The following is a 131,769-nucleotide window of genomic DNA, read 5'->3' as shown; positions in this document are numbered from 1 at the left end:
CCAATTGCAAATTCCTGGTGGTGAAGAATCATTATCCACCAACTTTTAGTCCGTTCGCCACTGTAAAGTCTTTAGGTTATTTTTTGAAACGCAAGACATGAAAAAACGAGCAATGCCTTCTCCGGGACGCGAATCTGGATCTCTCAAAATACGCGCCGAGTCTGCTAACCGTTACACTATGAAGGCATGCAGAAAGGAGCGAGAAAATACCTTATAAGTTGCCTCAAAATAGGGATGCCTTCGTGGAGGAATCCACCAGGTTGAAGAGCGGTAAAATCACTCAAACCTGGTAGTTCGACCTGGAATAAAATCCAGATGAACATGAGAAATTTCGTGGTTTTCTTAATGTATAATTTGAAAGCGAGACAGTTTTCCTTAGAAAGACTTCTGTGATGACATCTCTACCCATATAGAGAGAGAGAGCCCTCGAGTTGCTTTTCTGAATTAATTAAGCTTAGCCTTAGTCGAGGACATTTGGAGAAAAAGCGGTTTATAATCACGTTACACATGGGGGAAAAGCCTATGGAGCCTATTTATTCGCTTGTATTGAACTATCTGTTCCCAAACGAAATCGTCAATAATCTTATCTACATAACAACTGAGTGTAGCGATGTAACTAAATCCCATATTTACTGGCGTAAAGAAAGAAGCTTAAACATCATACGGATTATTTAATTAAGTATAATAGTACTATTTGCTGAAGAGTGATGTTTCGTGAAGGACTCTGACAGAAAAACTGGAAGGACTTTGACACATTTACGTTTTTGACGGGGAAAACTACGAAACGAACCATACAGATAGCTCATTCACCGGTATCTAAACCGAGTTGTTTACACATGAAAAATTCAGTGTTATATATTCAATGTTACGTTCATCGTGATCATCTGAGTGTAGTTTCTTTTTTTCCCCCAATTTTTGGCGCTTATAAAAAGGCCTTTAATAGAGACATGCTCTATTAAATTCTGCTTCTGTTTTCTGATGTAAAATAAGTAATTTTTTGCTTTGTTTTTTCTATTATAGGAAGTTTGCTTTCATTTAATAACTATCGCTATTTTTTTTTTTTTTTTAGTTAATTGTTTTTCTGAAATAACGTGTGATAAGCTTCAAAACAGTTTATGCAGAGTGCTACATCACATGCTAGTTGACCTCCGCTGTAAACCTTTTGCAGAACAAACAGCACATATTCGTCTTTTCTTTGAACAAAAGGGAAATAGGAGCATAGATACTTGCATTGCTTTTTCGACTTGACGGAGACGGTGTATGAGCTTGAAGATCAAAATAATGAATCAGCTCTGTAATCAAATTCATCCGAAAAATTTTGTGATTCTTTTCGATATTGCTCAATGTACGCGTTTAGCACAGTTAGGTCAAGTAGATGAAAAAATAGTTTTTTCGTCCACTTCAAAGCTCTCTTCTGCAAAAAGTATAACTATTGGCCATGCGAATCAATTAAATCAACATAGCTCATATTTTTGTTGTAACATGTTATGATGTCGGTTTTCGTCTGCTCATCGGCTATAACCAATGCATTGTGCATATTTGACAACATGAAAACATCACGCATAACATTCCAGCGTAGAGCTGTCATCCCATTTGTGAAACGCACAGTGGTTTCTCCTCTATTCACTTTTCCTTTGCTTACTTCTTTTGGGAAATGCTTCCTATTCGGAAGAATAGTTCCCCATGAATTAATTTTATTTTCATTTAATAAATAAATAAAAAATTCTAACGAGGAAAAGAAATTGTCCATAAATAATTTATGGCCTTTGTATCTGTTAGTGCCGCTTATTTCTTTAACAACATTATAAGACGCTGTGAAGTTGGGATCCTTAGATTTATCTTTCCTAAGGTAAACTTCCATATCGAAGATGTAACCTTCCTTATCAGCGATCTTGTATAATTATATACCCCCACTGCTTGCGCTTCTTTGGGATAATATTGCATACCTGCCAACCTCTAAAGATAAAAATTCAGAAGACTTCTCCAAAATTCAGAAGAACACGAAGAATTCATATCATGCTTTGATATTAAAAAAATAACAATTTATACAAATAGAAAAAAGAAAATTGTACTTATATTAGTAAATCTCAATTAAGTAGTAACTAAAAAATTTATTAGGAAACATAAAACAAGAACTTAATGTTACACAAAAAAGTTATTGCAATGAATTTAGAGTGCATTTTTTGACCTTAGCCAAAAATTCTTTGGAAAATTTCCTGTCATAACAATTAGTTTCCTCATAACATTTGGCAATTAAAATGTTTTCTAGAGTTTTTGGTGAATTTGAAGATCGAAACATAGTTTTGTTTTTCATCACAACACTGAAGACTCTCTCGCACTCAGCATTACTGTGTGGAATTACGAGAATAGCACATAAAACTCTTGCTAGTCTATCATATTTTGGTGCTACATCAGCTCTTTTTATTCTTTTTAAGGTACGAACGAGGACATCAAGTCTATCTTCTCCAGAACTGGCAAAGTCTTCAAACTGTGCAGCAGAAAATTGGTTCTGTAGTTCATCTAAAGCATTATTATGGCATTCATTTTCTTTAATTGTTAACAAAAATGGAAATTTATCAATAAAAAAAACAAATCTTTTCAAAAGATGAATTTTCAATTTGTTTCAAATTTGCCACTTCAGCATTTAAAAGCTTTTTCTGCTGCCAAATTAATTAAGTGGCACGGGTATCCAATAACAGTTAATTCATTTTGTTCTTTTTTGAGGAAAGAGGCTACACCCTTTTTGTCACCCACCATGACATGAGCATTATCTGCACCAAATGAAATGCAGTTTGATATTGGGATGTTAAGTTGTTTCAACTCATTAATTACCAAGAAGGCAATATTTTCCCCCGTAGCGTCTCCATTTAACAATGGAAGACGCAAAAGATGAGTTTTCATTTCATCAGAAACATCACAGAAATATGTGACAACGATGGGGTAAAGCTTCCAATCGCTGTCGTTGCTGCCATCGATTGACACCGAAAATGCTGAATTCTGGAGTGCAGCTATCGTTTTACTTTGTGCATCGCAAGCAATTTCGTTCACAATAGAAGATGTTTTCGTGCGAGCACAAGCATATTTCCGAGCAATCTTGGAGTCGGGAAACATCCGACTGAAAAGTTGACCGGCGTGATTGGCAGCGCTTAGCGGCACGTTCTGTTCGATGAGGAATGCAGTAAACAAACACTCTGCCAAAATGACATCGGCATCCGAATTCGTAGCCGAATTTGAAAAAAAAAAATCATCTACTTTCTTTGACGTTGTCGAAGCCGAAGCATTAACTTCATGCTTTTTAGACTTAACGTGCTTCACAATGTCGCTTCTTCTTTCGTGACTTATTATGAAGACACACACGCACACGTTGCAAAATGCATAGTTATTTCCTTTGAAGGATTCTTTAATTGTTGGAAATTGTAGGCTGGCCGAAAATATTGAGAATACGGTTTCTTTTTAACTCATTTCGTAACAACGACGTATTAAGAAAATTCGTAGCGCGTGCAAACAAAAAAAAAAAAAAAAAAAAAAAAAAAAACCCAGAATGCGACAATCTACGCTCGCTCAGTCCGAGATGAGTAATTCCCTTGCTGCTGAAGCGAGCGCGAAAAAAATAACCTGGCGCCCACAAAGAAAAGAGAGGGAGAAACAAGTTCAGCGCATTGGATTGGCTGGTTAAGCGGCGAGTTGTGAGAAACCACAGGTTACTGGATTCGAAGTAGTCGGTAGTTGGCGGTAAAACACGATGCAATTGGCGAAAAATTCTAAAATTTCGACAAAAATCAGTGAAAACACTTGAAAAAGGAAAAAAATCGTAAAAAATCGATTACGATCGTAAAATCGTAAAGACAAACGCATTTTCGTAAAAATTACGAAAAATTCGTAAAAGTTGGCAGGTATGATATTGTCTAAACATTATTCGTCCTTTAAACTTGACAATAATTTCGTCTATCGCGAGTTCTTCTGCGGGGCTGTCAATTTGTTTATAAGCTGTTTTCAAGTGATCAAAAGCTTTTCGAATTTTTCATAGTATGTCATAATTATATCAGGTTTTTCTTTATTGTTTTCAAAATTCAAAAAATTTTTAAATCATTAAAAATCTGTCTCTTGACATTACCTTATGAAAAATTGGTGTGTCAATTAATTCGTCCGTGGACCAATAATTGAATCGCTGTCTTTTTCAGTATGTCCCATGAGTAAGACCAATCCAAAAAAATTCTGAAGCTCATCAGATGTAACTTTCGTCCAGTCGCTTTTCAGGTTTTCTTTTTCCACTTATATTTAGCCGCAACTCTAAGATTTAAGAAGCATATCGATTAGTTTCTCTGTTTAACTTTTTAAACAATTCATCTGAAAATCATAGTTTAAAAAAATCAGCAACAAGATGAGTTCCCGAAAATTCAGTCTTTATACCATGTTTACTAGTAAAGATCAATATGTTAGCTTTGTCATGCTCATTTGGCTGTCTCCAAATAAATTATTAGCGTTGCTTTTGAAGTCATAGGCAAATTTATCTTCATTAAAAGATTGATTAAAACATATTTCCTCTAAATCTGTATCAGCAAAAGTTCCCTCTTCTAAATCTCTCAGCGACTTATTAATTTCGGCCTGATTGAGACCTTTGAAACGAGGTGCCATTATGAGAACTGAATAAGAGCGCGAGTTACACAGAAATCATGAGAAAAAGCTCACTCCTGCTTCGTCACTCGTGTGGACGGGCCTTTAATGTTGGAGAGAGAGCATCTATTTTATTTTCAAGCACATTGGCTCGAGACGAAGCCTACGGTCTTCGCCAAAACGTAGCCAACAGAGTCGTAGCTAAGGTTTTCAGCGCCCAGGGACAACTGAAGATTTCGCGGCCCCCTACTGCTTGCCAAGGATGGAAAACATTTTAAATTCTAAAATGACGTAACATCACTTTGGCGCCCCTTGGATTCTGCGCCCGGGGACAGATGCCCCCCCTCTAGCTACGCCCCTGGTAGCCAACCAGATAAGAAACGGGAACCAATGCATATCCAGGGGCTGCTCAGAAAAGGAAACTGGACCACCCAGAGAATCTAAAGATGGGCAATTGATCGGCATAGTCAAGATTTCATCGATTACACAAAATTTATAATTGAAATTATAATTGTTTGTCGATATAAAGCTATATCATAAAGTATGGAAGAAATCTAGAAAATACAGAAAGGGGGGAAATATACAAAAATTTTATATATTTCAAAAATAAAATTAAGTGCAGCAGAAAAAAGAAACTCAGGAACACCAAGAATACACAAGAAAAAGATATGAAGAAAGCAATACCGATGAAAAACAGCACTACCCCTGCCCCACTATTACGATTATACCCTATAATGTCTGTTTCTCAAAGTGAGGTACGCGTATCTTCTGGGGGATACGAAGAGTTTGATGGGGGTATGCACGACACCGGGCTGTAAATACCAGGTCAAGGTGCACGGCTAGAAATGACGAGAAACTAAACACTTTAAAACAAGGAATAATAATAATAATAATAATAATAATAAAAACTTTCATTATTGAACATCAGAAGCGCAAAAACAAAATGGCTGCATTCAAAACAACCAGCAAAGGAAATTATGATGATCTGCCATCTCGACATAGACAATTTTGTCCTTCTCATTGGTTATAATGAAAGTTATAAATAACTTTCATTTATAGTTTATAATGAATGAATTTTATTTAACGTTTATTATTTTGTTTATGTACTAAAAATATGTGATGTGTACACCACATAACTTCCTTTCACGAAACTAAATTATATGCATTTCATTTAAACTTATTGAATTGAATTAAATCTACTTCGTCGACAGAGCATAAACCACAAAAGAATAAATGCACTCTTTACAATTCACTATATTTGTTTACCACACGACAGTCTGGCGCTAGGTTCACTTAACAGTATTACATTTATTCATTTTGTAACTACTTAAAACCAAGATAAATTCATTGCATAACGTTGCCAGTTCCTCATTTCATTTTATAACTCAGAATGCACAAAATTTATATCATATGAAGAATTATCTAATCGTTGCCACATGTTCTATTCAACTATAAGAAATATAAAACGATCTATAAAAGAAATTAAAAAAACAAAACAAAAAAAAAGAAACAGCTTTACACAGACAATTTACAAACATATAAGAATAAAAACACCGAGTCGAGTAACAGTATATATATATATATATATATGCCATATATTTATATACTTTTGGTGTGCCAGATTGCAACCAAAATAGGAGGTGCACATAAGTCCTATATACAAAATTTAAATGTTCCGAGGCTACTCATTCTTGAGTTATGAGAGATGCATACATACGTGCACACAGACGCCACGAAAAATTCTCTTCAGAATTAATTTTAAATCAGTTTTATATTTTTTTGGAAAGGGGGGGCAAAAGAGTCCTTACGTACAGATGTCACCCAAAAACATCGCTAAATTGCATTTGATAGCGGTCAAAATGGATCGAAATTTTTTGTGATTACGATACTTCCTTTTTCTTCGTACAAGGGTAAAAAGGGAAAAATATATTTTAATTGTTATTAATGTGTAAGCAAATTCTTTGACGAGAGGTACTCAGTATTATGAAAAGTACAGAAGTGTTACACAGATGTCGAAAGTTTGGGAAATACAGCTGTACATTATACAGAAAAAGGGGCGATGTAAGAAAAATGTTGGGAATTTTTAACAGAGGGAAAGAAATGCCAAATCGGTTGTTTTGGAGACACTCTTCAAGCATTTTTGGTACCCAACAGGCACAAAATCATGCTGTTTGTAGGAAAAAAACTGGCCTCAAACAGTTCTTGAAATTCCATCAAAAAAGCATCGACAGTGAGTTCTTTTGAAATTTTTCATAAATTTACTTCACAAATCATTAACAACAGATGACTGCCTGGTCCATGTTTTGTCATCACATTTGTTTGTCCTTCATGAAATATTCTAATTCACCTTCTCAATACACTATCGCTCAGTGCAGGATTTATGTACAAGCTACAGCTTACGCTCCCCCGAAATTAAAATATAGTATAAGTGACTTATAAAGGGCCTTATCAAGTCTAAATCCGCTTCTGCTATCGCTCATTACATTTTCACCATAAATCTCAGTAATCCAATAATGAATTTCAGCAAACTTCACATACCTTGCAGTCAAGAAAGGAATTACAGAACAAATCTCGCAGTCGGTGGGTGGGTTCTTAAATTTTAGCATGATCACAACAAACGGAAAACGCAACACAGAACGACTGTAATAGTGTCAAAGGAAAGGCAAGGTACAAGGAAGAGTAGTGGCACATGCTTGAAATACTGTCAACAGCGCTATGGTAGCAGGAACAAAGAAAACAAAACTTATTTCCCAGACATGCCTCGTATGATTTTGTTTCACATGCTGTTCTAATCTTCGAAATTACACGTTACGGAAATGACTTTGATGCCATTTCTTCCTATTATGTGTATTAAAAACAGCAATAAAAATAACTAAAAAATTATCAAATTTACCCTTACTATGCAGGATATTATCTAGTATTCCTACAGCCATCTATACCATGTAAAATCAACTAATTTGCAAGTTGAACTCATTCTAACGCTGAATATTCTTTGATTATTTCATTACCATTTGGGCAGAAATTTGCAATGCAAGCTGTGGTTGCATAACTTGAAATGAAAGTTCAGCTTGTTCATGAGTAGACAACAAAACACTCGTGTATAAATTTTTTTAAAAACATTTCCCCCTCAAGATTTTGGAATAATCTGCAGTTTTAAGAGTTTACATTTTACAAATTTTAATTTATAAAACTGCTATGCCCTGGTAAGATTTAAATTAACAAATTTGTTAGCAGCATTCATTAACTTGTAAAATTTCGGTTCTCTCAATTACTTTAGTTTATTTTCTCATCTTTCAATGCACATACCAACTTTTATTCCTACATATCAAGAGCAAAAAATTGAATTATTCTTTTTCTTTGGAAAATCGATGTTTTCAAATTGTTTCCGACTGCCAGAATTATCCAGCATTCTACCATGTAATTTAAATTTGATGCAGAATCAAAATATTGTTGTGTGTGTAATAAATTGAATACACAAGTCCAATTAAAAGTGAATAAAATTTATTCTTATCACAACAAATAAAAACAGAATACTGAAATTTCCTCAGAGATATTAGTACAATATCGCAATATCTCACAGTAGCTATATTTTAAACTACTAAAATGTTTTACGGAACACAATTTAAAGCTAATTCAATCTCGCTCCACTAAACAACAGAATTGGATGTTTTCTTCAGCATTTTAAATACATGAGAACATTCTCGTATTTTTGATTTTTCTGGATAGCAAGAGTACAATTACAAGAGATCTATTTATTAAAATGTTAAATGTGCGTGCTCCTGTATTTTAATTTTTCCAGTACAGCTTTCTCTTCAAATAAGTCTCATGCTGCATTGCACATGAATACAAAACAATTTTAATTACAGATTCTACTAAAAATAGCTAAATACAAAAACCGTAACACTGCCTCCTTCCCAAGGAGTGCATGTCCTAGGCAGTACAATCCGTGGACAGGAAACCAAATTTACAACTAAGGCATAAATGCAATAATAAACTTCACATTACAATAACAAACAAATAATTGCAATAAGTTACTTTAAAAAGCAAATCAAACGCAAATTTGGAAACAAAAAGGACATTGGTCTTACACTATGTACTACGACCATAGTAAGGTCTGTCGTAATGAATGACTAAGTTTAGAGTTCGATAACTTAAGGATCTGAACAAGGATGTTGTGTAGCCTGTTTGGGACTGCATACGGACCATCCCAAGGTGACTGTAATTGCGGAGTGAGTTTTTTCCAGAGAGTTGGATTCCACAACCACACCTTGTCTCCCTCATTGAATCGATGTTCAGTAGCTCTCGTGTCGTATCAGGTCATCATGTTCACCGTTGCCAAGTTGACTTGCTCTCGTGCAAAGTTGTGCATCACCTCAAACTGGGCCTGGAGATCTTAAATGTCCTCAGACAATGAAGGTGCATCTGGAGGGTGACCAAACAGAAGCTCACAAGACAGACGAAGGTCACGACCGATGAGCATCTGGTATGGAGAGTAGCCAGTAGTCTGGAGTTAATCTACCACCCTAGTATGATTTTGGCAGCTTTATGAGCAGGGTCTTTCAGAGAAGATATTGCCCTTTTCAGGTGAGTATCTCTTCTGATGATAGATAGTGGTGTCCTCTGATGCTGCAAGCAGTCTGTTGTTTTCAAGCGCAAGGAAAAATTGTATATCCTTAAAAAGTTCAATTTGAGTATGCAAGGATCTGCAGTATCTGTCACATATGCCATGTGATAGTAGGCGGGACTTCCAAACGTGATGCTCATGTTTAATTTCCCAGCTGTGTCAATTTCATTACCAAACACGGTTTGGAGGGTAATACAGGATGGCGTCCGAAATGAGTTTATTTTTAAATTGTTGAGCTAAAGCTTTCCAAATAATAGTAACACTAGCTCCTGTCAATGATCAAATTTAAAGGAACTCCATCGATGGCCAATCCATTACTTTTGCAGCCCACCGCAGAAATCTTCAGCACATTAAAACAAGTTTTTCACTTTTGTCCAAACTACACTCCGCGATATGATCATTAATTTGTTTCCTGTGTCGCTGCTGGGAAATGGTTTTATTTTCTGCAGCCTGTGGTGTTCTTCAGTTCCTTTGTACATGGCCTTCAGCTCCACAGTTCCAGCACTTTGGATTCTTGTCACTCCTTTTTCATTTCATGACATTAAATTGTCTGTTTAAATCATCTGCCTTATTTTCCGCACTCTGGAGTGTTCTGCAATGCTGTCTTATGTGGCCTTCAGTACCACATTTCCAACACTTTACAGGCAGTTTGTTCTCACTCCTACTTTGTATCAAAGCATTGACTTGTCTGGATGAATCATCTAATTTATCAACTGATCCACTGGTTAGTGTACTTGCACAGCTCTGACTGGGTGGCGATCTCTACAAGTTGCTTGCAGGGCTACCTCAAATTTCACAGTGTACAAGAGAGCACTTTTCAAGTCCTTGACATCCGCCATTTGCAGAGCTTTCTGTACTTCAGGATCCTGGATGGCGTCGATGAAGTATTGCAGGGACAGGATTCCCCTTGTTTCTGTTGGACACTTTGAGAAGATGAGATAGGACAGCCTTTCAACATCCGTGATGAGCTCCTGTTGACGGTATTTTAATTGAAGCCTGCTGTAGTCTGCAGCTCCAATGCGCCAGATAAAGCTTCAAAGTCTAGCCTTTAGTTTTCTGGAAGAGTCTGAAGGATATCCACAGTGTCTGCTCTCAAAGAAGCTGTGCGAGATGACATGCTTTAGCTTCGGAATCCCATTTATTCGCATTCGCAACTATAGAAAGTTGTGTCTTATATACTTGCCAGGAGTCTTCCCATTTTATGTGGATAATTTAAGAGAGGGACGAGTAGGCATTGGTAAAAATTTAAAACCCATCTGTACCGCTCCCTGCCATCGCTATGAATTTCTTTAAGGTATCAACTTCTTTTGCAACCGCAGAAACTCTGTCGTCAATTTGTTGTCCGATGGCAGAAACTCTCTTCTATCTGTTCTTTCACAGAAGAAACTCTGCAATCGATTTGCTGTTCTACGACAGAAACTCTCTCTTCTATTTGTTCCTTGACAGAAGAAACTTTCTCTTCAAATTATACAACTTTATTTTTAACCATGTCCATTCTGTTTTTCTCATAGCCTCGACTTTGTTTTCTATTATGCAAGTAATTTCTCTTTTCATTTCTGTTTGACCTTCTTCAAACTTTTCTTGAATGGCTTCCACCTTTTTTTAAACAGATTCCTGTTCTGCTTTCATTTCTTTAACAGAATCTTTCATCTCTTCTTTAAATGCAACAAAGGCTGCCATGAATTGCCTTAATTGGTCTTCCAACACTCTTGCGATTGGCATTATTCAAACTCCTGACACCAAAATGTGTTGTGTACATATGGGTTTGTAATAAATTGAATGTAGAAGTCCAATGAAAATTGAATAAATTTATTCTTATCACAACAAATTTAAAAAAAAAAAAAAAAATTTCCTTAGGGATATTAGTACAATATCGCAATATCTCAAAGTAGTTATACTTTAAACTACTAAAATATTTTACAGAACACAATTTAAAGCTAATCTGATCTCGCTGCGAATTCACTACAATAAACAACATTTTTCTAAACAACTGAATTGGGATTTTTTCTCCAGCTTTTATAAGCTTTTTAAATGAACAAGGACATTCTCGTATTTCTCGATTTTTCTGTATAGCAAGAGTACAATTACAAGATATCTATTTATTGAAATGTTCAATGCACATGCTCTTGTATTTTAATTTTTCCAGCATAGCTCTCTTTTCAAATAAGTCTTGTGCTGCACTGCACGGGAACATAAAGCAATTTTAATTACAAATTCTGCTATAAACAGCTAAATAAATACAAAAACCATAACAATATATTTAATAGAAATATAGTGGACAGAAAATTTATGGCAATCAATCATCTTCCATTGTAGATATTACCATGATAATAAGGGAAGCTAGAAAAGAAAATATGACCTTCTGATGTTTATTTTAAAGTGAGACTATAATATTATTCCACTTTTATAGTGATTCAAAAATACATTTTATAATATTTATTAACTCTACTGAGAGGTAGTGGTACACAAGAAACCAAAATACAAGTGTTACAATTACTTTTAATAAAAATGAAAAGTTTCAATTTAAGCTTAATTATGTCAAAACAACTATTTGAATATGGTTTGGTTTATTCAGTTACGGCAAAAAACTTAAAGGTCTATCTGCCTACGGGAAGGGATGCCTTTGTAGAGGACTACTGAGGGAAACTGGCTCGCGTACATGTTACACAAAGGGAAAACCATGAAAACGCCCATGCAGCCAGCCCTTTCATCGAATTCAGAGTTCAGTGACCAGTATCACTCGGCCGCTAGTGGGCTCCATTTGAATATGGAAATAAATGGTTTCATAGAAGGCTTTTTGAGGGAAAAAGAGGCCCATATTTACTTTCTACATGGTAATAATCATGAAAACATCCCTGAAGCCAATTAGTTCAGCAGGATAGGAATTTGGGTCAATTACAGGGTGATCTTTTATAAAGTGACAGTGTTTGGAGCACCCTGTAGCGCGATCTAATAGCCGAAATGGCACCAAACTTGGTATTTAGACTAATCAAGACATGGACATCAAGACAAACAATCGTACAGTTGAATTATTAATGCTTATTTACTACATTTACTTCCCCGGTGAGGAATTAGACCACATTCAATGTGAGCATCGTTCTCAGAAATAACACTGTGCATTCTGTGCACAATGTTCCCCATAGCCGTATGTAACATATCACGAGAAATATTCCGCAGTGTCTTTGTTATGTTGTCCTTTAGAATAGACAAATTTGATACTCCACCAACATAAACTTGACATTTCGAATAACCCCAGTGCCAAAAATCGCATGGCGCGAGGTCAGGGGAGCTGCGGATGCATTACATTGTTTCATGTAATGCAGCTTCACCAGTATAACGCACATTCCGGTAATGTGAGAGGCATGTCCACTGGAGCTCGTTTAATTCAGCTGAGATTATTTGTCGAACCTGTCTACTACTTGCTTTTATATCCCCTAATACTGGTGCTGTCATCGCACAACATTTGCATTTTTCTTTGATACCCATGTTTTATGCTAACTCACGCTACTGTAAGCTACAGCAGTGCCACAAAATAGCGTAGTAGCGATTTTTGGAACTATTTTTTTCCCCCACGTCTTGATTAGTCTAAACACCAAGTTTGGGGCCATTTCGGTTAATAGATCATGCTACAGGGCGCTGCGCTCCAAACACTGTCACTTTAAAAAAGATCACCCTGTACATACCCTGCTTAACTAGCATTCAGTGGTCTTAACTACTAAGTCCTTAATGGCCAAATTTCTGATAATGAATTTGTACTTAAATTTCTTGTTTTAAGATTTCTATAATCTTTATATTCTATCATGGCAGGAGAAACAATTTTCCATAACTCAGAAACATAACAAATATTGAAATAAAGCTGGCTTACTTTTGCATTCGACAAGCAAGTCTCAATTACAAACAGTTAACAGCTAGTATTTCACCACTCTCTTTACTTAATGATCATCATATACTACATAAACAATAGCTTATAAATATAATATTAACATATGACAGTGGTATTACAATCCTATTTAATAAAATTTTCTGTTTCAGAAACCATGGAAAATGAATATATATTCTCAGATATGAAGAACGATTTTGAAAAAAAAAATGTTTCTTCGAAACATGAAATCTGTTGCTACCCCTCAGTAATCTTTTCCCCTACTAGACAGAGATTTTTCAGTTTAAGATAAGCAAATACTTTTTTTGTTCAAGTATTACATCAAACATGTAGTGAATTACCACTACATCTTAAGTAGTATAACAAAGTCTTAGAAGGGTTTTGAAACAACCTTTTTAAATAGAACTTAGAACATAAAAACCTTTTCTTACAAATTACATATAGCTTGCGGAAATGCAAATTTAAAATAAGAACACGTTGATTCCCAGTCCAAGACTACACAGTTAAATATTAATCTATTATTTGGCTCAATAATTTACCATTGCATAATTTTAATTTATTGGTGGCACAAGAATGTAAAGCCAAGACTACAGCTGACAGAACCCAACCACTTACCACACATGCCAGAAAACTCTCCCTCAACATCTAAACACCTCAGCTTATATACACAACCAACTAATTTGCATTTTAGCTAGGAATTCGGAGACAGGACATTAAACATACAAATCACAATAACTAAATATTTTAAAATAAGAAACTTACGCACTAAAAACGAAAAGAGAAACAACTCAAAGCTTTTTAAGATGAGACAAAGGAATTGAGAATATGTTCTTTATTATCCTTTACAATAAATTTTCACAACCATTCAATGCGATCTTTGAAAACATAACACTTATTAATTTTCACCTATGAAAATATAAAGAATATGTAAAAATAATGGTATAAATTTAATTATCAACAAAAGGAATGACATGGTCAAAATTAACCAGGATTAATTAGTAATGCCAATTACTCCACAAGCCAGCCTTCCTCCTGCATTACCAGTTGTTTTACTAAGCTCATGACCACCTTTGCCTAAATCATCAGGGTCTGCATGTACCTACAAGAAATACATCATGAACATAAATATTTACTTTAACATAAACAATTGCCTATTAAATTTCTAAATATTTAATACAGTCAAAAGTCTCTAATCCGGACCCATCAGGACTTCGGCGATTCCATACTATCGGTTTTTTCGGATTATAGATCATCAGTTTAAATCTGGTAAGATGGCATGCAGAAATTATAAAATTAAAAATATGAAACCGTAAATTAAGAAATAAAGGGTATCGAAATTTACAAAAGAAAAGCATAATATTTATTTATTTACTTTATTAAACATTTCTTTCAATGTGCACATACGTAAAGCATACATTACGCATAGTCGAAATCAGAAAATTGCAACCAGAAAACTATTTGATGTGTATTCGTGATATTTATAATGACGAGGAATTTGATTTAAATCATATCAGAGACGAAGTACATCGAGATTAAATACTACATTTAGTAAGGAATTATAAGCAAAATAAAAACATCTGCCCTGAAGATAAGGATAATGCTCACAGATCAACTTCCAGTTCACTACGCACCGCAACGTCCCCCCCGCAGAGCAGCGTGAAATTGATAAACAGATTTCGGAAGAGAAACAAAGGATAAAGTTAGAGAAACAAAGGATATGCATTTATTTATTTTTTGCAGCAATTCCACTTTTTGTTTGATGGACATCGAAACATGCTTTCGCTTTGTAAATCCTTTGGCAGCTCCAGAATCGGAAATTCTTTTTGACATAATCGAAAGTTCAAGCTTACTTTTATAAAATTGCTCTAACTGTCTGCAAAAAATAATAAGCCGAATCCAAGTCAAAGATTAAGGAACAACGCAAGTTGCAACATTAACTGAAATAGGTAATTAGATAATTTTAGCTTAGCTTATACAGTCCGTTATACATTAAACGCGCATGCGTAAAGGTATTATGCGCATGCGTCAATGCATTCTGCGTCAACGCAGGCACAGAAAGTTTGTAGCTTTGAGGTCCGGATTATGGACGTCCAGATTAGAGACTTTTGACTGTAAATGAAACAATCCAGAAGTTTTCTAGAAATCAGAATTTAAGGGAAACCTTACATTTTATTATTTAGATTTGACTTTTATTACTCAATATCTAGTCTTCAAACTAGAATTTATTGTTTAATATTTAAAATTTTTATAAACCTCTTTTTTAATCCCAAAAATCTTTGCGGCCTAATCAGTACACAGGGTTCGTAGCCACATTTTAGTTAAAAAAATCTGATGTGTAACACCACATGACTTCCTTGTATGGAATATTAAATTATACGCATCTTTTCTTGCATTTCATTTAAACTTATTGGATTGAATTAAATCTACTTTGCCGACAGCGCATAAACCACAATAGAATAAATGCATTCTTTAAAATTCACTCTAGTATTTGTTTACCATAGCGACACTCTGGCGTTAGATTCACTTAACAGTATTATATTTCGTTCATATTATAACTCATAATGCACAAAATTTATGATTTAAAGAATAGAAATATCTAATCGTTGCCACATTATATTCACATTATATCTATTCAAATACTATAATAAAGCTAGAATGATGTATAAGAGAAATTAAGCAAACAAAACAAAAAAGAAGGTTTTTCACAGACGATTGAGTATTTCTCATTCAATTAATTCAGTTCTCACTTCGCAAGAAGGCAAAAATACATAAAAATTCAAAATATCTATATTAAAAATTACGAAGTAAATCTTAAACATTTATTTCCTCAAAAAAATTCCAGAAAGGATTAAGCATGATTTAATTCGCAATAATAAATGAAGGCGTTATTTCTGTTGTTGCAAAGCTAAGTTTCTCTAGATGGGCAACAAATCCACTATTCTGCTGTTTCAAATGTAAACAAGCAATGGCCGCCATAAAAAAAATTACTAGGCTTAGCGGCACTTAAACAACTTTAAAATTGTTGATAATTCTAAAAATATTGCATACAGATTTACTAAAGGCATAAAAACCTTAACCGGATGATAAAAACACCATAATTCAACCATTTTTAAAGCAAAAAATGTACAATTTACAAACATATAATAAGAGTAAAGAAACTGAGATCACCGAGCCGGGTAACAGAGTGGATATATATATAAATATATTTGTATACGTTTGGTGCGGCCGATTGCAACCAAAATATGAGGTGCACATCTACATGTTATAGCAGTCCTATATACAATACTTCAACATTCTGAGGCTACTCGTTTTTGAGTTATGCATGTGTGTGTGTGTTTATGGCAAAGCCTCAAGGGCTATCTGCCTAAGAGGAGGGATGCCTTTGTGGAGGACTTTCTAAGGGAAACTGGCTCGTATACACGTTACACATGGGGAAAACCACGAAAACCCCCATGCAGCCAGCCCTTTCGCGGGATTCGAACCTCGGACCGAACTACCAGTGTTCAGCGACTTTACCGCTCGGCCGCTGGTGAGCCCTTTGAGTTATGCGAGATACGTACGTACAGATGCCACGAAAAATTCTCTTCAGAATCAATTTTAAAGTAGTTTTATAATTTTTTTGGAGGAAACGAGTCTTATTCTGTCCTTACGTACAGATATCGCACAAAAACATCTTTAAATTGCATTCGATAGCGGTCAAAATGGATATTTTCGTTGAAATATGCTGCCTGAAACTTTTCACGATTACAATACTTCCTTTTTACTTCGTACAAGGAAGTAAAAATAAGCACCTGTCTAATTACATTATACACAACTGCATGATCTTAAAAGAAAAATTAGACTTGTAATTTAAAATATGAGAAATCTAGTATTAATTAAGAGAGAATGAGCATTACTCAACCATGGAAAACAATTACATTCTTTTTTTTTAAATTTTAAATAACAGTTCAATTCACAGAATTAGTTTATGAGAGAAAAAAAAAAATTACGCAGAACTAACTCATATTACAAGATTTAATGACGAAATTTCAGTTCAAAATAGAGAAAATAAATAAAAATAAACCATATTTATTATATTCGTTTGGCACCTAAAATAAATACAAATTACTTTTCCAATCTTATTAATATTTAAATAACTTAAATCAAAATTCTGAACATGTTCTAAATTTTCATTGTATAACAGTTTTCCTTTAACAGATATTGCAGGCAAAGTAATTTAAGTAAAAATAAGTAAAAAAAGGAGATTTTCTAAAATCAGAAGATGGGAAATTTCTTCATGCAATCATCCTTTAACAGTAAAAGCTTAAATAACCGGCATACTCAGAAATTTCCGAATATTTGAAAATTTCAGATAGTCGAGCATAACTGGTTAAAGTGGAAAAGGGGGTAGGTTGTAGCCATTCTTTAGATTTTTCAGCTAAATAATGCTCTTGACATTTCGATATGTGCATCATATAAAAAATAGTCCAATGGAACTGAAAATTAATCTGCTTAGCAAGCAGAGTAAGACTCTTATCTCTGTGAAATATCGCAAACGTTATTGCACAATACGTGCACCTTAATTCTTCCGCACGTGATATTACGCAATCGGAATCAACAGCTGTAGGTATTCGGAGAATAAACAACTAAATAAAGGAAAACGCACCTTTGCTTTGTCTGGTTTTCACTGTCATGCACCCATGCGGCATATTTATCATTGAGCAGGACACGTCGCGCGGCTTCCTCGCTCATATTTATTAATAAAGAGATTTACCTATCTGGATGTTTGTCATTCTAATTTTGAATAGACTGCGTTAGATTTCCGGAATAGAATCATTCTTCGCTTGGGTTGGTACACCGCAGAACTTTTAGTCCTATTCGATACAGATGGGAAAGTGACCATAAAAAAAAAATCTGTTGCTTTCTTTGTTGTGAACTGTAACAGTTTCAATATTCGAGATTTTGCGGAGAAAGGGGAGAACCCCCAACTTCCATAATGTATAATGCATTCGGAAAAAAAAAAAAAAAAAAAAAAAAAAAAAAATTTTTTTGACCATTTGATTACTGTCATTTTATTTATGCCATTCCGAATATTATTCCTTTGAAAACTAATTTGCGTTAAAACACACTTATCCATTTTTGAAATTTATCTATATTTCAGCAGTTACTGCAAATATAATAATATAAATATTCATACATATGTTCATAACTAGAACGCCCGGCGGTCATACGAAATGACCGCTGTTCTAGATATTATAAATTGTAATTAAAATGATTTGTGCAAAGGTGTCTGCTAATTTAAACTGAATTACCCAGGGCAGGCAGCGAGGATGCTCCTTTGCTTACCGCCTCACGGGGTTTCCCCCTTCTACTTCGTTAATGTAGAGTGCAATGAAGGAAACCACAGAAAGAAGAACAGCGGTACATTTCTAAAGAGTCCACCACTAGCTCAATCAATAAAGGTGATTTAAATAATGAAATCACATGTCAAAGATCTCTTTGTACACAACATGTCTTGTGTAGATCTTTCCATCATTTTTAAGCTTGCCCTTGCAGAAGACCATTCATTATTTTCAATTTTACGTCCGTTCTTTCATGAACTCTTGAACAGGCAACATAAAGTTGACCATGTTCAGGCTCAGGTAAAAAAATGCCAACACGCTTTAGCGTTTAGCCCTGAGACCTATGGATGGTCATAGCAAAGGCAAGTTTTAGAGGAAATTGTCTACGTCTCAATTGAAACGGCAAACCTGTGCCGTGGCAACTTCACCCCACTGGCTCCTACAGTTACGCAAGCAACCAATAAACTATCGGCGACAAACAGATACTTAAGCCGCATATATATATATATATATATATGGGGTGAAGTAACAATCTCCTCCGAAACGGCTCGCTCCTGGGCTTAGCGAAGTACACCGTTGGATTCCGCAGGTCCATGGCACACCATTTTGACCATTCACGTCTTCTTGGGACTTTATTTAGCCAAGATATTAATTAAAAACTAATATTCCCCTACGTTTTCCACTTTCTTTCTTGGGTTTTCCCTATTACAGGGATTTGGCTATGTGCCAAATTCTTTTTCTCTCGAATATCTATGGAACAGCGGCGAGTTGAAATTCGAGACGCGTATCCTCGGATTCTAAAAAATTCTCCGAATCCATCGATACCATTCTCATCTTCGTACGACTTTAATTGGCCGAAAAATTGCGGAAACGTTAATTTCCGAGTGGCAGCAATAAACTATTGGCGACACACACTTTAGCCGCTTATATATATAAAGATATAAGCATACCGATCATAATAAAAGTGAATATGAACTCACCATGTGGAACAAGAATGTAAATTATTAAAATCTTGATAGAAATTGAAACGTGTGTAGTACTGCTGAGTGGGAGCAAAAGAATATGGAATGTACCGGAATTTTCTACCGCTTTCGCAATTCTTTGACCAATAGAGCAACATGCACGTTATGTTAATGCAGAGAAAGGGGCGGAAAGCTATTTCTGGGATTATGATTCCCCATCTTTCGTTCCATAAGTAAGAAAAGTTGTTTATTTAGTTTCAGTTTTGGTATGGAGAAAAAATGTATGTTCATTAAAAAAAAAAAAAAAAAAAAAAAAAAAAAAAAAAAAAAAAACCTTTAGAGAAAAAATAAGCACCTATAAGGGCTTTTATACTTTATTTTCAAATATAATGACTTAATAAGCACTTGCAAGGATCGCTACGAACCCTGGTACAGCTTTTATACAATCAGAATTACATGACATTTTCTCGATAATGATTTTCATTTATTAGACTGAATTAAGAGAGAAAAGTGACAAATTATCAATCTGCTGTGTCTGCATGTTAAAGCGAATAAATAGGCCCCATTTAAAAGAATGCACCAAAATGAATTTCAGTTCATAAGCACATTGGCAATACTTAATAATCAAAATAATGAAATAAGCTGAATTTAAGCTGTCAAATTACATGACTTTAAATATTCCGACGTGGTAAACTGAGGCATTGAGGTAAAGAAGAAGAGAGGCAACAAGAGGCCGCAAGCCCAAGAAGGCAAGACAATAAAACACGCAACAAGACGAAGCAGTGCTGGGCAGTTGAGTCATGAATTTGTACGGTTGTACAGTGAATAAAAGACTTGAAACGACGAAATTGCAGGAAAACCCGCAAGATCTCAAAAGACATTTTATTTATACAGAATACAATATTATAATTGAATACAGGTTACATATAAGATAAATACTAAATAATGATATAAGAAGGATAAATACGGAGTTTATATACACTATTTACAATTATTTACAGTACTATCTTACATTGAGTAGGGAAGTTTGCGTCTCATGCAAGATGTGCCCTCTGGTAGTATGATGTAGTCAAATACCTTTAGTTTCTCTAAGTGGGGGCACTTGACTGCTTTTTCAAAGAAGTTTGAGTTTAGTCTGTGAATATGTTCTAAGACCGTTTCAATCCTTATGTAAGGTTTTGTTAGAAACAAGGTAATGAGCATTTGTAAATGTATGTAACAGTTTATTTTGCGTCAAATTTCATGTAAATGTTGTAAATGTTCTTCCACATTTCAGAAAAAATAGCAATATCATCTAAATAAGGGGTAGCTTATTTCTCACATCTGCACAATATTTCGCTCATCATTTTACTGAAATAATAAGGAGCATTTTTAAGTCCAAATGGCATGCGCAAAGGCCTATGTACACCAAAATTTGTAGCAAATGCACCAATTTTCTGCGCCTTAGGGGTCAGTGGAATTTGCCAGTAACCTTTAGTTAAGTCTATCAAGGTGATAAATTTGGCTGCTGCAACAGTTTCAACACGTTGCTCTATATTGGGGATCGGATAGAACTCAGTACGCGTTATTTCGTTTAACTTTCTGTAATCAATACACGGCCTAGGATCCCTACCTGGTGCTTCAACAAGGATCATGGGTGAAGTATACTCAGAGGGTCCTGGTTCAATAATCTTGTATTTTAACATTTTCTCAATTTCGACTTTAAGAATTTCGTTCTGTCGATTTGTCATTCTATAAGTCTTATGCTGTACGCGTTTGTCACTGATTAGTTCGATATCATGTTTGACTAAATTTGTTTTCCCTGGAATATTCGGAAATATAGCAGAAAACTTTACCAACAACTTTCCCAACTGCAGGATTTGTTCATCACTAAGTCTTTAAGATTATCTTTTGTTATTATTTCATTAAAATCAAACGCATTGGGGTTGGTTAACATATAAGGAAAATCCTCCTCTAATTCCGAGGGTTCAACTACCTCTTCTCTTATGATAAGGTTTTAATATATTGATGTGATACACTTTATTCCCTTCCTGATTCCCTTCAAAACTAACCACATAGTTTGTTTCTGATAATCTTTTCTCTATTTTTCCCGGCCCTTTCCACTGAGGAGCAAGTTTATGGGGTCGGTTCACTGCTAATACTAATACTGAATCTCCTGGCTGGAATTCCCTTTTAACAAATTTGTCAAAGGTGCGGCTATAGCAGAAAACATAGGTATATATTGTCTGTAGTATCCAGCTAACCCTAAGAAAGCTGGGAACAGGAAAATTTTGAACTGCTTCGATTTGACTGTCGCCTAAGAAGGGCACGCATATGTGAAGATAGGTCATATAACTGAGACATATAGATGTCTTTTCCAGAGTAGATCTAATTTAGAATATTCATTTAAGATAGGATTTAGACATTGGATAACACCAAGAGGTTTACCTCTCACATGAATTAAGTGGTCTTTCCATGAAAATTTGTCGCTGATGATTACTCCAAGATAGTTTGCTTTGCAGACCCTGGGGATTTCCACGTTGAAAAGGGCGAGTTTCTCTGTGACCTGGGCAGCTGTGCGTTTTTTTCCTGATTATAAGTTGTTTCGATTTATCGGCATTAATAAAGATGCGCCATTTTGTGCACCAGAATTCGATTTGAGGCATTAGTTGCTGCATCTTCTTGATTGCAAGGTCTGGGCACATGGATTTAACGGCCACAGCCGTGTCATCAGCGTAACAGCCCAAAAAGTAACTGCAGTTTAAACCCATCTTTGGGAAGTCAGTTACAAAGAATAGATAAAGTACAGGCCCTAAAATTGACCCTTGCAGGATGCCAGCATGAATGTTCTTTACGTCTGAGATTTCATTTTCTATAGCTACATGAAAACTCCTGCCTTTGAGGAAAGAATGTATGAGACATACAATTTCTTTTGAGAAGCTGAGTGATCTAAGCTTGAAAATAAGACCATCAATGGCAGACGTGGTCAAAGGCTTTGGCCACGTCTAGCATGAGTAAGACCATGTTAAGTTTATTGCGTAGGGCTCCGCCAATCTGACCAGTTGCTTTGTGGTAGATAAGTTGCTTATTATTGCAGATATTGCTTTGCGGAAGCCGAACTGCTCCTCTGGTAGTTTTTCTAAATACGGTTTCATTCTGTGATAAATTATCCTTTCATATATTTTTCCTCAGACTGGAAGCAGGCTGATGGGTCTGAACGCTTCAGGTCTTGAGGTATCTTTACCAGCTTTTGGTAAGACAATCACCTTAGCCCTTTTCCTGGCCATCGGAAATATTTGTTGCATAAACAAGCATTAAGAATGCTGGTATATCTGACTATATAATTAATCAGAAGATTTTTAATTGCTACATTTGTTATTGCATCATAACCATGAGCTTTTCTGTTTTTAAGTTTTCTTATGATATCCTGTATTTCTCTCGGGGAAGTGAGCTCTAAATTATTGCCAAAGTCTTCTGGTGAGGTTAGCCATTTGTTTATACAATATCTGACATCATAAGCAAAATCCAGATCACATGGGCCATCACTGGGTTTGAATTGATTTTTGAAGTGCTCTGCTAGTACATTTGCCTTTTCTTTATTCGTGAGAGCTATTGAGTTAATAGCATGAAGGGGCTTGTTTACAACTGGTTTTCCTTTTAAATTACGCACGAATGCCCAGAAAGCATTATCTGGTTCATTGAAATTCATAATTTTTTCATCCCACAGATCATTTCTGAGTTGTTGGATTTGTTGCTTGATTTCCCTATTTAATCTGTTTATCTCCGTTTTGGTACTAGGATTCCAGGTTCTGTTCCATATCTTGCGTAATCTATTTCTTTCTCTGATCTCCCCTTTGATATATGGGGCAAGTTTCCCCGAAACTTGATTTTTAGAGACTTTTTTGGTAGCCGAATTGATTGCATCATTTCACTTGTAGCCAAATGCTACAAGTGAAATGATGTACGGCAAGTTCTATATCTTGAGTGGTTCTGAGCGCAGAGCGGGGAAAGGGGCTATTGCTTAGAATACTGTTAAATAATTTCCAGTCTGATCTTTTTCTCTTGCTTTGATTAATTCTTAAATATGCCTAATGTGGCCATTACAGGTAAATGATCCGAGCTTAAATCGTTGATGACATCCATATAAACTGGAATAGAGGCTGAAGTGATCATCAAATCTAGAATGTCTCCTCTAGCAGGATTGTGAGGCAGGTATGTGAATTCCTCTGGGGGCAAAGAAGTACACAGGATAGTTATTTAAAAATTCCAAGAGATGTTCACCGTTTAAGTTTGTTTTGCGGCAGTTCCATTCTACATGCTTAGCATTAGTCTCCTGCTAATATTACAGGAAGGGTGGTAAATATGATTTCTTTCAGCAATTCACCATCTAGATGCTACAACCTTTAGATGTCTCTCTGAATAAGCTGTTCACAGATCATATGCACAAACAATGGACTCATTGGATGAGGAGTGGCGAAAAGTCATATACAAAAGGTGGAGCTAAGCAGGCTTCATTACTTGACATGTTGTGCGATTTTGTGATCAAATCACATGGAAAAAAATGAAAATGGTGATCAAATCCTAGGATTTCTAATGTTATGGGATGGCACTGAGGACAGTTTGTTATGGAATATGACTTTATTATGACGACTTGTTAGGTACAGAATGGGATCCATATGATAAACTTCTTAACAATAAAAATAAGAATATACTTGAGGAACTATTTACCTTAGATAATGAATGTGAAGATTTTAAATACACTAGCGAGTGATATGTTTAGATTTTGGAGGCTCTTTTTTTATGATCCAGAAATACATGGCGCTTGAAATTAAATTTTCATTTATAGCACTACTATTTTACACATTTTAACACATTCACTGATATCTACAAGAATACTTGTATTTGGTAAACTTAGTTTATTTGCCAGCTATGAGATAACTCGTTACCAGCTGCAATACCTAAATCAATGGGTACAAGTATTATTGTAAAAGTTTAGGTGTCTAGCGCATAGGAAGGAACTAAATGATGCACTTGGTGTTCTGAAATGGATCATTTATTTTTTAAAATATATGTACAATAACTAAACGTTAACAAGCCCAGCCTTTTTTTTTTTTTTTTCTTTTGGTTTATTCACTTGGGAAATGTTATAAACGAACTGCTAAATTTTTGTTCGATGACTCGCATAAAACTAAAGGCCCATTTACACTAGTGAAATTTCACTGCTGAGAAACATATGCTAACTTCTTTACCTAACTTAAGCACAGTGACCAATTTTGAATGGGATTTTGAAATGGCTGACGTAAGCCTAAGAATTACAATTTTCCATTTCTTAGGGTTATGTCAACCAGCTCGAATTCACTCAAAGCTGGTCATTCTACTTACATCAGGTGGAACAGCTGACTTTAGCACATTTCTTGGAAGCAGAGTTCCACTAGTACAAGCAGCCTTAATCGAAAGTAACATATACCACATGCAAGAGTTTTGCCTGAAAGCACCGAAACAGAAGTATTGTTTGTCTAGTTCTGGGTTATCTAGTAACTAGAGGAAGCCAAAATCTTATTTCGTATTTCAACTACATATGCACACAACTTCTCTTTTTTTCTATTTTAGGATAATTTGATAACATCCTATCCTGGCGGTCCACTCCTCCCATTTTGTTGTTGTAATCTCTTACAATTATTGTTTTTTTTACAGTTCTTTTCCGTGTTCCAACATCAATCATCGAGTTATTATGGCCTGTACTCATCAAACGTATATCCGTCTTGTCTTTCCAATTCACAACCTCATTTTTTCTCTTTTTCTGCTGAGTAGACATTGAAGCCATCTCTCACTGTCTTGTATCATATGCAAAATGGCACGAATATTCATAAAAAACCTGGGGCAAATTCAATTAGAAATAGAATGCCCGATTAGTGCTGCTTTCTAGGAGGTATTAGAACAAACAAAAATAAAAACTCAAACAAGTACACATTTAGAAAGCGTTTTAAACGTTTAAAAGCTTTAAAATGTAGAAGAACGCTTAAAGCGTGTTACGGCCGATGAAGAGGTTAAAGTAGATGTATTTCTAAGCATACATGCAAAAAATTAAAATTTTTTATTCAAAATTTTCGAAGATGCATGTGAATTACCATGTTTTGAAATTTGGCGCATTTGCTGAAAGTGATAATAACATCAAATTTGGCTTAGGCACTTTGTTAAAAATTATTTGAAAGGAGAACGCTGTGACTTTTTTTTCCACTCATGCAGAATATAAAAAGGTAGGAACGATAACACATTTTTCCTGGTCCTTCACAATGGAAGGGAAAAGAAAATGGGTTGCCATACATTAAGTTCGCCAAATGAATTATTCTTGGCGCAACATGAAAAAAAAAAAATGTGGCAAGATAACTCTGCGAATTTCTCCCCAAATTTTACAAAATTTAATAATTAGGCATAATTTGAGTCGTAGAATCAAAATATGTAAAAAAATTGGTATGTTATTTCAGAAAAAGTCAGATTGCCCAAGTTAGAACAGTGCTATATATAAATCTAATATATAGACTAAGTTATGCTTTCGAGACATGAAAAATGCAATTTTAATTTCGTCAATCATCCAGCAGAACAGGAGATATAGAACTGCCCCCCTTTTTTTGCGCAGTGTACTTATGTAAATTTATTTACTGCTAAAAGTAATCTGTTATGTCATATAAAAAGATGACTTTAGGAATAACTCAATATTTAAAAGTCTTATCTCACAAGCATCATTAGAAGAAGATTACGTGTAATGAACCTATTAACATTTTATGAACAAATCAAGAACACAAACAGTCTTCTGGAATGTAACTCATTTGTAAGGTGGAGAGCATCTGTATATTCAATTGTATCAATTTTATAGCATGAATTCTGAAATTCCCTTTAACACATCTACCATACTGCATAAGACCAATACTATTTGCATTCAAATATGCTATCTTTTCAAATTGACTAAAGCAAAAATGATAAAAATTGTAATGATTATAAATTGTTATATATATATATATTTAATGCATGACCTTAAGAACAACTCAATTTCTTCAATGCTTGTCATTAACAAATGTGTTATAAATGCAATATAATATAAAAATTTAACTATCTGAATTTCTTAAAACAAATACAAGACATTTCTTTATTTAAATTTACCCCCCCCCCCAAAAAAAAAGTCATGAGTTCCTTAACTTTATGCCAGAGGAAAATATTTAGTTTTACACCATGGTATAAAATTATTTTTACATTCATGTTCCCTATGGAATGTCTTCGTGCAACAAGTCATATCTGCAAATCCTTTTACTGAAATAACTTCAGAAATGTAGTAGCTTGCAAATGAGCACATTTAACTACTAGGTTGGCAAGAAAATTTTAGTTTGCACAAAGAGATAGTAATTTTTTTTAATTTTTCAATCAATCTTAATAATTTTTTTCGAGATTTGGCAGCTGGCACTTTCAGATTGCTATAGGAAAAAACTTTGTGTATTTTTGTTAAAAAATGCTAGTTTATGCTCGGTTTTAACATGGAGTTCAAAAATAAAAATTTGACATATTTTACTTTTTTATTTTCAGAAAGACAAGAAAGCAGCTCAGGCTCACAAAGAGATACATGAAGTTTATCGTGTTGACTGCTTGTGCCAGAATCGGTTTAAAAAATTTTGTTCTGGAGGTTTTTCACAAGATGACCAACATATTGATGAGGACAAAATTAAGCCATAATTGTCATATTACTTTGCAATAGATTGCAAAAAGATTAAATGCATTAAACATAACAAATGAAAATCTTATAAGATTGATATTTTGGTTCCACATGAATTGAAAGAAATTCCCTTAATGTAGCATATCAATATTTTAATAAACATTGGAAGTGATTGCATTTGGATTAACTACAGGGGGTTATTACCAATAGATCATGTATACAGTTTTCGGTATTATTGCTTCCATCCGTAGAGAGGCAGAACAGAGCTGTTTTAATGCAATCAATAACTGAAGATTTATTTTTTAAACCCATTTCTTTAACAATTGCACCTGTTTTGGTTCTTGCACTTGAGTATTTCTTAGAGATTTCACTTTCGAGAAACATTTTTCTAAATAAAGCTGCAGCGTGATCCGATGCATTCAGTGGCAGGTTGTGTTCCAGTAAAAAGGCAGAGAACAGACATTCTCTATTAATAATTTTTTGATCCTTTGTTTCTGAAGAAAAATTTATTTTTTCATTTTTTTCAAAGCAACTCATGTTGTCCTTGCGTTTTTGTGTACGCACATGTTTGAGAACATCGCCCTTCCGCCACGCGAAATCGAAAAATCGCAACGACAGGCATTACACATCGCAAATTTATTACATTTCCTTGAGGAAATAATGGAAGGAAAGTCAGATGTGTACAATTTTTGAAACGTACATGAGTATTTCACCTTTCTCGCAGACATAACAAAAGATGATAATTTCTAAAACTTTTTCTTGAAGGCACGTATACTCGCACAACTCAGGACAAAATGAATGAAATAACTAAAGAACATCCAAATAAAAGCTTGCTTTGTCCTCATTGGCTAATATATGCCAGATGACACGCAGTGAAGCTCGATGCCTATTGGAGAACTGGAGAACGACGTTTCTGGATACGCATATGCTCTCGCTCAAAGCAGAAGTTATCTGATTTGCAAAGTTTTGTTTTAGATATAATCTAGAGAAAATTCAATTGCTTTCAGACATCACTTTTTTTTTTTTGTTCATATAACAAAGTATTAAGCCAAGTTCCATAAAAATCATAAGAAACTTTAAGAATAAGAAAAAGTCAGGAGAAATATATTGTAAATCGGGTTGGTGGGACAGCGGTCGAAAATCAGGAGTTTCCGCCTAAATAGGGAGAGTTGGCAACTCTGCATCCCCCATATAGTCTGACCTACACTGTCAGATCATTTATTCCAAAGTTTACAAAACATCCTATATGGTAAAAATTTCAGTATTAGCGATGACCTCAAACCACAACTGGTAGAGTATTTTGCTGATAAAGACCAGAAGTTCTATCAGTCCAAACCTACAATATGTTGCTAGATGCGCTTCAATTTTTATTTATAAACTGTTACTATAGAGCTGAGGTTTCATGAAATATCCATTTAAAGTTATATTTCAACACAGAAATTAACCTTTCCTAAATTCTAATGAGAAATAAGATTATTTACTACATGTTTTAATTTTATTGAGACAAAATAAAATATGAGAAAATAGCTGTAATATCTACTTTCTTTTTCCTTGCATGAAGTAAAGGAAGTACTGTAATTTCAGAAAATGTTGGATACCTTATTTCAACAAAAATATCCATTTTTTACAGCTTTCAAATCCATCTAAACAATGTTTTTGCATGTACACACAGAAAAGGTCTCTTTCCCAAAATGGATTTAAAAATGTATTCAGAAGTGATTTTTTGTGACATCTGTACATACCTAGGTATCTCGCATAACTCAAAAACAAGTAGCCTTAGAATGTTGAAATTATATATATGGGACTGCTATAACATGTAGTTGTGTACCTCCCTTTTTGGATGAAATTAGCCACAGCAAAAGTATATACATACACATACATATATATATATATATATATACAACCAACTCTGTTACTCAGCTCGGTGAGCTCAAATTTTTTTAATCATATATCTTGGTAAATTACGCACTTTTTGCTTTAAAAGTGATTGAAATATGTTATGTTCTGGTTAAGGTTTTTAAGTCTTTAGTTAATATGCATGCAATAGTTGTAGAATTATTAACAATTTAAAAGATGTTTAAGCACAACTTTTTCCAAAAGAGCTGATTTGTTCACTTTTGAAAATTAGAATAGTGAATTAAGTCTTCTGCATCTTCAGTGTCTTTTGCCGAGTGGGACCTAGAGTAAACTTTCCGTTTTGTGTACCGAAATAGCTCCTTTTCTGCGTCAAAACTAATTGTAAAAATTGTTTTCTAAGTGCTTTAATTGTATTTGGCCTATTTTTTTTAAAAAAATATTTTTCAATTTTTAATGAACACGTTTTTATGTATTTTTGTCCTTTGCCTTCTCTTGCATTTGGATCAACTACAGGGAGTTATTACCAATAGATCATGTATGCCATAGGCCAATCACAGTAGTAGCAAAAATAAGATGTACTTTGGGTACACCTATCACCTGGAGGCATAGAAAACTTTCAGTACCACGGTCTGGCATTATCTGGTTGTGAAGCAAATAATTTCTTTTCTTAAATTTACAAGCTATCAAAACTCAAATGGTCGTATTCAGTTTCTGCTAAAATTTATATAGGAGTTTAAATGGAGAAGCATCCGGCAATTGAGAGCACTAGTCACGAGATGTAAGAAAACAAGTTAAGTTTGTGATCATATAAGCAGTTAATGTCCTTAACATACACCAAAACATTAAAAGTTTTTACGTCTTTTTTACGGACAAACATACAAACTTCAATTAAAATTAGTTTAATTTGCAGTGACACTTATTTTCGAGTCACATGACGAAACTTCGAATTTTGATTTGCGAATACACTCAAGTAGGCGTGTCTATTTAGACTACACACCTTGGTTTTGAACAAAATAAATTAGCACGATAATTTCTTGAATAAATAGCATAATAAGTGAAAAAAGTAAATCATTTTTTAAAAACACAGTTCTCTGCCCTCTGCAGGTGCAAAGTCCATTACTGGCTTTGCCAGAAGAGTAAAGCGTGTAGAAGTAATATTTACAGCAGTATTCACACAAAATCTTTACACATAGACTATTTACATATTTACAATTACCAAGACCTGTTATGGTGAATTGTGCGGGGTCTTTTTATCACGCTTTCGATTGCAGGGTCATAATCACACAAACTTCGAAGAGAGGCAGGCATAGGAAGAGTTTTTTAGACTTTTAAAGAAATTATACGATGAGAGATTAAGATCTGTTCGTGCATAGCTTTCACATTTAGATCATGTTAAATTTCTGAGTTCCTCACATACCACAGAGAGTTCACTATTGAGCGTAGTATTTTATTTTGTAGTACATCTAGTTTAGCACATTCAGTTTTATTGGCCGTCACCCAAGCTGGAACGGCATAAAGCATGATTGGTCTAATTAACATTATGTACAGTGTTCTTTTAATCTTGAGAGATAAATTTGACTTCCTGCCCATTAGGCTATAGAGTGCACAAAATGACGCATTTGCTTTATCTGCTATTGCTTTCACATGATAAGCGAAGGCGAGGCGATTATCTACAATTACTCCTAAATATTTGTGAGAGCTTGGTATCGGGCCAGCTTCATTCTTGATTTTGATTTCAGTATTTATAATTAGACTTTTTTTGCAATGTCGGAAAAGAACGACACAACATTTGCTTGAATTTAAATTTATCTTCCAATCCTCATACCAGTTATTTACGATATTGACTTTAGATTGCAATTTTTCCATGGCGAGTATTTTTGTCCTCCCGCAAAATAAGAACTGAATGATAAATGTATCTCTAAAGAAATTTGAGGAAATAAGTTTAAATGAAATTTAGCAAAAATGTGTATATAATTAAATATGCTGTAACAAGGAAGGCATATGGTGACCACATCAGATTTTTAATACAGAAATCAATAATGAACAAAAATTTTTGTAATATTATTAAAACCATCTACCATAATTACTAAATCTAGTCTTTCACTTACCACAACAGATCGTCCAATAATTGAAAGTGGTCCAGAAAGAGAAATGATTTTATCTTGAATATTTACTTTAGCTACTCCATCATCACCAGCCTCAACATTTCCAAGGTCTCCAACATGCCTTCAAAATTTTTAATGCCATTTTAGCTTTAGCAATATATAACAGTACTTAAGCTACTCTGTATTTAACAGACTAAAATGATATATAATACAAACCTATTTTCATCTTCAGGAGCACCATGTTCTTTGCCAAATGGGTTGAAATGAGCTCCAGCACTTATACAGCCTGTAAATTTAAAACAGAAAGAAAAATAATTTAAATACGGAATTAAAGGCTGGTTTTCAATGAAGAATATAATATGAAATAATTGTAATCATAACACAAAATTATAAGCTTTTAAAATGTTAAAGACAATAATGAAGTTTCATGAAGTTATTCACCTGCTTAATAAATTCTAGTCTTTGAGAGGGAAAAGAAAAAATGAATATTTATTATTCTTACTTTGTCGTTATGCAATGATTTTACTTTGGCAACATTAATTTTGTTCATAACCTGAATCAATGGAACTGTGAGATACTTCTCATTTAACTGCTGTCTGTTCTTTAAATGCTATTTGTTATTTTTAAAACTGCAGCAATGCAAGGTGGTTTATTTCGATCAAAAATGAATCATGTTTTCTGTGAGCAGTGATAGGACACATTTGGTAATCGGCTGGTATGCAATGCCAAGTTTCTGCAATTCTTATTTTTTTTAAAAGGAAGCCAAACCACTATGTACACTGCGGGGGGGGGGGATATAGTCCTATATCTTCTGTTCTACTTGGCCGATTGACGAAATTCAAGTTGCATTTTTTATGCCTCGAAAGTACGTCTTAGCATATGTATTAGTTTTAGATATAGCGTTGTTCTAATACAGGTATTTTGACACAAAATCGGACTTTTTCTGAAATGACATGCCAATGTTTTTCCATCTTCCAATTTTGCGACTCAAATTACAAATTATGCCTAAATATTCAGTTTTGTAAAGTTTGGTGCGAAAGTTATGCAGAAATTTCAAAATTTATCTCGCCGTATATTTTTCAGTTTGTGCCAAGAATAATTCACTTGTCTAACTTCTTAATTTATAGCAACCTATTTTCCCTTCCCTTCTCCCCTACATACAAGCGGAAAAAAGGTCATGTTCATTACCTTTCAATTAATTTTAACAAAGTGTGTAAACCACATTTGACGTTGTTATCACTTGTAACAAATATGCCAAATTTCAAAACACGCCAATACGTAAATTCAAGTACAGTCAAAAGTCTTTAATCCGGACCTCAAAGCTACAAACTTTCTGCTCATGCGTTAGCGGAAGCGCATAATACGTTTATGTATGCGCGTTTACTGTATAACGGACGGTATAAGCTAAGCTAAAATTATCTAATTATCCATTTCAGTTAATGTCGCAGATTGCATTGTTCCTTAATCTTCTAATTGGATTCAACTTATTATTTTTTGCAGACTGTTAGAGCAATTTTATAAAAGTAAGCTTGAACTTTCGATTATGACAAAAAGAATTTCCGATTCTGGAGCTACCAAAGCATCTACAAAGCGAAAGCATGTTTCGATGTCCATCAAACAAAAAGTGGAATTGGTGCAAAAAATGGATAAAGGCATATCCTTTGATTCTCTAATACTTCCGAAATAAGTTTATCAATTTCACGCTGCTCTGCAGAGGAGGGGGGACATCGAGGCGCACAATGACCTGGAAGTTGATCTGTCAGCACTATCCTCATCTTCAGGGCAGATGTTTTTATTTTATTCGGCATATAATTCCTTACTAAATGTAGTACTTCCTCTCGATATACTCCGTCTTTGATATGATTTAAATAAAATTCCTTCTGGTTGCAATTTTCTAATATCAACTATGCGTAATGTATGCTTTACGCATGCGCGTGTCGAAAGAAATGTTTAATAAAGTAAACAAATAAATATAAAGCTTTTTTTTTGATACCTTTTAGATCCTAATTGCTCTTTATTTCATATATTACGGTTTCATATTTTTAATTTTATAATTTCTGCATGCCATCTTACCAGATTTAAACTGATGATCCGGAATCGCGCCGAAGTCCCGACGAGTCTGGATCAAAGACTTTTGACTGTATATGTTATGAAATTTTGAATAAAGAATTAACTGTTTGCAGATGTGCCTAGAAATAATATCTACTTTAAGATGTTAAAAATTTTGTAGGTTATAATAAAATGTTTTTGAAAAAATTATAAAAAATATTTAAAAATACAAATTATATTTGGATTTAGCCTAAATTTCGAATTCTGGGAGAAGAAATCGATTAAATTTAATAAAAAAGGGGATATTAATAAATATATATCAAATTTAATTAATATTGAGGAGCTAAAATTTTGAGAGCTAATTTTTTAATAACTACTCGTGTAATTTTTACAAAACTTTGCAGTTTGGAATAATTTGAGCTGTAGGATTGAAATATGAAAAAAATTAGCATGTCATTTCAGAAATAGTTTTTCAAGTTCAATTTTTTTGCCAGAATGCCTATATTAGAACAATTATATATATGAATCTAATACATATCCTAAATTGCACTTTCAAGACGTGGAAAACGCAAGTTGAATTTCATCAATCGGCCGAGTAGAACAGAAGATAAAGAGCTGTCCTATTTTTTGCACAGTGTACATGAAGCGAACAACAGTGGGGGCGGGAATAAAAAAGTACTGAAAGAGTCTGCGAATTTTTTTAAATGCATTCGTGTTTATTTAATAATTAAAATTTCATATTCTAAATTGCTAAAGTGTATTTTCTTTTGATATGCTGATAAAGTTTGATGACATTTCAGATATACAAGAATTTCATAAATGAATGGAGTGGCTTGTGCATTATTTTATAAGTGCAAGCCTTACAAACATAAGCAGCGGCAAGTGTCCAAGTTTTTGATACATTGATCACAATTCTTTAATACGTACATCCTTGGTCACACGACACACATTTACATGGTAATCAAATTCTTCCCATACTCAATGCAACATATCCGTCATGATTGACTGCATTGCATGCTTTATCCGACACAAACTTCCTCAAGGGACACAGACTTAGCGGTATATAAACTCGGTGGTTGATCTTTGGATTATGGTAACTTGGCGATTTTTTGGCGACCAACTCTGCTACAGCAAACCTCTATTTTTTTTTCGCCGCCATTTTGTCTTTACAAAGTAAAGACATGTTTCTTTTCTTTTTATTTACTGAACACTTTTTCCAACAATCTACTAGCCGAATTACACTTATGCTAGAAATTTTATGTAACAAAACTGCTTAATCATGACAAATATTAACTGCAAAATTCGGAAAAAATACACAATCGCAAACTCCTTGCACGTTTTTCAGAATAGCACATACATATAAACCATTTACACGTCGACTTATTTTTACTTAAAAAAAACATACCAGAATTGCACAAAAATGGCATTGCACACACTCTTAACTTTATCCATCTACACTGCTATTTTCTCATAAATTACAAAAATTTGCACGAAAATGCAAAAAAAATCTGTGAATCTTTAAACTTGGTAAAAAAGCACATACGGTCAAAAGTCGTTAATTCGGACAGCCATAATTCGAAATGATCTATAATACGGACCTCAAAACTAAAAACTTTCTGCGCATGCGCCGCGTTGACACATGTGTGTTGGAAAATATAGCTAATTTTTAAAACTTTTACTGCATCATCTCTCCTCCTTGAAATGTTTATTTAATTTAGTCCTTATTTTAATGTAATATAGTAGTTACTTCTACTTCTTTTTCTTGCTGCCACTGTTTGCATTGAGAACGGACTGTTTCAACCTAATTGAGATGCAAAAACGAAACATGATGTTACGTCATCTGAAAAGCCGATTCGTGCCAATAGCTGACTAGTTGCTGTGAGATGACGTCATTCCTACTTCTGCTATAAGTATCTCGCGTCGCTCTGGCTCAACTCTTCTAGTTCCTGGTTTCCCGGCAAGTGAGTGAGCGGTTTCCAGCCCCTTCAAAAAGATGCATGCAGTCCGGTGAATAAAAATGCCTTGATTCCGGTTTGCGAAATGATGGTTCCAGAATAAAGTTCTTCGGCTACCATGTGAGTGACTGCCGTGGGCGGCATCCATGTTTCTTCAATGAAGGCGGAATTAAAAATACGTGAGCGGCGACGACTCCTTGTGCAAACGGGGTTAGGCCTGCTTTAAGTGCTTTCAAGAACTTCATTTAAATTTTCAGGTGTTTTTCTTGGCCATTGATTATGGACTTATTGAATGGGTAGCCAGCTTTATTTTTAGGCCGCATAATTACTGTTTAGGACATTTTTGTTTGTATAGAATGCCAGTGTTTTGGAGACAAGGTAAAAATATTATTTGATGAATGATGATTATATTATATTTTTCCTAAGACTCTAATATTATTGACATTTATTTTCTGTGTTTTTATTCTTTATTATATTGTTAATAAATTGGTTAAGTTCAAAATCTTTTATTGTCTTCAATGTCTGCACAACATATCTCAGGGAGCTTTCATTGCTACTACTGCTAAATGTTTAATTTCTTTAAACTTTGCTTTAGCATCAATGTGCATAGACGCGTGCGTGTAAGACCTTTTACGACTGTGCATATGAGTGTGCGCAAGTGCAGAATACGTTTTCGCGTGTGCGTTTTATGTATAATGGACGTATAAGCTAAATAATTATCTATTTCAGTTAATGTTGATGATTGCGTTGTTCCTCAATTTTCGAATTGGATCCGGCTTATTACTTTTTGCAGACTGTAAGAGCAATTTTATAAAAGTAAGCTTAAACTTTCGATTATATCAAATAGAATTTTCGATATATATTTGTTAATATATAAAGGATCTAAAGCAAAAGTATGTTTTGAAATCCAAAATCTGTTTATCAATTTCACGCCCCGGCGGGCGCATAATGAATTCGAAGTTGAACTGTCAGCACTATCCTTATCTTCAGAGCAGATGTTTTTATTTTATTTGGCTTATAATTCCTTACCAAATGTAGTATTTCATCTCGATGTGCTCAGTCTTTGATATAATTTAAAACAAGTTCCTCGTCATTATAATTCGCTTCCCATAGCGAAGAAAGTAACAGAAGTTATTGAAAACGAAAAAATTTCGATAGACAAATTAGTCAGTATTCTCGACACAGCAATTATAGGACTTGAACAGCCGAACTTTGTAACTGAACAAGAAATTATGTCTGTTTAATAGAATTAAAGAGAAAGTATTATCACATGAAACGAAGCAAAACTTAAACAACCTACATTGAAAGAAATGTTTAATAAAGTAAACAAATAAATATTAAGCCTTTTCTTTTTGCAAATTTTGATACCCTTTAGATCATAATTGTTCTTTATTTCATAAATTACGGTTTCATATTTATAATTTTAGAATTTCTGCATGCGATCTTACGAGATTTAAACTGATGATCTATAATCCGGAATCGCCAAAGTCCCGACGAGTCCGGATTAACGGCTTTTGACTGTATACGAAATTACCTGATCGCGAAAAAGTATATACCCTTTCCAAGGATGAATATTTCCACGTATAAAATAAATAAAATAATCAAAAACTTTTACCTCTAAATTATCTATTATATTATAAACGTCACCAACGAATTCCTACCGCAAACATTACAAATGGTTACAAATACTTAGTGTCAAATATTTAAATTATTTCCATGCACGTTTACTTCAACTGAAACGTATACCAAATTCCTACAAACATAAAATTCACAAAATAACTATCATTTAATTAAAATATCACTAAACCATGTACACGTCGACTTATTTTTATTTAAAAAAAATCCCAGAATCGCACAAAAATAGCATTGCGCACACTTTTCACTATATCCATGTACACTGCTTTTTTCTCATAAATTAGAAAAATTTCACGAAAATGCATGAAAATTTTGTGAATCTTTAAATCCGGTAAAAAGAACATACATGAAATTACCTGATCGCGAAAAAGTATATACCCTTTCCAAAGATGAACATTTCCACGTATAAAATAAATAAAATATCCAAAAACTTTTACCTCTAAATTATCTATTATATTATAAACGTCACCAACAAATTCATACCTCAAACATTACAAATACTTAGTGTCAAATATTTAAATTATTTCCATGCACTTTACTTCCACTGAAACGTATACCAAATTCCTACAAACATATAATTCACAAAATAACTATCATTTAATTAAAATATAATTAAATTCAAAAACACTACTTAAAATATAAATAAGCACATAGATTAAATTAATAAAAATTAGCTTAGAATCCTAATTACTTTAAACTAAATCATTGCTAATAACAATTTTCCAATAATACCATATTACTTTATTTACTCCTTACATTTAGAACAATGCATAAAAATAATATCCTCAAATAATTAAAAATACTAACTTACCTAATCTTCTTCAGAATCTTGATTACGTGGCCGATAAACTTTTCTTATTTCCTCCGCTAAATAAAAAGCAAGCGTATGTGCTCCTGTTTCAGGATCTTTAAAATCATACTTATAATTCACAGCAAGGTACCAGGTAAAATAAATAACTTAATAAAACATCTTTACTTCTATCTCGCACAACCTTAAAAAAACAATTATTACTACCCCTTTCAATTCCACTAAATACCCATTTCGAATTCACTTTAGTTAGGGCCATGGGATCCAAAAATTAACCAACACTGTTTCACACAACACAGAATAAAGCTAAATACAAAATTTCCAGATTTCCCCCCTTTTCCGATTAAAGAACTGTAATTCGTCCATTAATGTCACATGACATATCTCATGATCTCTCATTTCCCTCACACAAAATAATGCGTAATCGGAACTGAGTACTTCTCACATTATTACCAAAGTCCTAGGTAGTAACCTTTATTGCCTCCAAAATGTCGCCAAACTACCAGTTACCATATTACAAAGATCAGCCAACTCGGTCTTTAACAAACCCCAAGAATCTGGCAAAGAAAAGAAATCTGGCATGCCCAAGGAAGAAGGTTGTCTGCTGTTGCAGCACATCCTACCCAAGTTTGGTGAAGAACAAGTTTTCCCACATTCCTGTAAAAATGGGGCAGAGCACTGTCCAGTCGCAAAATGTAATTATCATAATTGGTGTTTAGCTGGGCAACAACGATATATACAGCATGTCTCGCAATGAGTCACTGATCAATTTCCTGTTCGAAGGAAAATAGGCATATGCACTTTCTTGCGAAACACCACACAGAAAACATGTACTAAATTCACGCTGCACTGAAACCACAGATATGGACATCTCATAATAGAACACCCAGAAAGCTTTCTCCATGCTGTTGCAGCGGCATCTTGGAATCTGATGCTGCGGCAACCCAGCAAACATGAAAAGCAAACAATAAATAGCATATGAGGAACTTGGACAATTGCCAATGCTTACAGTGAAGGTTTTGTATGGATAAAGTAATAGATCTATTTATTACTAATTTTTAAAACCACACATTTCATTTATAAACACCATGTATGTTCAAAAGTTGAGAAACAGCATGTTTTTCAAAACTCACTATTATAGAAATACCAGTAACATTTAAATTCAGTTTATATACATGATAGAATGAAGTTTAAGGAAATACAATTCATTTATAAACATCATGTATATATACACTGCAGTCCAAAAGTTGAGGAACAGCATGTTTTTCAAAACTCACTATTATAGAAATACCAGTAATATTTAAATTCAGTTTATATGCATGATAAAATGAAGTTTAAGGAAGTATAAGATATGTCTGTCTCTCTACATATTAGAAAGTGATTTAGGTCATTGGCAGATGTGGAGGAAACAATGCAGCAGAGACAATCAATCCCATATTGTGGAAATACACAGTTACAGAGAGAGTGGAATAATAGTTTGGGCTGGGATCTCTCGGCGGTCACACTGATCTGCACGTGTTTATAAAGATGAGATCCTTGATCAATATGTCCATCCATACACCACTGCTATTGGTTCTGGATTTCATCCAATAGATGACAATACGACTGCACCAAGCTCAGGTTCCCGAAGAATATCTTGAGAGTATGGAGCTGATGGAATGATCAGCTCAATCCTCTGACCTGAATTAGATACAGCATCTTTAGGATTACTATGGGAGTCAGGTTGCAGATTTAAGGCCTCCTCCAAGGTCTTGAACAAGGATTACTCCGTATCTGGTCGTTGCTTCCCATTTCAATGACCAACAACTTAATTGATAGCATGGAACATTGCTGCCGCAGATAGGGATGTAGCTAGCTTTTAAAATGTTACCACCACATTTTCCCTAATAAAAAACTGGCCTATACTGTTTTGCCAAGACTGTAATTTTTTATTGCAATTCATGTTTTTGTTGAACTTTAGAAAGATTTTAAGTCACATTCATTAAAGAACTGTTTAGTGACCATATTCTCTAAATTTCTTGTTTCTATATTGCTTCATTCTCAAATACAACACAAAAACATGCTTTTCCAAAACTTTGGAACGGCGGTATATTTGTCAGTTTTGGGATCACATGAAAACAAAGCTACTTTTGGCAAATTAATTTCTCACAAATTGCTTTGATAATTCTTCTCATGCAAGTCCTACTATAAGGTTACCTTAAAATGTACATGCACTTAATCATTTATACAACATGCTGTTTAGCTGGTAAATACAGAAAAAATATTAGGTCAAATACCAATTTTTGATTAGTCTACATTTTAGGTTGCCCTTGGATTATCGCGAGTTGTTGTTTCATTTACGATCACCTGAGTAGTTGAATGGTATGGAAACCCTATTATGACGTGATTGCAGTGAATCTGAATGATGGGAAAATATTTGTAAGGGCTTATTTTTGCACTGGATGCCAGTTAGCAAGTACATTGCTTATTATATGCTGTACACTATAAAATGGCTATATGTGATAAGATTAATGAGAATTTTTTACATGATTTGGAACAAAATGGGAAAAAAACATTAATTGACTGGGGTGTAAATGAAGATTTACTCAGTAGTCATTATAAGCATCCTGTTTATATGAAGGAAACGCATACGGTCGAATATAAAGATCCTTTGCTGTATAAAAGGTTCATGCAAGAAATGCCACCGACAGTCCGGTCCTATGGAAGATATTTTTGACTTGTTACTTTTGTGAATTTATGTGGTGACAGCAGTATGCATCTTCTAGTTCAGATAATCTTGGAAAGTTTTTGGACGCTGTTAAGGAATTTTGTGTGCCGTAGACTGACCACACAATAATTTCTAAATATGACAAGTCAATATTTTTTCTTTTCTAGTTCGTATATGCAATAACATGTATTTCCTTCTTATATGTTATTTCATTGTGTGATTTAAAATGCAGTTTGCAGAGCTTCGATTGGCTATAAATTTTGTTCAATTTTGCTAATGAGTAACTAACATTACATGATGTTGTCATTCTCCTGTTTTTTTTTTTTTTTTTTTTTTTTTTTTAAAGGAAAATAGATTGATGTGTACATGGACAAAGTCAAGAGAGTGTGCAATTCTTTGACTTGTTATTTTGGTTTTGTGTAGCAGCCATCTTGAAACTGTGCCTTGCTGACCAACTGCCATTTTTGCCTAGGGGCACCCTCAAATACATTTTTACCCAATACTTTTAGAAATAGCAGGAAGTTTTGCAGTTCTTCCTATATTTTTTGCAAGTTAAATAATAAGAGTTCATATTAAATTCTCACTGTAACATTTATTCTGATCAGTCAACTAAAAATCTTTTGCCGAATTGTTCCAATTGCATGTTTCCTTTTTATTCTCTTATAAACACATTAATTAAGTTTTAAAAATATGTTTAATAAATAAAGAAAGAGAATACATATATGCAAGATATAACAAAATACAATAGTTGCTTTAAAAATAACAGGCAACCTCAAAATTAACATTCTAGATTTGGTGATCACGCCTAAATTCATCTATTCTCCCAAATTCGAGATCTTTCTACGTTATGTAACACTACCAAGGGTGTTTGTGGGACCCCCAAAAATCCCCTGAAACTTTTACGGACTTACTAACCAACATTTTGGAGTTTCGAGAAGGGGGGGGAGAGAAATGAAAAATTACAATTATGAAGTATTGAATGACCTAATTATAAAAGTTCAATGAATTACTTTTTTTGCAAAATTAATAACCATAAATTTTCAAACATAAAAACTACTACATTTTATGTAAATATTTTAAATTATTTGAATTAATTCTTTAAAAAAAATATCTAATTTCTGCTGCTTTTTTTCATTTTCTGATGTTTGTGGGCTTGTCTTTCTTTTGTGGTGAACTTCATAATTGCAGGAAGGTTGACTTTTATTTTCCTCATTTACAGTTGAAGAAATTCCCTCGAGAACTGCACATGCAGAGGTAGAAGCAGTTTGCTTTTCTGCTAATGTAGGTTTTTCAGATACTTTTATAGGTGACTCATCTGAAATACATGTTTTTAAGTCCTCTTGAGATATGTTTTCCAACTTCTGTTCATATTCAGTAAGAGATCTTTGTGAATTGGATCAGTCATTGGATTTTTTTAGCCATATTTTTCACACGAGGTTTCTTTAGAAGCCATTAAATCATATTTAATAGTCTGCACTGCATCTAGGGAATCAATCTTAAGAGAGGTTCTATAGTCAGTGACAAGTGTATCCATTAAGTTGAATGCACTTTCCACTAATGGGCCATGGAAGCAGCTAAGGCAGGCTTTGACCAATTTAGCCAATGTAGGATACTTATAATCATTTGTGAAATCATCTTTAAATTAAAAACTTTAGACCAATATTTATCAATTGTACACTTGACTTGATTTCCACTTTCATCAGATGTGTAGAGCATTTCTTTGGTGATATCAATATCACTCTGGTATAACCTTATTTCAGCTTCTACTTTTGACTTTTCATTATCACTAAAAATATGAGACATAAAAGATAATTTTTCTAAAGCTAATATTGTACTGGTTTTACCTCTTAGCTCTGGATCTAATGCTGTAAAACTAATTAGATATGAATTTTTAAGGGGTAATTTCTGTTTCATATGCTGTGCTGTATTAGTATAAGCTTTCATCAGAGAAATTTGGAATTCTTTTGCTATTGGATGATTTTTTGATAATTTCTTCAGGAGAGTGGAAGCTTCTGGATTTGTAACATCAACCTTTAATAAATCATTATAAGATGTGCACTCTATATTTTCTGGCTTCATAAAAAAAAGAGAAAAATTTTGCCATCAATTTATGAATACTGGAATGTATTAAATGAAGCATTGTTTTTTTTTGTTTCAAATAATTTAATATATGTGTTGAACTCTGGTAATACTGCTGAATATAATGCCATATGCAATAAAGTTTTGTTTTGCATAACAAATAACCCATTTAGTATTCTTTTTTTCCGAGCTAAAGCATCCTTTGCGAGTTGTTGGGAATGCAAGCAAGAATACACCCCTTCAACAATTTTTTTCCGAGCTGCAGAAATATTTCTTTTATTGCATACAGTTTCAACATAAGAAAAATAATCCCCTTTATCAGTTTTATCCAAGTAGTGAAAATAAAATGCAATAAGAGCATCCCACAGATTTTTTATTCTTTCTAAAACACATAAAATGTACACCCACCTATGGTCTGGTCTCTTCAAGGGCTTAAGTTTTTAAATGGCAAGGGATTCACAGATTTTGAAAAAAATTTTCTCTTTTACTGCAGCTTTTCGTATCAAAATAGATATCAAACAAATCTTCTAAGTATCTATTAAAACATGAAGCAAATTTTTTTGCACAGTTATTAGCTGTGTGACATGTGTCACCATCAATATTTAATAAGTGGGGTGCTTCGTTTGATCGTAGTCTGGTTTCAACACCCTTTTTTTTTTTTCACGCATGGTGTCCAACACGAGTCCATTAATACACTAAGTTTGCCCATGGACTATTATTATCTTCAATAGTATTAAAAACTGCTTTAAAAACAGCTTCTGAATTGCAAGATTCCATCTTTAGAGATGCAAAATGATGAACTACAACTTCATTTTGATTGTTGTCATAAAACTGCACCAATTTTGCCAGTATACTTTCTTGAGCATTGCTAGTACTTTCATCCAAATTTAGAGAAAATGGAGTCTCCTTTAAAGTTTTAATGATATTTTCCTTAATAGTTTTTGCGAGCCCACATTTCATCTTATAACATGCAGTAGTCCTGGACATTTCCAACGAGTTTAGTGCCGTCTGATCGCGGCTCAACTGTTTGCAGAGTTCAATTAAATTGGGAGCTACATTGAAAGAAAGAGAATTCTCGTCGATAAACGAAGTCATTAATACCTCTTAGCGTGCTTTTCTTGTCACTATATCCAATGGCCGAGCATCAGTCTCCAGTAAGTCATCAGTATTTTTTGAATTAGCATAATTACTTAAAGTCATTGAATGTCTAATGCACTTTGAATATTTTATGTGCGTCACAGTTTTAGAATGATTTGTGAAAGCCTTGAATCCTTCCCCACCATACTTCAGCAGTAAGTTACAAAAAACACAATATGCTTGTCCAGCAACATTTATTTTCTTGCACCATGTGCCGATGGTATCCCCATTACCATCTCTCCGTTCAATCCAGTTCCACCTAAATGCATTCCGGACACCTTCTTCTAATTGTATAATATCACTTTTTATATCGAGAAATTTCATAGTGAAATTCTCTTGCGTATAAAAATAAAAAAATATTTCAATAAACGAAACGAAAAATTTACACGTGCATCAATAAATGAAACGAAAATTTTACACAGCGGAGAAAAAAAAGTTGAGAAGCAATCAATGACAAATAGCTAATACGGTGAAAAATCCCCCTTCTCTACTTATTGATGCCACGCCAGGAGAGATAAGACCTTTGAACCCAGAGTCGTGATCGCACGTCTGGTCGAATGAAGTCTCTCCCTTTTTTTCCAGCCGCGCCTACTTGCCGAAAAGAATCCAGAAGAGAATGTCCAAGAACCGGGGGGAATGAGTCATAACTCGGAATAAGGTTAAGAAGTTTTTCCCCCCATTTCACGCATTATCACTGCCTTTGGAGAAAGAAAGGAAAAGTTTTTACCACACACACTGACCGTGCGTTTTCTGCTTTCAAAGCAAACAAAATTACCCAGATCAAAATAAATAATTCATCATTATTCCTACTTCCTTTTGAACGACGATCCCTGGAATTTCCAGGTATCAAAGTTCAAAATCCCCGGAATTCCAGGGTTTCCCCGGAGCACAAACACCCCTGCACTACTGTAAAAGGGCAACTAAAATTAATACTAACCAATCATGCGATTCTAGAGAAACAGAACTGGACGTACTTTGGGATAAATACCTCCGGGGAACTAAATTATATAGTCATTATTCTGCTAGCTTCTACATTACTAATATCTTCCCGATTCACTTCTTTAAAATGCCTAAGAAATTATCTTAATTGTATGATTAAAGAGTATATTGTCTATGAGAAATTATTCTAGCGTGCCTGGAAAATCTGGAAATAAAGATAATTGGCTGAACTTAGTTTGAAATCCAACTTCTTCCTCTCGCCCTACCCCTCAGCCATCGTGACTGTGTTTCGAAATCATTACATATATACATACAGGGTGTCCCGCAGATGTTGCGACAAACTTCTGTGGGAGGTACGGCACATCATAAGGATTAAGAATTGCATACGATCCCATGCCGAGAAATGTCAGGGATAAGTGGTAGCAGAGGTAGATGATGAGAAAGGAAACAAGAAAGTGGTTAATTTGAAACATTCATTGGAAATGAATACAAACGGTGTACCACAGCTTGAATGTTACAACATATGCTCGAAGTTTGCATCACTAGATGCTAAACATGCCTAATACCGACTAACCATTGATTGCCGAAATGTTCAAACACACCAGGATTTTCTTTGATTATAGCAGCTGCGCGAGTTTTGCCACGAGATCCATTTCAGGCACAACAGGATCGTGACATGACACTTTTGACGGCTCCCCTCAAAAAGAAATCAAGGCTCGATAAATCTGGTGAGCATGGGGACCAGGAAACCGGTCTCTCCAATCCATCAATGGGAGAATTATCTGATCAAATGGCTATGAACATCCAGTCCAAAAAGAGCAGGTGTGCTATTATGTTGTGCCTCCCATTTAATGGAACATCGTCAAGCAAGCCGGGATGAACCTGCTCCAGAACAAATAATTCAAAACATTCAACCTGGATGGTAAAAGGTACAGCCCGACTAAGCAGTCGCCGACAAAACCTGCCCCCCCACATTTACTTGTATATAGTGTTTATTGCCTTCAGGCAATAAACATGCTATATGAAGAATGAAATGCTATATAAGGCAATAAACATGCTATATGAAGAAATATGAAGAATGCAATAAACATGCTATATGCAGCGTTGTGCCACGGGGTGCCACACACTGTGGGGATTTTCTTGAACCCATAAATTCTGACTGGATATGCCCTTCCTATTGAATGTCGCCTCATCCATGAATAACACATAAGCTGGGAAAATTAACATCACGACACTTGTTCTGTCTATGTTCTGGATAGTCATTGGGGAGCAGCAACTGAACCCTTTGGAGAATAAAGGCGTGGAAGGACTCGGCGTTTCTTGGATGTGGATAATATGAGACATTCTTAATTGAGAGGCAATGGCATGTATGTTCTTTGATTATTCTCCCCCCTATCTAACACACTTCCTTCCCAGGGTTCGTACACATTTCTGCACATGGAAATTAAGTACTTTTAAGGACCATTAATGAAAAAAATTAAGGACCTATCAGCCAATAGAAGCTAAAAAAATTTAATTCAATCAGGTTATATCTGAATTTCACTTTTGTAATAACATTCTAAGAATAAAATAGATCCGTAGGATGCATTCTTATTAAACATAACTTTAAAACAAATTTCAGAATGAATCCACATTATAAAATTTATCAAATAGTATTAAATATTTTACATGTATAATAATTGGACATATTTGAAAGAAGATTGGGGACATTTCATTTACATTTTATTAACAGCTTTATGCTGATTTTTTCTTTTATGTCTCATTTTGCCATGTATTTATTCAGTCTAGAGGTTTAGTAATTAGCAGGTAAATTTTATGTCAAATGGCATAGGTTAAAATGAGAAAAAAAATCATAATCAGTATGATTTGTAACAGAAGATTAACTGTTGCTAGCCGAGAGAGAGACCTGTTGATCAGAAAAAAACCTTGAAAGCCTGTTGTAGGTAAGGTATTTCTCCCGCATTTCTTGGCATGTCTTCGTGATGTGGTGTTCTGCACACTCGGCTCGTATTTGACAGTTCCGTGGTTTGATTCCCGGGGAAGGCTTTACATATTTTTCAGCTTTCCTGCTTCCAAAAAAATACCTAATGTCTCTACAGAGACGCCCGAACTAAAAGGATGGTAGATGATGATTCTCCTCACCCAGGATTTGGCGACTGGGTTCCCTAAAACCCCAGTCACCTTTTAAAAGGGGGTGTATATAAGGAATTTCTCCCGCCTTCTTGGTGTGGTGGTCTGCACACTGGGCATGCATTTCAGAGGTCCGCGGTTCGATTCTGGTGAAGGCGCTTGCTCATTTTTCATTTGTTCCTGTTTAAAAAATAAATTCTAATGTCTCTACAAGTGTTATACCTTCATATACAGTTTCTGGGATTGTAACCTGGTTAATCTATTTTAAGGTTCCAATAAGCCACTAATATAGCAGAGGTGATAAGTTGTTTTGTATTATTTTAAGTCTCCCTAGATGCAAAGAATAAGTTTATAATAATTTTTACATTTTCGTGCGTTATCTTGTGGCCACAATAATGATTAATGAAAAGCAATAACTTGCTTTAATATGCATAGATAACTTTTAAAGATGAGTAGTTAGTTATAATTAAATTAGGTAGTTAAATACCCTCAGTCGTTATAGATTTACATAAAATCCCAATCTAATAACATTTTACAGTTTAAAATACACACAATTTATGACACTGATTCTTAAACAGTATTAGGATAATTACACATTAGAAGTTACAAAACAAAATAGTTATGTGTCGTTTTAATTTGAAGTGTTCCTAGACATTTTGGCTAATTTATATCATTTTTCATCTCTTCAGACATCTTTTCTAACAATTAGAAATCTGTTTCAGTACACAAACTAGTGTTCCCACTAGCTTCTGCGTGCTGTATCTCCTAACTTGTAGTCTCTCAACAGTGTACCTAACGAGGTTTTACGTGATCTGGTAAAAGTTAAATAATCCAAAACCTCTGATAGACATGAAGCAAATTATCGTTATGTCTAAAGGAAACTACAGAGTCACAAAGATTCAAATATACCTCTTATTTAAAAAGACTATGGAACATACAGGCACGTTCTTATGTTATGTTGACTACAGCTTTTGGTGATGCAAGTAAACAGGAACAGCCAAATTCAAACAAAAAATGTGGACTAGTATTCAAAGACTATGCAATTTAAATTTAATCTAAGGTGACTCAGTAACTTTATTGTAGTAACAAATTCAAATATTAGCAATGCTAATGCAAAGATGAATAATTACAAATTATCAGATGTAGCAGGAACTAAGGCAACATCCAAGTGGAGAGCAAAAACTTTCCGTCTTACAATCCAAAAATCTCAGTTAAAAAACTACCTGATTTGCATTATAATGAGGAAACGGAAAGGGAAAGCTATAGTAAACGCTAAAATTCTAAACAACTGATTAATTTGCATATGTATTCAGTTTCTTTCAATATGTTTCCTCTGCACTTCAGAATTTTTGGAATTAAAGATTTCCGTTATTCTAAAAAACAAATTCATTTAGAATATAAAGGAAAAGCTGCTGATTTTATTTCTTTAGTAGTATGAACATTCAGAATAAATATGAAATTATGAATGAGACAGAATTTTTAGATTTTAGTGACACGCCGAGCAACAAAATCTAGAAATGGCAAAACATTTTAGAATTTAGGACAGGGACTGGAAGCAGAATTTAAGAGAGCATTAAGCAGCAGAATTTAGGAAGGCACTAGGCAGCAAAATTTAAGAACCACAGAGATTTCATCAGGTGGGAAAAAGGCACAGTGCCAGCCCTGTGTATGATTGATTGAGATGTATAATGTGAATCTTTTAAATTGTCAGTTTTCAACTTCTTTATTAATAAAAAAATTATTTTTTTATAAATGACTGTCTAAGCGAAAAGATTAGAAACAATTTTGGTATTTTCGATGCCTGTGTCTAGTGAAAAGTTGAGAAAATAAAGAGAAGATAAACAGGAAAGAGAAGATAAAAAGAAAAAGACTTCTAGCATCAGAAGTACAACATTCAAACATTATATTTTCAGTGTCCTTCCAAAAATTCTTCACAATGTATAAAATTCATCATAAAATTTCTGTAAAATACATCCATTATGTGTTAATACAATGAAGATATTTTTTGTTTTGTCACATTTTAATGGAGCCTTCTAGAATTGTGGGTCTGTAAATCTTGCCTTCAAATCCTTCTAAACTTTCCAAGTTGCAATGTCTAAAATCCTAAAGTAAAATTAGCCTTACCAATTCTGTAATAGAAAAAAAAGGCCAGAAATAGTTTGAAAAAAAATCAGTGGAAAAAAGTGTGAAATTAATTTTATAGAGAAAACTGATGCATATTCTAATAATTCTGAAACAATTACATGGGAAAACTTTTTACCATGAAAAAATTGAAAGGAAGAAATTTTTAATTATTTACATAGCTATTTTGCTTTTGCTATGAATTGTTTTGTAAACTGTGCTTTATAACATTTATTATCATGTTTATTTTTCATATTCCAAATACTGCATAGTAAATAGCCAAAACAGAAAGTAATGTCTTTTGATAATACGAGAGAAAAAAAAAAAATACAATTTCAATATACTACCATTAATTTAGTTAAATTTGTCAAAGTTATAATGTTTTTTAAAAAAAAATCGACAAACAATTCCCAGATCTCAGAATTAAAAATTTTCTACAGAAAGTGATATTAAAATCGCCGAAATGCTGATAAGTCACCAAATTTCGAGCCGTTTTATAAAAGAATTCACATCTACAAAAGTGGAAAGTTGTTTAAGAGCTTTTCATTAGAAAAAAGTGAAAAAATTATGAAATCCTTATGTTTCACTTCTTGCTCAGAAACTCCAAGTACCCAACCCTTTCTATTAGAAATAGGAACAAATTATAACCCATGAACTCATTCAAAAGATAATCATATTTGTCAGTAAATCGCCAAAAATATTCCTCCAAAATGGTAATTCACACTCAAAATAGTAGTTGTAAAAACAAGACCAAAATTTCAGATGATTAAAATTAAAAACCTTCTGACGATTTTGGCCGAAATTAAGGACTTTAAAGGACCAAAAATCGATTTAAAAAAAAGTTTGATCTTTACATTATGGTAACTTGGCGTTTTTTTGGTGAAAATTTGGCGACCAACTCTCTTACAGCAACCCTCTATTTTTTTTTCCCGCCGCCATTTTGTCTTCACGAAGTAAAGACATGTTTCTTTTCTTTTTATCTACTGAACACTTCTTCCAAGAATCTACTAGCCGAATTACACTTATGCTAGAAATTTTATCTAACAAAACTGCTTAATCATGACAAATATTCACTGCAAAATTGGGAAAAAGTGCACAATACCATACTCCTTACGCGTTTTTCAAAATAACACATACACATAAACCATGTACACGCCGACTTATTTTTACTTAAAAAGACATCCCAGAATTGCACAAAAATGACATTGCGCACACTCTTCACTATATCCATGTACACTGCTTTTTTCTCATAAATTACAAAAATTTCACGAAAATACATGACAATTTTCTCAATCTTTAAACCCGGTAAAAAGAACATATATGAAATTACCTCATCGCAAAAAAGTATTTACCCTTTCCAAATATGAACATTTCCACATATAAAATAAATAAAATATCCAAAAACTTTTACCTCTAAATCATCTATTACATTATACACGTCACCAACGATTTCATACCGCAAGCATTACAAATACTTAGTATCAAATATTTAAATTATTTCCATACACGTTTACTTCAACTTAAACGTGTACCAAATTCCTACAAACATAAAATTCACAAAATAACTAACATTTAATTAAAATATCACTAAACCATGTACACGTCGACTTATTTTTACTTAAAAAAACATCCCAGAATTGCACAAAAATGGCATTGCGCACACTCTTCACTATATCCATGTACACTGCTTTTTTCTCATAAATTAGAAAAATTTCACGAAAATACATGACAATTTTCTCAATCTTTAAACCCGGTAAAAAGAACATATATGAAATTACCTGATCGCGAAAAAGTATTTACCCTTTCCAAATATGAACATTTCCACATATAAAATAAATAAAATATCCAAAAACTTTTACCTCTAAATCATCTATTACATTATACATGTCACCAACGAATTCATACCGCAAGCATTACAAATACTTAGTATCAAATATTTAAATTATTTCCATGCACGTTTACTTCAACTAAAACGTATACCAAATTCCTACAAACATAAAATTCACAAAATAACTATCATTTAATTAAAATATAATTAAATTCAAAAACACTACTTAAAATATAAATGAGCACATACATTAAATTAATACATACATAAATACCCATTTTGAATTCACTTTAGTTACGGCCATGGGATCCAAAAATTCACGAATACTGTTTCACACAACACAGAATAAAGCCAAATACAAAATTTCCAGATTTTTTCCTGATTTCCTCCCTTTACCGATTAAAGAACCGTAATTCGTCCATTAATATCACATGACATATCCCATGATCTCTCATTTCCCTCACACAAAATAATGCGTAATCGGAACTGAGTACTGCTCACATTATTACCAAAGTCCCAGGTAGTAACCTTTATCACCTCCAAAATGTCGCCAAACTACCAGTTACCATACTGTAAAGATCAACCAAAAAAAATTAAGGACTTTTAAGGACTCTTAAGGACCATACGAACCCTGCTTCCCTAATGACCAAGAGAGTTGATCGTGGCCTGCTACTTCATAATGACCTGTAGTTGCACAAATCTTGATGCAGACGTACAAACAGTGTTGTGGTTGATATCTCTTGGGGAAGCGTTCTCGATAAGTGGCTTGTCCATTACCCTCAGCTATTCCATACCCTAAGTTTTCAAAAGTTTTTTGTACAGGGCATGTTTGGAAACTCGTATACTTACTACTCGTATAAACTTGTTCGTATAGCATAATGCCTACAGTTCGAATGAGGCAATCTCCTGTACAGCACCTCATGGCGGCATACAATGGCATTTTTGGGCAAGTGTTCCTGAACAATTCTTAATCCTTATGATATGCCTCACCTCTCCCGGAAGTTTTCCCAACATTTATGACACACCCTGTATATGAAATTTTAAATAAGGAACTAAATGAAGCAATTTATTTCATACAGCAAAACTAAAATATTTAAGATTCTAAGTTTGTACTATAGCTTTTTGAACAGCTACATATATAAGTATTTAATATTTTGACATCAAAATGAAATTCTGAATTTGCTGATATGTTTAAAATGATCACTGAAACAAGTCTTAACTTTTTAAATGTCTGAAGGCAATAAACATGCTATATACATGAACTAGAAACACCCAATTATAGGTAAATTAAATCTCCAATCCATTTAAGCAAAACAATTTCAATGGACAAGTTTGAATTAACATTTGCAAACGTATGCTGATTTTATTTATGAAGATGAATTAATGAAAGTAATTAAATACGAGAATTTCTCACCATATTAAGCACTAGCTGTAAATAATTACAATACATGACTGAATTTATATATAAAATAAGCTATAGCTTACTCTTAACACGTTGACTACCATAGCACTTTTCGGATTCCAGTCCGAGAATCCAAATTGATTTAATCATATTATATTATTAAAAATACAAATTATGATTCGCAACAACCATTAAAAAGTTAACAGGATTTTTTTTTTTTTTTTTTTTTTTTTTTTTTTTTTTTTACAAAAAAGGATCCTACAAATTATCTCTTAATCAGCTTTTGTTAAACAAAGCTCTTCGCAGAAACCCACTAAGAGTCTATTCGTACAGACACGCTTCGACTTGTCGCCTGGGTACAGCTAAAACGAGTGCTAAGCGAGTTAAGTAACTCCTAGCGATGCAAAAGTGACAAGTCAAGAAACTACGAGATAACTCATATCGGGTGTCCTGAAGAAGAGCGCTAATACGAGTTATCTCGTGTTGGGCAGTCAACGTGTTAAACAGTGTCTCAATACACTGATGTGCAGTAAAACTCCATGGGATGTTGTGAATTTTAAAAGACATTTCTTGCTATTTAGAAAATCTTTACATAGTTTCAAAACTCTGCATAGCATTTAATTCTGAGACAGGCTATTCCAAATCCTCACCACCTCCATAGAACGTTTAGCCAGTTCTTTTTGCCCTTCTGCAGTAACCAAGATAAGAGAAACAGGAAACGATGACAACTTATCCTTTTAGAAATGTTATACAGCACTAATACATCCCGTTTGATTGTAAACTAATAAGATTCATAACAATATAAAAGAAAATAAATGAATAAATAGAATAAATACATATACATATATGAGATCTCTCCAATATATAAAATAGTACTTACGCTATATATAGCATAAACTAGTAAGTAGCTATATAAATTAGAACTTTGCTACAGTACTATATACGGTACATAAGCACATAAAAAATTCAACATTTTAAGTGCGAAACAATACTGAATTATGAAATTTAAAGTAAATTTTCATAATTTTTAATAAGTACTTCTATTTGACCATTTGAAAGTCATCTTCAATTCATTAAACAAATTCAGCTAAGTCATGAAGGAAAAATTAACATATTTACCATTTGTATTATCCCCAAACTCATGAATATGGAATCCATGCAGGCCTTTCGAAAGTGGAGAAATTTCACCAGTTATTACAACAGGGCTATCAGGAGACTAAAAATTAGACATTACATTATATTAAACGATAAAAAACTGAAAAAAGGAATGGTAGATTTTAAAAGAAAACTTAATTTCCAAATGCAGCACAGCTGTTTTTAATAATTTTTTTTATACGTTAGGAATATTCTACTAATAATTGGTAAGGAATTTAACTGCTAAATATCTAATCTATGCAGTAACAAAACAAGTTAATATTTGAATTTAACAGCATGTAACAATGATAACTTAAAATACGTTTTCCTTTCTCCGCAAAGTAAAGGTATTCCATTCTCAGACACACGCAGGAACATAAGAAGTAATATAGGAGGATAAGGAAGAACGTAAGTTTATGATTTTGATACAACGCATAATACAAAATTACCTCTTGAGTAAAGTGCACAGTGCCCTTTACTTTTTCTCCAACTAAAACACACACTGCTTTCATATTTGATAAAATTTTTGCAGAAATAGGCAGATACTACACTATTTATCGAGAAATTAAGGCGAGAAGCACGTTCTTGTTATCTTCGAACACTTACAGAACAGGAAGAAGGAAGACTCCCCTTATTGGATGAATGACGACCGCCGAATAGATTACATAATCAAAATCTGCCGGTTAGGAAGCGCCAAGGTTCTTTAATATTAATAGGAAGCGCTTATAACCTCTTAGGTTTTGGGCCAAAATATGGACAAAGCCGGTTAGGAAATACACGCAGATTCGCACATGTACTTTAATTATTCGTATATTTTGTTTTTATTCATCATAAAACAGTTTTTAGCACTACTATAAATATGCTTTATTGAGTTACTTTTTCTGTCATTTGTGAGCATAGTAGCATACATATATATAATTAATTCATATACGGAAAGTTTAAGAGTGTGTTTAATATTTCATTAAATGGATGATAATTATGGCCATTAATAATAATGATAATAATAAATCTTGCACAATAGCAAAGTTAAGACTGAAAAGTCATACTTAAAAGCATCTAAATACCAAAAGAATTGATAAATTGTCTTCTGAATATCTCAGACATTTTATCTATAAGAATACCTATATATCTATAAGACTTAATATTTTTATAAGTTAATATTGGAATTTAGCAGCCTTGCGAACTGGAGACGAGAAACGCGATTCTAATAATTATTAAGCTAGTTAAGAGTGGCAACACAAAATAAGAATAACATATGAGGTGGCAACTGCTAATCCAAATAGTTTTGATTTGTAATTGGTTTCCCTTTGTATAATTTTTCTATTTCTGTTGTTATTATATTATAAATTCACTGTTAAAAGTAGCAAATCATGCCGAAGAATAAGGGTTAGTATTGAATTAAAAAAAAATTTTTGGGGTCGTTTCCTAATGCGTAGTTTTCCCTCTTTAAAAATTTCCATTTTAATATTTTTTTTATTTTATGAAATAAATTGAAATTGCTTGTATGAAAACAAGTGTTCTGAAATTATGTAGTATTTCTTTAGGAAAACGGATTTGAAAAATATTGGCATGCTTAAATTTGTAAAAACGTTTTAGTGAAAAGCAGTTGTCAGTCATCCATGAGTATGTAGTTAAAAATAATAAAAGGTATATTTTATAGTATAATATAAATATAACATAAGAACACTGATGAAATTTCACACTCATTAAGTCAAGGGACAAAAGTATTGATATAGTTTAAAATAAACTTGTACTGTAGTTAATACTTTGTTGTGAAACCGTGGTTCTTAATTATAGATGTATCTCTGCTTTAGCATAACGGGTTTAAGTTTTAGGGCTGTTTAAAATGAAGATTTCTCTCAGTTTTTTAGAAGGTTTTTTGGGTTTTCATCCGCAGAGAACCCGTTGGCGCCGTTGCATTTTTACTCGCCAAGCTCGCCGTTCATTGACGATTAGCCGATCCGTAAACATGATATTTTGTAAACGTGATTTTTAGTGCATGTAAATTCAAATTAGCAGACAAAACAATATATTAAGCATATGGTAGTAAAAATTCACAGATAATAAGCATGTAGATGTAAAACTAACCGGTTAAACGTGATATACGAAAATAAATGTGTATTAAATTCAAGTTAGCACAGAAAAGAATATATTAAGCATAAGACAATATATAAGGATTTATAACGGAAATAAAAATTTATTTAAAAATATAAATTAGTATTAATATACTGAAATTAACCGGTTAAGCGTGATATACGAAAAAATTTGTCATAAATTCCAGTTAACACAGAAAACAATATATTCCTTACACCAGCAGTGGTTTGCTAATTTTGATGACCATGGTGATGCATCAAACTATCCTGACATCTTAGATAATCAATATTTTTTATTTCAATTTAATCATTTATTTATGTCACACCTGCCATCCTCTGAAAAGTTATTGTTAGAAAAGTATTAACAATATGTTATGTTGTTAAAATTTTACTCCATAAAAATTGATTTATTCTCATAATTTTAGATGACAATAACCAATAATAAAAATAAAAGCATTACTTAATTATTTAAAATGCACATGCACATTTTTTCGGTCTACGAAATCAAATTATTTTAGACTCATGGTTCTTAGAGCTGTTAATAATTAAGAATACAACGTGAACAGCCGTGTTACAAATTAGCATTCACCTCTCCTTTCACCCCGAACCGAGAACCGGCATCTATCTACGAAAATATTTCTATCTATTCGTTGTTAAAAATTCAGAAAAAATAATAATAAATAAGAGAAGAATAATATAAATCTGCAAATACGAACAACGACAGTCTTAATTCAACAAAATAAACGCAAGAGAATGGTTGCAAACTTAGAACAAGCGAATAGGATAAATCCGATGGGTTACCAAGTTTGAACTATTATCGCCAATGTTGGCGATGTTTACATTTACCGGGCTCTCTGCGGAAGTGCTTCAGGTTTTTTAATTGGTCTCAAGATCAATATGAATTCTATCATCAACTTCTTTGGATACCTATTTTGTCCTGTAATTTTCCCTCTAGCTTTCTGGCAGTAGGTTCTGAAAATTAAAAAAATATTTCCCTAATGTTCTCTGTTATGCATTGTTTCCCTTCTGAAGGCTAGTTTATTGGTAAATTATATTCCCATGATTATTTTTATTTCAGTGTATTTAATTCATATTTGCATTTTTGGGTAAAAGTATAGTTTAGGGTACCCCTTGGCGATTTTTGGCGGTACATGGATACCGATTTTGTGCAATTCTTTGACTCGTTATTTTGGCTTGTGAAGCGCCGATTTTTGAGCCCAAAATCGCCACTATACAAAGCCAAAATAACAAGACAAACAATTGCACAAACTCGGTATCCATGTACACATGGACTTATTTTCACTTAAAAAAACCCCCGAATTGCACAAAAATGACATTGTGCTCTCCTTTGACTTTATCTATCTACACGTCAACCTACTTTCACTTAAAAAAAAAAATCCGAGAATTGCACAAACATGCATTGCGCACTCCCTTTACGTTGTCCATGTACACATTGATATATTTTCACTTAAAAAGTCAAAGGGGCACTAAAGTCTACAATATAGGCAAACAAAAAAATACATAATCTCAATAAAATACATTTTAAACCAAACAATAACAAAAAAGGAAAAACATATTATACATTTAAGCACTACCAAAAGCAAATATTCATTTACCATGATTTTCGAGTTCGCTTCGTACACCCAGAGCCACGTAAAAATCAAAATATCAATCATACTCGAATGACTTTTTTCAAACCAGGTACTCTTTCTGATCGAACACTTCACATAGTAACCATTTGAACCTTTCTTCCTACAAACCCATTCAAATCCATCTAAACGGTTTTAACACCACAAAATGCTTACAAAACATCCCATTATTCAAAATTTACCAAAATCATGCACCCGATTATGTCGCGATAGGGTTTCCATAGCATTCAACTACTCAGGCTACCATAAATGAAACAACAACTTGGCGATAAATCAAACAACAACTTCGCAATAATACAAGGGGTACCTTAAAGTCTACTCTACCCACATTTTTGTATTAATATTTCATCCATTTTATTTTTTCTTGCCTTTATTATTTTAAATATATTTTGTGCAAATTATTAAATTACCAAGATGTGGTAAATGTTCTCTCACACTTAACGTGATTTCACTATTTCTGTTAAATAAGTACCTGCTGACTGTAGCTTTATCTACTGTTGATGTATTTGATCTTTTGAAATCCAGGTCTTTTGTTTGCCCTTCTTTTTCCTTCCTCCAGTGTTCTCCTTGGGAACTGTAGTCAAGACTCATTCATGTGAGGTGCTAGTAGAGTTTTACAAAGTAATTGAGCCGAGTACATTATGCAGCCGGGCACACTGTCAAGATTGTTTTAAATGGGGTCGTAAAAGAGTCCTTTATAGTGTAACAATAATTTATTAACGGGTTTAAGTTACACATGAACATCATATTTAATTTTAAGAATATTACAGAGTGATAGTCATACAACTTAATAGGTTCATCACTTGGCTTTTACTGAGGAGTAAAAATATAACTGTGGGCGCCCCTTGGTGAAAATTACCAATTTTTGGCGATAAAAGGACACCAAGATTGTACAATTCTTTGACTTGTTATTTTGGCTTTGTGTAGTGCTAATTTTTGCACCAAAAATCGCCGTTACACAAAGCAGAAATAAGTAAAAGAATTGCACAAACTCTATCCATGTATAAATCAACCTATTTTCAGTTCAGAAAAAATCAGAATTGTGCAAACTTGGCATTGCACACTCCCTTGACTATGTCCATGTATACATCGATTTATTTTCACTTAAAAAGTAAAAAAAAAAGCTAATTCTACACTAGAGCCTAACAAAAATATCCAATCTCAGTAAACTCCATTTTAAATCGAACATTGAAATAACATAAAATAAATTAATCGTAGCACTACACAAAGCAAATATCCATTTTCATTAATTAGAAATTTCCATGTCTTCAGTCAAACAAAATTCCTTAACAGCATCCAAAAAAATTTCTAAAATTATCTGAACTAGAATCTATATACTGACGTCGCTACATAAATTCACAAAAATAAGAGTAAAAAATATCCTCCTGACATTCAACCAAACACATTTCCTTTGTGCAGACAGGACACTTATAATGGCTACTAAGTAAACCTTCATTTACTCACCAGTCAATTAATACTTTTTTCGCTTTCATTCCAAATTGTACAGAAATTCGAATTCATCTTACCGCATTCAGCCATTTTACCATGTAAATCACAAAATAACCAACATCTAGCACACAAACAAGCCTTACAAATCTTTTCTCGTCATTCAAATTCACCGCAATCACGCAAAAAATGACATTATAATAGGGTTTCCATAGCATTCAACTACTCAGGTTACCATAAACGAAACAACAACTTAGCGATAATTCAAGGGGCACCCTTAAATATACTCTTAACCTACTGAAGTATTTGTCTGGCTGCTCACCTAATGGCACCCTCGTTGATAGAGGCAGTCCAATATAGTTTATATTAACAGTTTATATTAACAGCAGTGTTTATATTGAAGGATTGTTACAATCTCCCCCTCTAGCTCTGCCAACGTCTTGGCAAGGAGACATAATTGGAAGATTTGGGAGCTCTTGTAATATTGTCTCTAGTGTCAGGTATTTTGGTTTCCTGGGCAAGCACCATCCAGAACTCAAGTTCTTTAGTTCTCTTTGAAGCACTGTCAGGAACCTTGAATTCTTGATTAGTTTGGGAATGCAAAGTAACTTTTAGCATGGGAGAAAAGCACGTTTTTGAAAGGTGTCATTGCAGACAAATGGTACGTCTGTAAGAGTTCTGATGATTTATCATGGCTTGATATGAAATAGGAAGTAGGTTTCTGTGTCATTACTAAGTATGTTCCATCACGCTTTGATATGAACAGTGTTTGTACCATCCTTAAAAGCCCTTAGATTTTTTGGAATCAATTTTTGGTCCTTAAAAGTCCTTAATTTTGGCCAAAATTGGTAGAAGGTCCTTAATTTTAATAATCTGAAATTTCTCTCTATTTTTACGACTGTCATTTTGAGTGTAAATTAGCATTTTGGAGGAATATTTTTGGCGATTCACTGACATATATGGTTATCTTTTGAATGGGTTTATGGGTTATAATTTGTTCCTATTTCTAATATAAATAAATGGTGGGATACTCGAGTTTCTAAGCAAGAAGTGAAACATAAGCATTTCGAAATTCATTTTTTCTAATAAAGAGCTCTTAAACAACTTTTTGCTTTTGGGCATGTTAATTCTTTTATTAAACGGTTCTAAATTTGACAACTTATCAACATTTAGGCGATTTTAAGATCAGTTTCTATAGAAAATTTTTTTTATTCCGAGATTTGGGAACTTTCCAACGATTTTTGTAAAACATCATAACATTAATCAATTTCATTAAAACAATGGTAATATATTGAAATTGTAGTTAAAAAAATAACATTAAAATTAAAAATTTTAATTTTTCGCTTTCTTATTATAAAGTTTCATTTTGGCAACTTATTATACAATACTTTAAACTGAAAAATAAACAAGGTATAATGTTATAAAGCACAATTTAAGAAACAGCTCTTCACTAAAGCAAAATTAGCTATGCAATTAATTAAAAAGTTCTTCATTTAATTTTTTCATAGTAAGAGTTTTTCCCATGTAATTTTCTCAGAATTCTCAGAATATTCATCAGTTTTCTCTATAAAATTAATTTTTTCTTTTTTTTTCCCCAAAATATTTCTGGCTTTTTGCTGTTACACTATTAGTAGGGATAATTTTTTAGTATTTTAGACATTCTAACTTGGAAAGTTTAGAAGGAATTTGAAGGCAAGATTTATAGACCCACGATTTTAGAAGATTCCAGAAATATGTGACAAAATGAAAAATGTCTGCATGGTATTAACACATAATGGATGTATTTTACAGAAAGTTTGTGATGAAGATCTTACTTTTTGGCGAACATCTTGAAGAACAACGAAAACATAATATTTGAATGTTTTACTTCTGATACTAGAATCTTTTTCTTAACATGTTTATATTTATATTATGTTATGTACCCTTTATTTTCTCTACTTTTCACTAGACACAAGCATGGAAAGTATCAAAAATGCTTCTAATCGTATCACGTAGCAGGCATTAGTATTGAAAGGAATTTTTTTATTAATAAAGAAATTGAAAAACTTGCGATTTAAAAGATTCATGTAATATGTCTTAATGCATCATACACAGAGCCTGGCACTAGGCATTTTCCCATCTGATGCAATCTCTGTGGATCCTAAATTCTGCTGCCTAGTGCCTTTCTAAATTCTGATACCAATGCCTGCTCTAAATTCTAAAAGTTTTGCCATTTCTAGATTTTGTTCGGTGTGTCACTAAATTCTGAAAATTCAGCCACAACAGCTCTGTAACCGACTCTTACCATACATATTTCATATTACTTCTGAATGTTCATATTACTAAAGAAATAAAATTAGCCACTTTTTTCTATACATTCTAAATGCATTTACGTTTTTTTTTAGAATAACAGAAATCTTTAATTAAATCCAAAAATTCTATGTTGAAGTTGTTGCATGTTGAAGAAAGCAATTGAATACATAAATTATTGTTCAAAAATATGTGCAGTTTTTATTATGTAAATTGCTCAGTTGTTTATGATTTGAGCCTTTACTATAATTTCCCATTTCTATTTCCTTATATGATACAGTTGTTGAGCCAGATTCAGTGGCGTAGCTAGCGTGGGGCAAGGAGGCACATCTGTCCTCGGTGCAGCATCAAGAGGGCACCAAATTGTAATTAAGAAATTTTAAAATGAAATGTTTTGCATTCTTGGCACACAGAAGGGGCTCAAAATCTTCAATTGTCCCCGGGCGCTGAGAATCCTAGCTACGCCTCTGACCAGATTAAATTAAAATTAAATTGTACAATCTTTGACCACTAGTCCACTTTTTTAGTTTGAATTTGTCTGTTCTTGTTCAGCTACATCACCATGAGCTGTAATTGATTTTGTTAATATCAGAACATGCCTTTATGTTTTAAGTTCTTTTTAAATAAGAGGCTTCTTTAAAACTTTGCTTGATACTGTAGTTACTTTCAGACGTAGCGATAATTTGCTTCATGTCTGTCGGAGGGTTTTGGACTATTTAACTTTTACCAAATCAAGTAAATCCTCATAGTTACATTGTGGAGAGATTGAAAGGTTAGCAGATAAAGCATGCAGAAACTAGGAAACATTGATTTGTGTATTGAGACAAATTTCTGAAATTGTTAGAAAAGATGCTTAAAGAGAAGAAAATCGATAAAAATTAGCCAAAATGTCTGGGAAGGTTTCAAATTAAAATGACACATAAATATTTTGTTCAGTGTTGTTGTTACAAAACATGGTACTATTCCGTTTTGAGGACCGTAAAAAAATACATACGCATAATACGTTTACGCATGCTCATTTAATGTATAACGGACGGTATAAGCTAGGCTAAAATTATCTAATTATCTATTTCAGTTAATGTTGCAGATTGTGTTGTTCCTTAATCTTCTAATTGGATCCGGCGTATTATTTTTTGCAGACTGTTAGAGCAATTTTATAAAAAGTAAGCTTGAACTTTCCATTATGTCAAAAAGAGTTTCCGATTCTGGAGCTGCCAAAGGATCTACAAAGTGAAAGCATGTTTTGATGTCCAACAAACAAAAAGTGGAATTACTGCAAAAAATGGATAAAGGCATGAAGAAAGTGACAGAAAGGTTAGTGAAAACGAAAAAATTTTGATTGCAAGTTAGTCGGCACAGCAATTACAGGACTTGAACAGCGGAACTTTGTAACTGAACAAGAAATTATGTCTGTTTATAGAATTAAATAGAAAGTATTAACACAGAAAATGAAGCAAACAATGAAAGAAATGTTTAATGAAGTAAACAAATAAATATTAAGCTTTTTTTTTTTTTTTTTTGTAAATTTTGATACCCTTTAGATCATAATTGCTCTTTATTTCATAAATTACAGTTTCATATTTTTAATTTTATAATTTCTGCATCCCATCTTACCAGATTTAAATTGATGATCTACAATCCGGGAAAACCCCTAATCCGGAATCACCGAAGTCCCAAAGTGTCCGGATTAAAGACTTTGTACTGTATAAAATAAAACTTAGTACTCCTCAATTGATTAATAGGAACATAAATTACAAGCTTTTGTTTAAAACCTTATCTGGCAAGATATATTGCAAAATAATCATAAAACGCAAGTAGAATTTTTCTTTACCTCTTTTTGTTTTCTAAAATGCGCTCAAAACATTTTTAATAAAACATAATTAATTATAATATATTTTCTAAAACACTGATAATCATTATTATTAATATTAATTTGTTGTTTTATTCAGTATTTTAAAAAGCAAAATTTGAAATTTTAACAGACATAAAACCACTCAGCAGCTTATGCGATTTCTTCTCTTATTTTAGCCATTTGTTCTCGTATACGAGTTGCATTTTAAATTAATTTATGTGCATTTTAATTAGTAAAGAGTTTAATGTTTGTTCCAGCACTATTTCAATAATGCTACAGTCACAAACTTGATCACTTTCATTACACCACCTCTTTCTGTTCGTGTCCAATCACAGATAATTTCAATTTTTGAATAAGCATAGCAAAGTTGACTGATAATGCAAATAAAATGATTTCCTGAGCTCAGTATAAATATATAAACTTGCCAGTTTAAAGGCAAAAAGAAATTTTTTCCAGCTTTAATTTGTATTTAAATAAATCAGTATATACAGTCAAAAGTCTTTAATCCAGACTCGTTGGGACTTCGGCAATTCCAGATTATCGGTTTTTCCGGATTATAGATCATCAGTTTAAATCTGGTAAAATGGCATGCAGAAATTATAAAATTAAAAATATGAACCGTAATTTATGAAATAAACAGCAATTATGATCTAAAGGGTATCGAAATTTACGAAAAAAAAACACCTTAATATTTATTTGCTTATTTTATTAAACATTTCTTTCAACGCGCGCATTACGCATAGTCGAAATTAGAAAATTGCAACCAGAAAATTATTTGATGTGTATTCGTGATATTTATAATGACGATGAATTTGATTTAAATCATACCAAAGACTGAGTACAACAAGATGAAATACTATATTTAGTAAGGAATTATAAGTCAAATAAAATAAAAACATCTGCCCTGAAGATGAGGATAGTGCTGACAGATCAACTTCCAGTTCATTGCGTGCCCTCCTCTCCCTGCAGAGCAGCGTGAAATTGATAAACAGATTTCGGAATGGTTAGAGAAACAAATCACCTCTCTGTCACTTTCTTCATGCCTTTATCCATTTTTTGCAGCAATTCCACTTTTTGTTTGATGGACATTGAAATATGCTTTCGTTTTGTAGATCCTTCGGCAGCTCCAGAATAGGAAATTCTTTTTGACATAATCGAAAGTTCAAGCTTACTTTTATAAAATTGCTCTAACAGTCTGCAAAAAATAATAAGCCACATCTAATTAGAAGATTAAGGAACAACACAATCTGCAACATTAACTGAAATAAATAATTTTAGCTTAGCTTATGCCGCTCGTTATACATTAAACGCGCATCCATAAACACGTATGCACATGCGTAAAGGTATTATGCATTTACACATGCGCAGAAAGTTTGTAGCTTTGAGGTCCGGATTATAGATCATTCCGGATTATGGACGTCCGGATTAAAGACTTTTGACTGTACACATAAACAGAGTTTTTTGGTAGAGTCATTTAATTACACTCCTTTTCATTTACACTGATTTTTAGTAAGTTACTGAAGAAATTAAGAAGTTGAAAGGGAAAAAAAAAAAAAACAGAGGGGGTGTGGCAGTTAAAGGGGTGTTGAAATTTTTAAAAGCTTTTTTTATAGCATATATTATTGTCAGATTATTTCAAAATTTCTCTTTAGTGTTGTAAGAGTATTAAGGTACTTTTCCAGCAAAAAATGGAAAGTCGGTAATTTCTTTGAGTTTGGGGTACCGAGTCCCCTTAAGTGTGCATATTTAATATACACTCATGTCCATAAATTAAGGATAATACAAAGTCAGGCAAAGGAAGAGTTATAAGCAAAACAAATTTGACTTATTTGTAAAGCTTATTTATTAAACAAAAGGTAAAGAGCTATATGTTTGATATTATTAAAAAAATTATCGAGTTTCTTTCCCTGGAGCAAATTACAAAAAAAAAAACCTATTTACAAAAAACCAATATTACATGGTTGGTATGATTGTTAATACATTGTTTGTCTCCCAGACGATGCAATACAGTCCGTACAACGCCTAGGCATGCTGAGTATCAAATTACCGATCTGATCTTGGGGGATATTACACCGCTCAAAAAGCAATGCTCTCTGAAGTTCCGGTAGACATGTAGGAGGAGGTTGACGGGCTGCAACTCGTCGGCCAAGCATATCCCTCACGTGGTCTACTGGATTCAAGTCTGGTGAGAAAGTTGGCCAGTCCATACGGGTGATATCCTGCGATTGAAGGCATTCGCTTACGATGTTTGCACGGTGAGGACGGGCGTTGTCATCCATAAACACAAATTATGCGCCCATGGCACCCCGAAACAAACGTACATGTTGTTCCAGAATGACATCCCGATAGATTTGGCTTTTCATGGTTCCAATTTGAACATGCAGGTCAGTTCTGGAACCCGGAATAATTCCACCCCAGACGAGCACTCCTGCACCACCGTAACGGTGTTGTTCAATGATGTTTTTTTGGTGGTAACGGGTACCTGGAGCTCTCCATATGAAAGTCCAGCGAGAATCAGACTGCAAGCTAAACCTGCACTTGTCGGAAAACATCACACAAGCCCACTGTTGCGGTGTCCACAATGCATGCGCTCTACTCCAGGCTAACCGCAGGCGGCAGTGAGTTGCAGTAAGTGGAATGCATCTGACAGGTCTACGAGCATATAGACCAATCTGCCCTATGCGTGTGTACACGGTCTGCCTTGAAATTGTTGTACCAGTGGCCGAAGAGAGCTGATAAGACAGGTCTGAGGCTGTGCTCCGCCTGTTTCTTTTGGCAATAACTGCCAAATACCGGTCCTCATTCGGCTTTGTAACTTTGGGGCGACCTGTGGTGTAACGTCTACTCACATTACCATCATCTTGGAATCGTTGCCAAAGCCTGGAGATGACACTCTGGTCAAATCCAAGTTCCAACTTCCAGTTGGGTACGCCCACATTCCAGACAGCCAATAATTCTACCACGTAAAAAATCATCCAAATGCGTCCTTTGTGTCATAAATATTCGGTTATTGCACTGAAATGTTTATAAAGCGCCTGCGAACAATTTTACTTCTTTGCCTGTATTCCTTATATATCACTCTCTTACACCCTCGTCATTGTGACGTACCATCGGTGTCATCTGGTTACTTCCTGAAATTTGCATATGATTCTTGAAGATATGTGTAGTGATTTTACAGGTGATATGTTTATTTTAGAGTTCAATTTCCTCATGACTCCGAATTATCCTTAATTAATGGACATGAGTGTAAATAGCCAATAGATTGTGCAAATGGCAAAGTATGTACTTTTATAATATTTCTATTGAGAAAGCAAAAAATAATCATTATAAAATGTAGTGGTCGTACTAAGTTTTTTGATTGTTGTTTAGATCAGTACTCTGCAACCTTTTCTCACCTGCGACGCACAAAAAATCTTTCTGGAATTTCGTGGCACACCAAAGAATTCCGAGTTATCAAGGAAGTGCCGAAAAAATTCAAGTGCTGACACACTTACAATCACACACACAACCACACAACAGTGAAATATATAAAAACATTTAAAATAGACATTATTAAGGAAAACAATTGTCATTGTGTATTAAATACATGATAAAAAATTGCAAAATGTCAAATACATGTATTTGATTGCGGCACACCTATATCCTACTCATGGCACACCAGTGTGCCGCGGCACACCGGTTGCGGAGCACTGGTTTAGATGATACATGCTAGTCAAAAGTTTGAGAACTGCTAGTCTAAACCAAGAACACATTTGAAGGGAGGATTGGAGTTCCTTGACATTTTCGGGAGGTGGCATTCTCTGGATAGAGAAAACTTTTTCTGGATCAACTTTGATTCCTTTTCGTGTGATCCAAAATCCCAAATATTTGACATGGAAAGAAGAGAAGTGGCACTTTTCTCTGTTTGTATGAAGTTTGAAGAGCAAAAGTCTTTTGAAAATAGCTTTGAGATTGGAAAAGATTGGATTGAATGATTCTGATAAAACGATTATGCTGTCCAGATAGGTGAGGGTTAGGATGTCCTCAAGTCCTTGTGAAAACGATCTATCAATCTCTGGAATATTACTGAGCCATTTCAAAGACCAAAAGTCATTCGTAAGAAACAATATGTTCTGAAGGGACACATGAATGCCGTCTTGTCTTGATAATCAGTATGAACCTTCGCTTGGTGATAACCTGCACGAAGATCAAGGGTTGATATGAAAATAGTTGGTTTTGCTTCATGTAACAGGCCATCCATTCTTGGAAGTGAGTAGGAATCCGAAACTGTGATCGCGTTCAATTTCTGGTAATCTATTCAGAGGTGTACTATTAGGTTTCAGTATTAAAACAACTGGGGATGCATAAGGTGATTTGCATTCTTCAATTATTCCTTCAGATAATAAGATAAGAGCATGTCAATTTCATGCCATTATTCATTCTGCATCGGTGGTTCAGTAGTAGAATGCTCGCCTGCTACGTGAGTGGCCGGGCTAGCTCAGTCGATAGATCACAAGACTCTTAATCTCAGGCTTGTGGGTTTGAACCTCTCGGGGTTGTGGGTTTAAACCTTGCTTTGGGTGCCAATTATAAGGGAGGTTGTTTTGGATGGGGTCATAAAAGAGCCCTTTATAGTGTAACAGTTTATTAATAGGTTTAAGATACACATGGACATCATATGTAATTTTAAGAATATTACAGAGCATGAGTCTGATACAACTAACAGGTTCATTACTTGGTTTTTACTGAAGTATTTCTCAGGCTACTCACCAGAGTTGCTACAGTTAGTCCAACATAGTTTATATTAATAGCAGAGTTTATATTAAAGGATTGGTTACAGAGTTTAATTACCATAAGATATTGGCTTAGTATCCATCAGATATTTTAATGATGTAATATTAATATAACTACAGTAAAACCGTCTTGTCTTGATAATGTGGGGGTTATGTTCCATCATATTAGAGCGTTATACGAAATAGCATTAAATGAGATCATCCATCATGTAAATAATCGGGTTAGGTGAAAATTGGTATGAAATAAAAAAAAAAAAAAATTTCAAGTATTTTGTTATTTAAGTTGTATGTGAGATGTCAAGAAAAAAGGGCATTCCAGACATAAACGCTGAAGTAAAATATCACATTTGATTACGAAATGCTATCAACCATGAAAATTCGACAGAGATCTCGCTAAACTTGCATCAGTCATTCTGGCAGAAATTTGAAGGAACAGATTGCTTTTAGTTAATCAACATATAACATATACATATAGTTAATCGAACTAAAGTTTGAGTTTGGATATAGAATATAAAAAAGTTGCTTGTGATAATTTTTCATGTTGTAGCAAATGTTTATCCATTTTCATATGAATCACAATTTTTTTTTTTTTTTTTTTTAATGCCAGGATCCCATAAATTTGAAAATACTCTACTGCATGTTTTTCATTAAAGACAAATGCCAGGTTTTAATAATTTGTTAAAAAAATGGTATTGAAAAGCAGAGAAACAGCAATTGACTTAGTTATAGTCAATTGTGTTTAAAAAAATTAAACTGACTTGTCAAGAATTAATTGGGTTCAAAGCATTACATCACACTTATTCATTATTGGTGCTAAATAGCATTGTTTGGCAACAATTTATGTTTGATTCAAATCATAGTCCTATTCTTGCTTTATATTGGAGCTACAATTCTCTTATTTTGTTAATTTTATATTAAAAAAAGTTTCTAGAATTCAAAAATATTCTGGTTATTTGAGCTTTTTGATTAGTTGAATGCTAAATAATTGCCTTTTACTGTACTAACATTTCTAGTGGTGGAATAATATGTAAATACTCATATTATTATTTTTTAAAGTACTGGTAGTTGAATTTGTGCCCTTTCATGAAAATTGCCTCGTATGTTCATTTTGAAAAATAACTAAATTTACATTTAATTATGTAATCATTAATTATTTAACCAGGCATTAAAAGACTTTCAATATCGTGGGAGAGATGGCCTCTTGTAAGTAGATCAGTCAGCTGTTGGTACACATGTACTATTTTCATACAAGAAGTTATAAATTATTTCATATTTGGAATAATTTTATTGGTATTTATCAGTAAATTTATACTACACAGTGATTCTTATGTGTGAAAGTACATAACCAGAACTGGATTTATGGAGAGTTGAAATGCAGTAAAATGTTTTAATTTATAATCATTATGAATTTCTGTGGATGGCCATAACTTTTGACACAGCTCTGTTATAAGAGGATCTACTTCTTATCTTCAGTCTTTTTTTTTTAAGTTTTTTAAGTTCTTTTTCTAATTCACTTACTTTCCTATTAAACTAGGAAAGGGAGGAAAGAATAGAAGGCGGGGAAAGAATGAAAATGAAACTGAAAAACGTGAGTTGGTATTTAGGGAAGATGGTCAAGGTAAGCATTGACTTCTTTTAATTGTTAATTCTATAATTTAATGCACCTTGAATGCTCTTCTCGGAGCACATTTGTTATGCATTAAAATTTTTTTGAATATGTACGAGGGCTATCCAGAAAGTAGATTACGTTTTGGAATAAAAAATTAACAAAGTATAGGAAACAAATTTTATTATATACAGATGAAAGCCACACTCAAATACTACTTTTCTACATAGTCACCATACAAATTAAGGCATTTATCGTAGCGATGTACGAGCTTGGAAATTCCTTCGTCGAAAAATTCGGCCGCCTGCGCCTTCAACCACTTCGTTACCTCTTCTTCTTTTCGCTGATGATTTCGTGCAACAAACTTCGCGAAATTTGTGGAAAACTCAAAGAAAGTTCCGTTATTGTGAAATTTCGATTTTCACGGACTTTAGCATCGACTTTTTCGAGAAGTTCGGCGGTCACTATGCTGGGTCTCCCACTTCGATCTTCGTCGTGAACATTGGTTCGGCCATTTTGAAATCTTATGACCCACTGACGCACTCCACCTTCAGTGATAATGTTGTCCCCATACACTTCACGAAGCTGCCGATAGATTTCTATCGGTTTACAGTTTTTTGCAGTCAGAAACCTTATTACTGAGCGCACCTCGCAGCTCGCGGGATTTTCAATTAACGCAGACATTTCAAACCGTCACAGTATCTGAACGGAGCACAGCACGAACCTCTCACTAGCACGGCTAGATGCAGACTGAGCTGCGCAACGCTCTGACCCCAAGATGGCCGCGCTAGCCCCGCCCCTAGCGGACACAGACGGAAACGTAATCTACTTCCTGGATGGCCCTCGTACAATATATATTTTCTTCTGTGTATTATGTGCTAAATTTTTTAAAAATTAAAATATTAATAAACATATAATGATGAAAACAATTTTTCATCATTTGCACATGTTTGCAGAATCGATTATTAAATTTTTTGCTGTTTCTGTAATTTTATACATTTTTAGCAAAATCTATAAATATTTATATTTAGATCATTGAAAGTGGATTGATTATAAAAATAACGATAAATATGATTTAGTATATTGGAATTTATAAATATGGTATGCAAATTATGTTTTAAAAGAAGGGGAGGAGGTATTTTGGTATTATTTTCGGAATGTATGTTATAGTGTTATCAGTAAAGAAATCTAGTTATCATTTTTACAGGAATACATCATTTTTATTTTCAAATTAGTCAGAATTCTGTAGTGTAAAAACTGCTGAGATTTGTACTTTTTAAAAAAGCTAGCATGCATGTTGGTTTTTTTTTTTTTTTTTTATATAAAATTTAACAGTCTATTGCAGTGGTTCCCAAACTTCTCGACTCATTAAGCCCTTTTAGAATCGTTTCTTGTATGGAGACCCTTAGGTCTATTCTATATCTTGCAAGTTACTGATGTTTAAAAACAGCATTACATAAAAAAAAAAAAAAAAAAAAAAAAAAAAAAAAAGGCAAAAATAGTGCAATTTAAGCTTAAATTAAGAAATAGCTTTTAAAAAAATGTTTAATGAAATACCTGTGGTTGCAATTTTGTGCATTTTTTCAGTTTGGTAATTGCAAGTGAATGCCCTATTCTACATTTATGCAGATTCTCCGTATATTGTTTTGGTACCTGATAATGTGAAGAATCCCGTTTTATAGCAGTGTGTAATTGAGAAAGAAGTAGTACCAATTTTGGTTTCTCTGACAAGATTTTGAATTCATCTTGTATGCAGCCAAAGCTCCAGTAGGTTTTTGTTTTTGAAACATGATATTTAGTTTGCTGTTAGATGTTAAATCTATCAAGATATCCCCCCCTCGCCCAAATCCTGCTATGCTACCTCAACATGGCGGGGTGTGTGTCACTGGGCGGAATGGGCGAAGCACGTCGAGAGCATAGCTCCTGGTAGCGCCACCTTAGGCGTGAAGGCCGTTCCAACATGCCCAGCTAAAGCATAGCAGGTGAAGATGCTTCTGGGGATTACTGTCTCGGTGATCCAGTGTCACAATCCTGGAGCCCCAGTGATCTCTCTTCCTTTTCTGCCTCCTCTCCTCTTAACTGCAATTTTTCCCATTCTCCTTCTCCTATGTGGTTTCCTCTTCCAAGGTTCGGGCTCGTCATAAGAAACTGGAACAGCCTTGTCCCTAGTTCTTCGAGTTGGAAGAAAACTGCCCACATATTTGCCGTGCGTGGAGACCCGTGTCACTGGAAAGGTGGGTCCTGATAGTTGAGGGGCGAGATATTGTACCCAATACACTGCTTTGGCCTCTGCTTCAGTTAAACGGGAGGCACCTTGTCGTCCTCACGGGTGTCAATCGTATGGTCACTAGTCCTTGTGTCAGTGGCTTGGGGACAAGCTCTCGGTAGTACCTGCTTTTGGGAAAGCCAACAGTGGGACTTCAGTTTGCATATAGGTCCGGCTAGCCCTGGCGTAGGAATCTGCGTCCCCTTGTTGGGCTCCATGATGGGTGGGGCTGTCGGACCCGAATCTTTCTCCATTTATATATGAATGCTATGATACCTTCCTGCTCCAACAATGTACCCGATACTTCAACTGTGACCAAAAGACTAAGAAGCGATATAGAAAGCACTGTATCATATGTACTTTGTCCACATTTCTTAATTATAACCAGCTCTGAAGAATTGAAAAAAATTTCACTCTTTCTAATAAAGAAACATCTTTTGTCTTCTCTAGGAGAACTGAAAAATATTAAGAGACTTCGGTCTGGAGACCTTTTGATAGAAACTGTGTCCGGAAAGCAGTCTAATAATCTTTTGAAACTAACTAAATTAGGACAAGCAGACATTGCAGTTAAGCCACATAACACTCTAAATTCGTCCTGAGGAGTAATCTCTGAAATAGATTTACTGTCAGTAACTGAAGAGGAATTTGTTAAAGAGTTGCCAGATCAAAATGTGTGTGGTGCTCATAGGATCAAAATATGGAAAGAAGGTTATCTCATTCTCACTAAACATGTCATACTTACATTCAAATCTCCTAACCTGCCTAAAACATCAAAGCTGGATACCTAAACTGTTCAGTCAGGTCATATATACCAAATCCAATGCGTTGCTTTCAATGTCAGCGCTTTGGACATGGAAAGACCTCTTGTCGCAGTAGCCTCATGTGCGCTCAATGTTCCATCGTAGGCCATGCTAGTGAAGGCTGCTCTGCTGCCCTCTTGTGTATAAACTGTAAAGGCAAGCATCCAGCTTTTTCAAGATCATGTTCGAAATGGTAGACAGAAAAACAAATTCAAAACATTAAAGTTACACAAAAGATATTTGCAGAAGCCAAAAGACTTGTTCTCTCTAATCAGCCAAGAACTTATAAATCTTATGCATCCGCAACAAAATCATTCAGATCAATATCAACGCAAACCACAATAACTTCACAGACAAAAGAACTAGCAATGACAGAAGATGCTAGAAACCAAAAATTAGGGAAAAAGGCCTGATGTTGAAAGTAGTATGCCGGTGACTGCACCCAAAGGAAAACAGGATGCCCAACAGAATAAACATAGAGATGGTATCAAAGAGAAAAAAAAGCAAAAACCCAGGACCCCCAGTCAAAGTTCCATTGCAAGCATGAGTTTAGGACGCCTAGATGACTTAGACGAAATGGACATTGCAGAAAGGTTATCCCTTCCGAAACGCCCTTTGCCTCGAAAGTCAAAACAACAACACCGCCAAAACAAGCATCCATAATGGGTACATTTATTTCGTGGAATTGCCGGGGTTTTCTTCAAAACCTGGATGATATCAAGGATTTAATAAACATGCATCAACCTGCCTACCTTGCGCTTCAGGGGACCTTGTTAAAACCAAGCAGACATGCTAAGATACGTAGATATACCACAGTAAGAAAGGACAACTCATCTGTGGATCGTGCCAATGGTGGTGGGGGCCGTATTGCCTCCAACAATCACTCATACACTGCTCTCCCTTTGGCAACCTCCCTTCAAGCTGTGGTGGTTCAGATTAATTTACGTTTTTCAATCTCTGTATGCACCATTTATTTACCCCCATATGAGCATGTTGATCAGCGAGAGTTGGATAGAATAATAGAGCAGTTCCCAGAACTGTGTTTGCTTTTAGGTGACTTTAATGCCCATTGTACCTTATGGGAAAGTAGGGAAGCTAATTCAATTGGCCGGCAGGTCAAAAAATTAATGGAAGATCATTCTATTTGTCTCCTTAATAATGGAGAATACACTTACTTTCGTCTGTCAACTAGAACATTTCATGCAATTGATCTGGTTTTTTTGTTCTCCGTCTCTACTACCTTTCTACTCTTTCAGTGTAGGGGAGAATCTCTACGATAGTGACCACTTCCCAGTCATTCTAAATATTACAGGAAAATCAAAGATCTCAAAACAACCACACTTACATTATGATAAAGTTGATTAGGATCTTTTTGCATCTTGTGCTGTGCTGATTGAAGAAATAGTTATTGATGTAGACATTAATACAACAGTAAAAATGATCTCTGATATTATTGTACAAGCAGCTGAACTCTGTATTCTGAAGTCCTCGGCAAAGTTCCCTAAACCCTGGTGGAACAGTGATTGTCATGAAACTTTGAGAGAGCAAAAGAAAGCTTGGCGTATCTTTTGCCGATATCCGATACTGGAAAATCTTCTTGCCTTTAAAAAAGCTAAGGCGAATGCAAGAAAAGTGAGGCTGAAAAGTCAGAGAAAATCACGAGCAGCCTACGTATCCACTATTACCTCCTCAATGTCTAGCAAACAGTTTAGGGAAAGAGTCCGCAAACCTTCTGGACTATATAATGATTATTCCTTTTCTGTTTTAGAAAAAAACAGAAATGTTATAAGCACTAGAGAAGAAATAGCTGATGCTTTAGGTGATACATTTGCTGCTGTATTTGGGAGTAGCAATTACTCAAAAGATCTTCTGCCCACAAAGATGTGCTTGGAAAGGATTCATATCGACTTTTCCCATTATAATGTGCAAAATCTTATAATAAAGATCTCACCATGTTTGAATTAAGAAGTGTAATATCTTGCACTGATAGGACTTGCCCTGGTCCTGATGGCATAAGTTATTTGATGATAAAGCACCTGCCCTATGAATCTCTAGTGGTCCTGCTTGCTCTTTATAATAAAATATAGAAGGAACAAATTTTTCCAACTGCCTGGTCCAAGGCCTTTGTTATCCCTATAGCAAAACCCGGCAAGGACCCGAAAAATCCTTTAAATTATCGCCCCATCGCTCTCACTAGCTGCCTTTGCAAGATCATGGAAAAAATGGCAAATCGCCGTCTCACCTACTATCTGGAGACTAATCATTGCCTATCGCCTTACCAAAGTGGTTTCCTTAAGGGAAGATAATGCCCTGTTTTTAGAAACTGCAGTACACAATGCATTTGTGAAAAGAAATCATGTGGTTTCAATCTTCTTTGACATCGAAAAGGTGTACGATAGAACTTGGCAGCATGGAACTCTTCATGACTTTTACAGCACTGGATTGTGATGTAATTTACCCATTTCATTCAAAACTTTATGAAGGACTGCACTTTCCAAGTCAAGATTGGTTTGTTGTTTTCTCAAGTATTTGTACAGCAACAAGGTGTACCACAAGGTTCAGTGCTCAGTGTCACTCTTTTTCAGCCTGAAAATTAATTGCATTTTAAGAGAACTTCCTCCCACAGTGCATGGTTCCCTGTATGTTAATGATCTGATGGTCTATTGTCAAGGTCAAGATATGAGATACATTGAGAGACAACTACAAATTGCTCTAAATAGAACAATAAAGTTGTCCAACAACAATGGTTTTAAATTTTTTAACCAGAAGACAGTCTGCGTGCACTTCTGTTGCAAAAGAAATCTACATCCTGATCCAGAGCTGCATCTTGATGGCTCTTTGATCTGCGTTGAGCCAGAAGCAAAATTCTTTAGGACTTATATTTGACAGAAAGCTCACTTTCCTTCCGCATATCTTAAATCTAAAGAAAAAATGTGCTAAAGCTCTCAACATACTGAAAGTCCTGGCCAATACTTCATGGGGAGCAGAATGTTGTTCTATGCTCCATATATATAGAGCTTTAATCCAGACTTTTATAGAGTTTCAATTTCAGACTTGACTATGGCTCTGTTATCAATGAATCAGCAAGACCTTCTGTGCAACTGAAATTGGATCCAGTCCACCATCAAGCACTATGGATTTGCTGTGGAGCCTTCATATCATCTCCAGTCCAAAGTTTATATGTCATCTGTTCTGAACCATCTCTGGAATTCAGACCCAAGCAATTGTCCATCGAATTTCATTATAAAGTAATGTCACAGGCCGAACATTCTGTCTGACTCATGACATCTGATCAGTACTGGCATCTTAACCAAGCCCGTCCTTCATGTATCCCATCTTTTGATCTTCGCATTCACTCATTGATTGGAGAATTCAACCTAAATGATCTGCATTCCAAAAGCTTTGACCTTTTCAGTATTGCTCTCTGCCAAGAAGTGAATATTCACCTACTTAACATTTTTGGAGAACTAAAGAAGAGCAGTGCCAATGATGTCCAATATCGACAAATTTTCTTAGAGCATAGAAGCAGTCATTCTAACTATAAAGCAATTTTTACTGATGGCTCAAAGAATCATGATCATGTTGGGGCAACTTTTGTTTGTGATAAAGAAATAAAGAGTAGTAAACTTCATAAAGCTGCATCTGCGGAAACTTTACCATTTTGAATTCCTTAATCTAGGCAGAATAGCAGAAAGTTCACCATCTACTCTGAGTGCTCTGGGCTCAATAAATACAAATACCAGCCAACCCTTAGTATTAGAAATTTAAAAGGCACACCTCTGTTTGAAAAAACTCAGGTTATTATATTGCGTATTGCTGGGTGCCTGGACATGCTGGCATCAAAGGCAATGAACTCGCCCATATCGCAGCAAAATCTGCTGATATTACCTCTGAAAATGATGTCCCTTTTACAGACATACGGAATTACATCAGAACAAAGATCTTGTCCAGGTGGCAAGAACTCTGGGAATGCCAAACTCTGAACAAATAAAGGCAGGTAAAACCCAATTTGGAGTACTGGGAGTCGAGAGGGAATCGGAAGGAGGATGTACTACTGACTAGCCTACGAATTGGTCATTGCAGACTGACACATCAGTATCTCTTGAAAGGAGATAATGAGCCTATTTGTGGCACTTGCAACGTTCCCGTTTCAGTCAATCACATTTTAACCTGCTGTCCTGCTTCAGATTTCATTGGAAGAAACCCTCACATCAACCTCATAAGATTTTTAAAAGACATGTCTTTTTACCATATGATTTGAACTACACTTTATCGTGTTCTACCTGTTGCTAGAGCATTTCTCAGTTATTTCTCCATGCCTTCATCTCATTGGAAGAAACCCCCACATCAACCTCATTAGATTTTTAAAAGACAGCTCTTTTTATATGATTTGAAATTATTTTCCTTTTATCCTGTTCTACCTGTTGCTAGAGCATTTCTCAAGTCATTTCTCCATGCCTTCAATATCATTTCAGGTTCATTTCATCAATTCATTTGATACAGTGTGTATGTGCATGTTGAATTTTATTCACCATTTGTCTGGCGCATAATAACCCTTGATATTTTGTACCATTAAAAAATCAACCAACCTATCAAGATATCGTATTTCATTGGGTTTGAGTTGGATAGTTTTTTTAAAAAATTATTTTTAGTTTTGTGTATGTTGAACACATTCAGTACCCAATTAAAGTCATTTCAGCATATTCTCGTAAGTTAGAAAAAATTTCAAGTGAATCAATCTTTGAGATGTGCCTGAACATTTTTATGTGTTTTTTCTTGAACGTTAATGTTACTTTCTTCCCAGAAGATTTTTCTAAAAAGGATGCAGTCATTGTCTTCTTTTCCTACTTTAGTCAATACCTGAGTGTCTGTTAAAAAAGTGCATTTTGCCATTTACAGTGTTATGGTCCATTAAAAATGCCACTACCCATGCAAGCTGTGTTGTCGGATAAATCAAAGCTTTTCCTCAAAACAGTCACCTTATTTCGATGTGTAGCTGGAAAGACTCACAGGGGCTTCTTGAGTCTGCTTTTATCACGTCTGCTTTTAAGAGATCATGATTTTATAATAGTTTATTTTCTTTATTAATAAACACTTATTTGCTAATAGCTAAACCTCATAAATGAACAGAAAACTCATGGCAGAATATCACTAACAAATCACAATTTTATCGCTATGAGCATTCACAGTGAAGTGACTTTTAAGTCATTTCACTGTGCCGTGTGTGTGGCTGTCTGTATTTATATGGGGCTAGTTTAGAGAAGCTTTGAGTGGATTCCAGGATTCCCAAAAGATTGTTAATGAGCAAGAATCTTCTTGAATGTGCAGTTTTGAGAAATGGTCGAGCATCATTTAACAGAGTAGATGGAAAATTGAACATGGCAAATTTCAGCATTCAGAATGTAATTTCTAAACTTTTTTTTTTTAGTTCCAGTTTTCATTTCTTATTCTTTAATTCCATTCAGTTTTTATTTATTTTATTTTTCTGCAGTGATAGAAGCCCCTGCAAATTGTATGCAGAGTTCCTAATGAGGGCTGTATAGAGCACGGATTGGAAACTGCTGGTCTATTATATATAAGCCTACTTATGGTCCTAAAATTAATGACATATTTCATTTGCAAAATTCCTTAATTTCTTTTTTATTTCTTCAGTAACAAAAGTGGATGTATTTATGATGGTTTTAAGAAAATTTGGAATTTTTAAAATAATAAGCATGTAACAAGTTGCAGAAGCCTTTAACAGTTTGTAGTGTTTGCATTTTATTAATTCAGATTTGCTAAACTGTTATTTTTCCTTGACAAATTCTTTTATCTTGTACATACGAGGGTTGGGACTTTAATAGTGGCAACTATTTATTTACAAGGAATACAAAAGTGATTCATGTCACCATGTTTTATAGTCCTTCAATATAGTCGCCAGCATTGTGTACAACCTGTTTCCAATGATGTGGAAGTCGCAGAATACCTGTAGCAGCGGCTGTTTTGTTGATAGTTTAAATGGACCGGTCTACTGCCGCAAGAATCTCAGGAACAGTTTGGAAGCGAGTGCCACGAAGTGGTTCCTTCATCTTAGGAATTAAGTCATAGTCACAAGGGCTTAGATATGGAGAGTATGGTGGATGGTAAAGCACTTCCCAGCCCCATCGCTTGAACAAATCAGTCACAGCTTGCACTGCATGCGGCCAAGCATTGTCATGCAAAATGAGAGGAGCATTCTGCAGAAAATGTCGCCATTTTTTTCTCAAAGCTGGTCGGAGATCCAAAAATGAGCAGTAATACTGTGCAGTGACGGTCTGCTGTGGGGGAATGGTATGCGTTAGGATGACACCATCACTGTCATACAAGAAAATCACCATAACTTTCACATTGCTAGAGTTCTGACGAAATTTCGAATGTCGTGGTGACCCGTGATGATGCCATTCGTTTGACTGGCATTTCAGTTCTGGCTGGTATGATCGGGCCCAAGTCTCATCCATCCTGATGATACAGCATAAAAAAGCATCTCCTTCGCGCTCATAGCGCTCCAGGTGGGTTCGGGCAGCATCGTATCGTAGCCATTTCTGCATTTCCATCAGTTGATGTGGAACCCATCATGAAGCAATTTTTCTCATGGACAGGCGTTCCTTCAGAATGTGCAACACAGTCGTATGCGCTAATCCTGTTTGTCCGACCAGCTGACAAATTGTTTGGCGGTGATCACTGTCCATTAGTGCGGCAACAGCTGGCACGTCTGCATCGCTGACACTCGGACGACCTGGCCACAGCATGTCTGCCAAGTTTTGCCGTCCTTCATTGAATGCTTTCACCCATCTTGCTACGGTTCTGTAAGGCAATGCAGATTCCCCGCAAGCCTTTTGAAGCCCTTGATGACACTGTCGTGCTGTACGACCTCTGGCACATTAAATTTTTATCCAACATCGTTGTTCTTGTTTTGAAAACATCCTGACAGCACTTACTTTAGACCGCGAGCTAATACAAGGATCCGTTCTTCGCGTCACTCTGCATGCGCATGACATAGGCAGGACGAGTCTTTTTGCTGAGAGGTAAGGTAGGTATGTAGTTGACGTGTGGTATACGCGATATTCTTTGGTTTTGTTGCGTAGCGTTTTTTCAGCTGTGTTGCCACTATTAAAGTTCCAACCCTCGTATTTTGGTACTGTTTTGCAGTATTTCTGGTCCTAATACCTATATTTTAGATATTTTCTAGAATCCTCCATTTCAGTAAAAGCAGCTGTTTTTTTGTTATCATACATTCTAATTTAACCCTCAGATACTATTTCCTTTAATTATGTTTCTGTTAGCATGTGAGCTATTTTTAGATTGGAAAAGAAAATGCACATTAATCTTGATATATTAGAAATGAACAGTAGGTGGGGGAAATTATTCTGCAATTAAACCAGTTGCTGTATTAGATTGAAGACGCTTATTGTAATTATGAGGTCTCAAAGGGTCTAGTCATAATTTCCTGTGTTTTAAAATCCTATGCTATATTGTAATATGTAAAAATAGTGTTTCAGATAAACATTTCTAGTTCATAGTATTTTAATTGCAACACTATGCTGCAGTTATATATTTTATTCTCTAATGTGATACATTTACATTATTTAAAATTTTGTTTTGGGTCTTTGTTAGAAATTAGTTTTATTATACTTTCAGTATATGCTCAGGTTGTGAAAATGTTGGGAAATGGAAGATTGGAGGCTATGTGTTTTGATGGTGTCAAACGATTGTGCCACATAAGAGGAAAGCTGCGTAAAAAGGTAAAATATTGTAATTACTATTATTCAGGATGATTTTTTTTATACACCGGAAAATGTATAAAAAGTTATATTGTTATGTATTATGGACATGCATATTTGTTACTCAAATGGCTTTCCATTTCTCCAGATATTTTTGTCAGTGTAACAGCAGTTATGATTCTTTTTGCAAGAATGTCAATCTTTTACTCTCATCTTTGGCGAAATCTCGAACTTAGCTTTCTGCATAGAGTATAATGTGTCTTAGTTAAAGAATCATATGCCTTCTTTTGTTTCTCGTTTTTGGATTTTGTTACCAAAGTTGTGTGCAGTGCCTATTTTATACAATTCTCTGATTTATTTTAAGTGAAAACAGACCTTTGTGTACCCGGAGAGAACAACAGCACAAAAAGAGAGATATGTGCATGTTTATATGGAAAAAGAAGAATGTAAAAATGTAGCAGTATTCAATGCATTGTTGAAATAGGTGTAAAGATATCCAAATAAACAATTCTGTACAAAATCCTCAACGAGTTCGTTAATGATCTTGAAAGTCACAAATGAGTTCATGACTTCTTGGTGAGGGGGCAGATAATCAGAAAGTACCATAGGTAGTTGTGCTCTATACATATTACATTGATTTAATACTGTGATCCACTTTCTTACTTGGAATACCATGTTCTTATACTTTTAATCTAAAAAAAGTCCCAAAATGTTTTTACTTTTATGCATACAAAATCCAGATATCTAGCAGTTTCTTTTTTTTTTTTTTTTTTTCGAATTTTTTTTTTTGTGAAAAAGGAAAAAGAATTAGATTTTCTTTTTCTTTTTATAATTTTTTTCTCTTTAAGGTCATAAAAGCTTCATTACTTCATAAACAACTGTTTCATCTTTTTAATTTTAAATTTTGATGTGTCATCTGATTAGATTTAAACTGACGATCTAAAATCCAGCAAATTCGGAAATTTGGAATCACCAAAGTCCCGTCCATCTCCAACTTTATATTATATTTATGTTTACATCTGAAAAATTTCAGTATGAGTACTTAAACTAGGATGAAAGATTTACTAAAGTTATTGTTTTGTTTTTGAAATATAGAACTATGTATCATCAACTATATTATATGTATATCAACTATATATGTATTTTCAATGTACACAAAAGAATTTTGGCTACTTTCTGATTAACCATAATCCCCCTGAAATTCATTCATGAGGCAACATGCTGTGTTGCCAAAATAGGCAGCCCGTGACATCACCAGAATGTATTTATGTGGCAACCCAGGATTTTGTATGCACGTTGCAGACAAATGCTGGTCAGTAGCATTTTTTTGTTGCATTAATGACGGTCATTAGTGTTTGTTTTTGTTGAGTACATTTTCTTGCATGGAATCCTTTTGGGACTGTAGAGTTTGCCAGCTGATGAAAAAGAAAGCATATCTGCATATCTTCAGAAATATGCATAACCGAAATTTTTTGCTCATCATAAAGAGAATGCAAAAATTCTCTTTCCATGAAGTTGTACTTTGTAAAGGATCAAATTTTATATATCAAAATTTATGTAATTCTCTAATGCTTTCGTAAACAAAAAGAAATCACTGTGTATATGTTTATAGCAACAGTGTGCACAGTTTGTGATGTTGCGTTTGTGTAAATTGCCTGATGTTTCTTGAAGATAAAACTGATATCTGTGTACAGAGGGAAAACAGCGCAGTGATTTTATAGAATTTTTAAAAAAAATTTTTAATTTGTAATTGGTTACTGTTTTATGTAATACCTAATGCACCATTATTTTTTAAAAGGGCTTTTGTCTTTTGTGTCTTAACTTGGGAAAAAATTACAGGGTTCGTAGCGGTCCTTACAAGTGCTTATAAGTCCTTATATTTGAAAATAAAATATAAAGGCCCTTATAGGTGCTTACTTTTTCTTTAAAGCCCTTATTTTTTTGTTTTTAGTGCTTATTTTTTGCTTTTAGTGTTTTTTTTTAATGAACGCGCATTTCCCCCCCTCCGTACCAAACCCAAAACTAAATAAACAACTTTTCTTCCTTATATGGAACGTCAGATGCTGAATCATACTCCCGGAAATACCTTTTCCCCTTTCTCTGCATTAAGGTAACCTATGGTGCGCACGAGAGTACAGACAGGTGCACGTCGATCTATTGGTCAAAGAATTGCGAAAACCGTAGGAGATTCCGGTACATTCAGTATTCTTTTCCTCCCACCCAAATACTACACACGTTTAAATTTCTATCAAGATTTTAATAATTTACATTCTCGTTCTGCGTGGTCAGTTCATATTCGTGTTTATTATGATCGTTATGCTTACTACACTGGTGTGCAAAAATTAAGGACGAAGTCGAAAAATTAGCATATCAGCTGAACGAAGAGGCAGAGCAGACAGAAAGACCAATTAGGAGATTAAGTAAGGTGATGTACGGTAGCACATGCGCAGATATGCAGGTAGACGTAATGGGGGAGTGTCTGAGTAGTATAAAGCATGTTGTCGGTGTAAGATCAGTATTTCTGGCAAAGAGATTGCACGCCGTATAGCAGTTAAAATCACACCGAGTTGTTGCCTCAGCGAGAAATGGCGAATAATCAATCTGTTAGACGACATCTGGATGCTTTTACCCGAGGTCGAATCATTGGGAAGTTGGAGGAAGGCCGCAGTGTGACAAGTGTGGTTGCAGAGTTCGGAATTGCTCACAGCATCGTTTGAAAATGACTTTGGAGACAATTTCAAACTACAGGAACAGCTATCCGAGGGTTTAGTAGTGGTCGTCTACGAGGAACCACACCCGCAGATGACCGGTATATTGCCTTACAGGCTAGAAGAAACAGGCAGCAGACAGCGGGAGAAATCGCTAGACACACGACACAGGCGACTGGACGACCGATATCGTGTTTTACCGTGGCCAGAAGACTGCACGGTGGTGGTCTGTTTGCACGACGCGCTGTACGGTGTGTACCTCTAACGCCTGCCCATCGGAGAAGGCGTTCTCTGTGGTGCCGGGAACACCGGAATTGGAGAGACAATGAATGGGGACGAGTACTCTTTACAGATGAGAGCAGATTCAGTCTGAGTAGCGATTCTCATCGCATACTCATCTGGAGAGAGCGGGGAAGCCGCAATCATCCCTCGAACATCATTGAAAGGGACAGGTATGGAGGTGGCGGTGTTCTCGTTTGGGGAGGCATCATGCTTGGTAGTCGTACAGACCTTCACATCTTCGACGCAGGTTCAGTCAACGGGACTCGTTATTGTAACGAGATTCTTCTTCCATATGTGCGTCTTTTTAGAGGCGCTATGGGTCCGCAGTTCCTTTTCATGGGCGACAATGCACCATGTCATCGCACAGTAGCTGCCGAACAGCTCTTAGAGAGTGAGGATATTGAACGTATGGATTTGCCGGCACGATCTCCGGATCTCAATCCCATCGAGCATGTATGGGATTTTCTAGGCAGACGCTTGGCAGCTCGTACCTTACCACCAGTAAGGATTCCGGAGCTTCGATTGGCGCTGCAAGACGAATGGGCAGCAGTGCCTCAACAACTCAATGACACCCTCATTCTCAGCATGGGCAGACGCTGTGAAACCTGCCTAGCAGTCAGGGGAGATCATATCCCCTATTAAAGACCGGATGTTTCTTGCTGGACACCCATCACAGGGATGTTTCGGCCTTCAGTCGCATTGCGCTCCATGCTACTTTTTCAATAAAGCTTCTTTTTATCCCTCTGATTTCTCTTTTAGTAAGTGTTGCTTACATTACTCAAGTCCTTACGTATTGGGGATCTTACGGTATTACATGTGTTGATTTGGAAAGCTTTTGTACAAAGTTATATTGAAGAAACCGTCTCGTCCTTAATTTTTACACACCAGTGTATATTATGAGCATATGTATGAATATTTATAATAATATAGTTGCAGTAGCTGCTGAAGTGTAAATAAACTTCCAAAAATGGGTTTATTTTTACACAGATTAGCTTTCTAAGGAATAATATTCCGAATGGCTTAAATAAAATGAAAGTAATCGGTAGTCAGAATAATTTTTTTTTTTCGCCAATACATTATACAGTACGGAGGCTGGGAGGTTCTCCCCTTTCTCCGCAAAATCGCTAATTATTGAAGCAGCGGACCTTTTTTTTTTTTTTTTTGTCACTGTCCAATTTGCATTGGATAGGACTAAAAGTTTTGCGGTCTACCCAACCCAAGCGAAGAATGATTCTATTCCGGAAATTTAACGGTCTGTTCAAAATTAGAACGAAAACACCCCAGATTAGTAAGTTTCTTTATTTTCCTTTATTTAGTTCTTTATTCTTCGAATACCGGCAGCTGTTGATTCCGATTGTGTAATATCACGTATGGAAGAATTACGCCACACGTATTGCACAATAACGTTTGCGGTATTTTGCAGAGATAATTAATTTTGATGTTCAATCTGAGATTTATTTATGAATACTTGAAAGAGTTTTGCTGTTCTTTCTAAGCAGAATATTTCTCAGTTCTGCTGGTCTATTTTTATATGATGCACATATAGAAATGTTAAAATCATTTATTTAGCCGAGAAATCTAAAGAACGGCTACAATCTCCAGCTCCCTCCTCTTTTTCCAGTTACACTCGACTATATGGAATATTCGGCAATTTCCGAGTATGCGGTTTAGTTATGCTTTTACTGTTAAAGGATGACTGCATGAAGCAATTTTCCGTCTCCTGATACCAGAAATGTTCCTCTTTTTCACTTAAATTACTTTGCTTGTAATGTATGTTAAGGGAAAATTGTTATGCAATGAAAATTTAGAAAATGTTCAGAATTTTAATTTAAGTTAAATTATTTAAATATTAATATGAGTGGAAAAATAAATTGTATTTATTATTAGGTGCCAAGCGAATACAATTAATATGGCTTATTATTATTTATTTTCTATATTTTGAACTGAAATTTCATCATTAAATCTTGTAATATAGTTTAGTTCTGCATAGTTTTTTTTTCCCTCTCATTGTAAACTAATTCTGTAAATTGAATTGTCATTTAAAATTAAAAAAAAAAGTTAATTGTTTTCCATGGTTGAGGTAATGCTCATTCTCTTAATAAATATTGTATTGCTAAATATTTTGAATTGCAAGTCTAATTTTTCTTTTAAGGTTATGCAGTTGTGTATAATGTAATTAGACAGGTGCTTATTTTTTTTTCTTAAAATGTGCTTGAAAAGTGCTTATAGGTGCTTATTTTTTTAACTAAAATGTGGCTATGAACCCTGAATTAGTTGTCAGTGCCTGATGACTTCGGGAAGGGTTATATGTTAAAGTGACTATCACATTTGTTTGTCAAAATTGCGAACTTAATCATCCCATCTGTAGGATGCAAATTTCAGGTGTTGCTGATGATATATGCAGCGGCTGCATTAACAAAGAAGTATTGAAATTTGTTTTATGAAAGAAATAATATAGTGTAACATTGATCTAAAATGTGGAAAATAAATGAGTAAAAATAGATGAGTAATGATAAGATAAATGAGTAAACTTAAACCTTCAAGAATATTGAAGAATAAAATGACATCTTCCATATACATGACAAACATTTATTTAAGCTATGAAGACATTGAACAACAGGGTAGAAACATAATATTACACAGCGCTTAGCACTTCTCTCTTACATGTGATACTCACCATTGACATTTGCTAACTACATAGAAAAGTATTACGCAGCAGAGAACTTGCTTCTCATGCGCATGTGCTAGGGAAATCAGCGGCGGTTGCCAACATACCCCATTTCAACGTTGTTTCTCCTATTCCTGAAAAGTAAAACAAAGTACATATTAAACAGTATTCAATCCTATAATGTACAACAGTTCAGGAGTCAAGGGTTTGGTTAGCACATCAGCTCCCATTTCACCGGTAGGTATGTACTGCACATCCAATTCACCGTGTTCATATACTTCACGCACAAAATGATGGCGAATGTCTGTGTGCTGTGTACAGGAGTGAAACACCGAGTTCTTTGTAATTTTCTGAGCTCCTTGATTGTCGCAGTATATTGTTGTTGGGTTTTCTATGTTGTAACCCAGCTCCTTCAGGAACAGCAGAGGTAGACGGTTTCTTTGGCAGCCTCAGACAGAGCCATATATTCCACCTCCGTTGAAGATAGAGCTGTGCGTTGTTTTCGTGATTCCCAGGTTATGGCTGAACCACTTAATATATATACAAAACCTGTGTAGGATTTTCAATCATCGGCATTTGATGCCCAATCTTATCCACAAAGGCGATGAGTGGTTTTCCTGTTTTTGTATAAATTAGTTCTTGATCTTGGGTTCCCTTTAGATATCGAAGTATTCTTTTTGCAGCATGCCAGTGTTCTTTTCCGGGATTGTTGATTAAAATAAGAAATTCATGGCATATGTGATATCTGGCCTAGTAGCTACTGAAAGGTACATTAGTGATTGAATCAGATTTCTAAATGGAACACTTTTCATGTCAGCGATTTCGTTTTTAGGACTCGTCTCTTTTGATAATTTTTTGCTATTATCTATAGGTGAGGACACGGATTTAGCATTTTGCATATTATACCGATTTAAAATATTATCAACGTATTTCTTTTGAGAAATTTTAATTGAATTCTCAATTTCTAAAATTCTATGCCTAAGCAATAATGTAATTTCCATAAGTCTTTCATTTTGAAAGCAGAAGCTAAGCTATCGCGAATTGTGTCATATGTTTGCTTAGAATCAGTAAAAACGATAAAATCATCTACATAAACAATTATAATAGTTTCACTGTTGGATGTCTTTTTAATATAAGCACAATTATGTGAATTAAGAGATTTAAATTTCATAGATTTTAATTTTTCATCCAACTTTTTGTATCACTGACGTCCTGACTGTTTAAGACCGTATAGTGATCTCTTTAAAAGACACACTTTATCCGAATTAGTTTAATCACGAAAACCTTTGGGAATTTCCATGTAGATTTCTTCATTTAAATTTCTATTTACATAGGCCATTACAAAATCTAATTGGAAACCTTTGAGACAGTGTTCTACAGTGTAGGCTAAAACTATTCTTATGGAACTTGAATCTAGCAACAGAGAAAAAGTTTTCAGTGAAATCGAGACTAGGGATTTGAGCGCACCCTTTAGTGATTAGCCTAGCTTTGTATTTTTTGATAGTGCCGTCATGATTATATTTTAATTTAAGAACCATTTACTACCAATAACTTTCTTGTTTTCAGGTCTTTTTACTAATTTCCAAGCCTTTTCTTGAACAAGCAAGTTATATTTTGACAGCATTGCATTATGCCAATTTTCAGAATATGGTCCATTTAATTCTCCTTTCACCGTAGGATTAATGCTTTCCTCAACAACATTTTGAGTTTGTTCATTTTTATTTACAGCTGTATAGTGATATTCCTTTTTAGACCTTCCTGTCAAACCTGTTTTTATTTTCTTGGGTTGACCAGGCACACTTTTAATCGGGATAGGGGCCATTGATTTGCTATCTAAATCACTCAAGCTTTCCTTTTCAGATTTAGAGTCAAGTGGCGACTTGCTGCTGTCCAGAGGTGATGATTTATCACAACATGCTTTATTTATAATTTTTTCCTCCAGAGCAAAAGGCAGATATATTTCTTGCTCTGAGTCATAACTACAGCAGTTTTCAAACTCATTAATAAATTTTACGTCTCTGCTTACTTTATTACTTTATTACATATTGAATTTTACGTCTCTCTTACTTTACTTGCCTCAGGATCCCAAAGTCTATACCCTTTTGATTCTTCAGAATAGCCAATAAAAATACATTCAGATCGAATATAAAATTTGCCTATTCCTGGCCTTTTATTTAGTGGAAATGCTTTTTGGCCAGTATTACGTAGCAGAGAACTTGCTTATCATGCGCATGGCTAGAGAAATCAACGGTGGTTGCCAACAAATATTTTGAAGTACAAAATGATATTTCATGCAAGAAAAATTGGTGTTCATCATTAACTCTCCCATGTTTACTAGTTTTTAAAAATTTGGTGCAGTTTTTGATTTTGCTTGATGATAAAAACTAATCTGCAGTAACCTTGAAGAAAAAGCATGTAACTTAGAAATGTTTCTTAATTAAAAAATTAATGTTACAATAAATAAAAGCTTTGTTAATGATTATAAAAGGAAAAATCATATATGTTTGTTCTTAAAATATCTGTAAAATATGTGAAACAAAATCTTAAATTTCTATAATAATACTGAAATCAGTAATTATGTGACATGTTTAAATTCTAACATTTAAAATATTGCCACAACAAAAATATAGTTATTTTAATCAGACTGAAAAAGTATGATATGCAGATGTTAAGGTACTTTTCTGTTAAAGCTAACCATTTAGCATTTTTTAATTTTTGTATATTTCATCGTGTTTTGTGCATTGCCAGTTTTTTTTGTATGGCTTCTTTGCTGGTGATAGGTGTCTCTATGTTTATTATTGTGCAAGTGGATTTTTCATCTAATTTTTTTTTTAGACTTCACTTGGTTTTGTGATGGTACTTATGTATTAATGCAAATGACTTTGTGCAATTTGGGAATTTTTTACAAAATTACTTGGTAAAAGTTGGTTATCGAATGCAAGTTGATGATTTCCAGGAACTTTTAAGAAAAATTATGAAACTGTTGATATTTATTGTAAGTTGGTAAGCATTATCAATGTATAAGAAGAAAATATGCTTTAACAATTTAAAATACAACTTTTAGTTATTAAATAATTACACGATACATTAAAAAAATAAAACATTCTTCATCAAATCTTTTGGTAATTTACTTGTATTGTTCTTCTCCCTAAGTACACAGTAATCGGTTTCCTCTTTAAAAAAAAGAGAATTGCAGAGACTCTGCATTGTGCAAACCTCCGATCTGTTTGTTATATAATTGGTAGGTTATATTTCCTCGTAGCATCTCTTTAGAGATTTTGCCGGAAAATCCTGTAGTCTAGCAGTAATTTTACCACAGTTTTCCCTGTAGGGGGCAAATACGCTAGCAAGTATTTTAAAATTAAATTAATGCAAAAATTATCACAGTTTGTTTGCAAAAACCCTTGAAACTTAAAAAATACAAAATTAGAAAGAACAAAAAGAATGCATATGAAATGAGCATAATGCATATGAACAAAAAGAATATGCATGAAAATGGCGATGTTGCTTGACTAAAGAATTGTTATGAGTATGGTTGCTTGAAATATGGTTATGCCCATGTGTACCAGAGTTTGGTACATTCTGAAAGTTTAGTGACTTATAATAAGGTGATTACAGTAACACCTATGTGATCTGGAATTTTTCAAGAGATGAGCAACCAGTTATTCCACTTTTCAGTGGGGAAAAATTGTCTTAAAAATAAAGATTGTGTTCAAATAACACCTCATGAACTTAAAATGTAACAAAAAATCGAAATGGCTGTGCAGCCTTCGTTCATACTAAGAAGGAAAAGATTTCCAAACTCAAGCATGATTTACACACTCCCTCATTTATTTTATTACTGCCATACACTTTATATACTTTCTAATGTCAAGTATTTAAAGTAATTTGAGTTTTATGAATTAAAGTTTGAAATGAATCACAATGGTTTTATAATAATTACATGTGAGAAGTGTACCAGTTCCTTGTTATTTTTTGCTAATGTTAAAATCAGTGGACACCAGAAGAATTAAGAAACTTGACAAAAGCTTATTCATAAAAGTAAAAATAATGTAAGCTATGTTTTTTCGCTCAATTTTTAGGAGATTGTGTCATTCCCATGTCACTGTTCTTGATCATTCTGTGAAACTTTAATGGCTGGAGTAGAATATATTGTGGATCTAGGGTGGTGTTTTTTTTTCCCCCCCCTCAAATCTGAAAATTCTAGATTTGAGAAATCATATGTACCATATTATTATCAGGACACATAACATTCATGGACAGTAATCTTGAAGATGAATATCTGTGATTAAGTTTTAAAGGTGCAGAGGCTTAAGAAATTATAAGGAATTCTGAAAAGTTTAATCCATTAGGAAAGGAGTTCAAAAAGAGAATGTGCTGCTTATTTGGGAAAAAAAAAATTACTGCTAAAGAATGTTTTTATCAAATTTAATAGTATAAACCCTGTCTGTGCAGAACTCTCATTGCTTTGGTGAATTAACAGATAATTTGGCAAATATCATTTCAGAAGCTGAAAAAATTTTTGTTAGGCAATGAAGTCGGAAACTATCATATAGATCAGTGCTTTTTGACATAAGTAATACCATAATGCATCTCGCAAATATAAATAAATTCACAACGCACCGTGAAGAAATGTTTTTCTATCAGTATGATTAATTCTTTCTATCTAATCCTACAGATTCAGTCATTAAGATATTTCTTTCAAGTATTTTTGCATTGTAATACATAAACATTTCAGCTGGACATTAATTTAAAATGCAGAGGGTTGTTCACAGATTTTTGTAACAATTTTGATTTTCTCCATGAATATGACTGGCATCAAATTGGAATAAGGATTAATTATCATCTGCACTAAAAATATTTTTTTCTTTAAAATGTTTCTGAAAAATAAACAATTGATCGAAGGCTATATTTTTGCACTGTCCAAAGAGAAATTCTATTATTCAGTTATTAAAAAAATGTATACCCAACAAAGGTATGTACAGCTCTTATTAAATCTAAAATCGCATGTCATGTTTTAAAGGAAAATCCAGCCCCATTCCAAAGAGCTATTTCAAAATCTTTAAATATCTCTGTAGGAACTGTAAACAAAATTATAAAATCTGATTTAAAAAGCTAATTGAAACAACAAAACATGATTTTCATTGCCTAACTCCGAAACAAGTTTCTCAGCGTAAGACTGTGCAAATTGCTAAGCAATGTGACTGTGCAAATTGCTGTGCAAATTTGGCAGGTTTAAAATGGAAATATATAGTTACAACTGATGAGGCTTGGCTATACTTATCTGATTGTTATAGAAAAAGATTGATATTCTTCCAAAAAAGAGTAGAAAAAGATTTAATATGTTGGTTCAGAGAAAACAAGGAAAGTTTTTCTAAAGGTTTTATTGTTGTTACTGGATTCTTTTATAATGGAAAACTTAAGGAAAGTAGAAAAAAATGTCAAAATTAGTTTGGATTGGTATCAGAAATATGTTTTAATACCTATTTGTAAAGAAGAAATTCCATCTCTTTATTTAAATAATATTCACTAAGTTCCATGAGAATAAGGCTCCAAGCCACACCTCTAAATCTACTGCTCTGTTTTTTTTGGGAGGAGGAAGTGAAATGAAACCAGAATTGAAGCTATTCCTTTTAAATTAATCCCATTTAAGTCCCTGATGTGTCTCCTATGGATTACTATGCATTTGGACTTTTAAAACAAGCTCTTTATAAGTGGCATCCCAAAACATTGGATGGACTCAGGAAGATTGTGAAGGAGGAATGGAATAAAATCAGCCTTGATGTTTCAAGAAAAGGACTGAAATTAAGATATAATATAATAGTTCAACAAAAGGGTTATCAGATTGAGTATATTAGAAAATAGAATTATAAGGTTTGTTTATATATAAAGCTTTGCAAAATTGTTACAAAAATGTGTAAACACCCTCTATATCTTCTCATGTAGTGATAAGTACAAAACAAATGGAATGAAAGTACCTAGTCTGCAAGCTGTCATTGATTGATATTTGGTGTAGTTATTATGAAGCATTTATGGACTAAATGTCATATTTGACTGAGTAAAACTATGATCAAAGTTTTAAAGCACTTATTTTATAATCTATAATGTGAAAATACAAAAGTAAAATTAATTATATGCAGAATTATTGCTGTGTATAAATATGCTAATAATAATTAAATGAAAAACATTATAAGTATCAATAGAAATATCTGTAATATTCTTTTGTGCAGTGTTATCTTCATATTTTAGTGAGTTACTTGAGCTTGTTTCTGTGAACATGACTTTTTTGTATCTGACTGTATGGTCACAAAAGTTGTATGCAGTTCATGACCAAGACTGTTCAGTGATGATTGATGTGTTTCATTTCTTTGTAATGTCATAAAATGTTTGAGAATCTATTTTTGTTTTCAAAAAGGAAGACCTGCATCTGATAGTAATATTGATAATTCAAAACCTATGCCGGAATAAGATTGCTTTTTTGCGTAGTTTAAATTTTTACATTGGTTGTCAACGTAAAAATTTAAGCTAACAACAGCAGTTGTCAACATCTGTTGATTCATTTAACATGTCGGGAAAATTTCTTAATTCCACAAATTTTTTAGATTATATTCCTTCTGTGCTATCTGACATGTCTTAAGTGTGCCTAGGATTTGGTAAAGCTCGATGATTTGAAGCTCGGTTAAGCTTGAGCTTGAGCGTTTTTTCGGGCTTTCGAGCATTTGAAGTTGACATATTTACATTATCAAAAGACTTATAATGGACTTATAATTAAAATAATATTTTTTAGAAGTTTAAAAGAAACTTATTCTTTACTTATACATTTATTTATACATTTATATTAACGAACAAATATTTTAAAAACGCCCGTGCATGTAGTGATTTATCTGATAGCTTCGATCTAATTTTGGTGCAAAAAATTGTTGGCCACGGAGTCAATTCACCATTACTTTTTGACAAAGTAAATTCTTGACTTAATTTTTTAAAGCAGTCACCTTCCGGTAGTTTGCTGGTTGGAGCTTCTAATAGTACTCTAAGTTGTTCTTCAAGAGAAGCACCAACTTTGGTAGTTGTTTCTGCTTGATTTTTCATTTGATGAATTTGGTGATGAATCTGGTGAAGAAATAAACGCTTTATCAAAGCAGCTGCTAGTTCTATAGAAGCTATTGATGGCGTTTTATTTAAGTTGTTTAGTGAATTCTTCAAATCTATGATGTTTTTGTTGATCCTGCTATTGATGTAAAAATCGATATTTTCAGAAAGAGAACTACTTATTTCAGATTCTTGTTCAGTTAACTTTTCTCGCATAAAGTTGATAGAAATATATGCTGTTCGTAAAGTGGCTTGTTTATCACCCATAGCGGTAAGTGCCACTTCAATTGATTTTAACGGCAAGACTATCGATTTTATTAATTCAAGGTTTAAATTTGTTAAAAGACGTTCAGTTCCAAGTTCAACGAGTACATCCTTTGTAACGTCATACAATTTTACAAATGTTTCAAGCATTTCCAGCATTGAATTCAATCTGGCTTTACAATCCAGAGAGAGTTGTTGCTCTATCTGTAATTTTTCTCTACATTTAGACTTGAACAAATCTGAACGCACATCAGAATTTTTGAAAAAAATTGCAACTTGTCTCGCAATATTTCTGTTTTCCTTGAACGATTCATTCTGTAATTGTTTCATTAATGCTCAAACCATTATCAACATCATCAAAATCATGAGTCTCTCCTGAGCTTTCTTCTATACTTTCTTCTGTCCCTGATTTTTCTTTATAAAAAGTTTTTGGTAACAGCCAAATGCAAGGCATACACAAGACATGTTTGATAAAAAGAAGGTGATTCTTTTCTGAACATGATCATAACACTTGCTCCATCCCCTGTAGTGGATACAATATCGTGCTTAAATGGTAGACCAAAAGATTCAAGGTACTTTTCTACGAGTTCTTGCATTTTTTTTGCATCGCAACTTCCAAAAATTCTCAGTCCAAGATTGATGCTTTTTTTGGCAGGCAGTATGCAGATTTATATTCGTGAATCTCCGGTTACCAATGTTGGTCCATTCATCCATGGTAATGAAGAATTTCTTTGATCCGGCAATATCTTTTTTAATATCAGTTTTGATTTTCTTGTTTCACAGTTTCCATATGGTTATGAACAAGAGCCATTACAGATTTTTCGTTGGCTGGAAGCTTCATACCTCTTAAGACCAATGATTGTCAAATAAACTCTACCTGAGTGATTTGACGAATTGATAAACCATCTACTGCAGCCATTTTTGCAACAATCTCTTCAATTGATGTTTTGATTATGAAATTATCCAAAGTTTTTGTTTTTTTTAGCTGTCGTTTCTGCTTCTGCTTTGTCAACGTCAATGTTATGAACGTTGCTTAGATGACGATGCATTGTTGACTTATTTCCATTTAAAATGATAATTTTTTTATTGCATTCATTGCAGTATGCATAATTTTGGTCTGCCATGGCGAAATGACTCCAAACGGTTGATCTTTTGTTTTTTGGCATGATTACTATTCTAGAAAAAAAATAGAAAATACTTTTCTAGAATATGCGTGTGATCACAGCTGTAACTCCAAAAATATTAACCATTTTTACTAAAATATTGCTAAAATTTCAACTAAATTTGTGTTGAGATATTAGTAATCGCATTCTTATTGGTTAAAAGGAAGTATAGCATTCTGTCACATCCGATGCATTAGCTTTCTGTCAGGTCTGAAGTATTCCGAAACTTAATCCCATTCTATTTATTATTATTATTTGTTTATGATTTGTTAAAACATGATCTGCTTGTATCTCTTTTTGTATTTCTGCTTGTGTCTGCGTATTACTCTGTAATAAATGCTTGTTTTGTGAAACACGGCATTTTCAACGTTCAACAATTTGTAATTTTGTTTTTTTACCTATGCTAAGAAAATCATTATTTAATATTACATACACGTTACTACTTAAAATTAAAAGTATATTGTTTCTATTGGTAAAGATTAAAAATCCTTGCATTTCTATGTCCTGTACTATATGTACTGTAGGCGGCAACAAATTCATCTCTTTACCAAAACAAGTTTCAACACTGTTCAGGTAAAAATACTGGCATTATTTTACTGTATATATTTATAATCCTTTTATTGTTTAACTTTACTTACCTGTAATACAATTACAAAAGTTTTAGTTTTTATGTACTTAAAAAGGAGCAGTTTTATGACACCAATAAAATGTCTTCCAGGATTCTTAAGAAATATGTTGTCAAATAAATTAAAAATAAAATGCAGAACGAAAAACATTTTGTATGTACAGAGCTCGAAAGCCCGTCGGGCTTTGATTCGAGTATTGAGTACTCGACTAAAAATTATCGAGTATCAAACTCGAGCCTAAGCTTGTTCCAAACGCTAAGTGTGCCTACTAATACATGGCACAGTACATAATCCAAGATCTAGAATTTTCAAAACTTTAGAAATTCTGAATTATAAACCATCAATTTAAATCTGGTAAGATGACATATGGAAACTGTAAAATTGAAAAGTATGAAGTGGTTGTTTATGAAATAATAAAGCATTTATGACATTAAGACACCAAGCTTTGTAATAGAAAGCTTAATGTTAAAATATATTTTTATATTCCCGAATATTTCTTTCAATATAAGTCTTTCAAACTCATCTTATGTGTCTTTTTATAGAGAGACATAATTTCTTATTTAGGAACAAAATTCCATCATCTTCTCTAATTTTACAGAAAGACATAATTTCTTGTTTAGGTACCAAGTTATTGACTTGTTCTGAAAGCCCCATAATTACCATGTCGAGAATTTCCAGTAAAAAGGTCAATTTAAATCTTTTCATCCTGAATAATCTGTATATCATGTTCTTCACATGTCTGGATAATAGATGATTTTGGTTATTGGACATCTGAATTCAGATTTTGAATATATTTGAAAATGGTACTTTTACAATTTCATTTGCTTCATTGATTCAAAATCTAGTTTTGCTAGTTTTCATATAAGTTTGTAAACTAAGTGATCCAGCTATTGTGGAAACTTTTTAGTTTTATAGATCCTAGTTGGGTGACTTTATAACTTGCTGATAAAACATTGCTGCTCAGCCTTTAACTTGATGTGAGCTAGTTTAGAATTAAAAAAAAAAAAAAAAAAAAAGGCAAGTCACAATTATATGTTGTTTGCATTTTATATTAAGATACAAAGTTTGAGTATTGAAGTACTTGTTGGTATTTCAGTGATTCTGGTTTTAGGATTTTTCTGGGTATTAGATAATCAGTTTAAATCTAGCAAGATAACATGTAGAAATTATAAAATTAAAAATATGAAGTAGTGGTTTATGAAATAATAAAGCATATAATCATAAGGGAATCAAAATTTACAAACAACAACAAAAAAAAAAGCTAAATATTTAATTGTTTGCTTTTTTAAACATTTCTTTCAATGCAAGTCGCTTCATTTTTTTGTAATAATACTTTTTTTTTTAAAAAATTTTATAGATAGATATAATTTCTTCTTTAGTTAGTTCCTTTGTTACAGTCTTGTAATTGCCATATTTTGAATTCCCACTGTATTTTCAGATGAAGTTGTTTCTCTCTCAACAACTTGTTTGTCACTATCTTCACTATTGGAAGCAATATTTCTTTTTAGAACTGTGTTACAGATTTTGCCATTCATCAGTTGATTGATGATTGGGGCATTGTAATCGAAATGGAAAATCTTCTGTTATATCATTTTTATTTATTATCACTTCTCCACAAATTCCATCAGTTGGAAAATGTTGCTTTTTGTTTGCAATACCTGAAAACCTTCAAATTCGCGGTATCATTGTACAGCTTAGTTAGCATCCCTATACACTGTATAGGAACACTAGCAATGTATAATGAGATTTGAGACTAAAAATATTATTCAGCTAAATTTTGTCTTGCTTCTATTGCGTGCTGACGAAGTTAAGCCTTAATCAGTTTAGTTATTTATAATACACATGCATATTTCCTGTGCATATTTAAAACTTGTGATTCCTGAATAAATAAATAAATTCCCTCATATACTTAAGGCTTATCCAAAGCTGGTGCTAGACATATTCAGCCTGAGTCTATTCAGGTATTAAATTCTGCTGGCAAGCATCTTTTTAAATTATGAAAATTTTGCTCTAGCTAAATTTTCTATTCCACTGCCTACCCTAAATTCTAAAGATTTTCTCTCTTGTAATTTTGTTGCTCTCTAATTGAAATGCCTCTACATTAAAAAATTTTTGCCACCGCTAAATTCTGAACCCAATGTAGCCATATTAGCTCTGACGCGTTATTCTCAGTTCAAACATAACCTTTTCGTGTATGAATATCATTTACAAAACATATTTTTTGCATATTGAAAGAAATTTCTGTTAAATTTCTCTTGGCAAGATGCTCAACACTTCATAGCACGCTTAGCCAAGCAAATAATCATCGCCAAGCATAATGTCAGCATAAAAGGTTACCATTTTCTTTGGTATTCAATTACTAATATGTATATAAAAATTTTTTTTTTGACATTGCTGCTTGAGTAATATTTTTAAGTTGTCATCTGCTAATAGTCATGCAGTGATGAAAGAAGACAAATTATAAATGATTCACCAGGTTAGTGCCAGGGATAAAAATTTTTCATGAGTCATAAAATTGATGTAAAATGTTTCAGTGAGATGTGTGCCAAGGAAAAAGGCAGTTGAGCCAGATTATTGATCATACAGAGTTATGCTAATAAAATATTGTTTCTTCAATATGGAAATATTTTATTTAATGCCAAAGTGAAATTAGCAAGTGGAATTCTCCACATGTTTTACTATGAAAAATATAAAATGTGACTATGTAAAGCATACATGCACCCTCTCCCCCCCAAAAAAAAGTTGCTGGTGGTTTGGAGGTTTGGATTTTAAAACATTCTAGTATTAGACATCTAAATGTCATACTTTGTGCTGTAGTATTTATTAAAAATTCATTAAGATGCAAATTAAATGCAGGAAAAGCATATTTTAATATGAAGTCTGCATGTCATTACTCTACACATCTTCTGGAAATTTACTATACTCTGGTACATGTGATGTTATGGCTCAATTCATGCAGTCATTTGAATGTGCATTTGTTCTCCTGAATCTGAACTTTAATTTTGACAAATTCATTTTTGAAAAACCACTTTCACGCTGGTAAGTTGATCCAAAGGAATTTTTTCCCAATAGACTGTGTTGAACCGTAAATCAAACCAATACATTTGTATTTAAAATTAATGGAAACATATTTTTCTTTCTCTTCATGGTTAAAATTATCATTGTAGGTACTTTTTTTCTGACTCATGTGATGACACATTTAAGGCAAAACCATTAGCATTTGTTAAAACTAATGATTAACACATATAGAAGAAATGAATATTTTTTATACCTTTATGAAACCACCAAATTAGCTACTTCATGTACAAATTTGAAAATTCATTTTATGTTCATTGATATGCGTTTAATGGAGGCTACAGCAAGAGGCTGACGATGTTGCTAGAAAGTAAATAGATGTTGCATGGAAAAGCTAATCCTCAAGAATCGGTTTACCAGAATGCTGATTCTATTCAATCTGAAGCAGCCTACTATGACGTAAGTGATGACATATTGAATGCTGAGAGGAACATTGCCATGCAACGTCTGCTAAAATATAATGTGTCGAATCGAAGTCCCTTGAGGAAGATTTACCTTCGGTGTGTATGACACGACTGAAATTTAATCTTTGCTTCCTCTCTTGGTACTTCACGAGACTAAAAAGGGACCAGACCTGCAATAAGAGCCATATCAAAAAGTTGCGCAAGCCACATGTGGCTGATGAGCTACAGGGTGGGCATCCCTGTCCTAAGATTGATTTGGTACTGTTGTGGCTGATCTCATAAAAGAACTATGCTTAAATTGTAACTTGTATATTAAAAAAATAAAATAAAATAAAAAAAAAACTTTGATTGTAGACAACTATGTTGAAACTATATCAGTACATTGAATTGGAAAAAACACACTTTAATTTTGAAATTTTAAATGAAGAAAAAGCAACCTTACTTTGGTATGTATTTTGAATAAAACTATATTGATTTTGAGGGCAATCAGACATATATTCTTCTTCATCAGGAGCAAATGGTATGAGGAAGTCTAATGGATGCTTTTAAATTCTTCATTTAAGAATATTATTAATTTTGTGATAAATGCAGCAGATAAAATAACTGAAATATAGAGTCAGGCAATTATAATATTATGGTTGATGCTTGATATAGCAATTCCTTGCATCCTACTGAAAAAAAGATATAATGAATGGTTGCTTTAGTCAGAACAAATTTAAGTGAGTATTGACTGTAGTAATGTAGAGTTGTTGCCTCAGGATGCTGATTAATCTCCTGTTTCATTTCCATAGAACAGCAATAATTGCAACTGATAATACTTAAAAATTAAATTTTATAAAATTATTGAAGATAAATAATGACTGCTAGAATATTTTCAATCTCATATGTCCAGCAAATAACAAATTAAAAAAACACACCTTTCACAATGAAACAAAATTGACTGTTACCAGTTGGTATTGGTAAATTTATCATAATCATTTAGTGAAAGCTCCAAATGGAAGCGTTTATAGGCATTTTTCAGAGCTTTGTGAACCTGCTATACAATTCACTGATCAAGCACAGGACTTGCAATTTTCATGCTTTTACAATAAATGAACATCTTACTATTTGAGTTCTGGATATTTAAATGTCAGTTATAGGTCTTAAGCATATATCCCAATATATTATATATATCAACGTGTCTTACTTCTTGTAAAATTTATTATAACTCTTTTGATAGATTCATGGTTTATGAATCTTTAAATATGGGAAATAAGTGCGAATATTTCTCATGGATTAAAGTACATTCTTGTATGTTTGCTTCTTATGCCTTTGCTTCTTGCAGATTGTATCAAGATTAAAATACATAAATGTAGAAAATTAGTTGAAGGCATGCTTTTTTATGTATACTGGGGCCTCAATTCATGTAGTACTTGTTCAATATTCTGTAGTAAGTGTCAATCTCATATTTAGTTCCCACATCCTTTTTAATGTAGGTTTGGATTAATCAAGGTGATATAATTCTTCTTGGATTAAGAGACTTTCAAGATTCAAAAGGAGATGTTATACTGAAATACAATCCTGATGAAGCTCGTAATTTAAAAGCATATGGAGAACTTCCTGAGCATGGTATGCTAATTAAAAAATTAATAATAGCTTTAGTATTAGTTCTAAGTGTTATTAAATATAGTAAAGCATTCATCCCAGTATGAAAATGCGTTATATTTCCTTTGCATAAACTAAAAGAGCAAAACTGAAAATAAATAAGTTCTTGAAAGAATAGTTTTCCTTCCCTTTTTACTTCCTTGTACAAAGTAAAGAAAATATTTTAATAGTGAAAAATTTCGTGGATCATATTTCAATAAAAATATCCATTCCAACTGCTCTTGAACCATTTGAATGGTGCTTTGTGCGACATCTGTATGTACTGACAGAATACAGGACTCTTTTTTTTTTTTTTTCCAAAACAGATTGTAAAATAGATTTAAAATGAATTTAGAAGAGATTTTTTTTCATATCTGTATGTACGTATCTTACGTAAGTAAAAAATTACTAGCCATAGAATGTTGAAATTTTGTATTTGGTACTGCTATAGCATGCAGTTATTTGCCTCTCTTTTTGGTTGCAGTTGGCTGCATTCTTATATGTTAGTAAAATGTGCACTTTTTGCTTTGAAAGTAATTTAGTTATATTTGTATGTTCTAGTTAAGGTTTTTATGCCTTTAGTTAATCTGCATGCAATAGTTGTAGAATCATCAACAATTTAAAAGTTTAAGTGGTGCTAAGCCTGATGTGAACGCCATTTGTTTACATTTGAAACTCTTAGTAGAACAGTGAATTAAAGTCATCTGGGACACCAACTTAAGTGTAATTTTCCCCAGTTAGAATAAAAGTCAACTTTCAATTTTGTGCGTCGAGAAATCTGTCTTCTTGCCCACTAGCTGAATTGCTTATTTTTGCATAGAAACTCTAATTTGAATTGTAGAATTTTTTTTTAAACTGTTTTTAACTATATGTATTGTGTTATGTTTTTCATTTTTTACATTTTTTAATAAGATGTTTTGAGTTTTTATGTATTTTTGCCTTGTCATGAGGTGAGAACTGAATTAGTTGAATAAGAAATATATCTCTAATGAAATTTGAGGAAATAAGTTTAAATGAAATGCAGAAAAAATGTATATGATTTGATAGGCTGTGCAAGGAAGTCATATGATATCCACATTAAATATTTAAATGTGTTTTCGTGATGTTCGTATTAAATAATTTCTTTAAATAGCAAATCTGCAAAGCATCAATTAAAATGCTAAAACTAAATTTTTGTTTTAATTTTCATAAATGAAATCATTCTACAGATTTTTTAAGTTTTGAACTACTGAAAATGATTTTTTAAAAATATTGTTATTAAAATATATTAAATTGTTATTAAAATGTTATTAAAATATATAAAATATTTTTCAGCTAAAATAAATGATACTGTTACATTTGGTGAAGAAGAGGAAGATGACAACATTATTGAGTTTGATGAAGTTGGTGGTGAAGATGATATTGAAAATGTAAGTATCATGGGAAAAAATTAGTTGTAATTTAATTTTAAAAGGCAATTATTTCTTAAGAAATTACAGACCTGCTAATTAGATTTTACTATTTCAGTTTAATTACTTGTGTGTACTCTCCTGTGGAGTAGTTACAGCTGCTCAGAGAGCCCATAAATGAAATTTCTGTGTGACTAGTTAATCATAATTGATAGCTTACTCATTGATTCTGAATGTAATTATCAATTAATTTTTTAATGTTTCAGATTTTGTTTTTAATTGTAAGAACTATTTATTTTCCCTTTAAAAGTAATGTTTTCTAACATCATTAGTGTTATTTTTTTAATTCTTTATTTAGTATAAAATCTTAATGAAATTAAGTAGAATTTCATATAATCTGAGGCAAACTTTGTGATCAGAAGCATCGGAATACTACTGGAAGGTACTCAGTAGTGACACCTTTTTAGGAGAGCTGTTTTTGTTAAATTTATCTCGGATTTCCAAGCTCTGTATTTATTTCTTTTTATGTTCCAAGAAAAATAAATACATGTTTTGTGTGGCATAATCATACTTATGTTAATCTTTGTTTCCCTAAAGAAATTTATGTGGTCTTGTTTAACTTCGGCCAAATGTGTTGCAAATAGCCTAAAATTGAAACAGTTACTGGAAAATGATATTTGTTTTCAATGAATTTATTTTTGGGTGTCAAATTATTTAACATCAAAATGATGGAATGAAATTGTGTTGTTTATATTTCCATTAACATGCCAATAAATAAGTTATTTGTATTCTTGAAAAACCATTGCTCTCAGCCTTTGAATGTTGTAAGATCAACTGACATGAAACAAGTAGAAAACACGTGGCAGCTTTTGCCTTAAACTGTGCCTAAAATTAAATTTAGTCATTACTTAACATAATTTCTTTAGCATTAAAAAAAAAATTTTAATTTTTAATTGTTTTTATTTTTTTATAATGTTTTCCTATTCATGTACAGTTATTTGCATTTTCTGTTTTATAAAAAAATAAACATTAAATTTTTTAAAAATAAGTATGAGTTCTTTGTTAAAATTTTCATAGCTCTGCACTTGAGGTAGGGGATTCACAACAGAAGCTCAGAGGGGTATAAAAGGAAATACATAAGTTTGCAAAGCATATTGTAATGTCGAAAACAATTGGATAAAAGTGTAAGTGAAATGATCCTGTTAAACTGATTGGGGAAATTATTTTGCTAAATCTATAAAATTTTTCTGTTGCTTAGTTTCCATTTCACTGTAAATGATGCCATTGGGAAATGGAAAGATATAGGAGCTGTCATTGATATAGTAGATCACTGTCTGTGAGAGTGTTGTGAAACAGAATTGCATAGAATTAGCAGAAAACATTTATATCAAATTCTGTTAGGCTTTTATTTCTGACTCTAGTGCAATAGCAATTAATTGAAAGCTCATATTTAAGTTTCCATGACTGAGTAGTTGCATATAAATCAAACACTGATGCTATGAGCATCATGTATTATGTACAGCAAGGTAAATTTTTGATGTCTTTGGAGTCTTAAAATAAATGACAATAGTGACATTTTCCAAGAACAATGAATCTTTGTGGACTCTCTTGGCAGTTCACTAAGTATGGAGAATCTGTGTTGAATGGTACTGATGTGTGTCGCAGGATGAGGTTTTGTAATGAAGTGTAATGGTTTGGAGTTGTTTCTCATGGGTTGAATTTGACTCCATAGTTATGAACAAACAAGTGTATTATAATAATTTAAACTCTTTTGTTAATTGTATTAGCAACACTTTGGTGTTTTCTTTTTTTTCTGATTTTAACATGATTATGCTCCTACATGTACGATATATGTTGTACAGTAATGATTGACTGACCTGGATTTGAAGAGTTGGTAAGAACCTTGACTGTAGCCCTGTAAGAGTTCTTTGTGATTAAATGTGAATCTGATATAAGCAGGCCACCTTGCTATACATCATTTATTTACAAAACTGACCATTGCCAGAATGGCTTTTAGTTCCAGTTGCAGTGCCCCAAAAATTAATATATTGCTCAGCAGAATTAAGGGGCACTGATTGAAATAAAATGTAATTATTGAAAAATTGAATTTTGAATTTAAAATCAAATTTATGGAAATTTTATATAGATGGAAAAATTATTTTTCCAGTTTTATAACAAATCTTTCTTTAATATACTGTATGGTCATCTCTGACAGAAATGCAAACCTCACATCTTGATTTCATAGAATTTATCAAAGTATTAATCAGGTTTTCTGAAATTGTGTACTATTGGAGGTATTTTTCTTAGATCTCAGAGGTCCAAAGAGGCATTTGGTGAACTGTATTTCAGTGGCCTTAAAGCATTTCCCACATTCCCAGTTGGGTTTAAGGCTAGTAAATAAGTGACTTGCTCAGTTGAGTGGTAGCTTGTGTTTCCAGCAGCAGAGATGCTCGATGTAGATGAGAATTAACATTCGTTAGGAAAAAAAAATGCATCGTACATAGCGTATTCGGAAACTAAGAACCGTTTCATTCTAGCGCCGTCGCAGCGCTGTGGTAGGCGTCCCGCGCATGCACACTAGTCTTTCTTGTTCACTGACTTTCAGTTGTCGCCATTTTGGTTGCTCTATGTTGTGTTTTCAGTTTGCCGTGCACATTCAAAATGTTTAAGACAATTAGTTCTCCCGCTGACTGTGAGATGCGTGCCCTGATTAAATTTTTGAATGCAAGGAATGTTAAACCAGCCGAAATTTATCGTCAAGTGACAGAAGTTTATGGTGAATACGCGATAAGTGATGGAATGGTGAGAAAGTGGGTAAGAATGTTTAATGCAGGTCGAACAAATGTCCACGCCGAGGCTTGGAGTGGTCGGCCTTCTGTTGTCACCGATGATTTGGTAAGGAAAGTTGATGAAGCAATTCATGAGAACAGACGCTTCACAATGACAACTCTTTCAGAGGCATTTCCACAAATTTCATGTACTGTTTTGTTCGAAATTGTGTCTGACCGCTTGAATTATCGCAAACTGTGTTCCCAATGGGTTCCAAAAATGCTCACTGATGTTCACAAAACAAAGTGACTTGGTAGTGCCCTGACATTTCTCATGTGATACAGTGATGAGGGAGAAAACTTTTTAAACCAAATTGGGACAGGTGATGAAACTTGGGTGTGTCATTTCACACCAGAATTGAAACAACAATCGATGGAGTGGAGACACACTCATTCTCCGAAAAAACAAAAGCTCAAAGTGACAATGTCATCACAAAAAATCATATGCACTGTCTTCTGGGATAGGAAAGGCGTTTTGCTTACTGAATTTCTTCCCAGAGGTGAAACCATTAAAGCGGCACGATATTGTGAGACTTTAACAAAACTAAGGCATGCCATTCAAACAAACAAAGAGGAACGCTCAGTAAAGGAATTGTGTTGCTCCGTGACAATGCTCGACTCCATACTGCTGGTGTCACTCAATCGTTAATTCGACAGTTTCATTGGGAGCAGTTCGATCACCCGCCGTACAGCCCGGACTCGGCGCCGTCCAACTATCACTTGTTCCTTCCTGCACATGAAGCGCGAGCTTGGTGGCAAGCGCTTTGGATCTGACAATGACACGAAAAATGCTGTGGAGTCGTGGTTATTGAAACTGGTGGGAAGTTTCTTTGACGATGGTATACAAAAACTGGTCACCCGCTATAAGTGTTTCATCATTGGCGGAAACTATGTTGAAAAATAGTTTAAGACATGTATTTTCATGTAAAAATAAAATTGGATTTGAAAAAATTGTTTTACTATTTTTTTTTTTTTTTAAAAACGGTACTTAGTTTGCGAATACGCCTCGTACAATTAAAAAAATTCAGCATCTCTAACAAACCTTACATTAGGTATTAAGACTTTGTCCATATATCCGTAACCAGTTACTAGCCCATTTTTTGATGATTCTGTCCCAAGCTACGAAACCATTTCTATGAAAATGGGATATTTCATGACTGATCACTTTCAAAAACTGCATTAACTTTAAACATCACTAGAATTCCAATGTAAGTTCATTGCACATTTTCTTTTGCCTAATTTGTATATTTTGTGTGCAAACCTATATGCAGAAATAAAATTTTGCATTAAATTGCAGGACAAATATAGTTATGCCATTAGAAATAAGTCCGAAATTTAAAATCTATGAGCAGGTTTTTCAAATGTTCCTTTAATTTTCACTAGTAGAGTATTATTCCTAATAGAGAGACACCTGTCATCATAGCAAAAAATTAATCTTACCATATAAATTTCTTATTTATTTAAGAACTAACATGTCAAGATACTTGAATCTATGTAATTCCTTATTCGATTTTGCATTAAAATTAATTCTGAAATCAATTTGGAAACATGTAATGGGGTTTGAGAAGTCTGATATATATCTTAATTAAATCATTGATTGTTATAACAGATGAGTTGTCAGATGATATATCAAGAATAGTTAATTATTGTTTACTGCATATTCTCTGTGCTGCATTCACCCGTTTTTACTTTCTTGTAGGAAGTAAAGGAAGTATTATAACGAAAAATAACGAAAAATTTCATATTTCAAAGGAAAAATCCATTTAACTTTTTTTTCCATAAAAATTTCTGTGCACAGACAGAATAAAGTACTCTTCATTGTAAAATGGATTCAGAATGGATTTTTTGTGACATCAGGGTTGCCACGCTACCTGGAGAACCGGGAAAAGTCAGAGAATTCGAAAATTGACCAAAATATTCAGGGAAAAGTCAGGGAATTTAAGTATTTTTGTCAAAATCTGGAAAAGTCAGGGAAGTTCATACGACGATCCCGCCAAAAAAAGCGATATTTGCGCCGACGTCGGAAGAGATAACTTTTTTGGCGAATTATGTATCACGTGAGTGTCATTCGGGTAGCTGGCATAGAGCCAATTTTCGCAGCTCCAATTTGATTGTCTTTTAGAAAGGCAAAGCAACTTTCCCGCAACTTTTGGTTTCCAGTATTCTCGAGAATCGCATGTGCAGTGCATGAACTAAAAGTACCTGTTCTCGTATAAAACAAAATGGGTTTAATCCTAGTATACTGTACCATGGAGGTTAGAATCAACGAATATGTATTGTAAAGAAGGAAAACCTCTCTGCAACAGACGTGGCTCCGTTCCATCATAGAGGGAAACAGCTGTGCATGTCTGATATATCTGTTGCCAAAGCTCGAAACCGATGTCGAAGTTCGAAGGTCACGTTATCAAGAGTTCATAAAATGAATATCGTTTAAAATTTCTTTAATGACTTGCGCTAAAAAGACGTGCCACGCATGTTGAGATGCTTTTGTCTCAAACCGTGAGCGACGTGAACACCACGTCGATAAGCATTTATCGCAAAAATGAAAATAACGTGGTGCACACGTCGCCTAACAACGAGATTGTTTATTTCTCGAGTTACAGCTCTGGATTGCACTCGCAGATGCGGAGCGGCGTAAATGAGACACTTTACCGCTTGTTATATTGTAGCGCACGGAACCGCAACCTTGAAGTTTAGTCTTAGCGCAAGTGGTTAAACTCTAAAGGAAAAGAAAATATTTTTTGGCGCAAGTAAATTAATTCATGGATTAGTTATTTTCAGGGGAAAAAAAAACTACGAAAATCCGTTTTTAATTTTCGCAATAATTTTAAAAACGGATTTTCGTAGTTTTCTTTTTGTCAAAGAGCGTTTCTTCTTAACACGTGTTTCTCAATTTCCTGTACACATCGCGGAGAGGGAAATTCTGGCCGTCAGGTTCCGTCGCCAAATCCCTTGGCAAATTTTTCCTCCGCATTCTAACGGCGTAATAGCATTTTACTTGTATGGAACCTTTTCTTCTTTACATAGACGTTCTTTGGTTAGAATAATAATGAGATTTGGCGACATCATAATGCGCAGTAAACGGGTCATTTTGGTCTTGGCAAGAATTTTTTTCAAAATCGTGCCAAAGCCTTACCGTATACTAGAATTTTACCGTAAAATCTTTTTAAACCTTTTTTTTTTCTTTTTAATAAATACCTTGCCATTTTGCAGTAAAATAAAAAATAGTAATCAGTCGTCATCTAGGCTAGCCATGTAATACAGTCAAAAGTCGTTAATTCGGACACCCATAATCCGGAATGATCTATAATCCGGACCTCAAAGCTACAAACTTTCTGCGCAAGCGTCGTGTTCACGCATGCGCACAGGCGTTTACGAGAGCGCGTAAGACCCTTACGGCTGCGAATATGTTTGTGCGTATGCGCGTTTAATGTGTAACGGAGTTATACGCTAAGCTAAAGTTATCTAATTCAGTTAATGTTGCAGATTGCGTTGTTCCTTAATCTTTGAAATGGATCCGGCTTATTATTTTTTGCAGACTGTTAGAGCAATTTTATTAAAGTAAGCTTGAACTTTCGATTATGTCAAATAGAATTTCCGATATATATTTACTACAAAGCGAAAGTATGTTTTGAAATCCGAAATCTGTTTATCAATTTCACGCTGCTCTGCGGCAGAGGGGGGGGGGTCAGAAACGTCATTATTAGATTATGATAGATTAGAAAGATTATGTCAAATAGAATTTCCGATATATGTTTACTAATATGTAATTTGTATCTACAAAGCGAAAGTATGTTTTGAAATCCGAAATCTGTTTATCAATTTCACGCCGGGGATTGGAAGTTGATATGTCAGCACTATCCTTGTCTTCAGGGCAGATGTTTTTATTTTATTTGGTTTATAATTCCGTACTAAGTGTAGTATTTCATTTGGATGTACTCGGTCTTTGATATGATTTAAATCAAGTTCCTCGTCATTATAATTCGCTTCCGATAGTGAAGAAAGTGACCCAGAGGTTATTGAAAACGAAAACATTTCGATTGACAAATTAGTCGGTATTCTCAACACAGCAATTATAGGACTTGAACAGCGGAACTTTGTAATTAAACAAGAAATTATGTCTGTTTAATAGAATTAAAGAGAAAGTATTATCACATGAAACGAAGCAACTTGCATTGAAAGAAATGTTTAATAAAGTAAACAAATAAATATTAAGCTTTTTCTTTTTGTAAATTTTGATACCCTTTAGATCATAATTGTTCTTTATTTCATAAATTACGGTTTCATATTTTTAATTTTGTAATTTCTGCATGCCATCTTACCAGATTTAAACTGATGATCTATAATCCGGAAAAATCGATAATCCGGAATCGCCGAAGTCCCGACGAGTCCGGATTAACGACTTTTGACTGTATAACTATATTCGCTAAAATATCGTTGATTATTTTAATTCAATTTTTAAGTAATTATTTTTATGTTATTCATATAATTTAATGTTGCTTCTTCCCTCTAAATTTATTTATTATTAGTAAATAATATTTCCAAATTTCAGGAAATTTTCTCCGGCATAATCCTGAAATTAATTATAGCAGTCTGATGACATACCATCACGAAATTTAATGCACATATTTTTTCCTTATGTATGCTGCGAAATAAATATAAAATACCTCAATTTATTAAAATAGATTTCTTTCTTCCGTTTAGCTGCAGAATGTCTGCAAAAAAAAAAAAAAAAAAAAAAAAAAAAAAAAAGAGCCTTATTTTGTTCCAGATTGGGAAGATTCTAATCTCAATCTTCAGTGGAGAAAACAACAACTATTATAATTATACTTGTGTTTTCAAGTGTTAAGGTGCCTTTTAAGAACATACCTCACACAAATTAAATTTACCTAAAATCTAACCTAACTATTTAGCATTGCGTTGTGATTTATAAGGACCGGATTAGCCTCGTGTTGAACTGGTGATGATCATGAGTAATAATTAAATAAAACATACATTTGTTATCCAATGTATATATCTTAAATTTTATTAAGTGGAAAACTAAACAAAATTATCAAACAAAGTATACCAAGAATAATTAAGAATAAATGTCCTCTGGGATTTATTGAATAATTAAGTGAATTTGCTACACAATACAAGTAATACCATAATTAATTTACCTCTTAGCACAGCCAACGTACATTACGCAGATAGACTGGAATTTTCTTGAAACACACCTGGAAAACCTGGAAAAGTCAGGGAATTTCATTCTCCTGTTTGAGTGGCAACCCTGTGACATCTGTGCATATGTATGTATCTTGCATAACTAAAAACTGTAGAATGTTGAAATTTTGTTTTTAGGAATGCTATTGCACCTGATTGTGCATCTCTCTGTTTCATTGCAATTGGGTATTCCAAAAGGACACTTTGCTTAAAAGGTTTTTTTGAATTTTTTGCATAACTCAGAAATGGCTAGCTGTAGAAATGTTGATATTTTGTATATAGGACTGTTATCTAATTGTGCACTGTTCTGATTTTTATTTCTTTGTACGAAGCAAAGGAAGTATTGTAATTGTTGAAATTTTCAGTTTTCATTGGAAATATCTATTTTCATCATTTCCGAATCCATTTTGACTAGTTCCATCGTGGAATTTTCTCAAAAGACACCTGGAAAAGTCAGGGAATTTCATTCTCCTGTTTGAATGGCAACCCTGTGAAGATGTGTAAACGTTCATCTGACATACTTCCAGATCATGTTTGGCAGCTACTAAAGTGAGCTTTATTTGTATAGAGTTGTAAGAAACTATGAGAGTTTCCGTAATAGTTTGATCTGTACTTTAGCGAGCAGCCTTTGGCAAAATATCTTGCTTTGTACTGATCGACTGTGCCATCTGCCTTTTGCTTTATTCGGAATACCCATTTTCATCCGACGGCTTTTATGTTCTGTGGCAAATTGTTTAATTCTAACGTATTGCTTCTCGTTAAGGATATGTATTCTTCTTGCATAGCTGCTTTCCATTTATTTGTATCTGATTTGGTTAAAGCTTCTTTTTTCTAGATATGCAGAAACTTCAGTTTACTAAATTAGCGTGTTTTTGATGATGGATTTTTCTTGGTTTGCCCAGTTTTCCTCTTTTCAGAAATGTAGGTTTTCCTGGTCTTCTTTCTGAATTTTGATCTTGAATTGTTTTATTCAGCATCTGCTCTCCTTTCTTTTGGCAGTTTAGAATTCTTGTTAGCTTCTGAATTTCCTTCAGTTGGAACAAATTTGATGAATTCTTGTTCAGCTGTTGAAGTTTCTGATCTTGCTTCATTTTCCAGCAATTGCAAAAATCTTGCATCACGAGTGTGCATGTGATGTTCTTTGTGTCACTTCACAAGTTCCAGGTTTCCATAGATGATAAGCTTTTGGTTCCTCAGAATATTCAGTAAGAATGTATATATTCTCCACTTTTCAGGAGAAATATATTTTTCTTATTTGAATTGGTTAATGCAAAAGCTTTGCTTCTTATGATCTTGAAATGCGATACTATAGGCTTTCTTTTAGATTATATTACTTCAGGCATTTTTGTTCTGCTTGTAGTAGGACATCGGTTATGAACGTAAGCAGCTATAATCCTTGGGGTAATTTTAATTTGAATAGTAGATATCTGGCCATTTCTAATAGGGTATAATTGGCACGTTCTGCAGCTCTGTTCTGTTGCGATCTCAACTGAAATAAGGTGTTTAATGCCTTCTCTTTTCTAAGAACTGATTACCGTAATTTCTGGAAGAAAGGCCGCATCAGCATAATAAAAATTACACAGAAATGCCGCATCAGCTTAAACGTCGCAATAGATTAAATTGTGCATGACATCGTCGTGGGCCGTATTGATGCAAAATCTCAACCTATGTCCTGATATATGACATATCAGTAAAGAAAAATGCATGAAATGAAACCATAATTCAAAAATAAATTAAAAGTAAGAAATGTTGAAAATATATTTACGAATATACTTATATTTACCCACTAAAGAAGTCCATATTTATAATACTCAGACTATATTATAAAAAAAAAAAATGTTGCAACAACGAAATATTAAATTTGGATGACAAAAGGAAATTTTAAATTTTACTTACAAAAGGAATTACAGCAAACTATACATCATATGAAGCCATCAAAATCTGGTTATTCACTATCTGAATTAAAAAGATTTAATAAATCCTGATCTAAGTAAAAGTCTTCCAGATCTTCACATTCATTCACCACCAGGAAAGGAATTACAGCAAACTATACATCATATGAAGCCATCAAAATCTGGTTATTCACTATCTGAATTAAAAAGATTTAATAAATCCTGATCTAAGTAAAAGTCTTCCAGATCTTCACATTCATCCTTTTGGTTTACAGTCTCTTTATCTAAGGATATAATTTCAGCTTCTTTGAACCCTGCAATTATTGACGATGTTTTTACCGATTTCCACACACTTCCTACCCACTTTGCAACTTCTTCATAAGATGCTCTACGCATTTAACCGCTTTTGGTATACGTATGCAATCCTTCACTCTCCAACACTCCCACCGCTTTCTGACTTCAGCTTTGAAGGATTTATTACCTGACAAATCTCTAATGGTTGTAAGATTTTTGTCAAACCACCAGGAATTATTGCTATGGTCGTAGACTATTTTTGACATTTGTTTTTCACTGACTTAAGTAAATGAGCACATATGGAATCCATTATCAATAACCCTTTTGGTTGGAAAAAAGATCTCTTACGACACTGCCAAACCTTTTGTATCCACTCATACATGATTGTTTCGCACATCCAGCCGTTCTCGTTTGCACAAGTAATTACGTCATTAGTTTTTTTGTCAATAATATCTGTCACATATTTTAGAAAAGATGCCTTTTTATCCTGCTAGTCCATTGGTAATTGTTGCCCGACTGTTGCTCTAGTATGCACAGAAATATTTTTCTTTTCATAAATCTGCTACACCAGCAAGGCCCTCTTTTGAAATCATTTATGTTCATTTGTTTTGCTATAAATTTTGCTTGTAAGCTAATTTTTACAGTCAAAATTGCCATTCCCTTTCCTTGTTTCTCCTTTATCCAGTTTGTAAGGTCGTCCTCTAGATTTGGCCACCTAACAGTACCATTTCTTTTGACTCGTTTCTGTTGTGGCATATTTTTAAGTTCTTTTTCAGTTCGCCAACGTTGAATACATCTCCCGCCCACTTCAAACTCTCGAGCTGCTGCTCTCTTTCCAGTATGTTCAGCACATGAAATTACATTAAGCAGTATAGCTTCTGTGCTGTTTAGGTGCCAGTTTCAAAAATTTTCCGCTCCCTTCTTACTTCAAAACTATCCAACAAGTACTTGTACCCAAACTGATGGGATCTGTATCTGGCAGAATGCCAAGAAAAATCGATTCATGTTGAAGGGGAAATACGTCAGAGTTCGTTATTGGGAGGCAGGTGGAGTCATGTCTGCCTTTGAAAAAAATTGCAGAAAAAGCAGGGGTGGGGAGAGGATCCTTACTAATTTAACTGAAATTAAGTTCAATTTTAGATTGTTAACATATAAATACATCATAAAGTGTCGTATGTTGTAAAGTTGAATAGACACTTGCATATATCTCAACTTTTTCTTTCTTTTTGACTTCTAGAAATGAATTATTTGCTAAGTGAATTTCACTTTGCATTTCAGTTATTGATGCAACTTTACTTCTGTTCGTTGCACATGTGTATGTTTGTGCCTGAATCAAGTGACCAGTTATATGTTCCTAATTCTCACGTTGTATTCACAATGCTGAGAGAACAACTTTGTTTAGAAGATTGTTGCTTTTATTTTTTCTGCATTCTGATTCTTTATGTCCTTTTCACGTACAGTTAGCACTTAAAGTTTTTCACATTTTTAGACTTCTCTTTCGCATTGCATGATATTTAGTAACTAATGCTTCCTGCACTTGGCTGTTTTCATATGCTTTAGACTGGCAACTTTTAGATTCTTCTAGTAACTTAACATGTAACATGTTTAAGTCAGGCAATTTGTCACAAGATTCTACTGTGATTCTAAAACTTTTGAATTGTTCGGTTAAGCTATGTAATAGTAAAATAGTTAGAAATTCTTCTGGAATTTCAGATCATATTTCTGCAAATTTTTCTGCAATTTCAAAGAAGTTGGATGGTCCCGTATTTTTTTCATTTGTGTTTATCTTTTTCGTGATAGTTGCTTCATAAGGCTAACTTTTGTAAAAGGATTTTTAGGCTAATGAAGTTCATGCGCTTTCATCTATATTTTGTAGGAAGTTTATCATTTTTTAATATGCATTACCTCAGATGATTTCATATCAGATCAATAATTGCTAAATATTTTTTGATCTTTTGAGACCTATTTGTCAAGTTTGGCTTGGTTAATTTCTGTCTTGATTGACTATCCACTCTTGAAAACTCTGAGTGGATTAAAACAATTTTCACTCAGAAGCACCATATTTCAAAGTTATTGTTATCCAGTTTTTCAATTTGAATATTCAGGTTCATCATTTTCATCAGTTACACACAATTACAGTAAAGAAAAGGAAGAAAGAAGTAATTTGCTAGCCTTGTTTTACACCAAAAGACCTTTCAGTTTATTGTTTTTGTTTCATTTTGTTGATAGTTACAGCATAAGAATTTAGAAAACAAAGTATTAGATAGATAAAAGACTTATAATTATTTAAAAATGGACTTTTACTTTAAAAGGGACTTTTACTGTATCCTAATATTTCAAAAAAGATTGCTGAATTAATAATTGTGTAAATATATGATGTTAATAAAAACTAATATTTTAACAACTGTCTAACTGTCCACTTCATTAAAGAATTGGAGGATTGTATCTCCCTTTCAAATTAAGTAAGTTTAAATGAAATGAAGCAAAACTTGTACAATTTATTAGGTGTCATCAAATTTTTTAAGTATATTGTTTACTTAGTAGCATCATGCAGATACAAAGCAAATAAAATATTGATTGAAATTATTATAGTACTATATGGTTTGTATGTATTAACTTTTTCTTTTTTAAATAATATGTAATTTTATCTTATTTTCTCCTTATCTTTTTTTTTTTTCATACCATTAGATCTAAAGATTGGTTGAGAACTGCTGATTGTCTTCCCAGCATTGGTGCCATTTGTTGGAAATTTTTCTTACAGTTTTGCTAGCTTGGTACATCCAGTCAGCTGACTTAATTAGCTTGTTGTGTAATATGTAAATATTTATTTATAAATTGCAGTTCATTTCTTTGTAAAAAAGACTTTTAATGCTGTTACAATAAAGATTTCAGAGTTTGTTGTTTAATGGCTTATACATTTTTCTTTTAAAGTACGTTTAAGATGAGCATTTTTAAAAATTGAATATGGTAATATCTTTAGATATCTATGAATTTTGAAAATTTGGGAGCCATAAGCTAATGAATGTTTGTATAGATGCAAAAACTTGCATCTTAATTTCTAGGTTTGGCGTTATATGCAAAGAAATTGATTCCAATAAATTTTAAACTCATCTTACTCTTCTTTCAGTAGAAATGTCATCAAAAAATTAAATACTTTGTACATAGTGTTTTAAGCTGAATTATGATAGGATTATTAAATCTGCACACTAGGTGATAATTAACACATTGAATTTTTGCAGGGAAAAAAATGTATCTGCTTACGATATATTTTGCAATGATTTTTTTTTATTAGGAAAAAATTTATAAACTGAATGCCTGTAAAAGTTTCTGAGGTAAAATCATCTGTATTAAATGCCCATTTTGTGCTAATAAGACATTTTGCATTAATGGAAATAAACAGATCTTCCAATGCATGCAAAAACATAATTGCACATTCTTTTCAAATTAATGAGATTGCTTTTGTGTTTTCTATATGAATGTGTTTCTGAAAGTGATGGTTGTAAAATGATACCATGTCTTGTCAGGCATACTAATAATTTAGTTTTACCTCAAATTTTGAAGAAATTACTTTTTATTCAAACAAAATTTTCAGTTTATCAATGTGTTTATTTGTTTTAAAATATTCTACCTGAGAAAAAATATCTATCACAATTATTTTAATCCTAATTATATACACAAAATGTAATCTAGATCCATTGCTTAGAGAATTAGACAAAACTGGAGATCATGTTTTCTACAATGATCTCACTCAGTTTAACCCTTTGTGGCACACACAGAAAATTTGAATGAAGAGGGATTTATAGGTTACTCTGAACTTGCTTTATTTACACTAAACAAACCAGTCCATATATTTTAGCCTTATTTAATTTTTAAAGACCCTTTTTTTCAAAGAAATTTTCCAGATTTTTTTAGGATATAAAAGAACGTGTTTAAAAAGAAATTTCTATATTATTTTCTTAGGTGTATGCTAATCTCCTTATTCTATATTAGTTTTAAATTTTTACCTTGAAATCTTGCCTAAAACAGCAAACATCTGGTGTGCCCAGAGTGGGATCACTGTAACACTAGGACCAGACCAACAACTGTACCTTTGTTTCTCCAGTAAGCTCATTCACAATAGAAAGGTGTGTCCATATTTGTGTTTCATTGCCCTCCTTTTTTTGTTTTTGTTTTTTGGAGGAGAGCTTTGGTTATGAACTAAGAAATTGTTGGGGTGTTTTTATGAAGGTCAGGGGTAGTTTTATCAGTTAGCTCTTTGGCTTTTCACTAGAGCAGTTCTCTTTTTTATTTTGCTTTCATTAGCTCTTTTTTTAGCTCTACCTGTGGATAGTTTTGAGTTGTAGATGTTTATTTAATTTTATTTTATAGTTTATATTTTCTAATTGTAGCTATAATATTAGTTTATTTTTTTCTGATTTTTAGTTATTTTGCAAATGGATTGGAGAGGGCACTGAAATTTCATTTCTGAAGCACTGAAAGGAGTACACTGTTCAAAAAAAAAGGGGGGGGGTCAGTGCTATATTTCCCATTCTACTGGCCCGAATGACAAAATTCAAACTGTTGTGTTTTTCATGTCTTGAAAGCGCCACTTAAGATATATATTAGATTTATATATAACACTATTCTAACATAGGTAGTTTGACACAAAATCGGACTTTTTCTGAAATAACATACCAATTTTTTTTCCATATTTCGATTCTACGACTCAAATTATGCCAGAATGCCAAATTTTGTAAAAATCGTATGAGTAGTTTTTAAAATAGTGGCTCTCAAAATTTTAGCTCCTCAATGTTAATTGAATTTGGCAAATATTTATTAATGTCTCTTTTTTTTTATTAAACTTTTTTTATTTTTCCTTTCACATTTCGAAATTTAGGTTCATTCCAAATCAAATTTACTCATTTTTTTGTGTTTTATTTTTTAAATTTCTATTTTTAAATAATTTTTATAAATTTTTCGAAAAAATTTTAAAATTATAACCTATAAAATTTTTACCTTCATCTTAAAGTAGGTGTATTTCTAAGCATACGTGCAAAAAATTAGACTTTTTTATTCAAAATTTTCTAAGATATTCAAGAATTTACATATTTTCCCGTTTTGAAATTTGGCATCTTTTTTTTGAGCGATAATAACAGCAAATGTAGTTTATGGATTTTTGTTAAACTGAATTGCCACAACTATTGTTAACCTTAAATTTCAAATAAAATTTTACAGAGAATTAATTTTATGAAATTTTTCCCCTCAATGATGCATAATAAATATTTATTAATACTATACAAAAAATTATTATTTTTTAAATTATAGATGATATAATTCAAATTTTTAACTATTTTTTTAAATTTCTCTCTTTCTTCCTTTTTTTAAAAATATGTTTGTAAGAGTAAAAATTTTTATCTTTGGTGTTTTATCGTCTGCTACTTTACTGTAACTTCGTTTAAGTCGAATTGTCTAAAACTGAGAACTTTCGTTTGATGTGTATGTGAATTTTATGAAAATATTTTATGACATTAACTGCATAATTTATTTCTAAATAAGCTGTTGCTTACAAAGTGGCTGAAAGAGCAGCTGATACTATCATCCATATTTTTAAAGCACAGTATATTTTTATAGAATCATAAGATTTAGAATAATTCCTGGAACCTACTACAAAAAGTAAACGAAAACGGAGGACACAGAATAAAAAAAAAATACGTTTTACTCAAACAACACTAGCCAATACCACGCAGTCATTACTTTCAGTACTTTAGACACGTCCCTCTCTCCAATTTCTCCCCACACTTCTCTGAAATAATATCCTCCTTCACATACTTCGTCAAGGTCATTCTGGTGTTGCATTCCAAAAGTTTGCGAATAATTTAACGGGTAGCAGCGCAAAGCAACTGATAGTATTTTGTAAGGGCGTATATATACGCCCGGGGCAGTTAACGCATCGGCTGAGCAAGGCGTATATATACGCCCGCGGCAGTTAAGGGGTTAAAGGAATTTAAGAAGTTTTTTTAATGTAAAAAATCAACTCATTTTTTATCCTAAAATGTATTTTTATGTGTAGCGTATTTTCATTATAACCTTAAAATTCTAATTTAGAATGTAATTGTCAAGAACTGAATTCTAATCATCAATAATATAATAAGTAATTATTACGGTTATTAAAAAATCCTTCTTAAAGTAATTGCAGATATTTCAAAAAACGTTCTGTCTGAAGGAAAATATTTTTCTATGCAAATATTTCTAATTTTATATTAATCAAGATTGCACACGATATTATTTATTTGCACTTCAATTCTTACCGTCAGCTCTAGTAGAAGTTACAAATCAATTATATTTAATTAAGGAATGACCATCTAAGTTTAGAAACAGCGTACAATTCAATTATTGGCGCCGTATCTTTCATGTTACTCCCGATTGGCAAGCTACATGATTTTTAATGACTATTCGGGTTTTGCTAGTAACTTCTCTTGGAAATCGCGCTTAAACCAGGTTAGTTGGTTATTTGAACATAGAAAGAACATGGGAGCTATTTGGTTAAGATGCCTTCATGGAGAACCTTTGTAAAGAGAACCCAGAAAACTACGAAAACCAACCATGCAGCCTGTGTTAGACTTCGAAATAAACAATTAGTATTTAACAATCTTCAAATGCTAGGCAACTGGTGAGGCTCCAATTAAATCTCCAACTTAATATTTTATTTGTAAATATTTAAAATATTGTTGTATTCTTAGACACAAAAAGTAGAATTTAAGTTTTGCTAACTCGTTAGTAATTTACCAAGCCGTAGTCCAAATGAATATTCAATTTCTTTTGCAATAATTGTATTCACTTAATATTCTTGGAATATGAGCTAAAGAAGGAATGTTCTCGGAAGATTAAAGAAGTGTTTAAATCCAGTGATATTAGGTTTGGCTTACAAGCTCAGGATCAAAACGATTCTGCAATAGCCCTAGTAGTTGACTTGTAAATGGCTGTGAATTAAGCAGATGACTTTTAATCTTAGGCACAGCTTTAGTATAGCCCACCCGGAATTTTAAACAAAAAAAATATCGCCAAGAGCGGCGATGAATGATATGATCTGGTAACCCATACTATTCGCCAAACGCAATGTAAACAAGAGGAGGGAATTACGGTTACAGCTAATTTAGTAGTCAGTTACATTTATTCAATTTCAATACAAATTACCGACATATCCGTTTACTCAAAGTTTAATGCACGTGCCCTGTATTCTTACTTCTCCAGTAGGCCCACCAGCGGCCGAGCGGTAAAGACGCTGAACACTGGTAGTTCGGTCTGAGGTTCGAATCCCGCGAACGGGCTGGCTGCATGGGCGTTTTCGTGGTTTTCCCCATGTGTAACGTGTATACGAGCCAGTTTCCCTTAGAAAGTCCTCCACGAAAGGCATCCCTCCCTATAGGCAGATAGCCCTCGTGTGCTTTGCCATAATTAAATACACCACCACACCTTACTTTTCCAGTATAGATTTCTCTTAAAATTTGTCTCATGCTGTGTTGCAGGAGGAAATACAACATTTTAAATTAGAATTCTACTAAAATTAATATCTAAATACACAATTCGTAACGCTGTTATTGGCGATTGTTTAACGCTGAGATACCGTGAATACTATTTTGTATATATATTTTTGGCTACTTGAGGTGATATTTTTGCGTTTAGTTATTGCTTGCTCTAAAACTGCTGTTAGTGATGTTGTAATTAAATATCAGGAGATTATAAAGGAAAATTTAAGGTGGGAGTTTTCAAACAAGCGTAAAATTTTGGGAACAGATATTTTATGTATGAATTAACAATAGTATGAACTTTTTAGAGGATTTTTGATGGATTGTCGATTATTGAAGGATAACGTTTTCTGTGAAAAATGTAAGATACCATGCTGGTTAGTTAGTCAGAAAAAGTCATCGAATGGTAGTATTTGCAAGAAATGTACGGCTGAGAAATCAATTAGGCTAGGACCTTGATTCGCCTGTAGTAAACTCAATTTTTCTAGACACTTTTTTTTTTTTTTTTTTTTTTTAATGCGAATCAATGGAGTTGCTTATGCGCGAATTTCTGCAATTCTCCGATTTCTTTTAAGTGAAAGCAGATTTCTTAGTATATGAGCAATGCAGAGTTTATTCAATTTCTGATTTTTAAGTAAAAAGAGATTGCCATATACATGGGCAAAGCCAATGCAGTGCGCAATGCCGAGGCTGTGCGCGGTGCCTAATTTGTGCAATTCTAGGATGTTTTTTTAAGTGAAAATAGATCGATGTGTACATGGGCAGAGCCAGTGTAGTGCGCAATGCCGAGGTTGTGCGCGATGCCTAGTTTCTGCAATTCTAGGATGTTTTTTTAAGTGGGAATAGATCGATGTGTACATGGGCAGAGCCAATGTAGTGCGCAATGCCGAGGTTGTGCGCGGTGCCTAGTTTGTGCAATTCTAGGATTTTGTTTAAGTGAAAATAGATCGATGTGTACATGGGCACAGCCAATGTAGTGCGCAATGCCGAGGTCGTGCGCGGTGCCTATTTTGCGCAATTCTAGGATGTTTTTTAAGTGAAAATAGATCGATGTGTACATGGGCAGAGCCAGTGTAGTGCGCAATGCCGAGGCTGTGCGCGGTGCCTAGTTTGTGCAATTCTAGGATGTTTTTTTAAGTGAAAATAGATCGATGTGTTCATGGGCACAGCCAATGTAGTGCGCAATGCCGAGGTTGTGCGCGGTGCCTAGTTTGTGCAATTCTAGGATGTTTTTTTAAGTGAAAATAGATCGATGTGTTCATGGGCACAGCCAATGTAGTGCGCAATGCCGAGGTTGTGCGCGGTGCCTAGTTTGCGCAATTCCACGATGTTTTTTAAGTGAAAATAGATCGATGTGTACATGGGCAAAGCCAATGTAGTGCGCTATGCCGAGGTTGTGCGCGGTGCCTAGTTTGTGCAATTATAGGATGTTTTTTAAGTGAAAATAGATCGATGGGTACATGGGCAAAACCAATGTAGTGCGCAATGCTGAGGCTGTGCGCGGTGCCTAGTTTGTGCAATTCTAGGATGTTTTTTAAGTGAAAATAGATCGATGTGTACATGGGCAGAGCCAATGTAGTGCGCAATGCCGAGGTTGTGCAATTCTCTGATATTTTTAAGGTGGAAATAGATGGATGTGTACATGGACACCGAGCTTTGATTTTTTTCGGGCGAATACGGATCGTTGTGTACAAAGGAAAACGAGATAATGTGTGATGACGAGCTGTAATGTAATGTATTTTATATGCAATGTTTAACATATCGTTTGTGTATTTTAAATTTGTATTGTTGTTTTAATTGTGAATTATATTTAAGACATCATTTTTCATTTAAATTGTATTTTTAATTTTTTGGTTTTGATATGTTTATAATGCTTTCCGACTTACTTATCGATAGCCCGACGATCTACTCAACAGTAGCAAAACTGTAAACTTTGACCCTATAAGTAACTTTTACCTCATTATTATAATACGTAGTGTTTGCAATCGTAATCGCACTTGATAATATGAGTTCTTTGATAATACAGTGTCTCACAAAAGTGATGGGACACTTGTGCTTTACAAAAGGAAACTGTAATAAAATAAATTAAAAAAAACATGTAAAAATTTTGGTGGGTGTGTTTCATACTTAAATTTAGTAACAATTATTACATAACATACATTTTCTCAAAATATTAATTTAATAAAAATTTAGAACGGAGCAAAAAATGGTTCACATAAGTGATGGGACACCATTGGATACTACTACGTACCATGCAACAAAAATTGTTTGAAGTAAGCAATAAAAACATTTTTTGGGGTTTTTATTTTTACTCAAAAGCAATTGGCAATAATTTATCGCAATCGTCTGCAGTATTTCTCTCCAGTTTGTTTTGGAATTCTTGTGTTTTTTATCTCTGTGCAGCCATGGATGCTAAACGAAAAGAAACTTTGCCTGAAATTCGAAAATTAGTTATTAATTTGCATATTGAACGTGGAAATTCTATTAGAGAAACTGCTTAAACCGTTAACCTGAGTCATTCAACAGTTTTTAATATCATTAAACGATATAAAAAGAATCATATGATTCAGGATAAAAGAAGACCTGGCCGACCATCAAAGCTATCCAATGGACTAAAGCGAATTATCGTTCGAAATATTAAAAAAAAATCCAAGAATGAGTGCTCCCAAAGTTGCTGCCTGATTTACAAGCATTATATGGAGTAATTGTTCATCCTGAGACTATTGGAAGAGTAATTCGATCTGCTGGATATCACGGTAGAGCAGTCAGGAAAAGGAAAAAATTCTTCGTGAGTGAAAAGAATAGAAACCTCAGACTGGCTTTCTCAAAATCCAGCATAAATAAGAATTCTGATTACTGGAATGAAGTTATATTTGCTGATGAGAGTAAATTTAATATATTTGATTCTGACGGTAGAATCTTGGTGTGCAGAAAACCCAGGGAAGAATTTCGCAAACGCACCATTTCTTCAAAACAGCAATTAAAATCGGTGCTTCAAGAAGAATAGGGTAAAATCACTCCAGAAATCGCAAAAAAATTAGTCGAATCCATCCCAAGTAGATTAAATCATGTTTTAAAAGTAAAAGGAAATCCAACAAAATATTAAAACCTATTATAAAGTAAAATTTTTAGATAAATATTTGATGGAAAAGTAAGTGTCCCATCACTTATGTGAGCCATTTTTTGCTCCGTTCTAAACAATTGTATTTTTATTAAATTGATATTTTAATATTTTGAGAAAATGTATGTTATGTAATAATTGTTACTAAACTTAAGTATGAAACACACCCACAAAAAACTTTTACATGTTTTTTTTAATTTATTTTACTACAGTTTCCTTTTGTAAAGCACAAGTGTCCCATCACTTTTGTGAGACACTGTATGTGTGTGTGTATGTGAAGCATTGCTTAGTGTTCCTAATTTGTAGTATTTATTTTCTTATAATATTATCTTTCATTGCGAGAAATTAAATTTTTTATTTATTTTTGTGTAGAATTCTAGTATGCCTGCCTACAGAAAATATAATGTGATTTAGAAATTTAAGAACCTGTTTTTCATTAATGTGAAGTTTAAAATTTTTAGAAAATAATGAAAATTGTCTACTTACTGGTATATAAGGGATTATGTTGTTACGTAGCAAAACGTTAATTTTTAAATATGATAAAATTTATATGTTCCAGAGTATTAATTAAAAAAACTTTTTTTATTTGTATAAATGCTAAAGCTTAAAAATCTTTGAAAATATGGAAGCTGTATGAAATACAAGTATGAGAGACTGCGACGTTCTTTATCGTTGTAATAACTGGTAGAATTCGCTTATTGTATCATGATAATTTTAAATATAAACAATTTATTATACTTATTTTCAGTTACGTCTAAGCTCAGAAATGTAAATTTAAAGAATTTGATGTTAATTTACAATAATAAACAATTCATTATTTTTTTTAAAGAGAAAATACAAATTACGCGTAGCATGGAGAATACATTGTGACGTCACACCAAATTATTTATTAAAGGTGAAATAGCTAAAGGTTTCCGGTATTGTTTTTAAAATTACATCCTTTTAACCTTAATCATTTTTATTAATCATTTCTTTCTCTTAAAATCGTGTATAATAGTCGTAAACTTATTTCTATTATCCACGATTTCTGGTGAAATCAAGATGGCCGCCATTTTTTGAAACACGGAATTTCGTTGAAAATCTGGATGGCAACCATTTTTCAAAACAACGTATTTCATGTTTTGGCGCCAAACCAAATTCGCCAAACTTTGAAGGTGGGCTATACTAAAGCTGTTCCTAATCTTACCTTATTCAGTCAGAAAACGTATTCTAAATGTTTTGCATTGCATTACAATGCATCTTTTTATTATTCAATAACCAATCGGAGAACCGCTTGTGTTCCGAAAATAAGTATGTGTATTCAATCGTCCTGCATGTTCATCAAATATGTCTTGCGTTTTTTTTTTTTTCCCAAAAACTAAAGTTGCCTCTCAAAGAAAAGTTTTTTTGACATTGTATTGAGATATTTGTAATCGCATTCTAACTGGTTAAAAGGAAGTATAGCTTTCTGTCAAGTCCGAAACATTCATTAGCTTTCAGCCAGGTCCGAGTTATTCTGAAACTAAATCCCATTCTGTATGTTTCTTATGATTGGTTATTTATTGTGTCTTGTTTATGATTTGTTAAACCATGATCTGTTGTGAAGTTATATATGACCTTTGTAACCGCTTATCGTTGCGTTTTTACTCCAGAATACTGCTTTTCTTCAATATTCAAGAAGCACTTTTAAAAGTCAGCGCCTGGGAGAGTGACCTCCCACGTGACCTAAGAACTTGAGTTCTATGTTCAGCCTTGTTGTAGGACTTTCTGCATTTTTTAGGACTGAAATTTCTGGTATTCCTTATATTTATCATATTGAAGAACATGAGAAAAATAGTGATTTTTCGCTATTGCAACCCATTATTTAATTATTTTACTCTTTTCATCAGTTTTGGACAAGTTTACGCTAAGCGAATCAGAATGCCTGATTCCGCTCACGTGATATGTGACTTATTCTAAGTATACTCTGGAATAGACATTTTGAATTTGTAATATATGTATTTTGTGTTAACATTTTTTCTGCATTTATTTTGTTATTTTGTAACTCTTACTAAAATTATTGCTTTCCTGAAGCATCTTCGACTGTTATAATGAAACCATGATTCTGTTTACACCACCCCCATCACGTTATCATGGACTCAGAATTTCAACTTACAGGACTGCTAGACTGTATTATGTGATGAAATTTGGTTTATTCCATATGTTGTTACTCTGATGATTACTAGAAAAATTTCCCTTTTATGTAATTATTTCTGCAAATTTGTACATTTAAGGTTTTCTTCAGCATTTCTAACCTGAAATCTCGCAACGTATTAACGACTTCTTCACACCTCACGTGACAAGGTAGTCACGCCCTCTCAACATCTGCAATCCTGACTTAGGTCTCACTCATGTATTCTCCTACTTTCAGCGCTCTATAGCAACTAACTCAGACAGCCGGAACAAAACTTGCAAATCCTGCAAGTTAATCAGCGGCGCATCCAGCGGTACTTGGAACTTGGAACTTATCGTTGCGATTTGCGCAGCTGGCCACTTTTGGTTTGAATTTGCTTCGAGCTGGTTGTCTTTCACGCATCCGGATTCTTGGTAAGCATTTTCAAGCTTTGTTCTTAGCGATTGTTTTCTTTTGATGAAAAATGCTTTGCTTCGAGTTACGTTAAGGATCTCGTAAAGTTTAGATTTTGTTATGGATTTAGATTTTCTTAGGAATAGGGATTTAATTCATGATATTATTGATAATGGCACTCCGGAGGATAAGTATAAGTTATGGATTAACTACTCACTGAAGTCCTTAACTTAGGCATGAAAATGTTCAAAAATGTTGATGAACTTAATGAAAATTTTCCTATTGATAATGAATCTTCTGTTAGTAAGCCTAGTACTAGTAAACCAACTGATTCTCAAAATATGCAAAGCATAATAATACCTCCCGATAATATTCAGAAGGCTACTGCTGATAAACAGAAAGAGGAATGGATCTATCCCCAAAAAAAAAAAAAAAAAAAAAAAAAAAAAAAAAAAAAAAAAACCCACAAACGCAATCTTAGCGAAGATAGCAATCATTCAACCACATCTGTTAAAAATAAATATTCCGCTCTCCCTAACGAAGACGATATGGATGTTCAAGTCATCAGTTCTCAGAATTCTCAAGATAGCGAAGGATTCGTTAAACCCAGAAAAACCTCTAATAGAATACCTCCTATAATCATTTCGGACGTAAACGATTGGAAAAAACTCCGCGATGAAATTAAGAAACTAACTTCCCAAATGGAATGCAACTTTAAAGGCACTGATATACACATCAAAGTTAAAAGTTCAGATGATTACAGATTAATCACTAAATTCTTAGATGATAAAACTATCTCGTATCACACATTTCCTCTGCCAACTGAAAAACCCATACGCGCTGTGATTAAAAAACTCCCAGCACACACTAAAACAGAAGACATCTTTGAAGAGTTAACTGAAAAAGGAATCCCAGTTAAAGCTGTTAAGCAGTTCACCAAGAAAATTAATGGCGAAATTGTCAAAATGCCCACCTTCTTAGTGGAAGTAAAAACAAGCATCGAAGGGAAAAATATTTATAAAATTACACATATCCTAGATTTAGGAATTAAAGTTGTTAGCTTCCAAACTACGCCAGGTCCGACACAGTGTCACAACTGTCAAAGGTACGGTCATAGTAAAATGCACTGCAAGCATAAAACGCGCTGCCTAAAATGTGGGCAAAATCATGCTACGTATACTTGTACTAAAGATAAAAATCTACCTGGTACCTGTGCCCTTTGCGGAGGTTCGCATATAAGTTCTTATCGTGGGTGTGAAATGCAGCCTGATAATATAAAAGAGAAGATAGCCCAGCAGAAATCAAGAGAAGAAAATCGTAATACCAGAAGAAATAACCCACCCCCACCTCCAAGGGACTTAGAAAATTTTCCGCCGCTTCCTACTCAAAATCAAACCCAAAATGTTGAAAATAATAACAACGAAAATAATACAAGTCGAACCAATCGGAACACAGAAAGTTCAGGAGAAGCACAAAACTCCGCCCCCGGATTCATATTATGGCTAAAAAACTTATTCAACCAAAGCAAATTACTTTTCCAAAAATTTATAACAGCAAAATCATTAATTGACAAAATCCAAATCGGATTTGAAGCATTTGAACTCTTAAGCAATATGAACTATGAATTCTAATCCTTATATTAATGTTACTAGTTATCATATCACTGCCTCGAGTAGTTTAAATGTCGCATATTTTAACGCAAATGGTATAAAAAATAAAAATACCGAGATACTTAATTACATTAATCGTCATGATATTGATATTTTTCTCGCTAACGAAACTCATCTCAGAGCATGTGACAAATTTAAAATACAAGGATTTAGAACTTATCGTTCTGACCGCTCTCATAATAGAGGAGGCGGGACTTTGATTCTTGTTAAAAATTATCTTCGCTCCACTCCATTTAGTCTCAGCGGCAATACCAGCATCGAACACACAGCTATCATTGTGCACTCTCGTACCAACGAACCAGTGGTTTTTATCTCTGCCTACAATCCACCAAGGAACACCATCAGTGGTCACGATCTCATCAGCTTTAGCAACATCGCTTTTCCGGTTGTCATAGCCGGCGACCTTAATGCCAAACATAATTCATGGAACTCAAGAATCAGGAACACTAATGGTAACATACTCTATAATTTCGCACTAAATAACGATCTCAGAATTTATGGCCCTACTGACCCTACCCGTTACCACCATACAGGTACAGCTGATGTTCTTGACATTGTCATTACGAAAAATATTCTTCAAATTCCATATCTTAAAGTGAATAATGAAATGAGTTCAGATCACCTTCCAGTCAATTTCACATTTTATGGATACGAAAGGTCACTCCCTCTCAAAAGCATCACTAACTGGACTAAATTTAAGGAAATCCTTGAAACACTACCTGCACATCCGGTTTTAGCTGATATTTCACACATCGAAGAACAAATCACTAAAATCAACAGAAGAATTAACACTGCTATTATCAATTCTACTACTTTTAAAGAATATCAGAAGCCCAAATTACCTGACTACTTAATTGATAAAATTAAAGACAAAAATAGGACTGCCAAGCAATGGAGAAGGACGGCTGATCCTACTATTAAAAACGAATTAAATAGAAAAATCCGTTTAATTCAAGAAGCTATCTCTGAATATAGGTCAAATTCTTGGGATGATCTCCTTGATTCCATGGACTTTAACACAGGAACTGTCTGGAAAATTGCAAAAACACTCCGTAAAAATCAAGACTATAATATTGGTCCTATTAACACTAATTATGGCATCGCCTACTCTGAAAAAGATATTGCAGAAGCTCTTGCAGCCCATCTGGAAAATACTTTTACTAACAACAATTATTACAATGAGGAAATAGAAGAGGATGTTTATAATTTTAATATTCACCTCTCGGACCGTATTGGTAATGAGCATATTAATCCCACCTCACCTAATGAAATCACCTCACTCACGACTCTAATTTTCCAACATAATCAAGATTTGTATATATTTGTAAAGCATCTTGTATATAGTATTTTATATTTATTATATAGTATATATTTATTATATAGTATATAGTATATATTTGTAAAGCATCTTGTATATAGTTTTTGTATTTACTTATGTATTTGTTTATTTCACACTGATGACTTTCACACTACCCGTCTGTCCATGATCGTCTCCTTGCTTGGTCTGCAATGTTGGCCCCCCTTATTACCACCTACCTCTCTTAACTGAAGATTGTACTACTGCGAAGTGCCTTCATGGCAATTTATGGAGCCGGACAAGCGGCCATGTGCTGCATTCTGGCAATATACAAACAGTCAGTCAGTCATGAAATTTATGACATAATCAAAAATCTAAAAATCAGAAAAGCTCCGGGTTTCGACGGGATTTCAAATAAAATTCTAAAAATTCTGCCTAAAAGCTACATTGTCCTAACAACTAATATCATAAATGCGTGTCTCAGGTTAAACTATTTTCCACAGCAGTGGAAACATGCAAATATTGTTACTTTCCTTAAACCGGGGAAAAATCCAAGAGAGCTTAACTCATACCGTCCAATTAGTCTGCTTCCTGGGCTGGGCAAAGTTTTCGAAAGGGTCATACAAAGAAGACTTACAAAGCACCTTCAAGATAAAAATATCATAAATAGTGAACAATTCGGCTTCAGAACTGGACACAGTACTGTTCGTCAACTGCTTAATGTAACAGAGTATATCGCTGATTCATTCGTTAAAAAGAATACAATTGCAAGTTGTTTTTTGGACTTAGAAAAAGCATTTGACAAGGTGTGGCATGATGGTTTAATTTACAAGCTACACCTTGCTCATCTGCCAATTAACTTCATTAAACTTCTAAAAAGTTATCTGAGAAACCGTACCTTTCAAGTAAAAATTAACAACACTTATTCTACGAAGAAATATATCAAAAGCGGAATTCCACAAGGAAGTGTTCTTGGACCCAGTCTTTTTTGCATTTATACAAATGACATGCCCGTCCCACTTAATTCAAAAATAGTTAAGTTTGCTGATGATACAGCGATATTGACCAGATCAATGAAACCACAACTTGCTGTTGATAAGCTTGAAATTGCAGTGAATCACGTTGTGCATTACCTTAAATCATGGAGACTCAGCATTAATCCCTCTAAAAGCAACATACTACTTTTTCGCCGACATCGAAAATTCACCCCAGTTGAAGTGAACATTAAAATTAATAATCAAGAAGTTCCTGTGGTTAACAGCACTAAATATTTAGGTATCTATTTTGATTCACAATTGCTCTTTAAAGAACATTCCGAATATGCACTCAGAAAAGCGACTGTCGCAAAAATTGCTCTTCAACCCTTGATTGGCAGAAAATCCAAGTTAAATGTGAGAATTAAAAAGAAAATATATATTACACTTATTCGTCCGATACTTCTGTACGCTATCCCTGTTTGGGCCACCGTTTATAAAACCTACAGAAGAAGACTACAAATTTTTCAAAATAAAATTCTACGCGATATCATCAATGCGCCGTGGTTTGTCAGAAACTTACAGATTCATAAAGAATTGAAGATCCGGCCCGTTCCTGATGAGATACTCACTACAAGCCACAATTTCTTTCAAAAAATAGCTAACTCAAGATATGACCATATAAGGGACCTAATTAATTATGATCCTACCCTGGAATGTGCTGCAAAAAGGCCCAGAAGCATCTTCCATAATGTGAAGTGGTGAATTGTAAATAGTGTATATAAAAAATTTTATTATATGAGACTGTACAATATCCCACAGCATCGGACTTTGGATTAAAGCTCACTTATTCTTCTTATTTTCAACTACCTCAGATGAACATTGCGACATCCTAATGGATAATGGCATTGCTGTTTGGTAGCTTTTTATATTTTTTATGTTCAATTTGTTTTCTACTACTTATGATTGACTTTGCGACACCCAAATGGGTAATGGCTTAGCTCACAGGTATCTGCTTTTGTGTACATATTGTGTATATAGAGAAACTCACCACTTCGCGTTTTGAGAATAACAGCTACAGAGTACAAGACTAAAACCACTGTCTGTTGGTTGATCAAGTGTTCTCTTGCTGTTTCATTGTGTATACATTTAATTTACTATGCTTTACAAGTATTGTGTGTCTTCAAGTGTGAATTCTTCATTTTCACTTTTTTATTTGACTGTGCTTACCTGCAAGTACTGATTTCTTTTTCCACCGGAGTGTGAACTTTCAAGAAACATTGGCCGAGGTCAGTTTACGGGAGGGTGACTCCTGTCGTAACTGCCGCCGACCTACGACGTTTCAAGCCACACCCACTGGGTAGAACTCATTGCAATTCAGCCTGGCAAGTGCCATTTGATTTAAATTATGAAATTCAAAGTATTAGTGATTTAATTATGATTGTTCATCACTAGTTTACTACATAATATATTTTCATATTTTGTTGCCAGCTCTAACAGTTTCCCAGATGCACTTCTAAATTCTAAATTGCATTGTGTACTCATGTACTATTCTAGCTCCGCCTATAGAGGCGCGGCGGTTACTGCCTTATTCTCATTTTTCCAAGCCTTAGGGCAATACCATGACAGGCAGTTAAAGCAGTGGGCTGCTAAATGCTGTCTAAATCAGATAACTGAACTGAACTGAACTTATCGTTGCTTAGTATTATTCTGTCTGTACTTATTTATCTGTGCTAGTGCTTGTATTACTCTGCTTATGCTTATCTCTGTTTGCATGTAACTCTGCGTATTACTCTGCAATATCTCAGTAATAAATATTTGTTTTGCGAACCACGGCATTTTCTATGTTTAACAGCAGAGCGTGGTTCCTTCAAAAGTTAGAATTCGCTGATAGTTTCCCTAATTGAACCTTCAGTGTAATAATTTATCGTTCGCGTGATTTTGATTTGGTATATTGCGAATGATGGCTTTTTTCGGAGGTGAAAGGGAAGCTTTTGGTGTAGCGCCATTTGACGGTGTTAATAACTTTACTGTTTGGTGTCGAAGAGTTCGAGCAGTATTTACGGCAAGGGAATTGGATACGTTTTTGGAAACAGAAGCAGTTGCGGACAGAGTTGCAGATGTTTTGAAATCAAAAAAGGCTTATGCCTTAATACTTGCCCTTCTAAGTGATAATGTAATTGCTTCTCTTCAACGTGAAGACACTGCATGTAAAATATGGAAGAAACTACAAGCTACGTATAGTGCTAAAGGTGCAGTGAGTCAAATTTTAACGCGTAAACGTCTAACTACCATAAGGAAATCCAAGGACGTGTCAATGAGACAGCATATTGACAGCATAATGAACCTGGTGAGTAGTCTACGCGTCTCTGGCTCTGAAGTAAGCGATTTTGATATTATTATTTACATTTTAATGTCTTTGCCAAAAGAATATGAAAATATTAAGGCAGCTCTAGAGAATCAGCCAAGCAATAATTTGAGTTTAGATTTTGTTACAAGTAGACTTATTGATTGTGAATCTCTTATGTTTGATTATAAAAATGAAAATAAGTATTCTAAACCAAATACAGATAACTCTGTTTTTATTAGTGCTCGTAAAGAATTGTTTTGTACTTATTGTAAAAGAAAAGGACATTCTGTTAAATTTTGTAGGAAAAAGAACTGCGTTTGTCATAACTGTGGGAAAACTGGTCATTTTAAAAGTGAATGTTTTGATAATTCTAAAAAGCAGGCAAATTCAAATAGTAATAAGTATGCTTCCCCTGCAATATCTTTTATGGCTGGAAATCTTGTGCATGATCAATTTATTATTGATTCTGGTGCAACTTCTCATATGTCTTCTCACAAGGAATGGTTCACCTCAATTAAGCCTAAGACTGGAACTGTTAAGTGCGCGTCTAAGTCGGCGGTTTTAGAAGTGGAAGGAATTGATATTTGCGGTAAAACTAAGAATGGTGTTGAAATAATGTTAAAAGATGTTCTTTACGTTCCAAAATTAAACAGACAGTTAATTTCTGTTAAAAATATTGAAGCAGCAGGTTTGAGTGTAATTTTTAAAAATGAAATAGTTTATATTGAAAACAAAAACAAGCGTTTTAGATTTGGATACTTGGATAAATGCGGACAATATTTTAGTGATTTTTCACCAAATTTATTTACAGCTTTAGCAGTAAAGAATGATGATTTATGGCACAGAAGGTTAGGACACTGTTGTGATCAAAAATTAAAACTGATGAATCTTCCTGCAAAAGAATCCTTTTGTGAAGTATGTGTTCGTGCCAAACAAAGTGCTTTGCCTATAGGAAAGGGTCCTCGCATAAAAGAATCCAAACCGCTTATAACTATACACACTGATATATGTGGTCCAATAGAACCTCAAACACTCCATGGGGAAAGGTATTTCATGACTATAATTGATTACTATTCGAGATTTATGGAAATCGGACTGCTCAAAAGAAAAAGTGACATTGCTGATGAACTCAAGCTATTCTTTAAATTGAATCCAACTGTTGCAAAACTGCGCTGTGACAATGCCAAAGAATATGTCAGTGGAGAATTGCATGAAGTTGCTAAAAGAGCAGGTGTAAAAATAGATCCTGCACCTCCCTATACACCTTTTCTAAATGGTGTTGCTGAACGAGCAAATAGAACTGTACTGGAAAAAGCTAGAG

The 131,769-nt window shown here is 33.7% G+C and overlaps 2 protein-coding genes across 2 annotated transcripts; one reads left to right on the top strand and one right to left on the bottom strand.

The window, feature by feature from the left end:
• Nucleotides 1-13,935: 13,935 nt before the first annotated feature.
• Nucleotides 13,936-53,616, bottom strand: Sod1 (Superoxide dismutase 1). Its single transcript, XM_085820622.1, has 5 exons — nucleotides 53,418-53,616; nucleotides 52,954-53,050; nucleotides 31,261-31,330; nucleotides 31,048-31,165; nucleotides 13,936-14,217 (listed from the first exon to the last, which is right to left on the bottom strand). The coding sequence occupies exons 1-5, from the start codon at nucleotides 53,478-53,480 to the stop codon at nucleotides 14,110-14,112; spliced, it is 456 nt and encodes a 151-aa protein (XP_085676748.1). The 5' UTR covers nucleotides 53,481-53,616; the 3' UTR covers nucleotides 13,936-14,109.
• A 582-nt stretch (nucleotides 53,617-54,198) lies between these two features.
• Nucleotides 54,199-113,892, top strand: LOC118199841 (eukaryotic translation initiation factor 1A, X-chromosomal-like). Its single transcript, XM_035371699.2, has 6 exons — nucleotides 54,199-54,354; nucleotides 68,604-68,687; nucleotides 79,398-79,501; nucleotides 99,235-99,367; nucleotides 100,697-100,791; nucleotides 113,675-113,892. The coding sequence occupies exons 1-6, from the start codon at nucleotides 54,339-54,341 to the stop codon at nucleotides 113,678-113,680; spliced, it is 438 nt and encodes a 145-aa protein (XP_035227590.1). The 5' UTR covers nucleotides 54,199-54,338; the 3' UTR covers nucleotides 113,681-113,892.
• The last annotated feature ends 17,877 nt before the right edge of the window (nucleotides 113,893-131,769 follow it).

This window comes from Stegodyphus dumicola, chromosome 7, assembly GCF_044657685.1.
Source record: "Stegodyphus dumicola isolate Sdum_Otavi_A_Nest chromosome 7, ASM4465768v1".
Lineage (NCBI taxonomy): Eukaryota > Metazoa > Arthropoda > Arachnida > Araneae > Eresidae > Stegodyphus > Stegodyphus dumicola.
This window is presented reverse-complemented; position numbering and strand designations above follow the sequence as displayed.

Coding starts and splice junctions, on each gene's coding strand:
- Sod1 (XM_085820622.1), bottom strand. CDS start 53,480: ATGAAAGCAGTGTGTGTTTTAGTTGGAGAAAAAGTAAAGGGCACTGTG. Junction 31,331..52,953: donor GTTTGGGGATAATACAAATG/GTAAATATGTTA, acceptor TTAAATTTACAG/GCTGTATAAGTGCTGGAGCT. Junction 14,218..31,047: donor TTATTGGACGATCTGTTGTG/GTAAGTGAAAGA, acceptor TATTTCTTGTAG/GTACATGCAGACCCTGATGA.
- LOC118199841 (XM_035371699.2), top strand. Junction 68,688..79,397: donor ATTTAGGGAAGATGGTCAAG/GTAAGCATTGAC, acceptor TTATACTTTCAG/TATATGCTCAGGTTGTGAAA. Junction 79,502..99,234: donor GAGGAAAGCTGCGTAAAAAG/GTAAAATATTGT, acceptor TTTTTAATGTAG/GTTTGGATTAATCAAGGTGA.